At 38.8% G+C, this 144,179-nt stretch overlaps 6 protein-coding genes across 13 annotated transcripts; 5 read left to right on the top strand and 1 right to left on the bottom strand.

Annotated features, from left to right (window-relative positions):
• Positions 1–27,914: 27,914 nt before the first annotated feature.
• opa1 (OPA1 mitochondrial dynamin like GTPase) lies at positions 27,915–70,908 on the bottom strand. Of its 6 annotated transcripts, none has more exons than XM_056253999.1 (31): positions 70,693–70,908; positions 68,553–68,871; positions 68,146–68,242; positions 67,470–67,577; positions 66,719–66,766; positions 65,278–65,366; positions 59,306–59,461; positions 57,299–57,352; positions 57,090–57,194; positions 56,904–56,990; positions 56,446–56,559; positions 56,226–56,306; positions 56,068–56,142; positions 55,895–55,966; positions 55,672–55,771; positions 55,443–55,573; positions 55,149–55,221; positions 55,003–55,075; positions 53,701–53,816; positions 51,279–51,343; positions 50,920–50,996; positions 49,814–49,979; positions 49,053–49,205; positions 48,826–48,934; positions 48,671–48,750; positions 48,403–48,543; positions 48,184–48,300; positions 47,589–47,682; positions 47,330–47,440; positions 30,612–30,680; positions 27,915–29,325 (listed from the first exon to the last, which is right to left on the bottom strand). In XM_056253999.1, exons 1-30 carry the CDS (start codon positions 70,719–70,721, stop codon positions 30,616–30,618), a joined length of 3,105 nt encoding a protein of 1,034 aa, XP_056109974.1. In that variant the 5' UTR covers positions 70,722–70,908; the 3' UTR covers positions 27,915–29,325; positions 30,612–30,615. The 6 variants fall into 6 exon arrangements, with proteins under 6 accessions (XP_056109974.1, XP_056109975.1, XP_056109977.1 ...); XM_056254000.1 differs by having other exon boundaries at positions 59,306–59,458; XM_056254002.1 differs by lacking the exon at positions 66,719–66,766.
• Positions 70,909–80,527: 9,619 nt separating this feature from the next.
• Positions 80,528–88,204, top strand: lnp1 (leukemia NUP98 fusion partner 1). The gene is made up of 4 exons (XM_056254011.1): positions 80,528–81,130; positions 83,907–84,149; positions 87,490–87,588; positions 87,916–88,204. The coding sequence occupies exons 1-4, from the start codon at positions 80,984–80,986 to the stop codon at positions 88,066–88,068; spliced, it is 642 nt and encodes a 213-aa protein (XP_056109986.1). The 5' UTR covers positions 80,528–80,983; the 3' UTR covers positions 88,069–88,204.
• A 2,586-nt stretch (positions 88,205–90,790) lies between these two features.
• tmem45a (transmembrane protein 45a) lies at positions 90,791–97,426 on the top strand. The gene is made up of 6 exons (XM_056254010.1): positions 90,791–91,053; positions 93,231–93,432; positions 94,912–95,124; positions 95,313–95,497; positions 95,609–95,751; positions 96,409–97,426. Exons 2-6 carry the CDS (start codon positions 93,237–93,239, stop codon positions 96,503–96,505), a joined length of 834 nt encoding a protein of 277 aa, XP_056109985.1. The 5' UTR covers positions 90,791–91,053; positions 93,231–93,236; the 3' UTR covers positions 96,506–97,426.
• Positions 97,427–97,906: 480 nt separating this feature from the next.
• sft2d2a (SFT2 domain containing 2a) lies at positions 97,907–100,186 on the top strand. The gene is made up of 8 exons (XM_056254012.1): positions 97,907–98,073; positions 98,166–98,255; positions 98,550–98,635; positions 98,748–98,829; positions 99,469–99,504; positions 99,603–99,661; positions 99,786–99,815; positions 100,010–100,186. The coding sequence occupies exons 1-8, from the start codon at positions 98,008–98,010 to the stop codon at positions 100,059–100,061; spliced, it is 501 nt and encodes a 166-aa protein (XP_056109987.1). The 5' UTR covers positions 97,907–98,007; the 3' UTR covers positions 100,062–100,186.
• A 404-nt stretch (positions 100,187–100,590) lies between these two features.
• chd1l (chromodomain helicase DNA binding protein 1-like) lies at positions 100,591–125,983 on the top strand. Its single transcript, XM_056254006.1, has 25 exons — positions 100,591–100,780; positions 101,341–101,453; positions 101,556–101,662; positions 103,127–103,241; positions 103,345–103,376; positions 103,851–103,932; positions 104,085–104,247; positions 113,325–113,480; positions 113,565–113,657; positions 113,749–113,845; positions 114,420–114,493; positions 114,927–115,037; positions 115,643–115,757; positions 115,988–116,141; positions 116,303–116,483; positions 116,577–116,722; positions 117,471–117,634; positions 118,907–119,109; positions 119,671–119,769; positions 121,514–121,584; positions 121,680–121,794; positions 122,309–122,417; positions 122,971–123,226; positions 123,388–123,465; positions 125,796–125,983. The coding sequence occupies exons 1-25, from the start codon at positions 100,687–100,689 to the stop codon at positions 125,916–125,918; spliced, it is 3,051 nt and encodes a 1,016-aa protein (XP_056109981.1). The 5' UTR covers positions 100,591–100,686; the 3' UTR covers positions 125,919–125,983.
• A 1,125-nt stretch (positions 125,984–127,108) lies between these two features.
• traf3ip2l (TRAF3 interacting protein 2-like) lies at positions 127,109–134,533 on the top strand. 3 transcript variants are annotated; one of them, XM_056254007.1, is made up of 10 exons: positions 127,109–127,210; positions 127,980–128,069; positions 128,540–129,192; positions 130,456–130,498; positions 130,624–130,691; positions 131,636–131,733; positions 131,838–131,906; positions 133,455–133,568; positions 133,648–133,722; positions 134,314–134,533. In XM_056254007.1, the coding sequence occupies exons 2-10, from the start codon at positions 128,038–128,040 to the stop codon at positions 134,458–134,460; spliced, it is 1,299 nt and encodes a 432-aa protein (XP_056109982.1). In that variant the 5' UTR covers positions 127,109–127,210; positions 127,980–128,037; the 3' UTR covers positions 134,461–134,533. The 3 variants fall into 3 exon arrangements, with proteins under 3 accessions (XP_056109982.1, XP_056109983.1, XP_056109984.1); XM_056254008.1 differs by lacking the exon at positions 127,980–128,069; XM_056254009.1 differs by lacking the exon at positions 127,980–128,069 and having other exon boundaries at positions 128,513–129,192.
• The last annotated feature ends 9,646 nt before the right edge of the window (positions 134,534–144,179 follow it).

Below are 144,179 nucleotides of genomic sequence, written 5' to 3'. Positions count from 1 at the left end.
TAGGAGAAAGAGAGAGAGAGAGAGAGAGTGAGAGAAGGGAGGGCTGCCCAGTGGTCTTTCTTTCCCTGCATCACTTCCTTTGAGAGGGTTTTCCGAGAGCCGTCTTGCTGTCTTCCCATGGCAACCTCTGAGGTGGCCCGGCAGACTTTTTTTTTTTTTTTTTTCAGTCTTACGTAAAACCCCCCTCATAGCTCAACCTCCTTACTCTGGCTGACTAAAGTTTCTGCTCCAGTGGCCTTGGACAAGGCCACCATTAACTGTGGCCCTGTGTGGAGAGCACGTGGGACAAAAGGCCCAACACGGTGTCCCAGCCCTCAGACAAGGCTGGAAACAAATGTTACAGGGCCGACGCAGAATAGAATCATCCGGCCGATGTCACTGAATACATTTACCTACCTCAGAGCGCTTTCAGCTGCCCGCTTTTGTTTTATGCGGGGAAGAAGGGAAAGCATGAATGGTGGGCGGGAGGGGGCGGGGAGAGAGGCATGTGATGAGAAATAGCGGGGATCTCCACAGTGACCATCCAAGATGTGATAGACAAAAAAACTCCTCAAAGTTTTGCTCTGGAGAATGGGATATTAGAAGGAGCATTCTTCACAAAACCCTGTTATTTTAGAAATTCTTGTGTGGACATCCTGTGCTTAATACTAATTAGATGTTTGGACGAACGGCTTAGAAATGATCAGCTGATGTTTGTCAACTGATTATTTCTAAGCCCCAAACTGGATACCGTTTGGAAACTTTAAAGCTTGTTTTGTTTAGATCTTCAAATGTGTGATGACCCATTGCAAACATTACATTTAAGTGGCATAAGCTTCAGTATTATAATCATTTGTATTATATATAATACTAAACATTCAAAACTTTTCATTTAATTAATTTATACAACATCACATATGATTGTGGATGAGAACCCATGCATGTGAATCGTGATCGGTAAAAAAAAAAAAAAAAAAAAAAAAAAAAAAATTCCCTCTGGGAAAGCCTCAAATTAGAAAAGCTGTATAGATTAAAGTCCACTCTCAGACTCCTCGAATCACCACATGGCTTCCGTTTTGATCTCCTTTGCCTTGATAATCTCCACAATCCACTGGGTTTGATTCAGTCATCTTTTTAATGGTATTCTAATCCATTTGCTCTTTGAGTTTTTGTAGAAGTCACAGTTCGTGGTCGCTGACACAAAAGAAAGCAGCCAGTGTATGACATTAAAGGTTTTGTGAACTTCTCCATACTTGAATGCACCCTTACATGGTGCTTATGCTTAGGGAAGTGCGTGTTTTCATCCTTGTTGTCATGGTGATTCTCATTCCTGCTCTTGCTTTCCTTCCTTACACATTTTAGATGACATAAATTCATTCTTCTGGCCTTTATAACGGACATGACTGAATATCTACTAAAGTTGCTTCTTTCACCACCTGCGCTTTGAAATATGAACTTGGAACAGTATGTTTCTTTAATGGGGAGGGTTTGGACTGGGGTGAAATGCTTTATGTTTCATGGCCTGAAGAGGGGAAGGTCTAAAGTATAACTCAGTAGTCACATCATAAAGCATAAGAACTGTTCATCAAGTGTCTTCTTAGTAGGAGTTACACAGGCACAGATGGGGAATGGGATATGATGCCATTGTATTTGTTTTATAATAAAAGGTTTGGAACAAGGCAAGACTTACAATTAAACTGAATGCAGGGACCCCTCAAGAGCAATAACACTGTCAAATAATACTATTCTGCGATACATGCTTACAGTCATATGATACAGACTCGTCACAGTGCTTTTGATCATTAATAATGATTCTGTCACGTAATATTGTTTGATTTTATTTATCTTCCTAATAACTCTATTCATAGCTCAAACTGTAGATCATAGTGCATGAACTGAAATATAATATTCAAAGTCATCTGCATCCATATCTTAAAGATTCGGAATGACAGTAAAAAATGACATTCGTTTTTTTTTTTTTTTTTTTTTTTTTTTTAAAGGGGAGGGTATTTACTTTATTTATATACAGTAACTATTATATATAAACAGTATTTTAAAGTAAAAAAAAAAAAAAAAAAAATGTGTTAAAATGCATATTCAACATATTTCTGCGTGACTGCCCTGTCCAATATAGTCCCACTCAAGATAAATAAAATATATATAAAATCAAATCAAATAAAAAAATCAAATAAAAAATAATCAAACATTTTTTTTATTAAATAAAAAAATTTAATTAAATTAATAATAATAAAAAAACAAGCGAAAACAAAACAAAATTAAATTAAAAACTACAAAATAAAGTCTCTGATTTATTCAGCCTGAGAAAGCAAGCTTGGAATGACATGTGATGAGCTGAAGACAGGATACGTCTAGATGTCTAGATTAAGGAATTAATCAGGGGTAATTTACATGTTAAAATAGAAGTCTTTTGTTCCCATTGACATGTGCTTTATTGCTGGATGCCCGCTAACTGGATTTGGTTGTAAATGTTTTCTGGCTTTCCTGGACACACAGAAAATTGCTTTCGACATATCCAAAGCTCCCCCTCCTATAACCATCACTGTGTCAACAAAAGGCAGACGGGACCTCGCCTCTGGTGACAGAAGAGAGAGAAAGAGAAGGAGCCTCCAGCAGACGACATCCTGTCCTTGCTCAAAGAGTCTGTGTCATTTATAACAAATTGGGCCCTTTAGTCGGACTACCTGCGTGGGCTCTGAATGCAGTCCCTGGCTGACTTCGCCGTCTTGCCCGCTGCTGCTTCCCCCCGTGCCTTTTTGTTCTCTTTTGGGCAAACTCTTTCCTCTCACTCTCTCTCCATCTCAAGTGGGCTGGAAGTATCCTGGGAACCTAGCTAACAGTCCGGCAGAGCTCTTAGGACAGCTTGTGAATTAGCCCTTATTAGTCTCCCCCTGACATCATGACCAGCAGCGACTTGTCAGAGGAGCAACGGCTAACAATGGCAGGCCTTTTAACAAGTAAAGGGAAAAGAGCTGTCCGGCAGAGGAAGGCAGCAATTTGCTCAAGGAAGAAGAGTTAAATGACCCCCTCACGTACATAGGCTTTCTCTACCTCTTTCTCTCTGTCTCGATCCGTGTTATCCTAGATGCTCTAGCATAAGATAGTTAGTCTTTATTATAAGGCACATGTGATTACAATACAAAAGGAAGATTTTATCTAGCATGGCCAGAGCACAGTAGAAATGCGTTACAGGGTGTCCTAACCAGGTGTGTGACAAGTTCGCAGGCAAATCATTTGTCTGTCAACAATGAACGCAAAAAGGCTACACAACAAGACACGATCATAGCCAGTCAGTTAAAATATTTGATGTTTAATGCACAGTTATTTGTTTTTGTTTGTGCATTTTTGTCCATACAATGAAAGTTTATGGGCTCCAAAACAACATTAGACCCCAATGACTTTTATTAACAGTTGAAACACACACACACACACACACACACGCATGCACGCACATGCACACACACACACACACACACACATATATATATATATATATATATATATATATACGTATGTGTGTGTGTATTTGACAATTTTAGTATTATTGAAATACTGTTAAAGGGTTAGTTCACCCAAAAATGAAAATTACGTCATTAATGACTCACCCTCATGTTGTTCCAAGCCTGTTTATCTTCGGAACACAGTTTAAAGTAACACTATGTAGTTTTTCAACCTTCATAATATATTTCCAAGACCCTTGTGATGGTACATCGACTTAAAATAAGTTAAATGACACGTCTGCCATAGCCTGACATGGTCTGTATCGCTTTTACTGGCACTATGTAACTTCGGGTTTCGGGTAGGAACCCGTGCACAAAAAGAACGTCATACGTCACTTCCCCCACCACTTCCTCAAATTGACTGTGGCCATTGCAGACATCCCAAGTCTCCCGGGAGTCTTCCGCATATTGATAGCGTCTCCCTGATGCCCGCAAATTAGTTCAAATCTCCCGGAATCTAGAGCGCGCATGCGAGACACAACATACTGCGCGCATAACATACATAGCGCGAGCATGGCAGAGAGGGAGAGAGCGAGAGACCTTGCGAATGTGCCTCACGAAAGCTAGTCAACCCGCCAGCCCCCGTCAACAATCCAGTCACCAAGATATACCTCCCTGAAATGACTTCTTGCAGGTTGGGATGTCTGCCATTGTTGATTCCAAAGCCGGTGCTGGATAAACAGCGAGCGTGCGCGTGCGACCGTAGGCTGCGAAAGGCTAAATTATTTACGACAGCGGTAATGGACAATTCCGCTTCCAACCTGTAGGGCTTGTAGGGCAAAAGTTCCTTGGTGTTGCTTTAAAGGGATACTCCACTTTTTTTGGAAATAGGCTCATTTTACAACTCCCCCAGAGTTAAACTGTTGAGTTTTTACCGTTTTTGAATCCATTCAGCCGATCTCCGGTTCTGGCGGTACCACTTTTAGCATAGCTTAGCATACATCATTGGAGTTGACAAGACCATTAGCATTTCTCAAAAAAAAATGACCAAAGAGTTTTGATATTTTTCCTATTTAAAACTTGACTCATCTGTAGTTACATCGTGCACTAAGACCGACGGAAAATGAAAAGTTGCGATTTTCTAGGCTGGTATGGCTAGGAACTATACTCACATTCCTGCGTAATAATCAAGAAACTTCAATGCAGTACCATGAGAGCAGCAGGCGTAATGATATGACGCAGCGCCTGAAAATAGGCCACCTTCCGTCAACACAACGGAACTATTTTCAGGCGCTGCGCTCAGAGGCCGCCGGAACCCCAGCTAGAAGCGTTCATCCCGCCGGAGCCTGTCGCCTCCCGCTCTCCTTCTCCGCCGCTTCCGGACGCACAGTTGCCGCCGAGTGGCCGCTCTGTCGCCTCCAATGACGCCGCGGACATCAAGGAAACCTGTTCGCTTCTCGCTTCAGACAGTGAGGAATGGTCCGGTTCTCACGCCTCCTCGGCCCGAGAATCCTCTGGGACCCACGCTGGAATCGAGGAGGAATTAGTGCGCCTCCTCTCACAGGCCGTCGAACGCCTCGGGCTCGATTGGTCCCCTCTCCCCGAGAAGACCATCAACCGTATGGACGGCAGCTACTTCCGCCAGCGCTCGACTCCCGTCACTAAACGGGTCGCGCCCTTCCTGCCTGAACTGCACGCGGAACTCACGAAGTCCTGGAATGCCCCGCTCTCTGCCAGAACTCGCTCTGACTCTTCCGCCCCGCTTCGCGTTGTGGACGGAGCCGCAGAAAAGGGCTATCTCTCCATTCCCCCTGTAGAGGACCTGGTCGCCGCACATTTATGCCCGCCTTCCACGAGATGGCGCTCATCACCTGTGCTTCCCTCTAAAGTCTGCAGAGCGACTTCGAGCTTTCACGCCCGCGCTTACTCAGCCGCCGGCCAAGCAGCCTCTGCACTCCACTCCATGTCCGTCCTTCAGATTCTACAGGGCGATTTACTTCGTGAATGGGACGAGAGTGGAAAAAATCCCCCCTCTGTCGCGGATTTGAGGAGCGCCACGGACATTGCCCTTCGCGCTACAAAATCTGCTGCTCAAGCCCTTGGGAAATGCATGACCGCCATTTGTGTGTCTGATGCAAAACCCTCTAAATCCGTCAGACTTATTTTCTTTAAATGAGCATTTTTTATCAGGCTCCTATGTTCACGTCCAGTAGTTTCATTTTAAAGGTACTGATAAGGTTATTAGTCATTGAATAAAATAACTTTTTTTCAAAAATGTCACTTGAGTCAATTCAGTGATTTTTAACAAATTAGATTTTCTTTTGCGTCAAAAACAGCTAAATCCACTTGTGCTTTTTTCGCAAAAACCTCTAAATCCACCTCTTTGGGACAAGACATAGTAAATAGCTGAAAAATCAATAAAAATGTAACTAGAAACACTGAAAAAGATTAGAGCACATTCATTTCAAAACTAAACAGTAGACACACCTCTTTACAGGGGGGCTGAATGAGATCTGGGATTATTTGCAAATCCCACCCCATTTCTCTGCAGTCACCTTTCTGCCCTGTCTGAATACAAAGCCCCCCCCCCCCCCCCCCCCCCCCCCCGATTCAAACAGTACAACCACATTGGCAAAAAGAATTGGCGATTAAAATAGTTTAATAGTTTTAGTTTGTATAATCAAGTAGAACAGAGCAACATTCTTAAACATCAATATCTGTGCATTTTGTATAAGAAGCTTATAAGACTTAAATAATGTAAAGTAATATTATAATGTATATCTCAAGTATAATAATTCACATTCCTTCAAAGTTACAGCACTGCACCAAGAACTGTTATGAGTGCATGCTACACTTGCGACCAAGCTATTTTCACTGTAAAGTTACCGATTTTCTTTTGCCTTGTAAATTAACGGGAAGAGTTTTGAGGTAGATAAACGACGTTCTCTTCTGCCTTTTGATGTCAGTAGGACAGGCTCCTCCATTTCATCGTACTCCATCTTAAAAATGTAAAAAAATCTGAATCCAAAAACAAAACAATCTCCTCAGCCGTCTCAAAAAATCCGTCTCCTCAGCGCACCGCTCTATTGAAACAGCCTGTACTGATTCGCGCGGCTCGCGCCTTCTGATTGGTTCTCGGGATGTAGTGGCTTTTGCTGCCAAAGGGAAGTGGCGTCTAGAGGCTTTTGCCGACAAACTGATATTTCTGAATGGGCTGAGGCTGAGATTTCGAGGATTTGAAGCAAATATATTTGTTGAACGTGTACTGTGTTCAGATAGCTTTCACTCAATGTCATTATCTCATTTTTGACGGAGGTGGCGTTTAGAGGCTTTTGCATCTGAACTCTTCATTTGTGGCTCACACTCGCCGACATGGGAGATTCTGAGCGCGCCGCCTTTCTCAACGCCCCGCTCTCTCCATCCGGCCTCTTCGGATCTGCTGTCACGGGTATCGTTGACCGTTTCTCCGAAGTGCAGAAAGCCTCCCAGGCCATGAATCTCTTTCTGCCTCGTCGCGCTAGCTCCTCTGCAGGCCGCTCACGTGACCAGCCTCCTGCACGAGCCCCACCCCAGCGCCCAACTCAGCACAGTCAGACTTCTCAGCCACGCCAGGGCGGCCGCCCTCGTTCTCGCTCTGACAGCCGCCACAGACCGCCGCCTCCCCGGGGGCCTCGGCCTAGGATCACGCTGAAACCTGATCACTCGAAGTCTGCCTAGCACAGCTGAGGAAAAGACGGCGACTCCCGCCGCGGCCGGACCGCCGTCAAAGTTTCGCCCTCTGTTAGTCCCCGCTCACGCGGCTACTACAGCAGTGTACCCCGCCATTACCAAGCCGGTCCCCTTTCCCGCTTGCATGAGCACAAACGCCGTTTTCACGGCGACCCAGAGAAATCTCAAAAAGAGCATAAAAGCCTCCTGTGTAGAAAATGTGCCCACAACACTGTGTTCACTCATACACAAAAGCATTTCAGTTCCTATGTTTCTCACAGAGCCCACTCTCATAAAGCGCTTCCAACCCGCTTGAGTTTCAGAGTGCATAAGCGGGCCCACGAGCCCGTGTGCGCGTCCCACCTCTGCTCACTCTGTTACACGGCCCTTAAACTCCTCTCTGAGTGTAAGTCCCGCTGTCATAAACACTATGAGCACGCCCGCGCAGCCCGCTATGTGCAGCAACGGGGACCATGTAGCCATTCACCCTTTAGCGTTACGCTTCAAAGCGTGGGAAGCTATTCCGGGAATTTCCCAGTGGGTGCTAAACACAATAAGGCTAGGCTATCGCTTACAGTTTCACCGCCGCCCTCCACGTTTCCGAGCGCGGCTAGAAACTATTGTGAACCCAGAAGCAGTGACTCTGCTCCGTTCAGAGATAGCAAAACTATTGTGCAAAAGGGCTATAGAGAGAGTTCCTCTATCTATGAGCGAGTCGGGGTTTTGCGGCCGTTATTTTCTGGTTCCAAAGAAAGACGGCGGCCTCAGACCAATCTTAGACCTCAGATTTCTGAACAAAGTTCTCATGAAGAGACCGTTCAAAATGCTCACTATCAGAAAACTCCTCGCGCATGTGCGCCAGGGGTACTGGTTCATTTCACTAGATCTGAAAGATGCTTACTTTCAGATTCAGATAAATCCCCTTCACAGGCCATTCTTACGTTTCGCCTTCGAAGGCCAGGTTTATCAATACACCGTCCTTCCGTTCGGCCTATCCCTAGCACCCCGCACGTTCACGAAGTGCATGGATGCGGCGCTCGCCCCCCTGCGGAGTCAGGGGCTGCGAATAATGAACTATTTGGACGACTGGCTAATTTTGGCACAATCACAGAGAGAGCTACTGTCTCATCGTACAGTTCTCCTCGACCATCTGAAAGCTTTGGGCCTCTCTGTCAACTGGACAAAGAGCGCACTACAACCCAGTCAGACTATCTCCTTCTTGGGTATAGAGCTAGACTCGGTCACGATGACGGCTCGTCTGTCAACACAGCGCGCGCGCCGTGTTCAGCGTCTCGCCGCATCTTTTCAGATGAACAGACTCACACCTCTGAAAACTTTTCAGAAGGCGTTGGGTTACATGGCCTCAGCCTCCGCGGTGCTCCAGCTGGGGTTACTGCGCATGCGCCCGCTTCAGCTCTGGTTGAAGAGCCGTGTGTCTCACCGTGCGTGGACCACGGGCCGCCAGCTGATAAAGGTAACGCAGACCTGTATCACAGCTCTGCAGCCAAGGACCGTGGCAGAATGGTTTCAGCGGGGCGTTTCCATGGGGACCTTTTCTCGCCGAAAAGTCATCTCGACAGACGCATTCAACACGGGTTGGGGTGCGGTCTGCGAGGGCTCACCGGCCTTCGGCCCCTGGTCAGCTCAGGAGAGTCTCCTCCACATAAACTGTTTGGAGATGCTAGCGGTCGAGAACGCGCTCACGCGCTTTCTTCCGCGCATTCACGGTCACCACGTGCTGATCCGTTCGGACAATATAGCCGTGGTCTCCTACCTAAACCGTCAGGGCGGAGTCAGATACAGGAATCTCTTCCAGCTGACAGAACGCATCTTAGTTTGGTCTCAGTGTCACCTGCTCTCGCTCAGAGCGACGCACGTGCCGGGTCATCTGAACGACGGTCCAGACAGTCTGTCCAGAAACCCCATTCCCCCCGGGGAATGGTCCCTGCACACTCTTACAGTCCAAAAGCTGTGGCGAATATTCGGCAGAGCAGAGGTGGACCTCTTCGCCTCAGAAGAGAACACCCACTGCCCAATATTTTTCTCAAAGAGCGAGGACGCGCTAGCCCAGACCTGGCCCAGCCGCCCGCTTTATGCATTCCCTCTGGTTTCTCTGCTACCACAGGTGCTTCAGAGAATCAGGGAAACACGCCACTCGGTGCTCCTCATAGCCCCGCGTTGGGAGGGTCAGACTTGGTTTCCGGAGCTCACTCAGCTGTCACAGACAGCCCCGTGGCCCATTCCAGTCAGAGTGGATCTCCTCTCCCAAGCTCGCGGCACGATCTGGCATCCCCACCCAGAGCGCTGGGCGCTACATGCGTGGGTGATCAACGACTACCCGTTGCTTTGCCAGAGGGAGTGTTAAACACAATCATGCAGGCTAGAGCGGCTTCTACTAGAAGGCTCTATGCGTCTAAATGGTCTGTGTTCTCTAAATGGTGCTCCGACAGAAATTTGGACCCACGGTCATGCGAGGTCCCTTCCTTACTAGTTTTTCTCCAAGAGATGTTGGACAAGGGCAGGTCCCCGTCCACTCTCAAGGTGTATGTGGCAGCCGTCGCAGCGTTCGTTGAACCCCGGCGCGGCCAGTCACTGGGCAAAGATGACTTGGTCATCCGCTTCCTCAGGGGAGCTAGAAGGATGAACCCCCCACGCCCCCCTTCGGTGCCGATTTGGGGCCTTTCCATAGTTCTCGAAGCTATGAAAGCCCCCCCATTCGAACCGCTAAACACCGTGGACCTCAAACACCTTTCGCTCAAAACCGTTTTTCTGCTCGCGCTCGCATCAGTAAAACGTGTGGGAGACCTTCACGCGCTGTCCATTAGCGCTTCCTGTCTCGAGTTTGAGCCCAATGACTCCTTAGTCGTTCTCAAACCTAGACATGGTTATGTCCCAAAAGCGATTGGTACCCCGTTCAGGGCACAAGTTATTTCCCTATCGGCTCTGCCTGCATCCGACAGCGAATCTGATTCTAATCTCCTGTGTCTGGTCAGGGCCCTGAGATTATACATTACTCGCACTGCTCCGGTCAGACGATCCGAGCAGTCTTTTGTTTCGTTCGGTGGGCGCACCAAAGGGTTGGCCGCCTCGAAACAGACTCTATCCAGATGGATAGTTGATGCCATTGCAGCCGCATACGCATCAAAAGACCTGCCATGCCCTCTGGGCATCAGGGCTCATTCCACTAGAGGCATGGCCTCATGGTGGGCATGGTCCAGTGCAATTTCCAGAGCAACTGCCCCTCAAAATTCCTGTGCACGTCCCTGCATGGACTACTTTGATGATGTCTTTATTTCCTTTCTGGACAAGGACAGTATACCGTACATACATTTCCAAAGGAGGGACAGAAAGCTCTCGGACTAAATCTAAAATATCTTAAACTGTGTTTCGAAGATGCACGGAGGTCTTACGGGCTTGGAACAACATGAGGGTGAGTCATTAATGACATAATTTTCATTTTTGGGTGAACTAACCCTTTAAAGTTTTTGTTCATATTTTGAATTTTTAGATATATACGGTATTTTTTCAATTTAAAGTTTTAGCAATTTTATTGTGCTTTTATGTAATTGTGGCGTGCAGGACGAGGCCGAGAGCCGTGAGAGAGCGAGTCTCGTATCTATCACGGAGGAGCGGAAGCATACAAGGGGGCACGACGACAGGGAAGATCGAGAGAGGACCAGGCCTGGACTGTTTTAGTTGGACTTATGTTTTATTAAATGTGACAGCAGTCGTCCGTGAGGGGCTGCTGTCTTTTACTTTCGTTTTGGATTTGTTTATTTATTTATTAAAATCTTTTGAATGTTTGCCGGTTCCCGCCCCCTTCTTCCCATAACAACGAACTTTGCTACAATAAAATTGTGTTGTTGTGTTTTTTCTTTTTTCTTTTTTTACACAAAGGTTTACTTTATATAGTTTTAGTTCTTTTTGTTATTTTACTTAAATAAATAAAAGATTAATGTTGTCTTGGCAACTATACCTGAAGAGATGATCTTTTTTTTGTTTATTTTTGAGCTAACAATAATAATCCTGATGTATAGTACATAGTGTATATAAATATGTATAGTGTGTTCCATGTTATTAATACAGGTTTGTAACAACATGAACACAATTTTTAATGAAAAACATTATTGAGTGAACTATCACTTTAAGAGAATGTGTAGCCACTCAATGCGGGATCTCAGCGTTTCACTCTTTGAGTTCGTGTTCCAGCTGTTGCAAATTATAATGGAGGAGTGTGCTGGACACCATGCATAATTTCTCTCTTACACACACTACTTTCCCATACATCACAGTTCCATGCTCCTACAATTTCTTGAGGTGCCCGGCACACGGCATGCTGAGTTTTGGCCGCCTGCTACAATCCCACATCTTGTCTGCAGGAGCCAGGGGCCGGAGCCAGGCATGCAGGCAACTTGTTTGCCTCACTTTCATTCCTCCTCCCAGCCATTCATTAAATCTGAGGCTCCAGAAGCAGCAGCCTGGCTGCACCCAACACGAGACACCGCTATAAAGCAAAGCACAGTTTATTCTAAAATGACTCACTACCCTATAAAGCACACAACTGGGAAACAGATGATGTCATGTCATTACAAAAGAACTGTCTATATCCATTCTGTCAATGCACATAATTAATTAGCTGTTCAGAAAAAAAGATAAACATTTATAGCAACACTAGGCCAGAATTAACCTACACTTGGCTTATAACAACTTTTGCTAAATATCACGCGAAAATATTTTAACACAAAAAAATACACTTTAAACGTAAAAAAAGATATCGATCAGGGGTGTGTTTCCCGTACAATGACATAACTCACTGCTTTACTACCATACTACGATGCATCGATGAAGAAATCAACTAGCAAGTCACGACTGTTTCCTGAAAATAAATTGTCGCAAATTGGTAGTTCAACCACGTTGGTTAATGATGTCACGCAGGTGGTTGAGTAATAACTACTTTTAATAAATGTTTGGGATCGAATTAATGCTAGATGATTTGCTATAAATTACGGACATGGCATCTTAGGACTATTTCTCATTTTTCTCAGTTATTTTTCATTATTTCTCATTCTTACGTAGCTACCAGAGCACGTACACACAAAACCACTCTTCAAAAACGACGCTTTAAATCTCTTGACAAACTAAAAGATGTAAATTACATTTGTATGTATTCTAAATGAAAGATGTAGATTGTACTGAATGTCAGCTTGCTTATTTTGCTCAAGATAAGGATTTATTAAGTCCACGTTATATGCAAACAAGAAACTATGCTTCTAACCACAGCTCGAGAGCTGTCGTTCCAACCACACAACTTTGCAATGCTGTTTGCGAATGTTCATTAGAACTATGTTTTCGGGAAACTCCGACTCGTTGAACTATGATGATAACGACGGAACTTGCGACCATAGTTGGCTAACAATGCTTTTGGGAAACGCACCCCAGTTTAGATGAAGAAGCTCACCCCCGAAGCGCAGAAAAACAGAAATGTCACTATATTATAAATGTGCTGTCCTGGATGAAAGGCCTGTACATATGGAGAGCTTATGAGAGGGGATGGCTCTATGAACCTGAATGACAGCGTGGAATCCCAGATCTTCACAGCTGTCTCAGCAGGGCCAACAGGTTGTACCGATCACACTCAACGGTGAGATCCCTCACAGCCTTGGCTCTCCTCCTTCACCATCTGTATCATGTTAGGGGATTCGTGTCTTCACTCTCTCGCTCTTGCCCTCTGGACACGGGCCGGGGTTACATCTAAAAGCATGCACATTGCTCATCTCCCTTTGTCCTCAGCAGGAATAGAGTTTATCAGAGAGCAGTTCACTGGCAGACAGACACGTTTAAAGTTTAAAAAGCATATGACTTTTGTCTAACCAAGAAGAGTCCAGCACTGCGTAGCTCTTAGTATAACTCTAACGGCATAGTACAAACAACACCAAGGTCATGGGTTTAATTCACAGAGATTGCATTAACTTGTATACTAATCCTATAGATGTTAAACGCATTTGATACATGTAATGCAATGTTAGTTTCTTTTTGACAAAAGTGTCTGCCAAATGTGCAAATCCATTCTGCCACAATTTTAGGGTTGTGTTGCTATACTATGGTTACTTATTGACCCAAGTCAAAATAGCCCTCCCTCAACCCTCTATTATATTCTGGACCCCTGGTTTTGTTTTCCTGTTTCTTTTTTTTTATCATCAGCCAGGCAAAAAAATAAAAAATGTCTGACCACTTAGAAAAGTACTAACACACCATTCCTGGACAAACTATATGATTTGAGATAACTTTCATGCCCATTTCCATTTCAAATTAGATGTCAAAGTTACATCCAAACCATAATTTTGGGTTGAGTAAGATGTTTTGAACTAATTTTTTTTTTTTTTTTAAGAAACTAACACTTTTATTTAGCAAGGATGCATTAAATTGAACAAAAGTGACAGTGAAGACATTTATAATGTTACAAACTTTTTCTTTTTCAAATACTATAATTACTGTTCTTCAGAACTTTCTAATTATCAAAGAATCCTGAAAAAAAAATTGATCATGGTTTCCACAAAATTATAAAGTAGCACAACTGTTTTCAACATTCATAATAATAATACATGTTTCTTAAGCATCAAAACAGCATAATAGAATGATTTCTGAAGGATCATGCAACACTGAAGACTGGAGTAATGACTGCTGTAAATTCCGCTTTTCCATCATAGACATGAATTACATTTTAAAATATATTAATATTTAACAAATATTTCACACAAGATATCTGTTTTTACTGTATCAAATAAAGCAGCCTTGATAAAAATAAGAGATTTTTTTCATAAATATAAAAAAATCTTACTGACCCCAAACTTTAGAATGGTATACTTTATTTGATAACTTGATGTAAGTATATGTAGAGAGAGAATATATATGTGTATTCACAATATTGTTCAGCTACATAGTAGGAACAAAGAGTGTTTTGATAGGAGTTGAAAGCAAATGTCTATAGAATGCGAGTGCTTATCTTGGGCAGATGGTGGTTATAGAGAGACTTGAATTGACTGCAGAAAAGCTTTACACAAACAGCATTGTGCAAGTTGCTTTTCCGTGCCTGCACTTGCTCCAGAGGGCAGTCGGTTGGCATCCTGCCAAATTAGACCAGAACAGCAGGGAGTGCGTTCTCTCTTCTTTCACCTCTCCAGCTTCTCATCTTGACCACTGGCCCCCAAAGAGCTTTTTGTCAGTGGTCAGCAACGTGCACAATACCCACCTGGGGACCCAGATCCCCCATCCCACAGGGGGGCCAGTGCTAGCGACGGACCCAGGGACTGAAAGCTCTCAGTAGGTTGTTGACACCAGGTCAACCCTGGCCTGGTGCTCAGTGGGTCAGCACTGGTCTGTCCAGGGAGGACAGAAAAGAGAGATCAACACGCAGACGTCTGAGCTCTGACCACCCAAGGAAGCACAGGTCATCTGGCACAGAGACCTGTGGAATTCCTGCTCATTTCAATACTGACTTACTCCAAGTTGTATGCGCTGACAGTTGCAGTTGTATGGACTCTACTGGGCTTTTCACACTTGAAATTGCCAACCCAAATACAATCTGTATCGTCAATACATCATACTGTTTCTTATAATTACTAACCATCTGTCAGGTTTTGAGGTAAACCCTGAGAATTTATGCTGTTCTTCTGAACTGTCCATTCATCAGAGAGTCCTAAAAAAATTGTTTCACGGTATCCACAAATTTTTTAAGCAGCAGCACAACTCAAATGTTTCTTGAGCACCAAATCAGCCTATTAGAATGATTTCTGAAAAATCATGTGACACTGAAGATTGGAGTAATGGCTAATGAAAATTTGGCCTCACGTGAATAAATTAAGTTTTAAAATATATTAGAATAGAAAACAGTAGCTTTAATAAGAGATTAAAAAAGTCACTTTGGAGAAATGCATCTGCTAAATGAATAAATATAAAAGTGCCAAAATGCAAAAATGTAAAACACTGTTATGTCCTGAAAGCAAACATAGGCTACATGAATGTTAAATATGCTAAGCTCTGAGACAGTTAATGATTGGTTGGCTGTTAAAATCAGAACAGATGAGGCAACAGCTAAACAAGCTAAGTTAAGTTAAGTTTACACTGTAAAAAATTATTTTCATGATTTGTCATTGCAATTTTTTTCTTTTGTCAAATCAACTTAGATAATTAATGTTGTTGCAGATAACATAATACTTTGAGTTTCTATTTATTAAACCAATCTCCATTGTATTAACTCAAATTTTTTATTTCAATGAACTCAAAATTAAGGCAACCAGGTTACTTACTTTTTTAAGTTAAGCCACCAATACATTGTTTTACAGTGTACAAATGTGAAACATTGCTTAACCCTGGGTTAAAATTCTCTTGCACTCATGGTTCAAAAAGACATTAAACCCAAGGTTAAATGTTAAAAATAAATAAAAAGAAGTGTAGTGAGCTCTAAAGAGATTCATGCCAAGTCAAGACTATCTTGGCTGCATTCATAAGCAGCACTTTCCAAAATACAGCTCTCAGACCGAAATCTCTCAAAATGTTAACTTGTATTAAATAGCAATAAAATCTGACGACAACATAAATTGTGCTTCGTTAGCTCAGTTTATGCAATGTATTTACTGTCTGGCTCGATGTATATGCACATTCAAGAGTAAACAAAAACAGGTGATGCCTCAAATGTGAGTGGCATTAAAAAACGTATTGCTTTTTTTTAACTGTTAGGCGGTCGTCATATTGAGTGTTACTATTTTTCCCATTTATTTTTATATGAGCCGATTTATAATGTCCATGGTGTAATGCCACGAGAGAGAAAAAAAAAAGGATTATGTTACCCAATGCATTCATTAGCACCATCAGTCAGACTCGTGTCTTTCTAAAATGTGTGACATCCTTCCTGTTTATCTGAGCTGGCTTTTCTCATCTCCTTTGCACAGAGCTGATAAGTTGAATGACATGAGAAAACTGTGCCTCTCCATTATAGCTCCAGCCAATACGGCCACATGATAAGAGTGAGGAAAGCAGCCTATTGCCTTTAGCCCCTCATCAATCCAGTCCCCATCCTTCTGGGCTGACAGTGTTTGACTGTTTCCAAACGTTTGAGGAAGCCCTGCTGGAGATAGGCCTTATCAGGACCCAGCCAAACTGCCATTCTGCATCCATCCATCTATCAGCTGCTCGGCAGCCTGGAATCACACCTCACTGATGATCTGACATCGACTACAAAGAACAGGAAGATGACAGAGATTGAAAACAAATCAAACGCTAAAGTAATTTAGTGAAAGACAAATAATGCTATTAAAGACGCACTGTAGATTTGATCTTTTGCTCTATATTTTATGGATCGGAGTAAAGGTATTTCCTAAGCGTTTTTGTACCCTACACTTCATCTCTTGAGAGTCAATGGCTTTTTCCTCAATGTGAGACTCATAGATCTATGTGACTTCCACTAGCTAGTTCTCTCCCACCCTCGCAATTTGCAATAAAACAACTGGCCAATTAACACAGAATAGAGACATACTTGGATCCTGATCTGTCCCAGATTAATGACTGGCCACTGGTTTCACTCCCAGTGGCCATTCATCAGGCTGCACAAGTAGGTCACTTCTGCATCAAGCATTTGGTCAAGTCCACAGGGGCCCAGCACTCACCAAAGACTCCAATTTGATTTAATTGCTCGTTTTAGTTTGTGACCTGAAAAAGCCCTATTGGCAAGATTTCGCAGCAGCTTTTGCTAGACCAGAATTATGAATTGTTTTCAGGGTTCTTTTCTGTACAGTTAAGCATCTATTGTTTTGTTTAGGCATTGGGAAGATGCTAACTAAAATATATTTTTCAGCAGTATGACAGTCGCACATGAGTTTTTAACAGTTTAGCTTTTCACAGAAGCTACTTTTCCAACTTGTAGTTGTGTATATGACAAAATGTAGCTTTTTTACATTGTTACATTTTGTATTGTAACTGTTGCATTGTATTGCGTGCAGAGCTTTATAGCACACACCTAAACCGCCCTCTCTCAAGTAGCATTGGGAAGTCCAACTTAGTTTTAAGTGAATCTGTTTGTTCTGACAGTCTGTGTAAATCAAGCAATTCAAAAACAATGAATCAAATCCATTAATTTAAAGGGATAGTTCACCCAAAAATGTTTACTTTTGTCATCAATTACTCACTCTTAAGACTTTTGTTCCATTTGAGTTTCTCTATAACATATTTGATGTGCTCTATGTATGTGCGTTTATCAATGTTTATATGTGAATAAAAGTCCAAATTCGGAGTCTGTGTAAATCAAGAAATTCAAAAACAATGCATCAAATCCATCAATTTAAAGGGATAATTCACCCCCCAAAAAAGAAACTTTTGCCATCAGTTACTCTCTTATGTCATTCCAAACCCATAAGACTTTCGTTCACAATTGAGTTTCTCTATAACATATATAAAGTGCTCTAAATGTGCGTTTATAAATGTTTATATGTGAATAAAAGTCTAAATTAAATCGCTTAATTTTGACCGTGTCTCTTCAGAAGACTTGGATTAAAATGTTAATTTCAAGATCTCTTATGACCTCTTTATAAACTTCTTGCTTCAAAGTTTTGCTGTAATGGACTTTCAATGGAGGGACAGAAATATCTTAGGTTACATTAAAAATATTTGAACTTGTGTTCTGACAATTAATGAAAGTCTTATGGATTTGGAACAACATCAGGTTGAGTAAATGATGACTGAATTTTAATTTTTCTGGGTACTATCCTTTTTAAGTCGTTGACTTTTCATCATTCTTTTCTACTCGGTCATATGGCGTTTACTTGTATTTAGTGTATTGGAAGCAAAAATATATATCATTTTAGAGATACATATAGCTCCCTTAAACAGCTAATCATATTTATTTACATATTCAGTGTTATTCCTGTAGTTCAGTCGAGTATTGTGCTAGCAACGCCAATGTCATGGGTTCAATTCCTAAGGAATGCATTAACGTATACTTTGATACCATGTAAAAGCGTCTGCCAAATGCTTAAATAAAAATATTTCGGTTGCATTCTTTGGCACCATTTATTATGTGGCAACTGACAAGAATGCACTGAATTTAAGGAACAATCTTCACATGTATTAGTATAGGCAAAAAAAAAAAAAAAACATAGTTCATCCCGAATATTCATTTCTAGCCTCTTGACTAATGCAGCTTTCCCAAAATATGATTGACGTGTGTAAATTCATGCAGAACACTTGATGAAATTACAAAGAGTAAAAAGCAGACGGCTCAAATAGAACTGGTTTGCATTTTCTATGAAGGACTAACAGCATTAGCAGCACTGGTTAACACACTCGACCCAGACATTAATTGGCCTTAATTGAGCACCGTGTCAACAGCTAAAGTCCTTAATGGACATGGATCTGCTTCACCTGACTGGCATCCCAGTTAACTAAATGCTTCACCTTTACACATGAACATAATCATCCATACACACACCCTAGAACAAGAACTTTGATATTAGAACCTAGATAAAGTGCAATTAAAAGTAAAAATCTGTAATAAGAAAAGTATTATTTAGGGTTGATTAATATTTAATCCTATGTTGCTGGATTAAAATAGTAAATGAAAACAGAGAACAAACCCTAACAGGATCTAATCTACACATCTGTGTATAAACAAAGTAAAGCTATACAGTTAACACAGACTGCCTTTTCTCATCCCTGTGAAAGAAAGCAGAGGATGAAGGCTGGAAGCGCATTGTGGATTGCATTTCAAAGCTGCCGTCATCTGTGGCCAGTCTGACCTTTGAGTCCTGGTCTATTCAGATAGTGGCCTTTGTTGGACCACTGGACAAAGCGCAGGAGGTCTCAGTCTAGCTGTTGAGCAGATTAGAGGAGTGGACCCAGCAACGCTCTGCTCCAGTACCCTCCCGGGACCCTCCACTGGCCACCGAGGCCTCAGGGGCCAAGGTCAGCGTCCACTGTGACCCTTTCGGACCCCTGTCATGTTTGGACACATGCGAGCACAATGCTGCACAGGTCCTAATCCAGCAGATTAGCATACGGGGAGGATAAAAGAGGGCATAAGGCTACGGACCTGTGCACCCACCACGGTGAATGCGGGGCCAGAAAAAAGAGTGTTGGCATGGAGATGGACAAATTGTAAGACAATAAACACAGTCTCATCTTCTGCTCTTTTTAAAGATGGATTTGTGGGGATGTTTTATATAAGGAATCATCCTGAGTCTGTATTCAGCGTGATCTTTCAATTGTGTCCCAGGTTTAAGATGAATTCAGTGATCGTGCTTTAGTCATGCTGTGGCTTGAGCCTTTTATTCTCCGTGAATCGTGAGATTAGCTCAAAATGTAGAAATATGCAATGACTGCAGAACATGTTCATTTGCACCGTTTATTTGTGTGCATGTTAAATTGAGAAACTTTGCTGCCAGGGATTGCTATTAAATTTTAAAAAAGAAATTATGCAAACTGTTCTTTTTGGAGATAATTTATATAAATATGACAAATGATGTGACTGTTAGATTGCAATAAAATTTAAGCTTAATGAACAACAGTTCTGAAGTTCTGAGAATGCACAAAATGCAAAAGATGTTTGCATGCATGCCAAAACTTCCTTGTTTGACCCTTGGACCCATGGTAACTCTGCATCATCCTTAATGGAGCCCCTCCCCCCACAGACAGCAGCTGACCAAGTTTGCCCAGTTTAATTAAAAACATTACATTAAAATTACAATTTAATTAAAAAAAAACATTACATCAAAACTAAAACTTTTGGCATTTAAGCACATCCGTTTCCATCGTCCAAAGTCAATCGGTTTTTGGTTCAATGCCTGAAACAAGGTCCGTGATTAACACAAGCTCAAGATATTGTCACTTTTTATTCTAAGGGAAGGTTACGTTGAAGTCATGCGACCGTGGTATAGTTCAATTGTGTTTAGGCTAAAAATCATTGGGTTTTTGTCGAGGGTGATGCAAACTTCCAGGTTGGCCAACCAAAAAATCTCTCTAGCTGCCTATATAGGGCCATACTATTTTAGGACCGAGTAGGTTTTTTTTATAGTTATTGACAAAGTGTAATATCAATATAATACAATATAATAAAATATTAAAATAATCAAATATAAGTAGAAATGGTGTAGAAATTGTCAAAATGATGTGACTCAATTTTAACAAATGCCATTTTTTTAAATGGGTTAAAAAAAGTGTGTGTGTGTGTGTGTGTGTGTGTGTGTGTGTGTGTGTGTGTGTGTGTGTGTGTGTGTGTGTGTGTGTGTGTGTGTGTGTGTGTGTGTGTGTGTGTGTGTGTGTGTGTGTGTGTGTGTAAAGTAATGGGATAATGGGACATCAAAGTGTACCATAATTGTGCAAAGTTTCCATACTGACCCGGTGCCTGGGTCCAATCTCTTACCCCTGTAAGCTGGTGGTCTGCTTGGTCATTTCCTGTCAGGAATGTAAAGCCAGAGGCTGTGAGGAGGGGGGTGGGGGTGGGGGTGGGGGGGTTGAGTCTCGCTCTGACGCTCCTGTGTGTTCTCATTCAACACAGGGGTCGTGTGTCAGGGGTGAAAGGTCAGGTCTGGAGGTGTGGAGGGAGTGCAGAGGCCTCGGGCAGGTAGGGTCTTAATTGGTCCTTTGGGAGAAGGGAAGATTTTCTGTGCCTGTCGGGGAGTCAGTCTGTGATGAACTTGGAGCATTAATGATAATGACTGGAGGAAAGAGAACCGTCATAGGGTGAAGACTTCAGGGGAAAGCCTATGGGAGTATTTGTATATACTTCCAGTGGAATGATGCAGGCAGATGAATCCTTCAAGAATTTAATTGGAATTTTATGCAGCATTCTCATATTTTGAATAGCGCACAACTGTGTTATCATGGGCTCTCTATTGCCAGTGCACTCTTCCAAGCTTTAGCCAAACTAACTGTAATCACACTTAACATTAACAAAATGCTCTATTCTCCAAAACTCCTGACCCTCTCTTCAAAGTTCACTCCCTCATCTCCACACAAACTTTTTGTATTTGTCCTGACCAATTTGTTGACATAACTCTGCCATTACCTCAACTGAGAAGCATCACAGAGTGCTGGGTAATTTCATTAACAAGAGAGGACCTGCAGCTGGCAAGAGGATACGGAGAGATGTAGTGAGTGTGAGGAAGAGGTGGGGGTCACATCACTTGTTTGTCTCCAGTGAATGACAAGAATGTGTCCGGCTGAAGAGAAAGATTGTGTGAGGGGCAGCAGACGCAGCTGTGTAGAGGCAATGGTATGAGAGGTTAATAAATGCTGTCATATATCTGAGCTTTTCTATAATGTGCTGATTGCAAAATAAGAGCAGGCCTTTCTCAGCTCATTAACCATCCCGTCCCAGGGCTTGGGAAGCGGTGCATGGGAGCTAGGGCTTGGTCACAATGAATTTCTATCTTTAGGCCAAGGAGTGTGTGCTTATGTCAGCTTGACTCATGACAAAGAAAACCTTGCTCATCCTGAATGGTCTAAAAATATTTACAGCATTGTTTGGAAGTATGGTCATATGACTTCTAGGCTAGCTTGACCCTTGTCTAAGATATAAAGACAGAGGCAGCATGATACTGTTTAAAATGTTCATCATGGTCTGAATAAAGCTTACTGATTCACTAAACACACAGTATATTTATGCATACTATGCAGTATTTAGCACATAGTATGCCTTTTCATTTTGAACATTGTCACTATTAAAGATGACTAGGATTTGCCTCTTACAGGTTGCAGATGGCACATCCTGGTAGTGTCATGTTCTGGAACGTGCTGTGGAAGAGAGCCAGTGGATCGCCCTGTTTGCTCAGGGTGAGTCCCGGCACCCTGGGAGCACATTATCCACCTATTAAAGCCTTGTAATTATTTACCTTCCCCATCCTCAAGAAGGGCAACGTCTCTCAGATAAAGAAGAGCCTCTTGCTTTGCAAGTGCTGTTTGAGTTGAGGCTGGAGAGGGCTTGGACTAGACAGACTACAGTTGCTGTCTATTGTCAGAGCAAACATTCCTGAGCACAGGATCACAGCGATGGGTACACAAACTTGCAATCGCCACCCCCCGTACACACAAACCAACAGTCTTGGCACACACCCACCCACACACATATTTACACACAGGCATTCTTGTCCCCTGGCTGCAGAGGGCAGGTCCTGGTCTGGTGAGGGGCACAGCAGTCATCCTGGACAATGAACACAATGGCCATTAGGCAGCAACTGTCAAAGGCTGTAGGGTGTGTATCAACCATCCCCAGGGTCCTAACCCAATATTTGAGCAGGCCTGTGGGTGTGTTGACTACAGAACGAGCATCCTCATTACTGGTGAAGAAGTATACTTCCAGATCAAATCAGGGGGTGTTCGCTCCCTAACAAGCAGGTGAATAAACATGGTGTCCACAATATCCATAGTAGCACCAGTGATGTTTATCGGTCGGGTGCTCTGGAGCTCGTAACAGGTACTGGGCTCCATTCCTGCATGCACAAGACATTTTGTGTCTCACGAGGATAAAGGAGTAATCTTGTCTAGGCTCACCCGCCACACGCGTCATATGACACTTCTTTTGAAATTCCCTAATGGAACGATATGCTACAAGGTTGTATCTTGTAGTTACAAATATACGCAGTCGGAATTTAACATATACAAATGCTGTATGACATCCTATAATATCATACACTTTTCCATACACACCTTTTTCATATACACACTTTTCTTAGCTACCACTGAAAAAATAAAAAAATAAAGTAAAACATGTATTTTTTTTAGTTTACTTTTTTTTTTTGGATTAAGGATCTTAATGGGATAGTGCGAGAAATAGTGCAGATAATATATTATATATATGATGTACATTATAGTATATACACGTTGATCCAGGATCAACAACGATGTTGATCCAGGAACATGAGGTACTTGGTGAAATCACGTTCACCATACACTACCGTTCAAAAGTTTGGGGTCAGTATGATTTTTTTTTTTAAGAATGTAATGCATATATTCAGCAAGGAAGCATTAAATTGATCAAAAGTGACAGTAAAGACATTTATGTTACAAATTATTTATACTTCAAATAAATGCGGTTCTTTTTTAAATTTCTATTCATTTAAAAAAAATTCATTTCCATCATTGATAATAATGATCAGTACCAAATCAGTATTTTAATGATTTTTAAAAGATCGTGAAAGCTAAAAATTCAGCTTTGCCATCACAGAAGTCAACTATATTTTATTAAAATAGAAAACAATTTAAAATTGTAAAAATATATTTCACAATAATATTAAATGCAGGCTTGATGTGCATTAGATACTTTAAAACAAACAAACAAACAATAGAAACACACATATACAGAATAGGTTAAGATTAGGGATAATCTGACGTGTATTAATTGAACTCTAACATGGTTAATGTTACATGTAACATTATGTAGTGGTGTATAAATGACAATTTTCAACTAAATTCAATTTGGTCTGATCTAGTTGTTAGTGCTGCTAAGCTATACAGAGGAAATGCAACCAGCATTCAGTCTTGTAAAGAATCTCCGCTTCAATGCAAAGGCTCTACACTTGTTTGCCAAGGGCTTTAGCATCTGCTAAGATACCATTCTTGCCAATGAAGTAATGTCACCAGACTTCGTTTGGTGCAGACACACTATACCACTTACACAGTGAATGCGGTCCTTAGAGTCCCCAACGCTGTAGTGGTAAGGCCCTACAAGAGCCACTCCGCTAGGAGGGATCAGCCTGCCTGTGGATACACTTTCATCCTGGCAACCGATCCCCCCTTCAGTCCCTTCTCCATACCAAACATCAGTGTTTACCTAAAGGATGAGGGAGCTGAGCTAGGACCTCACCTGCTGGCCCTGAGGTTGCCATGAATACCCCAATAATCCCTCTAAGTCCATGCAAATTCACCCAGGCTGAGTCGCTCGGCCCAGCAGAGGCAGCGCTCTGTTGTTGATCAGTTTGCCATGGCAGCAGCCCTTATCTCCACATGAAAGTGGGAGCCTGTCATGATGCGGACCTCATTCGCTGCCTTCACCGCCTCCCGCCGTCTCCGAACCTTTCACAGGATGCCGCATGTTTACTCCCAGCGCTCGGCGTGTTAAATTAAACCTCTAACAGTAAGCATTCGTGTCCCTTTATGAGTGAAAGAAAGAGCCTGGCTTGTTTTGTCTTGTGAGTGGAAAAGAGCCACGGAGGGATTAGGGAGCCGAAATATAGATTTGCCATCGGGAATCCATTAAATGGCCTCGTTCCCCTAACAAAGGAGCTAATTCATTTATGACATTCCAGGCCATGAGACAGTGAGGTCATCTTATTGATTTTTCCCACTTTTACTATTCAGATGAATAGTGAAGCAAAGAAAGAAAGAAAAACAGACACATCCAGTGCTTGAGAAACAGAACCGTGGATCTATTCAGCTTCACCCATAAGCATTAGAGATATGTGAGTCACAACCAGTGGGTAATATCTATGCTAAATAGTTATAGTAATTTATGGCTCATCCTGAGTCGTAGGCCAGGGGGATGGGGAAGAAAATAAGTGACCTTTGTGCTTTGGCCAAAATCCCCATGGGCCTAATTCAGCTGGGGGAATGGACCCCACAGCAGCAATGGGAAGATGCCTCAAACATAATGCACACAATAGCCAATTGTGCAGTGGTTTCTCTCCTCAATATAAAGCAAAGAGCCCAGGGGACAGTAAAGGGTGAATGAAGCCTGTTGCTTTTCTCAGGCATGATGACACTCGGTGATGAAGGGGTGTCGACTCAGCGATCAAGAGTATCTTATTGTGAGATATACAAACCCATGAATTTAGGATAACCACTAAAGCTGTTCAGCACATTTACAGTAATAAAAGTAGTGTTCTCAAAAGGTTGAGGATAATCGCTATTTTTACTTTGCATGGTTGTAAATTCAAAACAAATATTTTAAATTGCTGCAATTAAAAATCAATGTTTCCATATGTGATTTGAGTGTGCACCAGTGTTTGCTGTACAGCAACCATGAATCCAGTGCGAGTCATGATGTCTGATTGACAAACAAATTGCTCTTTTGCACCTCAAAAAAATGATTCATGAAAGAGCTTTAAACAGATAGCTGTTTGAATCAGACTCACTCACTCGTTGAGTTGTTCTAATCCGTTACTTAAACGGGAGCCATTTATGTCTTGAAATGATTTGAAATGAACCAGGAAGGAACTGTGATGTATATTTTACGTTTGTGAGACTTACATCAGTCTGTTTACTACTGACTCACTGTTCATGTGACAAATAGTTTTATCGTAATAAATTACTTAATGGTCTCCTAAAAAACATTGAAATATTTGACAAAAAAAATGATTGGTTATTGTTTAGCTTTTAACAGCAAATTGAAGTTACAATTGGATCTCATTTGCCAAGCAATGAACTGAAGCGCCTCAGAACAACCATCTTTATCAAGCGATTCTGTAATTTGTCAACTACTAAAGTCATATGGCATGAAAATTTTCCATTTTTAGGGACTTTTTGTTTGTTTGTCTGGAGTCAAAGTAAAGCTGCTGTTCTATTTCCACAGAACAGATCATAAGGTAAAGTGTTTACAACACCATAAGAACAGTAAAGATTGTGACATTTTTAGATTCATTTTTTTTTTAGCTAAAATAAGAAAATCTTATAAAATGATTAAAAAAAAAGGCGTTAAGAGTACAAATATGCACACCACAAACTGCTTCACACTAATTGTCATTGGATTTCAGCCATATTAGTGCAGTACAAAAAATTAAAATCCCACCCTGTCTTGCAGCCCTTTATCAACTGCGATCTGTATAGGACTGGGACAGCACAAAGCCCAGAGGGGCTGGCCCGTCCCAAAAGACAAGCCTGTGAACAAATGGTTACATGGCCAAAACAGCCCAAGAGCTGAACTGCTGAATTTATTTCCTTTTCCCAAGCTTTATTCACAAAGTGACTCTGCGTGGCCACCCTCCCCAAAAAGGGCGGGCGGTGAGGTAGACAGGGGGCGATGACAGAAGGGGCATAAACAGAACAAGTCAGTGTCTTTTGAGGGAAAAATAAAGCTTTGTGAGCATCGGCAGTGGTGGCACATTTGACAGGTCTTTACCAGTCTTCAGCTCCTTTGTGTCACTCACATAATGGAGAAAAACACAAACTGAGCCACTGTGGCGTTGTGGCCCTGGCTATTAGTCAACGTGACGGCCTTTGGAGATGCTAATGTCCATATAGTGTGTCCTCCCCCGTCTTCAGAAGCCAGTTATCTGATAGCACAAAGGCATTTCGCTGGAGGTTGACTTCTCCTTCGCCCCTATTGAAACGCTACAGAGTCATTAGGTTAAAGTCTTTCTCTTTTTTTCCCCTCCAAACACTCCTCCTTCTCAGACTATCCTTTTTAACAAACGGGGAATATAACCATTCTCCGAGACGTGAGAGAGGCCGGAGCATATGCATGCGTGCGACCCCTCAGGTGCTGGAAAAGAAATAGAGCGCTCTCTAAAAAACAGACACCCCGCAATTCCCTCCGCACCCCTCCGGCGAGGTAACGATGCCAGTAACAATCAAGGCCTTGTGAAATGGGAGAGGATGCCCAGGAGTTAAAGACCTCTTGCCCACTGTGTTATTCATCAGTGTGGGCTGGAGCCGGGAGCTCAAGGGCCCCACGCTTCCACACATAGCCCAGAGGTCCAGCTCTGACAACCCTGCACTGATGAGCACAGGCCACAGAGAACAGAGTAATACCTCAGAGCAAGGGCCACTCATACCTAACATACAACATCTTCCAGATTCATTAGTTGCAGGAAATGCACATTGACGTACAAAAACTTGAATGCATGCGGCATCTAAAATTGGTCTTTATTTAAATATCAGTAAACAGAAAATTCAATTGTACACTAATCTAGGGTAGTGGCTCTCAACTGGTCATTTTACATCAGATATTAAGCGGCAACCAAACACCCTACCAAAGTTTATTGTTAAAATTTTAAAAAAAAGATGCACTTGAAGCAATGGTCTGATGAAAATTTGGAAGATCGAATGAAAAGTCTGTCTATAACTACTATGTACTAACTTTTAAATTATTAATTTAATACAATGCACTTATTGTGTAGGCTACATGTATGTTTTTTACATTGTACAAAGCAACTGATAATTGCATTCATGGTATACATTTGGGGCCAGATTTACTAAATGGGGCAAAATTAGCGCGAAGGCGCAATTCCACAAATGCGCCGATGGGAGGGGCAAGTTTTGCACGTGATCGACGCGCAAATGAAAGAACACAGAAGCAGTCAAATCATTTACATAATGACCAACGCAATCTACCAAGAGCAGCGCAAATTAGCGTTGAGACCACGGATAACGCAGGTGAAAATGCGGACTGTAGATTCCAGCTAAAGAAGCCACAGTACGTTGAAAAGTTAGGGTTGCAAGAAGTTGATGCACCAGGTATTGTGTGACTCCTTGTAGTTGAGGGTTCCAAGTCGTCTTTTATTTCCTGCAGCAAATTAAAAATAACATGGCTTGGCAAACAATGTTTAACGATAACGATAGCATCTTCCTCTGGCATTCCAAAGAAATTAATACGAGTGGAAAATATTTTCTCCCTTCTACCAATATACGGCCAAACTGTAGATCTTTCAATAAATATTTCCCAAAGTGCAATAAATGTGTTATAATTTAACCAGTTTAAAAAACACACACTGTGATGCCTGACAAAAAGTTTAACAGCAAGCAAAATTCGCCCATCCTATATCATCTTAAATGGAGATCTGTTTAACATACTTTTAAAGTCACTTTTATTATTACTTTTCTTTAAACACCAATTTAATAAATAAACCACATCTGTTGGGGTACAACATGCAAACATTACAATCTACAACAAAAACGTGGAAACATTCTCAAATCAACCGACAGATTTTGTGTTACAAGCACCGCACTCATATTTTTCCATTGTGACAAGAGATCCATGATTTCAATGAACTTACTCTAAGGATACTTTACAAGTACATATATATTTACCCATTTACATGTTTGAGCAACCATGAACAATGGTGTGGTGTCCCTTACACTCAAAATTATCAGGACATTAAAGTGGATTTTATATAAAACCCAATCAGACCACACAAATTCCAGGGAGCGAGATATAAAATGCGCAAGCAAAGAATAAAAGTGCACTAAAGCTGAAGATGACTGATGAAAATCAGAACCATTTGAATCTCTCAAAGTACATTATAGAAAAAGACAGAAATACAAAGTGAGAGGAAATGGTGTGTACGGCAAAAGTAACGGACCGGATATGCCATTGCATTTTCATTCATCTGTGTGAGCAAATGATGTAATCTGGTTTTGTAATGTCTCCATGTTTCGTCTCTTCAAGACCGAGTCTCATAGCGTTTCTTGAATAAACTTTTAAACTAAGCTAAGTGTGACTACAAACAAATGGTAATAACAAGGTGCAGATGAGATCTACTGTACTATTAATATCAGATTCTACAAAATAATAACAAAGGATTTAGATGGTGGTCGATTGGTAAGATGTTAACACGTATCATTTTAACTGTGACCTCCCTAACTGTGAATATGTCATAAGAGAGATGTTGTCAAAATGTTGTCAAATCACAGCTCCAAAAGATGAACAAAGTTAGTGATAAAACATTTTTGGAGATTTTCTCTATTCATAGCAAGGCCAATCAATAACAGATGCATTTTACCATTTGGATTTTCCAAAAACATCCCCTTGAATAATAAAGAAAGTCAGGGGAAAGAGAGACCCGGACAAAGTCATTTATTGGGAAGCAGGGATGGGAGAAGATGTATGTGCATGTCTGTCTGACTGGAGAACATGTCTGGTGAACACATTGGTGGCTTTTAAGCACTGGAGGAAGAAATAAAAAAGCATGACGTGTATCATTCTCTAGTCAAGTAAGTGCTTTTTCTCCAACAGTGAATAAATATGCAGCAAATGTAAAGGGACTCCAGCTCACTTCACTTACTTTCACTGTTGCCAAGGGGGAAGTCTGTGTGTCTGTGTGTGTGTGTGTGTGTGTGTGTGTGGATAGATACGTTAAAAACAGAGAAGACAAGAAGCTGGGAAGAAAGTTATTGATTAAGGGCGAAAGGAAAAAAGATGTTGTATTTAATCAGTGCATTTTCTTCTGTAAGGGCATGACTGTCCAGAAACAAGATGATCCTGAAAGAAGACAAAATATTAAGATTTAGTTCTCAGATCATGAAATCCAGCAAAAAGCATAAATACATTTTAAATAATAATAATGATAAACTTTAATACTACGGTGAACACTATATAACACCATGTGCTTTTTAATTATCCATTGTTTTATTTAACATTTTTACTTATACTAATGATCACACAAAAATCGCTGCGAAAGATGCTTTCCAACAGGTTTTATCGTAGTTTTTGTCCAACTCCATTGACTTGAACAAAAACTATGATGAAACCTGTTGGAAAGCATCTTTCGCAGCGATTTTTGTGTGAGCATATTAGGGGTGCACGATTCAGAAAATGTCACGATTCGATACCGATTTTTTGTCTCAAGATTCGATTCAAAATCGATTTTCGATTCAAAAACGATTCTCGATTCAAAAAACGATTCGCAGTATATAAATGTAGTTTACTTTTTCCTATGTGATTGATTGCAGTAGACACAATTTAAAAGAAAAAAAAACACAACAAATTAAATCGCCGTTGTGGTTCCGGTGAAATCTCAAAATAAAATGCACACAAACGTGATGAACATATTCGGTTTTGATGAGAGAGAGAAAAAACTATACGAGTGCGGTTTAGAACCCGTAACCTCTGACACGCTTGGCAAACGATCTACAGACCATTAAGAACTCAAACATAATCTGCGGATCGATGCATTTATTTACGGGTTGAGCAGAGAGGCTGCAGTTTGACCAGCGGGCGGCAAGAACTTGCAATGTAACTATTTATCAGACCGGCCCTCGCAGCCTCGAAACACTACCAAACCACCGGTAAAAGTCCCGACTCACCCGATTGCCACTCCGCCCGTGCACGCCATAAAAAAAATATATATATGAATCGATTTTTGGAATTCTATGAATCGATTCTGAATCGGTAAAGATTGAATCGCGATTCAAATGTGAATCGATTTTTTTGCACACCCCAAGAGCATATCAGTGAACACCCCTGACCACTCGGTGAGTTTCACGTCTTTGTAAACTAAAGTTAAATGCGTTTTATGAAGGATTGTTCCAGTGCACCTATGCAACCATTGTGGAGGTGCAACCACAGAAACCGAAAATTCTCGGGCCAGCAGCATGTCCAAATTTCAATCTTAACCGTTCTATTTCATCAGAAACGATCTTAAAACAGGGCTTTAAGTGTAAAATACAGAACTTGTCCTTTAATCATAAATGCCATCATAAACCATTTCTATCACTTTCGCTCTACTGTTTTCTTTATCCATGCAGTAGAAATTAAAAACCACCTACTTCTCTATTTCTCTTTGTGAAGAGCTTCAATGAAGGCTTCAAGTTTCTCCTGAATTTCACGTACTTTTTCTGTAAAGAGAAATGCAAATGTGAGCAAACCACATAGTAATAATGAATGCGCTGAACTGAATGAAATTGACTCATCTTCTCAAGTTCAAGCTTCTTCTGGGAAAAACCCTAACCTGGCCACATCATTGCAGAGACGCACTTTCAAGTGGACCCGTGGTATGCATAAGAATGTTTTGCAGGTTTTCTTGCAGTTAAAGTATCAAGTCGCGTCAAGTTCCACTGTGGGTATATTCTCTGTCGCCCAAACAGCAGATGGTGACCACTGACAGTTCAGCACTCAAAGGTGCGTGCGGTTGAGGAGCAGATGATGAAGAGGTGGTGTTCTATTGCACCTCCTCACCTCCACATGCTACTTCAAAGCCTGTCCCCTTCAGGGAGTCATGGAGGAGGAGTGGGTATAGGTGACAACTTTTAACTATGCGAAAGAGAGGGGCATAGGTAATGAAGATGATGCAAGATAATGTCCTTTAAAATATGAAATTTAATTTCATTCTCATTTAGGATTTTGGTTCCTGCATGGGTAAATCTCACAAAGAGGTGTTAAGGTCTCACAATTTAGCCCAAAAGGTAAAAGAAAACAAACATGTGTATTATATACATACATATTACAGTGATTGAAAGTGGGTGGTAAAATGTAACATTAAAGGGTTAGTTCACCCAAAAATGAAAATTATGTCATTAATGACTCACCCTCATGTCGTTCCAAGCCCGTAAGACCTCCGTTCATCTTCGGAACACAGTTTAAGATATTTTAGATTTAGTCCGAGAGTTTTCTGTCCCTCCTTTGGAAATGTATGTACGGTATACTGTCCTTGTCCAGAAAGGAAATAAAGACATCATCAAAGTAGTCCATGTGACATCAGTGGGTTAGTTAGAATGTTTTGAAGCATCGAAAATACATTTTGGTCCAAAAATAACAAAAACTACGACTTTATTCAGCATTATATTCTCTTCCGGTTCTGTTGTCAATCCGCGTTCAGTGACGCTGATGACGTAAGACGCTGCTGACGTGTAATCCGGTGCGCCCGAGCTTCGTTTACAGTCTGAGGAAGACGCACGCTGTAAACAAAACAATCTTTGCAAACATGTCTAAGGATTTCGACACAGAGGAAGACTTGCATTTTTTTGCCCAGCCATATTTATTTGAACCCGAATACACGGACGCGCCGGATTACACGTCAGCAGCGTCTTACGTCATCAACGTCACTGAACGCGGATTGACAACAGAACTGGAAGACAATACAATGCTGAATAAAGTCGTATTTTTTGTTATTTTTGGACCAAAATGAATTTTCGATGCTTCAAAACATTCTAACTAACCCACTGATGTCACATGGACTACTTTGATGATGTCTTTATTTCCTTTCTGGACAAGGACAGTATACCGTACATACATTTCCAAAGGAGGGACAGAAAGCTCTCGGACTAAATCTATAATATCTTAAACTGTGTTCCGAAGATGAACGGAGGTCTTACGAGCTTGGAACGACATGAGGGTGAGTCAATAAATGACATAATTTTCATTTTTGGGTGAACTAACCCTTTAATCCTGGGGGGGGGGGGGGGGTGGGGGGGGGGGGGGGGGGGGGTTGTGAATAGCACAATACAAAAAAAGCTCCATTTCCTATATACCAAATATGACTTTTGTCTCTTTCTTTTTTCTTTTTTTTTGTTAGGTAAGATGTGACCTTTACATTTCTTGAGGTTTAGTGTGATCCATTCAAATTAATTTGATGCAGTCTCTTTCATAAACAAATTGATTAATTCCAAGATGGTTGATGATGCAAGAAAAATGATAAATATTAAAGACTTTCATTCATGAAAAGTAACATTGTACATTGTAGCCGGAGCTATTTCTCTCTGTTTATGTCTAACTGCGAGTCACTCATGTACTGGGCAACTCCGCAGCAGTTCGACCCCAACTGTCTAAAATAGTCCTAATATAAACACTTATTATGTGTACCATAGTGATTCAAGATAAGACAAAAACACGTTTTGGAAAATTGATTCATGATGTACTCGCTCATTATATACATTTGATACATTTTGAACACAAAATCGGTACATATTGCAGCTTTAATGTTTATGCTTAAAAGAAGTGCATAGAGTTAATAATTTTATTTATTTATTTTGTTTATTTATTTTCAAATAATAAACTTAGTTTAAAATTAAATGTTTTCAGTGCGTGTATTAGTTCTTTTTGAACATTTTCATCTCATTTAACAAAAACGTGATATTGATAATCGTGATAATTCTGGTCACTATAATCGTGATATGAAATCTTCATACCGTTTCATCTCCAATCCTAACCCTATGTTGTCATTTAATATTGCTCAAAACTTAAATGTATAATTACACTGTAACAAGGACACCTTGAAATAAAGGGTTACACTATTTTAAGGTGACGTAGTTCCATTGTATACTTACTCAAATGTATACTGAGTAATATGAATTAACAACATGTACTTGCTATAGTTACGGTTAGGGTTTGGATTAGGGTTAGGGTAAGTTACTTGTAATTATGCATAATTTACTGTTATTGCTATAGTAAGTACATGTAACTATGTCACCTTAAAATTAAGTGTTACCAAATAAAGTGTAACCTTTAATGCTTGTTAAATCTTGCGTCACATACATTGAACTCAAGAGTTGAAAACCTCATAAGTGACTTCCAAATCAGTAATTTATGAGGTTTAATGACCAGTTGGCAGCGAGGCAAGTGTTATGCATGTTATATATTTATGCAAGACCATTTGTGGCCTAATAGTGTGGGAACAAACAATCTATGGTCTCATATGACATCAGGTTAACTGGGCTTTTAAAGTGGACACTGGGGTACAAGTTTGTGGCCGTAACGAAATACTGTCATCCGAGGCTTGTGCAGCCGTTTTAGGTGTATTTGTGGTGTGGGGATTCCCCATTCTCCTCAGAGGTGTAGGATGAAAGAAATAAGACATCCTTTGTGGACATCTGACATCTCTAAGGTCTGAAATTCAATACTATGATCCACACAAAACCGCACACGTGCTCACACATACAAACACACAAACTTTCACAAATATCCTGAAGCATGGAAACATGACCCTTCAGCACCTACTGAACACGTATACGCAATCTCATGACTTAGACTTTTGAGTATCTTTTTTGTGCCTAGGGACATAGAGTAATGGTGAAGGTTAGAAAATATAACAGGCATTACGTTTTGGAAAGGGCCTGGTGACACGGCAGGTGTGGATATGAAACTCAAGCCACCCGTGTTCTTTTCTGAAGAATGCAGGATAGCAGCAGGAAAAGATTTTTGTCATAAAATGTATTCAATCTGAACAGTTTTGATGATACCTGATCTAATTGCATGACACTGGAAAATAGAGATATGTGCATTTATTATGAATGCACAGATATTTACCAATAATCTGATAATTGTTTTCGTGTTATGGATGAATTACAAATGTAAAAATATTATTAAAAAAATAATAATAATAAAATAAAATAAAAAGTTGTCATACCACAAATGAACTTAGGCATCACGCATCACATTATAAAAAAGTACAGAACATTATAAAAAAAAAAAAAAAAAAAAATTATTTACAAATATGCACAGCTCTGCAATCCTGCACAGCATCTCCTTTGCTCTTAAAGGGACAGCGCTACTCAAGAGATTACAGCAAAGATTACTCTTACAGGGCTTAAAGGAAAAAGTCATCTAAATCTTGAAATAAGTGGTAACAATTAAATATCCAGATATTGGCAGATAGATATACAAAATCTGCTAATAGAGATAAAAAAAAATTGTTACAACAAAAACATAAAGCCCAGATAAATGGTTCAATATATCAGCCCGATATTTTGTGCATCGCTAGTATTTATACGATGTTGAATACTAAAAGGTTTTGTTTGTTTGTTAATTGAATTTGTGGCTTGTTTTGTTTATAATACACCAAGACTACTTTGTAGCACACAAATAGAGACTCTAAAAGACTGGGCATGGAATGAATCAAGAGGACGTGATGCGAGGGGGACACCGCAAGTCCGTGGAAACTGTCAAATCGAAAACGTGTACGTTTACAGCCAATGAAGTTTTAAAGAAGAATGAACAGCTAAGGATGATGTGAACTTGTGTGTATATGGGCTTAAAGTGTCTGAAAAGACTGTGAGAAACAGATATTTATTTCTGGTCACCATCTGTTTGTTCCACACGGAGGAACGCAGAATGACGGCTAAGAAAAGGCCAAAACAAGACCGGTCTTTTCAGTGCCTCGGAAATGTGAAGCAGGAGAGAGAACTGCTCCTTCCCCTGCTTCTGTGAGTCCGAGAACAGGTCCAAACTCCATTTAGACCCCTGTTTACCTAAGAGATGAGCTTTTGGACACATCCATTCATAGGTCTTCTCTCTTTATCTGGTCATGAATATTCCCATAATCCTTTGGCCCCTGTCCCAGCAGCCTCCTTTTTTAGGAGGTGTGTGGTGGCTTTCTCTCTTTCAGGATTCCTCCTCAATCCCTTCTTTGAAAGGGGCTCTCGCCTGATCTCCACATGAAATGATATCTCTTTCACTCCCACTCTTGCGGGCCTCTAAGCCTCCTGGGCCGGAGCGGCAGAAGGCTGGAGAAAGCCCTTAATTGACCTGTAATTAGACTGTGAAACAGTGTGGCCGTGGAGAACAGAAGGACGAGGAAAAAAGCGAGAGTCAGGGCACGGGATACCGCCAAGGAGATGGAGCTGAAGAGAAACTCAATCCCTTTTGATATAAATGGTGGCCTTCGGTATTTGCCATCAAGTAGCACGACCATTAATGGGGAAAATGGCAAAGAAATTAAAATGTGGCAACAGCCTTTTCAGCAGCTCACGTTTCCCACCATGCCTTCCCGGAAACAAAACTGCTGAAGACGGTCTACGGAAAATCAATGTCACATCACGTGTGAACCTGTGTGACAAGAAAAAAAACTTCTCAAGCGGCAAACAGAAAACCAGAGAGGTTCTTAAATTGATAGATCACCCTGAAATGTTGTTCCAAACCTGCATGACTGACTTTCCTTTGCAGAGCACAAAATAATATATTTTGAAGAACCGTTTTTTTGGGGGGGGGGTTTTGGACATGCAGTGAAAGTCAATAGGGTTAAAAACAACTTTGGGTGTGTGCAGGTGAGTAAATGATGACAGAATGTTAATTTTGGGGTGTCACAACACCATGGAAAACAGCAGTCCCACAAATCAGCACTCCAAGTTATCTCTAAAACATATGGTCACAAGGAGGAGAGGAACTGCTGCCGAAGCTCTGCTGTGGAGAACCTCAGGGTTCAACATAAGGGTAGCTTCCAGCTTACCTCAGATAACTGGCTTATTTGAGTGTGTGAAATCTAACAGCCAGTTAGATGAAGTGCATAATTTCTTGAAGTTAAAACACTTTCCCCATCACAGCATAAAGTGAAGAGACAACTAATAAGTCACTAGTAGGCTGATTTCCCAGAACTTCAATTGACATGACTGGCTAAAAATTACATTCTTGACAAACAAATCTTACACGTATTCCTTCTGTCCAAATATGAAAAACCCATCTTTATGGTCTTTCTACAGTACCTTTAGATCCACTTATTAGAATTACATTTTAGGCCATATACTATAGACCTATGCTAATTATCACAATGAGATACAGTGACTACAATGGAAAATATATCACATTACATGCAAGATACATGTAAAATATAATTTCATCCGAATTGGTTGATATTGGACATATTAAAGGATAGTTCTCTCAAAAATGAAAATTCCGTCATTATTTACACACCTAGTCATTCCAAACTAAAAAAATAAATGATTGTCTATAACATAAAAAAGAATCATCATTCCCAATCCCTATATTGAAGTAAAATGTATTGCGGATGTCGTTGCATGACTTAAGGAAATGAAACACAACAGACCACGAAGAACTTTTGTAGCATTAATTTCAACACACCAAACAGTCAGTAACATTGAACAACATCTGATGGTGCATCTAATAGGAGTTGACTTCACTCTCCCCTTAGGCTGCGTGAGAGACTCTTGCTTATAAGGGCTGTGCAGACAGCCTTGTGTCAACCCAGGTGTATGCTGAACTCCTCACCTACCCTTCACAGCCTCCCTCCAGCCTGGCCTCCAATAAGCATTTAATTACAGGGCTTTGGCACAGGTAAGACAGGGGCAAGTCAAGACGTGGAACAGCCAGAAAACAGTCAACCGGACAATAGATGGCCGCCCCTCTACGAGTATTTGAGACCAAAAGTTACCCTCGCTGGAAAGAACAATCTCATAACTGCATGTCAGTCAGCATAAAGTTCCAACTTTGACCCTGCACTCACAACTGCAGGTGGTCACAGTGCGTTTCCATCCCACCCCTAATTCCTTGCAGCACTGATGGGCATCTAAAAGGGATAGTTCACTTTTCTTCTTTGGAACACAAAAGACGTGTTTTTTGTCCATGCAGTTTAGACCAATGTTGTTTTGGACCCCAGTGACTTTCATTATAAAGCCAAAAACAATAAAAATATCAAATTTTGTGTTCCAAAGAAGAAAGAAAGTCATACAGGTTTGGAAAACCTGTATTTTGGTTGTTCAGTTGTTTGTTATACAGTAAACAACCTGTATACTGAGGGAGAGTAAATTATTTTAATTTCGGGTGAACTATCTCTTTAACTCCACTTATGTGGAACCCGATCTGTCTGAATATTACAGCCATATTAACTGGCTAATGTGTGTGCAGAAATCTAGAGGCCTTTCATCAGGTCCTGATTTAATGGATCATTAGGTTGGACAACATATTTTCTGATGGATGTTGTGCTCTAGGTTAAGGGTTGAACATTAGGACACTGGATTTAAAAGAGAAAAACACACTTTGTTGCCGTAGTTTGCAGAATATATTAAAGTGATGCCGGGGACAAAAATTATAGCTTCAGTAAATCCGTTCTTTTAACTATTCATTGAGAAAAGACATGATAAAGGAGCAGCACTATGTCATGCAGTGTCATCGTGACTGGTCCAGAAGGTGAGGCATTGCAACAAGTGCTCTGTTTTTCCTCAGCGAGGAAGGAAATGTATGGTTTTCCTATTACCTCATAACATACTATCTGACAGATAGATGTATAGTGTGGTGTGCAGAGGCTTTGAGAACAGCCTAGCAGCTGAACGACTAACAACGGGACTTGATCCTGCCAACCCCAGAGGTCCTTTTTGTGATGGGACGAATGGTGAAATGGAAATGCAAGATCGACGGCCCATTTCCCACTCATTTAACTTCCGCTTCCCCAGGTTCAGAGGTAGGGTGACGGTAAAAGAGAGAAGTGGGAAAATACTTCCTTCACTGGGATGACGAGTGTTGAGAGATTTATATGTGGAGAGCAGGACCTCTGAGAGCACTTGGGTGGGGTGACGGGGATACGTTGGTGGGAGTGGGCGGCCCATTATCGGCTTGCATGGGAAGACTGGGGCTACAAGCCAGCTTCGGGGGGAAGGGGGGCTCGCTCCAGCTGTTTTAGAGATGGGAGCGGTTTCCTCTCAGCCTGAAAGAAAGGCATAATCGTCTTTCTGTCACTAGAGGGGCAGGCCAAAAATATGCTTTTCACATCAGAGCAACGGGGTGCAGGGAATATGGTGGGAGCGTGTGAGAAAGAAGAGGCGGGAGTGAGAGGAGGAAAAACATAGAAGCTGGCCACAGATGAAAGGCAAGTGCATATAGTTCTCCAGAAATTGATGTGTGACATCCTAAAGCGTGCGGTTTTATTTTCAATACAAGTTCATTGGTTGAATCAGTTTCTGGACATGTCTTTAGTGAACCGAACAATCATTTGCATAAATCAATAAAAACAAGTTATCAGGTCAATACAGGGTTCAACACCAAGAATGACTCAATGGTTTCCAGTTGAAGAGACCACCACTTGCCCAATCCAGCTTGGAAAAGAACATCAAGTGTCCTATATGGAGTTACTTATAGCTGTATGACAATTATTTTACTTTAAAAAAACTAAAATGTATTTATTTAATATTATATTAAAATACAATATGTAAAGAATTGTGAAATGTAATAAATATAAATTAAATATCTAATGCAGGCATCATGTCCTGCATTTTTTTAATAATATTCTCTGAGGTCCACTTATAATATTATACTTTTTTTTTTTTAAATTATAAAAAACATATCCTAATTTAGAAGAAATAAGCTATTTAGTATTTTCCATCCTGATTTTGACCCTCAGTCTTCTGTGATGGATTTTTTAATTAATCATAACTAACATTTATTTTTTCTTGCAGGAACAACATTCATATGCTTTTGAATCTTAAATGTTTCCTTTTGGTCAAAAACTTGTGACTTTGAGTGTGTGAGTGTATAAATAACAAATAGGGGAAATGAAACTAGACAGATGTCTAGGTTTCAAAACTTGTGATTATGAAGTAATCAAGAAAACAGTTTGCTTCTACCTAGTAACAGAAGGGTTTGCATTAGCCTCGTGAGACCATCCTGATCTCGCGAGCTTTCAAGGTTTCACTCGCAGATCAGTCTGGATACTTTCCGTTAAAGAAAATTTGGGAGCAGTTCACCAAACGAACGTCCAATCAGCGTTGGCTTTGAGGCGGGTTGAGGTGTAACGCAACGAGAAGCGCGACAGTTCAGTCTAAAGAACATGGCGGCTTCAGCGGATGAAACTAGCATCAGCGTGGCTATCGATCCTTTGCCGACATGTTGCTTATTTGCTGAGCTAACGAGCCTTTACCTGCAGCAGCAAGAGTAGCCTGGCTTGTGGTTGTGTTTTCGTCGTCGCTCGATCTGTTAGTACGTCATATGCTTCGTTGATCTGATTGGTTGATTTGGCCCGTCTATCACCAACATAGGCCAATCAGCTAACCAGTATTTTCGCCCCTAACCAAAACTACTTCAACGGAAGGTTTCCAGATGGATATGCGGAGCAAAATCCATCTGGCGGAGTCAGGTTAGGTTTGCATATGAAGAATCAATCAAATTGTAGGGAAATTATGTATTGCTTCATGTCATTTTTGCCATGCTCCTATTCTATAAAAACTGTTGTATTCCTTTTGCTGGTGGGATTCTCTGAGAATTGCTCGATATCCTCCGGCCGTGATTAAAGCATATTCAAAGGCATTGTCTGAAGTCTGTCGGCGATTAATGCTGCGCAGCAAGTTAGTTATAGGGGAACAAGTTAGGGATTGCGAACTCGAAGCCAGTTGTCGACTGTAGATGGAGATGCTAGAGTATAAAGATATTATTAAGTGTCGACTGAAGACGCTTGGGTGTCGACTGGAGTCAATGAATCAATTAATCGCACACGATAAAAATGAGCTTGATAATTTTTCCGGCCGCGATAATTTCCATTTGCATGCTTGTTAGTTTTCCCCGCCTCTCTATCTATCTCTCTCTCTCTCTCTACCAAAGAGACTGGATGACAACTCTCGGTTCCTTAGCATAGGAGGAGTGAACTTGAGCTTAGTTTCTCTGCCCGAGCCCGAGCCCGAACTCGAACTTGACCCGACCCGCGGGCCGATATTTCCCGACACTATGCCCGGCCCGGGCCCTTGATCTAGAGACATGCACTCCCAACGCAATAGAGTGTGGCACGGCACTAGATTTGATGGCCGAGTGCAAGCGCGGGCGATAATGCACTCACTCTGTGTGTGCGGGTTGCGGGAGAATAGAACGATTCGCAGGACTCCCGCAAACTAGAAATATCTATGAATAAAACATAAAAACTAATAGATTTTTATTCATCTGTTGCAGAAAAGCAACAAGAACTAAAACAAAATAGAAACGATTTACAGGCCAGAGTTTCCATTCATAACATGTTTGCAGCGTTGAGCGATGTAGCCAATCACAGACATATGTGTTGATTTCTTGAACGCAATGGCCAATCAGAAGCATTCAAGATAGACTCCCCTCACCGCTCAAAACTGACTTTTTGTTTAGTGCTGAATTCTGTATGCTGGCAAATCCTCTAATTATAACAAACAAAGTGTGGATATTATGAAAGATTCATTGTGCAGTCAGCTTCATTGATATTAACAGAGATGTGTGAGATCGCGATGAACTGTCAGCTTTTTAGGAATAATTAAGGGAGCGCACTTTACGCGCATTCAGTCATGCCAGACCATGCACGCAGTAGCCTGCTTGCTTTTATGTTACATTAACAGTGGTTTGTGTGTTAATGCTTTAACAACAAATAATGTATCATAGGGTAGGGTCGGGTTTTGTTTACATCCATTTTATTTATTGTTTTTGGTATTTATTCAAGTGCATTTTTTGTTAACAGAGACTGAGAGTCCATTGCTTTTATTGTTTTTGGTTGTTTTGTTCATTTATTGTGGATATTTAAAATGTTTTCCATTTTCAGTGTTAAATAGTCTTAGAAATAAAAGTTGATTGATCTTTGAAAAGGTGTACCTGCATTATTATGCCATTATCATTATTTTAGATGTAAATGGTCTCAGAACGACAATATTTCTTGGACAATTTATCGTCCAGAAAAATTTGTTATCATGACAGGCCTATGCATGCTGTAAATGCTTTATAAGTCTCGGATATGGCAAATAAAGTTAAAGTTATAATATTTTTAAGGGGGGATGGGAGGGAGGTGGGGGGGGCAAAGCAACTCGTTTGGGGGGGGGGGGGGGGGGGGGGGGGGGGGGTGGATTGCAAATTAATTCTTTCACAACTTGGCACTTCAAAATGTCTTGTTATCCTCAGAGGCATCTCTATTGTTATGCTGCTGGAGTAATCCTGTGTTTGCATCCGTTTCATATTTACTACTACATGACATACGCGAATCGGTGGTCAGGGCTAAAGAGGCAATGATGTAGAAGTAGGCGTTCTTCTTCTGCAGAGGCGGTCTTTCGTTGCACTCTGACGTAATAATGTAACAAAATCTGAAACGAGTAATTTTCTGAGCTTGGTTTCAGTAAAAGCTGTTTTTGGACTAACAAGGAAGTTTTGATTTCTGTAATGTACAGGATATTTTTTATAATACAATGACCTCTTATATGTCAAAAAATTTGTAAAATAAATCAATAAATTCACCAGGTTAATGGGGACCAAACAAATGCCTATTTTCACATTCTTAAAAGGGTTATTATTGTTAACTAAAACTTAAACCATTAAAAAAAATCATTACTTGACAAAATAAAATATAAAGATATATAAAAAAAACTTTAGCTAGCTGCAAAGGCAACATTTCTCATTTTTGTTTAGTCTAAGTTGAAGTGCTAAAATAACTAAAACTAAATAAACTAAAACTAAAAACTAAAACATAATAAAAACAATATAGACCTTTTTTGACATTTAAAAAAGATAAATAAACTAAAACATTTTTAAAAATTACTAAAACGTTCAAATTAAAATGAAAACAGAAAATATAAATATTAAATAAAATTCAAAATATTAACAAGATTTGTGTATATCAATGACACTAAGATAACACGGGTTCTTAAAATTCTCAACATTCATAGATGATTATTTCTTTAGTTTAGCTTTTTGATGAAAAGCTCTATAATCTAGCTACCAGGGCAACATCACGAACAGATGATAACACTCACAGGATCAACAGTTCACACCTGAGTTGCACCATATGCGCAATGTTTCATATTCCCAGCTCTAGATAATCCAATAAAAGGCAAGAACATACAGTCAAGGGAATGATTAGATAGAGGGCAAGGAGAGTGAGAGTGAAAGACACTGTAAAGAGGTGGTACACCAGCTTCTGTGGTGACCTAACGCCTCATGCAAACACAGTTAAATCCTGTGTATACAGAGCTCAGGGGCAGCAACAGTACATCACAACGCTAGGAGGAAACAGAGAAGCGGTTTTCATTGAGCACTTAAACTGGTTTCCATGTCATCCTTTCATGAGAGAGACAAAATGATGCAAAGGTGATGAGGGGGAAACTGAACGTAACAGCGTTTCTTAAGGACCTGCATAACACTGATCTGGTTTAACTTCTGTATAATCCTTGCAGGAGGTGAAACTGTGGAGAAGATGTAACCTCCAATTAGGGCTGGATTGACAATAATAATTAAATTATGTCTAATTAAGTAATGGATACCAAAAAAACAAAACAAAAAAGTAATGGATTCCAAAAATTAAATAAAAAATAACTTCAACCGCGATTACTTTCACATGCCTGTAGACTAGTACTGCTGCAGGGTTGCAAGTTTGAGCCCAGACTATTTTTGTCCTGCTCTCCCCTCCCTCCTCTTTCAAATAATGTCCTATCACCCCATAAAAAGTGAGAGTAATGCTCTGATAGTGGGAAAAAGACATCCACACTTCAGTTGCCATGTCTCAAAGACTAATTTTGAAGGCCCTTAAAAAGCCTAAAAAGTAAGTACTTAAAAAATAATTACTCAGGCTGTTTACACATCAATTTTCCACCATTCAAAAAAAATGAAACGGCGACTAAGAGCCAAGTCTACGGCTGTCATACGGGCTGATAAGAGAGGGAGCCCCGCACGCCCTGGATTGCTGTAATTGAATTGAGTCTATTAGGTAAATCAAAGACTCATAAAGCCGTCGCCTGACGTGCCTGCAGTTGCATATTAGCGATGTGGGCAGAGCTCCAGCGAAAGGCACAGTGCCATACAGCTGCCTTGGCACTGCGCGCGCACACGACATCACCCACAGGCGGCAGCCACAGTAACAAGCCTGAATGCAGCCATCTTGCACATCTAATCCCACGCATTCCCACTCTCTCACTCACACATGCTCAATCCCCAAGTGTGAAACCAGAGCAGCTCTCTGCCTGCCTGCCTGCAAGTAAGGGCAAATCGCTCTTAACACCAGACTTTGCCCCAGGGGCTCAATTTTTTTCTCTTTGTTAAGGGAAGTGCCCCTGTCCTCCCCCAGCTCCTCATCTTCAAACAGGCAGACAGGTGAGGCCAGGGTCAGCAGCTCAGCTCCCTGCACCTGTGGGAGTAATAGCCCCTCATGGCCTCGTGTGAGCTGGACTCAACCCCTGGCCCAGCCCCAGGTTCCATGAGCCCATCAATACATCTCTCGCTTTATGAAGGGGGCCGTCAGTTTTTACAATCCGTCAAAAAAAAAGAAAAAAAAAGGCAAACAGGGAGCAAGACAGGGAGCGTGTAACAACAGCTCATAGGTGATTTAAAGAGCATGGAGCTTGAAATCCCCCCGCTTCCTAACCCCCTCCCGTCCGCTACTGGATTCTGGAATCTTTTCCTGTTGGGTCTTGTAAGGTGGGCAACGTGGGATAGATAGATGTGGCTTGGAGACATATACCCAAAATAAATCCCCTACTTTTCCACCTTCTAAAAATCACCATCCAGGACTATATCAATGGCATAAAAGGTCCAATTTTGTGAACTCAATACAGTCTAAGATTGGATCTAGCAAAGCGTCATCAAAGTGAACTGAAGCACAACGCTCAGAGTGCTTCGTAATGAGTAATGGGCTTCACTGATTTGTAAAAATCTCAAGAAGCACTCCAGAAGTCAAACATCTAAGAGACGCTTGTCAAAACTGCTGGTCAGAAAGTGATACTTCAAAGTGGATGGAACTTTAGCAAGAACCAACTGAGAGAGTAAGCTATGGGTTATTAAACTTTTGGATTTTTTTGCCCAAGGTTTGGCCCCAGGTTCCAAAAGGTGTTTTTCACAGCAAAACCATAGAAAATACATTTTGGGATTACCCAAAAACCTTTCAGTAAACAGTTCTTAAAAAATTCTAACAATCTAAAGAACCTTTTTCCACTGATAAAGAACCTTTTGTGCAATGGAAAGGTTAAGGGTTAATGTTAAGGGTTCTTCATGGAAACATACATGGCAATGAAGAACCTTTATTTTTTAGAGAGTTGGACTCAGCTTGCAAGATGATAACTGGCAAAGAAAAAAAAAAAAAAAAAATCACTCTAAAAATTGTTCTGCTGTTATAATATTAATTTGAGATCCTCTGAGAGTAGCATACTGGTGCTGAAACCAGGCCAGATTGAAAATCTCGCTGTTGTTTAAATGGTTTAAGAATTTAGGAGGTGAGTGCGGTCAAAGTAAGATCGTTTGTTCTCTCAGAGAGGAAACCGAGACAGCACATCAAAATACATCAAAAGCTCCAGGAACCCTGGGAACATGATGCCACCTCACGCAGGAAAGGCGGCAAGGCCAGACAGGCCCACAAATTCCTCCCTGCTATACGAAAAAGGCATTGGAAATAGCCAGGATTCAGTCCAAACTCATGTTCTTTGCATATCCCTTCAGGATGTGGCAGAAACCACAAAACTGGTTTAAAAAGGGTGGCAAAACTAATGCACTTACAAAAAACACCATACTGCGTAAAATGTGTATACACAGAACAGACAATGTAGTATGATACTTAACACACATTGGCAAACCTCTGGCCTGAAAACTATACCAACTTGCTTTTGATTACCCCATGTACACAAAAAATGACAATAAATACTATGAAAGAAAATGGAAAAACTGAATATAATATGATACTGCACATGATCAAGCCATTATGATTCCTGTAAACTTATGCCAAATAGAAAAGCCTTTTTACACTTAAAACATAAAACAAAACGCACCACATTGACGACAGGATGAAAACAGCTGGGTCTGAAATTATTTATAATAAGGAACAGTTTCTGCTTCAATTCAAAACATACAATTTTGTTTATTAATAAATTCAGACGAATGCTTAATGCGTCTATTAGTCAGCAATATTCAATGTATTGTTACTAGTTCTTTCAATAGATTAAAACATTTGATCATGAATCTTTTTAACATAATTATTGAAAATCAATATAAAAATATTTTGCTTTAAAATGTGATGTAATGCATTTTTTAAGCGCAATTGTCACCCGAAGCGCAATTACGCTACATGTGTGTGCTGACCATGAGGATATTGGCTTCGAAGTCTCAAAAAAAAAAATTAGAAAAAGTTATGTTTTATAGTGTTTATGTGCTAACGCCATTTTCGCCATTAAACATTTAATTGATCTCATATTTGATCACTTTGGCAGCCCTAATTGTTACTTTTTACTAAACGCAGCCATTGTTTTTCATATCATGGCAACCATTATTAACAATCCAAGACCTGTCACTACAGCCGTCTCTCTCTTTCATAAAGACTGACTGCACCTTAATAGAGTGACCATGTGTTTTGTGCAGTGGCAACAGCTAGGGCACTGATGCATGCATGCCCAGACTTGCTTTTATTAGCATAACAGCCACTTCTTGGGAGGTCATGCTTGTGTTTTCCCTAAGTGCTGGTTATCCACCAGGCAACGTCATGCTTTACAGCACAGGAATCCACTCTAAGGGCTACCCAACGCCAAGCATCGGGCTTAAACAGTGGAGGGTCAGACATCTACTAGGAGAGGACATGCTCAAGGGACCAAAAAAAACATCCTGGTCTTTATATTCGGGCAGATACAAAAGCAGATTGAGCACTCTTGCTGGTTAACATGGTCCATCTCTGTCCTAAAGACTGTCCTAACAGGCAGAATATATAAAACATCTGTAAGAAAGCTTTGCAAAGCTTTAATGCTTTATTGACTGCTAAAAATATTCTTGGAAGATATTTGTTGAGTTATGGGATAAAATCACTGCCATCATGCTTTTTTCTGTCCACTGCAAAGACACTTAAGCAAGTGAACGTGGTCAAAAGAGACAGTGCCCACTAAAAATTTAGAGAGGCCTCTTAGATACACAAAGACATACTTCATAGAGAAGGCAGAGTGGCTCTTTATGACTCAAGACACTGTATGGGCAGTTTGACCATTGTGTCTAAGCACACACTAACCTGGGCGGCAGGGCCATTACCTCACTCTCTGTTATCACAGTAATGACAGCACTGGGATTTACGTGTGTGCGCGAGTCGTGTGTCTGCGCGAGATCAAGTCTGAGCATGTCAGTCGTGCCTCCACAAATTGCTGCTTTAATCAACAGAGTGTTTAACAGTAACCAGGGCTGAAGACATGACAGACAGCAGGCAGTGTGCAGCCAGGAGCTCTCTCACACTGTCTCCCACACTGTGAAGGGCAATTAAGGGTTCAAGCCTCAACAGAGGAAGGAACAGGAAAGAAATGAGAGGGAGTGTGTGAGAGAAGAGTGTGTGAAAAGCTATTCGTACCCTTTTCTGAACTAATATCATTTAAAATGAGGAAGAAGGTACAACGCAAAAAGGATTGAAAACAGTGGAATTCCAACCATAGACACCTGACATAGAAATGGTTTTGGCCCTTAAAAAAGAAAAACATTTAGCATTCAAATGTGTGAGGAAATGCTTAGAAACCGATGGGGGGGTATTCAGATCTGATTAACTATTCTGACTGCGTATTACAATAAAAAAAAATAAAAAAAGTTTGTTTTTAAAAATTAAAGGGGGGTGGGGGGTCAATCAAATGAACTGTTGTTGCATTGAAAAAAAAGAGGATTTCTAAACATCAAAAGTATTAATGAAAAAATGTAATATTCATTAATTTTATAAATGGACCAAGAAAAATGGAAATGTAATGCTGGAGTGAAATTTGATAAATGGATAAATTACCCACATAGACCAAATGAATGGGCTCTTAAGTGCAAAACAACACTGCCCTCTGGTGGTCGACCTGTCTTGCTGATGTTTCACGGACTGAATGAAGGGAAAGTACGAGGATAAACTTACTGAGATCTTCTGCCAACTGAACCCTCCTGCCTGTGATCAGCTGGACTTTCTTCTCGTTGTCCTCTCCAAAGTCCTCTAATACTTCTTTAACGTTCTTCTCCAAGCGCCGCACTGCACACAAACACACACACAAATGCTTGTGTTGTTTGAACATGGAATGGAAATGCTACCAGTAGTCTGTCGCTGTTCGCTCTCACTGAAGCCTGTTTAACTAGTAATGAGAGACAACCAAAACTGAAGACTTTGCAGGAAAGCTTACCTTCGGTGTTAGTGAGCTGTTGTCGAAGAGTATTGCCTGTGATGGCCAACATCCTCTGGATCCTCCAGAACAGAACTACATCATTGCACTCAAGCTGGAACACAGAGAAATACGAGAAACTATTAGCTAAATATAACCTTTTAACACAAACCAAGACAAAAACAGCTATTTTACAGAAATACTGTATAATAAACTTTTCAGTCTTTGGCCGAAAGAGAGAGAGAAAAATGCTATGATGATAATTAAGCTCAGTTATACAATGTGCACTCATGACTTTTGTTTTGTTATGGATAATTAATAATTTCTGGTTTTCCTTTTTAAATAAATTCCTGTTAATAGCTTTCATAATTTTAGAGTACTGAACACAGACACCAATGGTGGTTATACAATTGTGATTAATTAAATCCGTTACATTTATTTACTTATTTATTTTACTTTTGCACTTTAAAATGCTTAATTTTGTTGTATCTATTTGTTTTCTCTAAAAAAAAAACTAAAATAAGCATATATAAATAAATCGAATCTCATTAAACATTTAATTAAAAAAAAAATTAAAAAAAATTCTACATTTTGTTTAAAAAGGCATCTTCTCTACCTCAGAGTCTACAAAGTGTCTCTGGTAATAGTAGAAACCTCGCCGGCAGAGGTTACAATGTGATAATGCCTTTTGCAGGAAGTGACGTCGATAGAGCTGGTGCCACGTGTCCTTGATCTACAGAGAGAAATCAATTATATACACATTAGTTTAAAAAAAGGCATAAAATCAGATGTGCAGATAGTGATGCTACATATTTTCACTCAGGGTCTCACTGACCAGTACAGGGTCCACCTCCACTCCTCGGCCCTCCAGGTTTTTGCGTACTGTAGTGACCTCATCATTGGCCAGGTAAGCTGTGTGATCTTCATGCAGCTTCAACAGACGCTCTAGCTCGTTTTTGGTTTCATTACGGATGTGCTACAATTAGGAAAGAAAATGATGTTGACTCTTTTTACTAGTACCTACAAATACAGTGACACTTAATTAGACACTAAACTATATTTAAAAAAAAGACTGGACAAATATGTAGTTTTGTCTGTCCAACCTGCTCTGGTGATCGATTTTTCCAGCTCAACCACCTCTGCTTCCAGTCTGGCCCCACCATATCTGCTATTACTGACTCAGCTGCAACACAGGAAGATGAGTCACACACTCCAAACACAAAGAGACAAGAAATGTGTTTATGAGGGGTAGACATACTGTCTTTAAGACGAGACTGTAGCGTTTCCTCCATGAACTGAATAGCAGCGTCCCACTGGGGCTTGTCTGTGATAGAACGATCCTCCAAAGCGTTGTGTTGAATCACTCTCTGTACCGCAAATACATGAGTAACATTTACCAACAGCACTCAAGAAACCCTTGTGTGCTACATTAGCTAAATAACATATTAAATTGATGGTGTTTCTGGTATTGTGCATGATATTTACCAAGCTGTCCATGGCTCTTTCATTCCACTTGTGTCGTTTGATGCTCTCCTCTTTGACAGCTTCCTTAAGCTTATCAAAGATGTCATCCTGATCTTTCCCTTTGTATTCTGCCATGAAACGGGCAAACTCCTCCTGCAACGTTTCCCAAGCAACCTGAGTATGAAAGAAAAGAAGATAGATTTAAAAACTGGACGAGAGAAATGGTGTTATACAGCACTGTATAGTTTGGGGTCAGTAAAAACTTGTTGCTGTTTTTTAAATTAATACTTTGATCCAGCATTACATTGCTGAAAAGTGACAGTAAAGATTTTTACATTGCTGCTGCTGCTGCTGCAAAAAAAAATAGAATTTCAAAAATACTATTGATTTCTGAAGACTAGAGTAATGGCTACTGAAAATTCGGATTTGCCACCAAAGAAATAAATAACATTTTAACATATAACAAAATAGAAAACAGTTCTATTAATCTAATTATATTAGATAATATTACCGTTTTACTGTAATTTTGATCAAATAAATGCAGTCATAAGAGACTTAAAAAAACTTTTAAAAAGATCTTACAGATCCCAAACTTTTGAATGGTAATATAATATCATATAAAATTTAGAAGAGAGCAAAGGGGATGTCAAAAACCATCTTTGTAACCAAACAAAATTTCTTCATTTCGCATAAACAGTCTTTTTTTACCTGATGATTTGGGAAATGCTAAATATCAGCATTCAGCACAAAGGAAATAGCAGTGTTTCACCAGCGATGATTACCTCTAGTGCTTTATGAGGAAGTTGTTTATCAGTCCACTGCTTGAGTTTAATGTCTACAGTGGTGTTGAAAGTGCCTGAGTTCATGGTCTGGGCGGCAGGCAGGTAGATGTTCTCAATAACGTGTGTTGAGACCCTTTCCCAAAGCTTTTTCTGTAAGATGGACTCCCTACAAAGACAAAACGTATGTACATGACAACTGCTATCAAATAGAGACCAAGAGCAGAATTAACAATGTTAATTATGCTGTTTTCAGTCCCCTCAGCTATCAAATAACATCAAAAATGTACTTCATAATTCTAAACAGTCATGTGGAAAGTATAGGACTTGACATTAAGACAAAGATGAGAATATTCTGAGGGTGACGGTCAAGCTCATTTATCATAAAAGGCACCATATTTCATAGCTTCCTGTTTGCTTTGTTCTATCGTGGCACATCAATATACACACATCTTCAATAACACCAAACTAGCGCTGCCCAGAGAAGCCACCCTCCAGCTATTCATCATGCCATTGATTTGAGAGGCTGATGGAGCACACTGGGCCGCCTACAAACATCTGATCTATTTCATTTAGCTTGCTCCTCTGGGTTTTGGGATCATAACTCCAGGTACAGCTTGCAGCTCTGCATTCTGATGGTAGAGTCAGCCCTGAAGCCATGAGATGGAGAAGCTGAGTTTAAAGTCAGTCAGCCAACAATGAGTCAAAGAGTGAGTATTCCTCATTTGTTGTGGTTTTGCTGATGGACAGGATATATGCTACTAGCACAATACAACATGTTCAATATTATCCATGGTTTTTGACCTTGGATGTGTGATATCAAAAGGTATGTTTAGCAAAGAATTAATACCATAGAATAAAATATCATGAAATAATAATGAATAAAATTAATGAAATTAATGAACAAATGAATGAACGGACGAGCACACTACTACAGAAGTAATATAAGTTGGAAGTACCAACTTCATGTTTTTGTAAATCCAAGGTTAATTAAGGAGTAGGCAGAACAAAATTAGTAAGATGCCATCCACACAGCATGCATTATTAATTTGTTGAATTTTTTTTATAGTTAATTTAATTTTATAGTTAATGAAAAGAGAAGTGCTCACCAGTGTTTTGGTGTAACTTGACTCAAGCTGATCACCTCATCCAAGATCTCATTTTTGGCCTTCTCATAGAGTTCATTCTATGAATAAAGAGCATGACAAACACAGTATAAAACATAAACTTATGCTCTGGTCATATCACATATGCTTATTAAGGAGCTTTTACAGTACATTACAGAATTGTAAGTACTTCTTTACTTTTTTATCCCACTTTCTTTTTGCAAGCACATTAGCAACATATTTATATTACTAATATTAAATAATGTCGTATTGATTATATGCCATACTTAAACTAAAATACACTTAACAAGGTGTCCAAGACTTAAAGATCTAGTCTAGATCAGCCAGGAGCTGATTCTTACCCTGTCAAGCTCTCGTAAGCGAGGATAGTTGTTCTTCCACTCAGTCTCCAAGTTAAATCGAGATGCTGGTCAACAAGGAAGGAAAGTTGAATTTAGATCATTTTCATTAATATCTATAGATTTGTAAAGGAAACAAATCTGAAGGGTTTAAGTATTAATGTTTTTAAAACTAGGGATAGTCCAACCAAAAATAAACAAATCTGTCATCATTTATTCACTCTTATGTCTTTCCAAACCTGTATGACTTTCTTCTGCGGAACACAAAAGAAGATTCCCATTGACTTTCATTGTACTTTTTGTCCTTACACTGGAAGTCGATGTAAACCAAAACTGTATTGAACATTCTTCAAAATGTGTTCTTCTGTTACATAGAAGAAATTCAAACAGGTTTGGAACATTTTGACATTTCAATTTTGGCTGGACTATCCCATTATATAATTTTATGGACAGTGCGTCTTACATAAGGTCACAACAGTGAAATCTCAGTACCTCGAACATGCAGTAAAAAGTGTTACAAAATTCATAACATTTTGAGGATAGTGAAATCTCAGTACCACTAACATGCAGTAAAAAGTGTTACAAAATTCATAACATTTCGATTTCAGTTTATATGACTGTAGCAAGTAGGTCAGACGTACAGAAGGTTAAAACATTAGCAACTTGGCTATTGATGTCGTACTAAAAAAAATATAGATTTTCTATAAAACAATGCGTTCAAAGTTCACTTAGCCACCTAAAATAATAGAGTGAACTTTGACTAAAACTTTTCAGTGACAACAGCCCTATTCTTCAGACACTTCCCATCTCTGTCTCGTTCCCCGAACAGGGACACCAGATAGCCTGCGCTGTGCTCGTGATCAATGCACCTGGAGCCAGGCGTGCACTGTATCAGCAACCCCACGTCCCCCTGGGGCCCCGCGTCCCCAGCACACACACGGGCCGGACGTCTCGCTCACACAATGGAGATGACGCTAATTGCTCTGGTTATCGGGCCGGCCCTGGTGCAGCTGTGGAGATCGATAGCCCACACAAAGGTTTGAGGAGCGTCCCAGGTCAGGTAATAAATCTAGAGGTGGAGCGTTAGCAGGGGTGGCCTGTTAATTGGCAGCGTGGAGGTCTACAGCGTGCCCTGTGCAGAACGTCTGAGCTGAGGTGAAGTGTGACGGGAATCAGCACGCACAGGACTGGGGAAACAGCTCTGCTGAGGTAGGTTTCAGAGTTAAGTGGCTGTCGAGCTGTTGGTTTGGATTCTATTAAGGTTTATTTACTGGGTCTCCTGAGAGCTGATGTGTACTCTTCTCAAAATGCCCTTGAAAATCAACATCTTATTAAGGGATAAAAATAGCAATAATCAAACGAAAGACTTAAAAGCACAGACCATGTGCCTTTTTTATTTCATGGTTTTCAGATGTCATAAAGCTGTGGTTAACAACCTTTCTGACTTCAAGGCTCCTCATTGTCCATAAGAATAATCAGAGGACCCATGACTTTTTCGGCTATTTTTGATATACAGAGTAAGGATGGACCTTTTTTCATAGACATTGATGACGTGTTTCTAATTATTAACATCGTAAATCTAGCAATTCTATTTTATATTTTGATTTAAAAAAAATTGTGTGCATATGTAATACTACACTTTGTTACATTAGCTTGGAACTACATTTCAGAAAACCTGCTGTGAGGGTGTTTGTAACACAGGGAGTGACGGCACATTTGACACCTTTCTCTTCCGACAACCGTAATCGATCTCTCAATATTTTTTCCCCTTTTGGAAATTCATTAGAAATGCTATCAGGGATTTTTTCTTTTGCTATTGGAGCAAATAAAAATTGCTTCTCAGAACTCAGAAAGGAGAAAAGGGTGTGTATATATATATATATATATATATATATATATATATATATATATATATATATATATATATATTAAGAATAAGCATTTTTAAATTACTCACAATTTATACCTGATTGAATAACAAGAAAATGTTTATTAACTATAAAAATGTAAAAATAGTGCAAAAGATTTAATTAATTTACATGACTTTTCCAAGTCTAGAAAATCCGATTTTTTTACCTTGTGGGATTCTTGTATTATTATTGTTATTACTTATAAATTTGAATGTTTGTTTTGTATTATTTTTAATTATTTCAAGTCATCTTTAGGCCTCCTTGTAAGTTCAATAAGGTCCCACTAATGGTCCCTGGCTCCCTGGTTGCGAACCACTGTCCTAAAAGCATAGTGAAGACAAAAATGACCTATCTGAGAGAGAGGGTGAATATAAAAAATTTCTGGGAAGAAAAAAAAAACATTCTTTCAGTCTGTTCTTCGCAGAATGCTATCATGTGGCTTTAGAAAAGTGATTTTCAATCCTGGTCCTGGGGACACGCCAATCTGCATATTTTGTATTTCTTTTATATCTTACCTTTAAAGGCATCTGCTTGTTGTTCCACTGACTCTCTCACCATCTTCCAGAAGCAGTCTGACACAGCAAGACTCAGGTTCTTTGTGGTCACCTGATGAGCTTTCAACATGCCATCCCTATAGCAGTTTGGTTAAAGACTCTCCAATTAAAAACATGTGACAGAATATAGAAAATAGAAACAGCTCAACGCGCTGCAACTGAAGAAAACACATGCAAATAGAAAGCAACGCGTGCAAATAGGAAAACACGCGTGCAAATAGAAAAAAACACCTGCAAATTAAAAAAAACATCTTCATCAGTTTCACAACACAAGTGTGCTCCAAATAGAGAAACGCGCTGCAAAAGTTCACAACACAACCAAATACAGAAAACGCGCTGCAAATAACACAGACAACAACGGAAATGTTTCCAGGGGAACCAAATAAGTGACGAACCCGGCTGGGACGTGCTTATTGCTCGTAGCTTCCCTGTGCTCTACTCCCTTCGAAGGGCAGATTGCAGAGCCCATAAAGTGGGACTGTGGAGTGAGCAGGGCTCTAGTGTGCTGTTAGGCAGCCGTGTGGAACGCACTTGATGAAGGAGCAGCGAAAGACAACGTAATTTCCTCATTATTTTCACCTGGGATGTTCCCATGACAATGCAGCACGGCGTCCATCAGCTGGTCTTACGACAGAAATATAATGCTGTTAACATAACGGATGTAAATACATTTTTTATTTTTAGTTTACAAAAAAGCTTTTAAAATATGCGTTATATATCTGTGTCTTAACTTTACAATTTTGGACCCTACATTAGCTAACATTTCTGTAGTGCTTATATGTAGGCTAACTGATGTATAGATAAATATCTTTCCTTCATGTTTTTCTTCTTTATCTTTTTTATTTATTTATTTTAGTTTCCAATAAATAAAGTATAATTTTAAGCTGTAAGCACCAGCATGCATAGATTTATGGATATCTATGCCAGCACGTCCCAGCCGGGTTCATCACTTATTTGGTTCCCCTGGAAACATTTCCGTTGTGTTTGTGTTATTTGCAGTGCGTTTCTGTATTTGGTGGTGTTGTGAATATTTGGAGCACACGTGTGTTATGAAACTGATGAAGATGTTTTCTTGATTTGCGGGTGTTTTTTTTATTTGCACGCGTTTTTTTCTATATGCATGCGTTTTATTTTATTTGCATGTGTTTTTTTTCTATTTGCATGCGTTTTTTTCTTTTTGCATGCGTTTTCTTCAGTTGCAGCGCGTTGAGCTCTCTCGGCCACCGTAAGAAAAGGTAAGGAAGAAATGCATTTGAGTCCTACCTAAGCAGTCTTGAGTTCTGGAAGAAGTCCTCCTCGTAGTCTTTGATGGAGTCTATGCTCTCATTAGTACTGCCTACAAAACAATCACGAGTTTGAATGACATCTAAGTCCAGCAAAATGCAAATGAGAAAGATCTCATTTTTTACCTTTGCCGGTTACTACTGCAAAGTAGCCCAAGGCCTTCATTGGGAATAATCTGCCTTCAACAATTTGCTGGATCTACAAATAGAGAAAATGAATAATTTGAGGCAAGTAACAAAATATTTTAATCTTGTATATGAAGTGTAAACCATTCCCATGAATGCCATCATCTGCACATAACAGCATTTAATATTTCCTTCTTAGTGTCAGAGGATAAAAAGGAGCTCCCTCTAGTGGCTAATACAGCAGGTAGCACTTAGTATTGGGAGTTCGTGTAGTGAAATATCTAAAGGTCTTACTCTGTTCGGACTAGCTAGATTCTTTTCTGCCAGGTCAACCTTGGTAAGAACAAAGATGGTCCTTTTGCCCTGAGGATCCATCTGACTGACAAGATCAGTGACTATACTACGCTCTGCATCTACCGAGCCATCTGAAAGAGAGAAATAAAACAAGAGACAGATAAATATTAATAGTGTTGGCTAGAAACAGTGATAGCACACATATTTTAATGAAAGAGTGAAAACTCACCCTGAATGCATAGGATGATGGCATTTGGATTCTGCATGTAGGCTTTACTCATGCTAAAAATGGTTTCCTTTGTGTCAGCAGCCATGCCGGTCGTCACAGTCTGTACACAAATGAAACAGTCAATAACATCATTTTAATCAAGTCAAGAACCAGTGTGACATGTTCTGCATAGATGTATAAGCTTATATTATGTGCGATGAGTAAAGCTGTACACAAAACTTACACTGATAACCCCCGGCAAGTCAACAAGCACCATTCTCTGGATTCCTGGGCCCTTTACACTTAAAGAAATGGTCTGAGATAAAATAGAAAACACATGAATGATGAATATTAAATCATTTAGGCAGATTCAAGTGTAAATGTTTTCACAAAGCACTGAAGGAACAAGGGTCTCACCTCAGGGCTGACTGTCTGACCTTCCTTCACACTCTTCCTCATCCGGAGTTCAATCTCGTGCCTCAATGCAGCCAGCTAGAAAAGAACCTCATCTCAGTGACCTGACAGTCAAATATAGAGACTCACAAACTTGTACTACATCATTTTAATACACTTACATCCTCCTCTTTCCCGAGGTCAAACTCACGAGTGCTGTCTTTGAACATTGCTACATGGTGAGGGCCTTCACTCAATGTCACCTTCAGAATAAAACAAGTCAGGTAACGCATCACTAATATGAAGCAGCACAACTGTTAACTGCACATTGATAATATTAAGATTTGTTTAGCATCAAATGAGAGGTCAGGAGAAGTTAGGAAGTGAATTAGTTTAATGCACCTTGACAGGAGACCTGGTCATCATTTCTCCAGAGCCTCTGGGGAAGATTCTAGCTTGAGCTATCATTTCCAACACACTAGTCTTTCCTGAACTCTGGTCTCCAACCACTACCACCTAGAGAAGAGAAGGTGTTTTATGAGGCCATTTTACAGGGAAATAATCAGATTGCAGTAATATGTTATGTTCAGAGGAGGGAATGTGAGTCTCCTGTAGAGAATTATAACTTTTACCTGTAAAATGTACTTGGTGGTTTGTAAACTTTTGACTTTATATTGTAATCTTTATATTTTAAACCATTTTGCACTCAATGCAGCATACATTCTATAGACATTTTTGGATGGAAATAATTAATTAAAGATTAATCTACAAATGAATCGATTTTCAAAATAGTTACTAGTCACTAGTTTTGTGTAAATATTTCACATTCTAAAAGAAGAATAAATAAAGATAACACTGACCCTTGGCAGGTGATCTTGAGTATTGTAGTTGGAATCATAATCCGAGAGAATGTCCAGGACTTCAGAGTACATATCAATCAAAGACTTCTGCACAGGATCAAAAACAGGATAATGCTTCAACGAAACCCAGCGATTTGTTCTTTGTGTTCACCGATAAATAAATAAAAAAGACGGTTGAAATCTGACCTTGACTTTTCTTTGGTGAATCCCCTTGTCATCTTTCTGCAATACGACTTTCCTCAGCTCCTTATTCTCCTTTTCCAGACGCTCCAGCATCCGTTGGTACTTCATCTATACAAACATGAGAGAAATGGAGTATAAAATGATTATGAACAACTTAAAAATGAACAACTCAAAATCATGGCTTATAATCAATGACATTTAACAGTTAATACCTGAGTTCGAAGAAGTTCTTCCTGAAGCTGATCAACTCTTTCTTTATCAGATGACTGTAAGCACAAGACACAATGTAGCAGACTATGATCATGTTATTTCTTTTCAGGACAGCTGGTCATCTCCCTGTAAGAGTCATTGCACAAACAATCCACATCTCATGCATTCAATTCCAGCGAGTATCCCAGCAGAGGAAAGGCAAGTTAATGCAAAGAGAAGAAATTACACTTCCAAGCATTTAATCAATCATTATTCTTTACACAAATCACCACACACACACACACACACACACACAAAACGATTGGTGAAGAATGCTTAGATTATAAATCAACGCATCAAAAGTGCTTCTTGAATCATGTATTGGCCCGCACCTGCAATGCAATTGTTGAGCACACACACCACAAACTACAGGGCAAATCACAGAAAAGCAGTGAATGATTGGACACAAAGGAAAGGACACAAAGGTAAACATCAAACATACACAAACACACGTCAACATAAAAAACTAAATGTTTCTTGTTTTCTGCTAAATAACATGTCTTTTGCCAATGTGCAGACAGACTATGTAACTGTTTCTGGTGTTAGGCAGGTTAATTTTGCTGGCCAACAGCTGAAGCAAAGTGCATTGCACTCCATGTGGCAGGACGGCACACCACTCCATGCAGTTAATATAAACTGTACACGTGGGACTGTGTAAAGAAATGGGTTTTGCATGAGTGAGGCAGAATGGATCGAGTTTGGGCTTATTGCAAAAATTATGAAAATATACAAGACTCACTTTATACTACTAGTATTAGATGGACTGTACGTTTTTTTTACTTTCACAATAACAATGTGTTTAGAATAGGGGTCTTTTGAAAGCTACTGAATGAAACGTTGAAACATAGGCTATTCCTGTATTGTTTAAAAGGATAACGTTTTTAAAGTCACTCAGTTTGATAGTGAGAAATCAATGTCTATGGCATAAACCATGGGGTTCAAAAGTCTGGGACCACACTGAACATCTGAGATTTAAAAAATAAAGTTTATTAAATCTTGGAAATAAATGTTTCTTCTTTTTTTTTTAAGTTGGAGCTAAAATTATAAACTAAGAAACAGTATAGCATTCATTGAATGAGAAATATTATATACATAAAGATTCTGCTCTATTTCTAGGTCACTAATAAAATAAGCAAATTTGTGACTGATCATGTGAAAATATTTGTACAAAAGGTCAGATTTATTTCCACAAAATGCTCTTTGGAACATTCTAAAATAGAAAGGCATTTTGCCATCCAAATAGAGCCATCCATAAAAATAAAAATAAACTATTTTAAGCTTTTCAGCTTAATCTAAATAATGTAAATCAAATCTAAAAAACATGTAACATTGTAATTAAATTTTTAGAGGACATAATTTTAAAAAGTTATTCTAATTAAAGGCAGTTTTTAATTGTATGTTTAAATAGAGACAGGCTATATGACAACTTAATCCAACTAGCCTCAGTATCCCCTATATTTTGTAATTAAAACTTATTTATTAAATTTAAAAAAAGGTTTTGATCTAGTCGTCTAAGACTTTGAACCCCACTATATAAGCTATGAGATGGAATAAGATCACAGTGAAATCAGCATTTTGGTGGGAAGAGCATGTAGCCAAACAGACGCTCAGATTAAATTAAAGTACAAAAGCGGATTAAGCTAAATTCTCGCTTAGGACATATAATTTCCAACAGGCGCCTGGATGGGTGAAACAAGCTACTTATTTGGCTTGTAACTTAAGTATATTAAAACTGTATTTCTCTCACACCAGTCATGAATACCTCCATCATTCTGCTAGCTATATTATAAATATAAACATCTTCATTATAGTCAGCTAATAAAAACTTGAGAAATATGTATTTCTGAGTGTCAGAAATTCAATATATCCTTTCAAAAGCGCAACGTAACTAAAATCGAATGGCGTGGGGCAGTCAAAGACTGGCATGAGAGCCACAGCGTCAGAGGGGTGGTGGGGGAGTGGACCTTCACCTTGCGTTTGGACTGCGAGGGGCTGGGGTTCGGGGCCGGGCTGGGACTGGGTTCAAGCGGCGGAGGCGGAGCATTATTGGCTGCCGCCCGCCGCATCTCCTCCTCATGCTGCTGGATCTGCTGCTGAATGAGAATGAGCTCGCTGAGCAGCCCCTGCTGAGGGACGGCACAGTGACAGAGAGGGGCAGTCAATCAACCTGCTTACCAACCAATAGGACATGGCAGAGCCTTGGGTAATGGTCCGCCTCACTGCTCTTGATAATACAGTAATTTTGAACTCGGTTATGGCGAACCTAAAATCTTAAAGAGCATAAGAAATGACCATAAAGGTCTCTCAGCAAACGGGAGGGGAGGGGAAGAGCTGAACTGCGAACATCAGAGGAAATTAACAAGAGAACATTTATACGCATTACGCACTAGTAATAATGTTGAGTCACATTCAAGACCTGCACTCACAGTCAATGTTGTCAAGCTGCTATAATTGCAGTAAGGGCACATATAGGTTTTAATAGATTAACTAATATCATAAAAAACTAGTGCTACAAGGCAAAGCAAGCATTTGAGGAATAAGTGATTGAGTAGCAGAACAGTGCAAAGCCTGAAGCTGGAGAGAGCAAATATTTACTACACATCTTTCAAACACCGCTGCTTCTGAATATATGTATTAGGCTAATTCAATTGTATCATTTCGTCTTACACACACTCATACTTCCATTCCAAAAATTTGGGGTAGGTTTTTGCTCACCAAGGCTGCATTTATTTGATAAAAAAAAAATAGTAAAACGGTAATATTGTGAAATATTATTACAATTCCAAATAACTGTATCAGCAGCCATTACTTTACAGGGTCCTTCAGAAATTATTCTAATATGCTGATTTGATGCCAAAGAATTATTTCTTATTATTATCAATGTTGAAAACAGTTGTGCGGTTAAATAATTTGGTGGAAACCATGAAGCATTTTTTCTTTGATGAATAGAAATTTAAAAAGAACTGAATTTAATTGAAATGAAAAACTTTTGCAACATTATAAATTTACTGTCACGTTTTATCTATTTAAATTTTTTTTTTTTTTTAAATAAATGTAAATGTAACCTTGTCTGTTAAGACATTTCATGGGATATATGCTCTTTTAGGAATGCTAATATGAAAAACTTCAGTGTTAATCTGAGATAAACTAAAAAGTACATAGTTTTCCACTGTAGACAAAGAGTGATTTATGAGTGATGAAACAAAGAAAAAGAAAAACAGAAGACTGACATTAAACATTAGCATATCAAGTAGTAAATCCTTTGCACAAAATGACCATGGCAGACAAACATGGAGTTAAGGAGAGGGAAGCTTTTAGACAGACAATAAGCTGAGAAAGACAGAAATGAATCATCAATCTCCTGGAATAAGGACAAATGATATGAGAACCCTTTGGATTTGCATATATAAGTTATACAACTGGATCTGACCTTTAAAACACCTTGGAAAAAGAATATTTCAGAACATCTAAAATGAAGAATTGTTGACTTGCATGAATCTAAAAATTACACAAAAATATCTGTCAATGTTTCAGCATGTCAAACAATAAAAAGAGACATCTGTACACTGAGAGAGACAACTCATTCAAATAATGTGAAGGTGTCCAAAAGAGGAAAAATATCAAGACCAAAGTGCAGACTGCTCACAAACAACAATTTCAATTAGTTGAGTAATGAGGCAGCTTAACTCTTTCCAGCGTTTTTTGTTGTTGTTGTTGTTGTTGTTGTTGTTGCCAGAAACCGCCAGCGTTTAAAAAAAAATTAATTTTCACAAAAATTTCATGGACCCCAGAATATTTTGTTGTATGAATATCTGAACTAGGGGTCGACCGATTATCGGCGCCAATATTAAGCATTTTTATGGTTATCGGTATCGGCCATTTTCAAAAACGATTTGCCGATAAAATAATTTTATTTTGAAATGCGCTATATTTGGCTCTGACGCAGCCACCTTTGTCGGAACTCACCACTCTGTAGACTAGACTAATGTCCCCGCACATCTGATTTGTTGGGAGTCACGAGTCCGGCCAATCAGTGCGGAAAGCTGAGGCACTGAAAGTGTTGCACTCTCACACCGAGAGAGCACTCGCTGACTAGAGCCGCTTCACTGATCACGCTTCAGTTGTCTCTCAAAGTTAAGGCAGCAGCAGACTTTGCTGAAGAAGCAATAGATTACTACACTGAAGTTGCAAAATACCTCAATATAATAGAGCCCTGTGATTTCCGCGATGCAGAACAGACGGAGTCGCGGAATCCAGTCATAAAAACGGAATTTACTGTATAAAGCGGAATATCACTTAAAGTCCCTGTAAAGGCAATTTCAAAAAAAAATTCTAAACACTTTATAAATGTTAGAAATGTATTGCTAAAACATATTACAAAGACTGTGAACTGTGAAGTACTGAATTGTGGAGTTAGACCGTTAAACAGTTTTTCACCATTGCTATTTTACGGATTTTATGGGCGGGGCTAAAACAGGGCTCGATGACGCACTGGAGCCCTTGAGCTCCTGGACACGCCCCTACTTGATGACGCACTGGAGCCCCTGAGGCTGGCCGCTCCTAACAATATTATAGAGCAGATTCACATCAGTGTGCCGCTCAATCGCGAGATACTGTCAGTACTATTAGTAACACAGCCTACAGATTGATTGCTAGCTACTAGCTATGCCTTCGTCACGGAAATGCGTACTACCTGGATGCGATCACCGGATCACGTACAAAACAGATCGGTGTCCTTGTTTAAATTTCCGAAAAACGATTACATCAAGAAGACGTGGATTAATTTTGTGAAGAGCCAACCTTGATGGAGAGCTGAGGATCACCGCCAAAACCCGCCTCTGTAAGTGATCATTTTACACGGGATAGTTTTATAAACTTTCGTCGGAGATAACTGTCTGGGATTCACTGATAATCCGCTGTTACTGGTGAATGGGGCCGAACCGACTCCCGCCTCAGCCTTCATCCTCCCGTCGCGCCGACAACTGGTGCCATCATCGGCAGTGCGTGCCCACCGTGCGAGCATCCATTCCGGCTGTAGAGTTGAGTGTGGCGAGTCGACGGCAGCTTTCCCACGAGTGGGCGTGGTTTCAGCGCAGCCAGCGGACACGCCCCCAGCGTTTGAGAGCAGAGATTACTGCTCATTTTTTCAAGATTTTGAAAGCTTATTTTATGTACTTGCTGACTTTTTTTATCATTCAAATTTGGCTGGGTGACTAATAACAAATTTTTCTGTGGTGTGACAAACTCAAAACACATACTTAATTTTGACTTTACAGGGACTTTAATTTCTCAACTTTTTGATGAATTAATAAAACGCAGGTCGGTACAAATCAAACCGCAAAAAGACTATTTAAATATGAATCCTGCGTGTGTCTAACGTTAAATGAATGGCGCAGAGACGCGTGATTTCAGTTACCACACACACACACACACACACACACACACACACACACACACACTGGAGCACGCGTGACGCTTGCGCTGTTTTCAGCCTCAGCCGCATCATTATATGAGGACATGATTGGATACACATCATCTCCAGAGCCGCTTTGTCACTTCATGAGCTTTTTAATGCTTCAACTGAGAAAAGTTATCGACATATCATAAACACACAGAAACTCAAAGATCTCCACGGCAACCCGTCAAAATAAAAGTTCGGTTTTTCACAAGGCCCTAAAAATTAAATTTTTGTTAAACTGTAAATAAATTGAATAAGTTTGATTTTAATTCATTAGAAATGCTTTTTGATTACTAAAATTTTATTTAAAAGTTAAAATAGAGTCTTTAAGTTTTACAAAATGTTTACAGAATGCTGCTGGGTGCTCCCTGCACTTTTTATAAGTTATTATTATTATTATTAATAACAGTTCTCAGATTCAAAGGTATGTTTAAAATCATTTAAAGAAAGTATTTGTCAAAACCCTTTGTTATTCTTAATTTTGACATTAATTTACAGTTTTACACCAGACATAGCTATAATATATATATATATATATATATATATATATATATATATATATATATATATATATATAGTGTTGTCACGGTACCAACATTTCAGTATTCGGTACCAATACCAGTGAAAATCCACGGTTCTCGGTACCAATTTCGGTACCAAAAGCTTAATTTAGATAAAATTTACATATATTAAAGTGTATATCACAGTTACAAAGATGGAAACTGTAGTATTAAAAACCCTTTACAATAAGATTATATTTGTTAGATAACATTAGATAAAATTACCTAACAATAAACCATAGTTATATACTGTAGCAATTATTCTCCTTGGGGTTAATTTAAAAATATACTAATACATTTTTAAAATCAAAAGTTTTATCTGTTAACATTATTTAATGCACAATGAATGAAGTGAACAAACATGAACAATCAAGTGTTTGTATTAAATAACATTCACAAACATTAATTAATGTTGCAGAAATATATTGTTCACTCAATGTGTTGATGTTAACACATTAAGTAATGTTAATGAATGGTATCTTATTGTAGTGTTACCAAACTATACAGGAGATAGAACATGTTTTATTTGACTTAACTGTAGCTTACTTTTATTTAATCCAAAACTGCCAAAAATGTCACTCTTGCCTGTCTTCAAAACTTGATAACCCTGTAGCTGATTTCTAATGCAAGGGCTAGAAATCAATTATTTCTTTGCTGGTACTTCCTCGTCATCACGGGGAGCGCAGTTTGCACAGCTTTCTCCTTCTCTCCACAAGCGCTCGCTCTCGCGTGTCTCCGCTATGCAACCATAAACAGTGACGCGCATGGAAAAACAAGCTCACACGTCGCTTCTATTATGAGCGCGCTTCCCGCGCGCCTACATTTGAAATTTGCACGCGCAAAAAACGTGCTATGTGAACGTGTGAACGGCCCTTTATGGCAACGTGACATTAGCCTAATTCAACATATTTCCATATGTGGCTCTTTCCTCCTTTCTTGTCAACAAGTGGATTCAGAGCCAACGCATTAGCAGCGCCGCCGGTCGCCATGTCTCAGTGTTTTTATGAAGAGGACGCAACTCTGCACCTTTCGGACAGCGCATCAAGAACCGGATTAACCCGGTACTCGGTACCTAGAAAAGCTGGTACCGTAACCGTTAATTTTTTTTAGTACCGACTTGGTACCGAAGTACCGAGTTTTTTGACAACACTATATATATACATATATATATCGGTTCAAAATATCGGTAATCGGTATATTTGACCTGTAATAATTGGTATCGGCCCTGAAAATCACATATCGGTCGACCCCTAATCTGAACATGCAACATATCAAAAGAAAGAACAGACCCTCTGTTTTTAAACAAAAACAATCCATTTTATGCCAATTTCATGAATTCTTTTTTTTTATCAACACTCGAATGTGGGTAAGTTACATAAAAAAAGCTACATTTTGAGCAAAAAGCTGAGAGAAAAAATCACGTTTTTGTGTAGTAATCACAGTACTAGCCTAATTCAGGAGATGCGTAACAGCGCCCTCTACCTTACAACAGTGGGTTGTCTTGTCAATGGCAGGGAAGCGTTTTCTCTTAAAAGCTGAGATAACTCAGCAATGGCAGGGAAAGAGTTAATAAAAGAGAAACTTAACTTCAGCATTAGCAAGTTGCCTGCCACAAGCTAATGAAACAGTGTCTATATTTATCAGGACTACAAAACATCAGGATAGCCATCAACCAATAGTGGTTGTCCCTTATAGTAAATAGTCAAAGCAATAGCAAAGCAACTGGCAACTCAGTTAAAGCTGGAAAAAAGCCCAAGCAACAGAGCTTGGCAGAAAAATGCAAATAACGAAACTTAAGCTGCTTTAATTATAATGGCTGGATATACTAAATGATGAAAAGAGCCGCATGATATTATGGTATAACTTTAGCATTCAGAAAAGCCATTTGAAACATCATTTATGCAGAGAAAAGAGAGACATTTACCTTCTTGAACTGTTTATCACTGCTGTCAGACATGGCTGCAGACGTTGGTGGGATATCTGGTGCTCTCAGGGCTGAATCACCTGTGGTTTCTAGAAAAAATAAATACAACATACAAATACAAATTATTGTTCCCCTTTTTTCACATTTAGAAAAAATAACTGTCATGTGACAACAAAAATTAGCATTCGAAAGCATATATTTAAAGCAATTACATCAAGTCACCATATCCCAAAAGAGACTCAAAGGTTTGAAAAGTAAATGGTGCAAAAATGCTTGAGAAATAGTTAAAAAAAATTACCAAGGCACACTTTAAGACTACATAACAGAGCATATTATTGTAAGATTGTAGTGAGTGTAGTAATGAGAATATTTACTGTATGAGAACATATGTGCAATATGCTATAGAAAACATGAACAGGAATATGAACATTATATAAAAATGCAGTTCTAAGCAATCGTTCCCTCTCTAAGATAGCAAGAATTCAGATTAGATATTCAGCCAGTGTACTTTTCAAAACTCTTGAGCTGTAAGAACTTCACACATAGAATAAACCACACAGAATAAATTAGTAATATCAATGGAAAGAGAGAAAGTGACAAACACAGGGAAGGGCTCACAAAATCATTAGAGAGGGGAAGGTGAAGTCAAGGGACCAAGTGGCAAGACAATTAAAATCGGAGAAATCCACATTCACAGATACTGTTAGTGTCATTAACTGCATCTCTACTGTAACTGTAAATGCATCTAAAACTCACTGTGAGTGACCTATGCTAACTGAACGCTGTAGCATCCAGTTAAAAGATCTCAGCTAAGGGTCTATTATAAAAAGTCTTTGTGATCCAGTTTAGACTAAATATACACTAGCCTTAAAAAGTTTGGGGTCAGTAAGATGTTTTTTTATGAAAGAACTTAATATATTGGTTCAGCAAAGATGCATTAAATTGAAGAAAAGTGACAGTATAGTCATTTACATTGTTACAAAAAAATTATATTTGAAATAAATGCTGTTTCTTAGAATTTTCTGTTCATGTGACACTGAAGACTGGAGAAATCGCTGCAGAAAATTCAGCTTTGCATTACAGGAATAAATTTCATTTTAAAATATATTAAAATAGAAATCAGATATTTTGAAAACATTAGAAAAGATATAGCCAACCCCAGACTTTTGAAAGACAACGCAACACTGTAACGCAACAGGAAGCTTGACTTTATCTTTTAAGCTTAATAATATTAAGCTTCTGTCACATAAAGAAGCTGTAGCTCTGTAGAGACAATAAAGCGATTTCTGACTAACAACATTTTTAGAATATTTGAAAGATTATTCCCTGTTTTGCTGGTCCATCCTTAGAGGCGCACACCCAACCATCAACTTAAATCCATTTTACATCAGTGCAGCAGAACAGGAGGAATCGAGGCACGCTAAGTGAGGCATTTACACACCTAATAACAGACGCAGACCAGAAGCTCCATTGACTTCACTACCCAAACCTGTGAAGAACGTGGAGGGAGGGAGAGGAGAAGGGGGGAACAAGAGGAACAGATGAAATGAAAATAAAATAAAGGCTGTAGAAAAAGCATGGAGCGCTCATTCCATTACACATTGGATTGGGATTCTAGCGGACAAGCAGTGTCAGCAGCACTGTACACTGGGAAACATGTTAAGCAAATAAATAACCCAGACTTACGTGAAAAATCATAAAATTCCTCAATGTCATATTACCATTAGGAAGAAATTGATTATGCATATATGAAAATGATTATAAGCAATGCAGTGTCTAAGAATATACTGATCCATTTAGTTGGCAAAAATCACAGAGACAAACCACATGGACCACATGGTTCGATTTAGCACCTTGAAGCTTTAAAGATTTTAACATTCAAACACATTCACATAAACGGTCTGACATTCACAAAAAAATGCAGTAAACTACGACGGCAAAGCTGACCATTTTTCATGTGTCACATGATACTTCAGAAATCATTCTAATATGCTGATTTGGTGCTCAAGAAAGATTTCTTGAGATTATCAATCTTGAAACCAGTTGAAAACAGCACAGCTGTCACTTTCACTGTCACTTTTGATCAATTTATTGCATCCTTGCTTAAGTATTAATTTCTTTTTTTTTTCAGTTTCATTTCTCCTTATTCAGTTTGTATCCATCATGAGGTGTGTGTGAAAGACATTGCTTACCGCTGGAGAGGAGGCTCTTCAGGAAAGTGAAGTTCTCTCCGACCTTTTCCATATCAGGTAGTAGTTTGGCTATCTCTTCTAGTTCAGGCAAAGCTCTGGCGAGCTTGTCTTTATTCGGGAGCAAAGAAATTACATCATTAGCAACCCAACCAAATGTATCCAGTGCACTTGCACTAAAAATACAAAATAATAAAATGTATATCAGAATAAAATAATATATCGGTATCGGCCGATATATGGCCGACTAGCCTTAGCACACACAGCTCAAACAGCAATGCTTTTATTTTAAAAAGTAATAATAATTTTAGATGGGGTTTTTTGCAAGAACATTGATGCATTATTAATAATAAATAGAACTTTTATTTTTCTCATATTATTTTCCATCAACAATATGGTTTAATTAAAATCATTTCATTATTGTCCATGTGGAGGCTGTTCCATTTTATTTATCCATGGCACATGCCTTTTTATTTTTTTGTACTTGTTGTCTAATAACTTGTTTGCATTATTCAGGCATATTTTTATTAAATACTTAGGCACATCTGACAATATATCGGTTATTGGCTTTCAGATAAAAAGAATTATTGGTTATCATATCAGACAAAATTTCATATCGATGAATCCCAAGCATAAGCATATATTTTTTTATCAAAATATGGCTCTCTGAATTACTTACCTAAATCAATATTTTCACTCAGCTCCCAAATGAAGTCTGGCACAATCCATGTGTATTGGCTCATATCAGGAAACATATCCTTCCATTCATCGTAAGTCTGTAAAAAACAGAACAGACAGTATTTACTAGTAGTGGACTAATAAACATTTTGCCTGATTCCAACAGCCAATTAGTATTTTTGTTGATAACTGATATGATGGCTGATACTATAAATCACATGCTTAATCTGTTAAAACAACATGATGACATTGAAAACCAAATATCTGCATCTTGTTTAAAATAGGACAAGCAGCACACCTAGTGTTCATTCCAATTCAGATTTAAATTCAGACTTTGCATGTGCAAGTAAAATGACTTTGATGTCAGTCATTACAATTGGCTCAACACAACCAAATAGTTAAGCATACCTTTTTCGCTGTATATCCACCTCCAACTGCTGAGCCCAGCAAGATGTACCTCAGTTTCAGCAGTCTGGCAGCAAGTCGGGCGACCCAGAATGTTCGGTGCTGTTGATAGCCGTGTCCTCCTGACCGGGATTTGGGAGGACGCATGGGGAGCCTGGAGAGAGACGTGTAATGGCGGGCCGCTGAGCAGTGAGGTGGTCTTTGTGGATTGTTGTTAGCAGAGAAGCGGTGATGGATGGCACGAGAGAGCGGGTGCAGTTTCTGCAACGGAACTCTGAACTTTACCCCCATTCTGGAGGGAAGCAGATTCTTGCAGGCAATGCTGTGGAGAGAGAGACACTGTGATCATTCTGACACATGTATACTCTTCTGAGTCTCTTATTTTCCAGATTATAACAATTAGGGATGTACGATATATCGGCCACCATATCAGTATTGGCCGATATATGTTCATTTTTAATGTTATATAAAGCCGATAAATAATGGACTATTTCCTTTACCTGAGACATTCAGATGCGCACATTATTTTTATATAATTTTTTTGTTCGCCATAATGGTTTTAAATTGCTTGAAATATGATTGGAATCATTTTGAAACGTTAAGTGCACACACAGTTAAGTGCAACATGTGCAGCGCATGTCTGTCATATAGGCTACATAAAATTATAATGAGAACATTATAATTGTGTGCTTGGGACATGGCTTTTAATGGTGAGACTTTTGATTTTGTAATCAGGCTCTCAAAAATTATATAAAAAGTTGGATTTATATTTATCGGCCAATATATCGGTTATCGGCTTTCAAATATAAAGAATTAGCCTTATGGTATCGGCCAAAATGTTCATATCGGTGCATCCCTAATAACAAAATATGTAAGAATATTTGAAGAATATAGATTATATTGTTCAAATGCAGGGCTCAAGAGTAAGGTTGGCTCGATGGCCCGGAGCAAGTATCAAATGGGCCAGCTGGTAGAACTGGCGCAATGCCAATGTTTACAATCAAAAGTGTGTCAATTTATAGTTGTTATGGAGTAACATTAGGGTTTTGTGTGTGTGTGTGTGTGTGTGTGTGTGTGTGTGTGTGTGTGTGTGTGTGTGTGTGTATATATAAAACGTAGCAATAAACATTTAATGAAAAATACAAATTTTCTTACATATAAAACCAAATTGTTAAAAAGCTATTTAAATAGCGAAAATGTTGCCAGGTGTTCTGCTTTCTGTCAGACAAACCACAGCATAGTAGTATATGATATAAAGTGCCAAATTTGACAGCTGTAGCCATTTTAGGTCTAGCAAAGCTGGCAATATTTTGATACTATAGAAGCTAGAGTTACAATGGATTGAAAATTATAAACAAAACACTAACTTAATGGTTCACGCGTGTGCTATCGTTTTCGATTAAGAGACAATGTATAGCTGTAATTGACTAACTTTAGGGTTTTTTGTTAATAAAACTAAGAAATAAACATTTAATGAAAGATATCAATCTATTGTAATCTAGCTAACCTAACCTAAATGTTGGCACTTGGCAGGTCTCCGTCAGACACACGGAGTATGCAACACCACAGCATTGTATAAGATATAACAGTTAGCCTAAAGTCCCAAATTTAACAGCTGTGTTAATAGACCAACAAATGTCTGACAATGATACATTTTAAGTGACTAAAATACATTTTCAAGCAAGAACGCAAAACAAAAACTCAGAGAAGATCTTGGTGGTTCCTATTACAGCTGGCCAACGGCTAACTTAGTGTAGCTTTAAAATGGGAGTAGCAGCTAAATATGTCAAATTAGACAGCAATTAGCTAGTACTGTTATATTTAAAGTATATTATTATGATATCAACGTAGAATTTTTGTCGATAATTGATGTAATTTATCTAAAAACGTGAAAAGTGAGTCAGTGCTCGGGTGGTGTCTATTTAGTGCAGTATAGCCTGTCAGTGTCATTTAGGAAACGATAAGTAACATTAATCATTAAGGGCGATTCTTTACAGTCAACCGTCCTTTAAAATTATAAATTAGTGTATTTATATCACATATGGGATTAGGCATTTTTATTTATATATCCAATCACCTGGTTTCCAGTCTGTATCTGCGTTAAATTCTGTAGCTGCAAAAGAGCTAACGTTACTCTACTTACCAGGTAACTACACTTCCGGCTCGTAACATCCTGCTATTGGCAATTACGGAATATATAGGGGTCTATCAGATCTCTTTCCGATATAAAATTCAATTCATCTTTCCAAATGTGGCACTCAGGTTAGCTGCGTGGCTAACAAGGGCATAGCAAGCAGGCGATCACCAGTGCCAGTGTCAACCTGTCTATGGTGTCAACTGCTGCTGGAAAGTAGTTCCTGGTCCACAGCGTGACGCCAATGCTTTCAAAACAAAAGTCAGCAAAATAAAATTCACGGTTTGAGTCACATGTAATGGAAAATGTTCTTATTTATTTGTAATCTGAAATGACATGATGTAAAGATGTGACTTTTTATGAGCAGTATAACTGGAGAAGAAATACTTAAGGACCTTTTTTTTAAAACACTATGGTAAAACAACACCAAAAATCAAAGATTTCTTAAGTACATATTCTCAGAAAATAAAGTGTCTGTAAGTAGAAAACAGTCAGATTTTTGACTATAATAGGATTTCATCACAGTGTATAAACATGACATTTCCTAAATGTGTGCAGTCAGTACAATGGAGTTCCTTCATTTTTTTTATTTATTAAAATCTTTGCTCATTATGAGAGGGTAATGAAACATATAAAGTGGGACATTGTAAGACTCAATCAAGTCCAATTTGTAGGCAATACCTCTGAGATTAATTTTAGGTTCTAGCTACTTGGGATTGCAAATAAATTCCACTAGAGGGCTAGTGACACAGTGCATAGATGCTATATTGAACGACTAGCTTTAACCTTTAAATCTTTCACTTTACATTTACCGAAATGACTGTAGAACTATAACTGTCATCCTCACAGATAAAGTTAAGCTCAAGAAAAAAAAAAAATATTTTCTATTATGAATGTCACCTGTTAGACTGTCCCCCTGAACAAAGACTGTCTTGTACTGAATGTGTAATCTTCCTCTTTGAGTGTCTTCATTTGGCACGGTCAAATTTTATTAAACTGTCAGTGCTCTTTGTTCTGGCTTCTGGACTGTGAATAGTGTAGGCTATAGACAAGTTGTTCGGGCTGAATCCATGTGCTTATGACGTGTGACCTCCTGGGATGATGGCATGATATTGATATAGACCGCTAACTAAGTAGGCTATTTCTCTTTAGACAATGTCTGAAAGAGAACTTCTCCAGATAAGTGTCTTGCTTTTGTGCTACAATAGAGTAAAAAAATATGAGACAACTAGTGAAAGTGCTTTCGTTTTTGTTTTGTTTTGTGTCTTTTATATAAAATTAACACCTTAGTGCCAAATGCAAGTGCATGGCGCTAAATATTAAAGCGCAATAAGATGCAAAAGGGAACTCAATTACCCGCTAGCTACAGGTCGGAGTAATGGGCGTGTGAAAGGTGCTACAACAGAAACTAGCCCCCGGCCCTAACCCTAAACGCCACATCCTGACAGACAGATTTTGTGACCAAATAAAGACCTTTCGCCACGCCCCAATCTTTCACCACGCCCATTACTCCAAACTGCAGATACGGGAACGTTCTATCACTGAATAAAAAATACACAAAATGAAATTGCGACTTTTTTTTCTCCCAATTCGGGCTTTTTTTTCGCAATTTCAGATTTAAATCTTGCAATTCGGGCTTTTTTTTCACTCAAAATTGCTTGATATAACTCACAATTGAGACATATACATTCTTAAAAATATATTTTTTTCTTTATTGGCATTAATGGTTTCATGAAGAACCTGTAATGCATGAAACCTTTCCATTCCACGAAAGCTTCTTTATAGTGGTATTAAAAATGTCTTTACAATAAGAAAAACATGGTTCTTTTGAGAGCGTTTCACTAAAAGTTTCTTTGGGGAACCACAAAATGGTTCTTCCATGGCATCACTGCAAAAAAAAACTCTATTGGAACCTTTATTTTTAAAGTCGTCATGAAATCAAAATGTACCCTATTTACTTTGTTAGTGCACATTATTAGTCTTGTGGTCAACAATTAAATGTGCAAGTTATAAATACACACAGAAAAAAAAAACATTTTAGTCATGGAAAATTTTCTGAGAAGAGAGCTCACAATTATGACTTTATTTCTCGCCATTTATATCCCGCCTTTATCGCGCAATTCGGACTTTATAACTCACAATTGCAAGTTTGTATATATCGCAATTCTGACTTTATAAATTTCAATTGCGATATATACAAACTTGCAATTGTGAGTTATAAAGTTGTAAACACAATTTTGTGATAAAAAGTTGCAATTATATTTCAAATTGTTTTATTCTGCGACGGAAACAAGCTTCCATAGATAGCCTACTTGGATATTTCTGTGCGCAAAAATCCGAAGTGTGCACTCATACAGTACGCAACAACTGCTAAATTGAGCTCTCTTTCATGTCTTCTTGCGTTTGAACGGACACAAATTCACACAAAGTTATGACAAAAAATGCCCGTCTTGGCGAGTATCCTTGTAAACATAGTTGGTTATGTCTTAACTGAACATAAACAGATGACAAAGAAAACGCATTTGTATTAGTATATTGGATCCGTGCAGGTCTTAAAGTGACACCAGCCTAATATTCCTGCTGCTGTCTGTGTCATTAATGTTAATACAACAACAAAAGACAAAGATAATCACTCCCTGCTCTTGTCTGAATAACATTTGTAACTTTGCGGATTAATCTATATTTAATTTATACAGTGAAGACCATTCAGTGTTATTTTACATTTGATTACTTTATTGAATTTCTGTCTCTGAAAACTAGGCTACTGTTAGACTGAAAAACACTGTTTATTTCATTTGTATATTTGTTCCATTTGTTTGTGCTACTGCTTGTAATTAGATTTTTTGTTCTTATTTTATTACTGACTGTTTACTTGTCTTTAATATTTAAAGATGGTTTCAGCAGTTTAAAAGGCTGCTATACTGTATCTAGGCTTTTTGGTTGACACATGATGTAAAATGTCAATTGAATGCACACTGCCATAGCAAGTTTAGATCAATCATAGCTCTTAGCTAAAACACGAGACATGATCAATTTGCATTTGTGCTAGTAACGCAGTTATGAGACAGGAACAAAGCTGTTGTCTCCCTGTATTGCCATAAGTTATAAGCCTGGGTATTTTCACTCATCATTCAGTCAATGAATTTATGTTAAGGCCATTCAAAACTCAGAATATGATTAACACACTGAAAATATATGTTGATTCTATAGATGCCTTAAGGACAGTGGTTATCCTCAAAAGATACTCTCACTTTCTCCTCATGTGTTGTAAACTGCGTCATGAGATCTTCTGAGGCCTAACAAACACTTTCTGGTCAAGTACACACTGCAGCTAAATGTGATTAATCCTGTTCTGTTCAGACAGAGTTTAAATTACTAGTTTGAACTAATATTGTAAATTGCAATTTCAGGCCGACTCCTGTATTCTGTACAAACAGTGTTCAAAATGTTTTTTAGTTAGCCTAACTGCCACATTTAAAGGCTGTCGTCATCAAGACCTTGGTGTGTGTATGTGACCTCCTCTTGAGATAATTATATACAAATATAGCAGGTATATTCTAAGAATATAGAAGTAGGTCTATTTTAATGTAAGAAAACACATGAAATAGAACCACAAACAGAGCAACCATTTTTATGGTCAAATAAATCAGTTGTCGCTTGCACAGAAGTTTGCACTGAATCTGGGAGGGAAACTGATTTATTTTTTATACTCAGTGTTTATTCTCGTTCAACTGCTCCTTCTGTCAGGATAGTTGTATTTGGTCACACTCAACCCAACCCTGAATGACCTCTTCTACTTGTTTTCCATAACAACATGATTCATCAACTTTAAACTCCTTAGTGTTATAATCTCTAAATTATGTGAAAACCTAGATGGGATAGCAGGATAAGAGTAAGATCATTGAATATAGCAAAAGAGATGGTCATTTAGATTTATGTGATAAGAAGCACTTGTGTTAGTGTAAGGACATACATCGGGTTTGGGTTTTAGTCCAAAACTATTTAACCCTCAGACGGTCCTCGGTCATCTCTGACCGAAAAGTTTTGAATTTCTAAAAATCACAGCTTCATCGGAATGTTATGAAACTTGGTGACTTTTATGGCATTATGTATGTAAATACAAAAAAAAATTGAGGTCATTATCCGAGCATGCTAAGTGGTCGTAAAAAAATAGTAACGATTTTGGTCTTCGGTCAAAAATGACCGACCCATAGGAAATGAATGGGAAATTTACAAAAACACAAAAATTCTCTGAATAGCAGGATAAGGATAAATTCTCTGAATTTTTGTCTGTACAATCTACAATTCGGCCACGATTCAAAAAAAAAAAGTACACCGCAGTAAAGGGGTGACACTCTATAACATCAAGAGTGCAAAAAATTCACACCCACCCACACACACACATCCAAACACTTTTATACACATACACACCAATAAATTCAGATTACAAAAAATCTGTTTGAATTTTAAAAAATCACAGCTTCATCGGAATGTTACGAAACTTGGTGACTTTTCTGGCATTAGGTATGTGAACACACAAAAAAATTGAGTTCATGATCCGAGCATGCTAAGTGGTCGTAAAACAATTAGTCACGATTTTGGTCTTTGGTCAAAAATGACCCCCATAGGAAATGAATGGGAAATTGACAAAAACACCAAAATTATCTACAAATCGACCATGATGAAGAAAAAAAGTGCTCAGCAATGAAGGGGTGAAACTCTAAAACATCAAGAGTGAAAAACATAACATAATTAATAATTATAATTAATATATATATATTAATATAATAATTATTATAATAATTAATAAAATGTTATAAACCTTGGCAAAAAGTATTATTTGAGAATTTCTAAAAAAAAAAAATGCATTCAATCCACATCTTAAAAGTAAGTTATTTGTTCCAAAAACAACTAGAATTCACAAGCATCTCCATTTAGAGCTATACAGGCATCTAGTGGTATAACCCATGCAATAACATGATTTATTTCATTTTATGTTTAATTTTTTTATTATTTATTTTTTTAAAGCCTAGTCTCTATTTTAACCGAAAATACTGCATAGAAGAAAATTAAATAATAAATAAAAATAAAATAAAAAAAATTATTATTTTCAATGGCAAAAAATTGACCATAAATATTGCATAAATATTAATAAGTTCAATCAAATTGTCTCAAAATACTAAATTAAAAAGAATAATTATAATAGAACAAAAATAAATTGCATTGGTTTTACTGGGATGGAGGAAGTTTCATTTTTAGGTGTCCGGTCACTTCTGACCGGGAAGGCCCAGGATGTGACTCCGAAACGAAGACCGTCTGAGGGTTAAGTTGAGGACAGGTCTTTCTGTCAGTGCTTGACACAATCTGATTGTAGTATCTGAAATATCACATATTGCATTTTTTAGAGCATTACCTTTTGCTTGGAAAAGAGCTATTTTTTTCCACAAATTTGTGTAGTAGCCTACTTTTGTTCAAAAAAAATCTGAAGAGAGAATTAATATTTATGTAAGTGTAACGGTTACCAGCTGGAGTGCCCTTGAGAGGCTGAGAGCAGAGGGCACTCCACATCAGACTATTGTCATTCCCTCACAAACTTCCCTTAACTCACTGCCCGGACTCTTCATCCATTATCACATTCACCTGTGTCTCATTATCTTGTTTCGCTCACCCCATATAAGCCTGGTTTTCTCATTCATTATCTGCGAAGTCTTGTTTAGTGTTACACTGCAATTCTGAGCATTCTCCCTGGTTTCATGTCTCTTGGTTTTTTGATTTATTGCCTGTTCCGTGGATTACTCTTTTGCCCGTGTTCCCTGCCTTGTTGTGTTCGTTTGCATGGACTGCCTGCCTGTGTTTGACCTTGCCTGTACTTTGGATTATGTCTTTGGATTACCCTGTCCAAACTGCATTTGGAGGGTTGCCAACTGTCCCGTATTAGCCGGCCCGGGACGTCCCGCATATTGGGCCTAATTTATTTGTCCCGTATGGGACCTCCTGTCCCGTATTGACTGCTACGCTCAGCTGATCTAACCACTGACTGATACAACAGCAACACGACACTTGAGAATGATCACTACACTGCTCATCCAATCACAGCCCACACTCACGCACATCTGACCATACGAATAACAAACTCTTAATTGAGAATTAATTATTCTTTTGGTACAAATCATTGTTTGATTTGCCAACAGAATACTCTGCTGTCTGGTCGCTCGATCCGGACTCGCGCTAACGCCCAGCAAACACAGAACGTTGGCACAACATAGGCTACCCAACCTTCTAACAACAACAACATGGCCAAAAAGTTGCTATAACTACGTTGTGTGGTGAAGGTTGTTACGGCGTTGTCACAATGCTGACATTGAACCACCGTTCAGGGCCATTGCTTGAAAACGAGGCTGTGAGGGATAGAATACAGTGTGTTTAGTGTATTATAATAACAATCAGATTGTTCACTGGACAACATGTAGGCCTACTCGTCACTGCCCGGAAGCGCGAAAATCAGCCTTTTAAATTTCAACCAACCGCTGGGCTTGATTCATCATCAAGCAAGGATACGTGAGAATTGCGTTTAATTTACCTCAGCTAAATAAGATACGGAATTATACAAACACAACCTACAACTTCCTTGTCTAAGGGTTCTCAAGTCTCACGCATTGGCCGTGAGACACACGCAATTCAACCAGTTCACACGCTCACACGCCACACAGTGTATTTCTCACGCTGAAAAGGCAATGCCAACCAAGTTGTCCTGCAAGCTTTATACATAATGTTGTATACGAGGCGCGGGCACACAAAGTGAAGTTTCCTGCCGCCAGCGCGTCTGTATCTCGGCCAGATTGCGTTCGTTACTATGGCAACATAGATGCGTGAAGTCCGCGAACACACGGAAGTTGACGGACATATTCTCGGCCACCGCGACATCGCGCGAACACACGTCGTCATGGAGAATGTAAGTTGGAAGAAAGCTCGCCTAACATTTTTAGGCTAGAAGTAGAACATTTAATAGCCCCTCGTATACATTATTGATGCAGTCAAAAACTCTACAACTACTTTGCAACCAGGCCAGAAGCTTTGACTCAGTTTGGCTAGTTATCTGAAACTAAGGGAAATGTTATGGGAAGGAATTAAGATGTATTTCTTAATTTTATTTTAAATTATTATACTGTATTAATAGTCTTTCTAGTTACATTAAGGCTACGTGTATTAAAGCAGAGTGCCCTGGGTAATATTTTATATCCTGTCAAAACATACTAATCATAGCCTAGCTATTGCATTTGTATTTTTCAAAGATGTCAGGGAAAAATGCAAAAAGATTTGTTTTTCCAAACTGTTTGAAACAATTTGTTATTTGTAATTTTGAAATATAACATTAAAGAGTAGGCCTATATTTGATGTGATGAATTGCTCTGTCATTTATCAGATTTACCAACTGCTATAAGCACGTTAATGTTTTTTTTTTTGTGTATGTTTTTTGGAAACGCACAGAGAAAAAAAATGTTTGTAATCGCTCCCACACCTGTTTATTTTTCCTTTGATTTGTCGTCTCATTCGTTTCTTTGCTATTTTCTCATGTCTGCTCATGCTAGTCACTCCCTGTATATAATGTTTTTTTTTTTTTTTTCTCACAAATGTATGACTTTTGGAAGTGCAATTTGATTACCATATGCTTAATAAAGTTGAATTAGCTTACCTTCTATGTCGTTTTTACTCTTCAAAATGTAGGCTACACTTGCAGGTGTTGATTATAATTAATTTAGGCCTACTGTTAGGCCCATAAATAACAATATTTAAAAAGTATATAATTATCTAACATATGACTAATTAAAAATTAACCACACAAAATAACATGCTAAATGAGGATATCTATATCTAGCATATTTAAAAATGTAATTGTCAGAACGTGGTCTCTCTGTTGCTGAATGTCGGGCAACAATGTTGCTACGGCCCTGTCGCACATGTTACAATGTTGCGAGCACATAGACAGCGATATTGCCCATTGCAGAAATGCAACGTTTTGGCTGATCTTGAATTATATTAATTATATTAATTAATATTATCTCCATTCTGGGTTTCATTCAAAAATAAATTATTTCATTCATTTAGAATTTTTATACTGTAAGTGAGTCACAATTATAACTGCATGCCCTTAGGACTTTTTATCATGCCTTTTTTATAAACTGACAGTGCATTGTCAGTGCAAACTGACAGTAAAGGCTTTTACATTGTTAAAAATATTTATTTTTTTATCATAACATGGTTGAATTACATTTAAAATATATATTAATATAAAAAATTGCAATAATGTTTCACAATATTACTGGGTTGTTGTTTTTTTACTGTATTTTGATCAAATAAATGCAGCTTTGAGGATAAGAGACTTCCTTCAAAAACTATTTTAGTTTTGTCCTATAAATTGTCTTTGAAACAATATATAATATCCTAAAATATCACAAAAACATAATATTTTTATTCAGCCTCGATATCCAATCAAACTGTTAGATTAAAAAAGCATGAATTTATGAATCTATTAAGCATATGCGTATTTACATGTAAGCATATATAAAGATTACATGAAATGCTAGAAATAAAATTGACTTTTGCATGGCAAAACAGTTTCTACATCAAAAAGCTATTAAGCAGAACATTATTTGAAATGTGGTAGAAAATTCATAGTGGGAATTTACCTTTTTTCTGTAAAAAAAAAAAAAAAGTCACAATCCACTTATGTATGTATACATTTTTTTAACATTGTGAGAAAAGTGCCCGTAGTTGAAGAAACATATGCGCATTGTGCAAATCTGTTTCTGTAATGACTATAATGCAGGCAATATTTCTTCGCCGAACACAAGGAATAAAATAAATAACTAGGCGTATAGTGACCCAGAATTCACATAACAGTTAAGGACAAGGATCAAACATGTCCACAGGTGCTGTGTGTTTTCAGTGTCTCTGGCCACTCATACTGTACGCTCTGCTGCCCCCGAGTCCAGCGGTGGGAACAACTGGAGCAGGACGAGCAGGCGAGGCTTGGGGGTGGTTGTGTGCCCCAGATCGCTTCTTCCTGAAAGGGAGGGGTTTTATCATATTCTAAAATGGGGTCAGCTGAAAATACGTGTTACTGAACGTGCAGCTGCAACATTTGGAATGTGAGAATAATTTGACTAAATGTTGTACTTTTTTGCAAATATATAGCTTTCTGACTGTAGGCAGACATAATCTGTCGAAATGATTCATAACATATTTAGGATTCGGTTGGGATGGAGGGATGGATGGATAGAATGCATAGCAATGATATACAAAAATAACAAAGATATAATGCATAACAATGTACATTATGAATATCTATTTAATAAGAAGTGTTACCATATCATCTTATGGTTTGTTGATTAAACTGCTGCAATATAACCCACATAGTTATACTATAAAGCATTTGTCATGATCAGAACAAAGTCTAGCCATCCCACTCGATCATGCCATTCTGCATTGATTGGTAATCTTGCTTTACTCGTTGTCAGACAGTATAAGTATAAATACATGATCACACCGACTCTCATAACACATGCTGGTTCTCGCCTGCTGCAGTCCATAATTATTGACAGGTTTGATGTGCTCATTGAGTGGAAAGTATGGGAGAATTGGAGTTGCACAGAGTGTGTGTGAGTAACACCCACCCTCAGGCCCATTGCTCTGTAATGGAAAGATTAAAAGCAGAGCACCAACCCAAAAAACACCATCCTCTCTCTCTCTCTCTCTCTCTCTCTCTCTCTCTCTCTCTCTCTCTCTCTCTCTCTCTCTCTCTCTCTCTCTCTCTCTCTCTCTCTCTCTCTCTTCTCTGTTTCTGTCTATCTCGCCCTCTCCCTAGCTTTACCTCTCTTCCGCCCTTATAGGCTACAGCCCCCTCCCTATCTCATGTTAAATAGATTACAGAGGATTCACTTATTTAAAGACTTCGACAAAAAGCTGTGCATGCATGTTTTGGGGGCTTTGAGCAATTACACCCACACACTGTGAGCACATAACTGGAGGAATCTAATTTCAACCAAACACAAAATCAAGCCCAGCCTATCGTCTACAGTCTGGAGTCTGGACCGCACATTGCCTTCAACGAAAGAGTTCCTGAGAAGCTCCAGGACAACATCAGCAGCAGCATAAAAGCAGCCACGTCTGACCCAGCTGGATCATCTTATTACGCCGGCTGCACCCTGCTCCGTTTTTTCTTTCCAGGAGACAGGAGCCTCGCAGAGAGCTCCACACACCAGCTCTCACGCTGTCTCTTCGGCTGCTTCCCGCCATTCTTATGGATGAGGAGGACGATGATGGGAACTTCACCAAGTGGATGAGCAGTTACTGGGGGCACGGGGAGGAGCACGACAAAGACAGAAAGAGGAGCTTCAAGAGGCCCTCCCGCAACAGAACTGACCGCCGTGCCTCTTTGCCCTGCATGGTAAGGTAGTTGATCACGCATGTGGAATGATGTTAGGGGAATGGGTTCGGTCATAAATGCAACATATGAATGTATATATATGTATGTACTATGTAAAATGGATAGATTCAACTTCAAATTCTGATTTGAAATGTTCAAAGTCATTGTAAAACTGTTAGGATTATGAACTATATCTCTTGGCGGTATATTGTTGAATATTAGGCTATTGAATGTGATTTAATTTAACTTATTTTTATAAATACAACATCCATCTTATTTTGCAATGAGGTACTTTCTGTGAACGTGCAAGACTCACGATTCATTAGCCGTATAAATTCTCAGCTCATTATATTTTGTTTCTTTTTCGCACAAGTTTTACTACTCCCAAATTTTGAGATAACTTTTTTTGAAATTTTGTCAATTCAAATACATTGTATTTGTCTCGTAAAACATAATACACAGTAATACAGTCAACACAGAATAACAGAACTAATTGTGCATGATATATATATATATATTGATAATAACAAAGTGCAGTAAATGGTAAAACTACGATAATTGCACTACGAACCAGAGTGTTTGTAGTTACGACAATACATTAGAATAATATGATGAAAAATATAAATTTTCAATATCAAGCAGCTGGAAATGAATGTGACCAGAAGCCAGACACGTTCAATTTACATACGGCCGTGCCCGCTCTAACATTAAAAATAAGGTGTATAATATAATATTATCATAAACTATACATATTTTATAATTATAAATGTATAGTATAAAAATACTACAAATGTAACACACAAATGTAATATTATTTATAATAATTAGCCTAACTGTATTTTTTATAATAATTTAAATACATTTGTTATAATTATAAAAATTATATTGTTTAGAATTATTATAGTTGTCTGTCTGCTCACTGGTGTCTTTTTATAACAGTGCTGTTGGTGCCATTTTTTTTAAAAGGAGTAAGCTAGTGATTTTACCATGAATAAAATAAGAGCAACCCTAATCATGGTAAAATCACTGTAATGCAGCCTCGCCTTATTTCTTTAATGCTTCTGGGAGCAAGTGAATCCATTGACAAAGTCCAGTCTAGAACTCCAATTGGGGACTATTTATGTGTGTTTATGGCTTATGGCAGGATTTTCACTGTGTTTTGAATTCTGTCAATCTTGAAAACAAAGCTGGGCAAAATATTGCATAATGGGTTTTGGAAGAGAACCTCTGTGAAAACAGGAAAGTGTGCTCTGATTAGAGGTAGTGACCCAGCAGAAATTTGTTCTCTTCCCCCACAAATCAGTGGTTCACACGCTCTCTCTCGCCTCACAGCCTCCTTAAGTAAACAATGTACAGCAAGACTGTGTTTATACCAAAAGGTCGGGAGAGAAGAATGTTAAAAAAAATGTGTGATGGCTGCCTGGATTACTGCTAATTTAAAAAATTAAAAACAGATGAAAATTATTATTTAAGTGGAATATCCTTCACTTTTTCCTGCATGTAGTTAGATTTAAATATCCCAATTTGCGTAAACAGTAAAATAAATGTTACGTAAACAAAAGAAATTTGAGGCTGACTTGTTACTTGACATGGCACTTTGTGCTTAGCATGGTTTTATTTATTCCCGCTAACTTTTATAAAAACTAAGAGTGGACATCATCATTTACATCTGGATTTACGTCTAAATGTTATTGTGAATTTAAATGTAATCACTGTAAAAACTTATATTATCAATAATTATGACAACATGTTGTATATTGCTTTAACTCATCAAAATAAGTTAAGCAATTTGTTAATAAGTTATACTAGATTCAACTCATTTTTTAAAGTAAGTTTAATGTAATTTAAGTTAAAATGACCGTAACATACAAGTTGATTGTACAAAAAATATTGTACTTGCAATATTTATGTATTACATTTAAGCCCACGTGCATGCAAAATTTATGTTAACCTTCTGCACATTGTCTAATAATTGATTACATTGATTATATATATATATATATATATATATATATATATATACATACATACATACAGTATATCATTTATTACATTAAAATATAGAGAGCAGCTTTTTCTTTCAAATAAAATTAACATTAAAATAAGTAAAAAATCTCATAGATAAGTTTAATGATTTGTGGTACATATATGCATTCAGAGAAAAGCTCTGGGTAAAAAAAACTGTTTTTATTATTGACTTTAAGCTATAGTGTCATATAGGTTTATACACTTTTTCTTCGAATGTGGCGGTTCTCTGTTCACTTGTTTAAAAATGTGTATTGATCTGCAGCCATTTTTGAACTATTGTGTCAGGAAATTAGTTTTGCTATGCTCATGCTCAGTATGTGTTGGAAAATAATATAGCTATTTGTAAACAGTGTACATGTCCTAAGAGACAGTAGTGAATGGCAGTAACTCCAAGGTTAATAGGTAAAGCTCCTATGATTAGCTTGACTTCAAGTGAAATGCCTACACAAGTCATTTTGAGCTGCATGCTCAAAAATAATGAACCTATTTGACCCCTGCCATTACAAGTGTCTTATACGGGTGGTTTATATTGAGCCTTACAAAACTAACTTCATATAGGAAATTATGACTGCTTACCCCAATGATGTCATTCTGCTCCGTATCAAATATGCACCACTTCAAAATGTGCAAACAAACAATAATCATTAATGAAATCATTACTAAATTAGCTTTTAAAGATTCTGATTATTTTAATATGTAGCTTATCACTTCCTATCCCATTCATATGTCATGGTTTTTCTCCCTGTCTTTCTGTCTTGGTACCGAAAAGTCTCAGCTAGAAGCCATGAAGGTGAACCATCTCCATGCTAACAACATGGCCCCTGCCCCTGTCCACCTAAAGAGCCGTGAAGAGAAGGAGATGCGCTCTCACCCTCGTGCCCGCCGTGTGTCTTCAGACGAAAACAGCCACACCAAAGTAGGGGGACCTGAATGTCACATCACCACCATTCCAGAGCTCTCCGAGTGCTTAGAGAAGAGGCTGCGTGTCCACAACCAGAAGGTGATATCAATGGTGGGTAAGAGGCCAGATCATATGTCACAGACAATGGACCAAAAAGGTTTTGAAACTGTCATACTTAAACAGCTTACCCCCCAAAACAAGGTCCAAACCACTAAGTGTAATAGTGTGGTTATCTCAGGAACAGACTGAAGACTCAGATTAAAGATGCAAACTCAAACTTTAAAAATAACTCTCTGGAACAAGCTGACCGGCAGGGAAAACACACATTAACGCAACGGAGACCGGACAAAGACTGAAAGCAAGGCTGCATCTTAAATAGCAAATAGAAACGAGATAATTAATCAGGCACAGTTGGGACAAATGAACTCATAATGACAGTGACCATAGAAACAAAGGAGTGGTTGGAAACATAACAAATTAACACAGAAACTGATCAAAAATACAAACTGAAAGTCCATACAAAAACTGAATCCTGACATTAGCTGGAGAGGATTCAGGGACTGGAGCCATCTCTGGGCTGAGCTCGGGGACTGAAGGCCTCTCTGGGTCCTGGACGGGTACTGGAGACTCTGGCGTGGCCACCATCTTGGCAGAGGGCTCCGTGCCGGCCATGACGGGACAAGACTCGGGAATGGTGGCCATCTTGGGACGAGACTCTGGTTTCGGCTGTTTTCTGGATCGGGGGTACATGTCTTCCAGACACTTGAGAATGGCGTCCCTCCAGGAAAGTCCTCGGGTGTCTGGAAGGTCAACTGAGTGGAAGTAGTTGGCCCCGATCCAATATAGTGTTCTAAAGGTCTCGTCATCATAGGGGGAGAGGATGGCAAGACGGCAGAACTCCACGGAGTAATCTACAAAGTTGAGACCCTTTCGAACCAAAGCAGCGAACTGCGCTGCTATATCCATTTTAGCGGTCCAGTCTGCTGTCACAGGGCCAGATGTACGTACATTTGCGAACGCAGCTTTAATAGCGCCATGGCCAAGACGCAGAAAGCGCTTGATGTGAAACCGCAGTGTGTGTGTTATGTACCAAACCTGCAGTTCATCAGGTAACCACTAACCAGCGCCTGTCCCCACCCACTATAGCCTACCGTAAATTGCGCGTATTTAAACGCGCAATTGAATGGGCCTCCTCCTGTCACTGCTGATGCTATGACTATTTGAAATGATCCTGATGCCAATATTTGTAATGTAGCGAGGAGTTTAACAACTGCTGGAATGGAATGTGAACGCTAAATCGGAAATAAGATGTCATCTTTGATTTCTTCCAGTAACTGTAATATTGCGTAGCTGCTTAATCTGTAACGCTTAATGATTTCGTTTTCACTCAACTGAAAAAGTGTGATTCTTGTGGCAAAAATCTTTTCAGCTCGTCTCCTTAGCCTATGTCTTTGTCTTGCTCGGATTACTGCTGCCATTTCACCAGGAGGCATATGCCAGGAAACAAATGAACACAGGAACTGATCAAAAATACAAACAGAAAGTTAGTCCACACACAAACTGAAACGTGACATTAAGGCAGATATCATTTTTTTCAGAAACACTTTTTGTTATACAGCTTGAAACTCTCTTCACATCCCAATAGCAATCAATAATAGAAGTGGTCTAAATATAAAAAAAATGTACATACATCTTCTGTGGAAGGACGAAAAAAATGTTCGTCCAATCTTTGTCAATCTGCCTGTCAATCTTCTCAATCAGAAGATTAAATTCATCTCAATTCATCCTCTGAAGGCTGCATACTGTAGCCTATCTCATGCCACGTCATCAAACTCTGTCAAAGGACGTTTCAATTTGAAAGATCCTTGGATGGCAACCTTCATTTCGCATCCTTCCTTTGACTCATTTTGAAGGATGCATCAAGTGTACCCTCTGCAGCCTTCAATCACCCACAATCCTTTGCACACATTCCAATTCACAAAAAATAACTGATGGAAAACGAGTCAGCACTGAGCTCTTCTGAGTTCATTATGAAATGGAAGTCAAAAACAATGTTTTCGCAGATAACATACATGTTATCTGTGATGCATGTTCTCTTTTATTTTGTTGTAAATTAATTAAATTAAGCCACTGGGAGACTGTATTGCATTAATAGAAGGCCAGTTGATATAAAGATTTTTTAAAACAAAGTATCTTTCCAAAATGAAGTTTTAATAGTATTTTCATGCCGTGACCGTGGGGGCGGGAACGTGTTTCATGAAGCCATACGCACTGATAGCGTCTCAATCTAGCCTTTAATAGTGAGGTGGACTCCGAAGGACTGGACTAGGACACAGCCTCACTGGGATGCAGCCTTCCGTCTGAGAAGCACCCGTAGACAAACAGTCACTGAGCACCTCAAACAAACAGCAGCCCCCTTTTACAGTTCCTCCTGAACCAACCTGAACAACCTGTGACATTCTTAGGAGATGTTCTCGGACTCGAGATTATGCGTTTCTATGGGGACACTATCAACAAATCAAAGCTCTAAGTTGTTTATGTTTATGGAGTGACAACAACACAACAATGACATACACATTGTAAAAAAAAATATTGCTGTGATTATTTATCAAAACACAACACAACAATGTGTTGTTTCAACTTAAAAAAAAAGTATGTGTTTGACTTAAGTTATTAACTTTAGTTTAGTGAAGTTGGATATTTTAGTTATCTCAACACATGTTTTGTTGATATATAAATAATTGCAGCAACATTTTTACAGTGCAGCTTTCATTTATTATTAAGTAAATTATCCCTATAACACCCAGTTCCCCTGTTTGTAAAAGTGAACGTCTTTATTGTATGGCGTATATAGCCTAACTGTACTGTTTAAAAGTTTGGATTCAGTAAGATTTTTTTTATTGATTTTTGATTTTTCTTTAATTACATTTAATTGATCAAAAGTGACAGACACACATTTATAGTGTTACAAAAGATTTCTATCTCAAATAAATCCTGTTCTTTTGAACTTTCTATTCATCAAAGGATAAAAAGAAAGTATCACAGTTTCCACAAACATATTAAGCAGCAAAATATTTTGTCACAAGAAGAGATGTTTCTACCAAATCAGCATAATATTATAAAGATTTCTGAAATCAGCTTTACCAGAAATAAATTACATTTTAAAAATATTTTCAGATACAAAATAGTTATTTCAGATTGTAACAATATTTCACAATATAACTCTTTTTACTGTTTTACAGTAAAAAGTTTACTACAAAAATTGCAGCCTTGGTGAGCACAAGAGACTTCTTTTAAGAGTATAAAAAAATCTTACCAACATCAAATTTTTGAACGGTATAGTGTTAGTGTATACTGCAATAAAGTACAGTTATATACATGTATTAGACAAAGTGCATCAATGCCCTATAATAATTTTATTTTAAGATGATTTTGGCTGCTTTATTTGTAGGGTAATGCAGATAGCATATGTCTTGTTTGCCATGAAGAACTACGGAATGGAAGGGGTGGCATCCAAGAGCTTCACTGCAGCCATCATTTTCATAAAGAGGTAAACACATCCGGCATCAATTCTCTCCTCTGTTGCCTAACAGCGCCAAATCCATCCCATCAACACTTGTGCAGAACACATAGCGCTTGATCATTATCTCGCATGTGTTCCCTCCTCCTCAACATACAGCGGTTTAAAGTGTAACCTCATTAGTGTGTGGAGTCCCGACACCCCATGTTAATCGAAGCAATGGGTTAATGGATATAGAGGTTTACACTTGACACCAAATGCACTTTTTTTCAAAATTCCTCCTTGCATGCAAGTTTATCTTGTTACTTGCAGCGCTTGTATCAGCTGTGACACTGAATATTCCGTCTCTGGTTATAGATTGGGCAGGCAAAACGGCCAGAGCAGCGTTCACGTCCACGTAGTGGGAGTTCTGGACCTACATGTGAACTAGGGAAGGAGACACCGTTCTGCCCTGGACAAGAGGAATATCGCTTGCCCCGTCGTCAGCTGTCTTTACGCAGACAGCGTTGATTGTGTCCAGTGAAATATACCATGGTACCAAAAGTAGTTCAACTAAACAGTAATAATCACTCAGTGTATTATCAAAAATCATGTTCATTTGAAATTGTCAATTTTTGTTTGTGTTTATCTCCACAGTACTTTTGCTTAAAAAATTAACCTGTTTGGAGGACAAAGCAAATAATTAGATCCCTTTTTTTTCAAATTCCAAGTCATTTACATTTTATAAATATTACAATTAAAAATGTCTTAAATACTTTTTGTCATTTTTCTTTAGTTATAATGATATGAACCATAATATGGTTATGCGTATTAGTGAACTTTCAATCAAATTTTGTTTTTCAGTGAATAATATACAGCTATTTTGGATTAGAAAACCAGCTGTGAATATAAATGATTAGGGTTATTTTGGTGCTAGGATGAATTATGGACGCTGAAACTGGTATCCTGAATTTGCAGGTCATATGTCAGGAGTTGCAGTTGTGAAGATACAGTAGCTTGTTAAATGCACATGCTGGAAATAAGCTGGTGGCTAATCTCACCACTGTAATGGAAATCAATGGTGGGCCACGGTTTTGACCCCTAGAAAGTCAAGAGATCTGTTTTTCATGCATGCATTGTCATGCAGGTTCCATCATGCCTCCATTATGGCTCTTGTAAACTGCTCAGTCATAGAAAATTGGGTAAAGATTTAGGCTATATATACAAATTTTGTAGAATAAACATAACGTTTCATTTAACATTGTTTTTTTTAGCATTTATGTCACAAACTACCAGTCTTTGTTTTAGTAATGTACTGTATATTTGTCAAAAAAATCAACAACAAAAAATATTCTAAGCATTTAATTAAAAATGAAGGTTTCAGTGGTTTTTTTCAGTTATGCCATGGAGGAACCTTTTTTTCAGTGTGAAGAATTTTTTAATATTCTGAAGAACCTTTTTCCACAATAAAGAACCGTTTATGCAGTGGAAAGGTTCTATGAATTTTAAAGGTTGTTCATGGAATAATAAAAAACTTTTATCTGTGAGTGTATAGATCAACTTATCAGTAAACTCTTGCAGTTCTTTAAAAGGAATAATTGTTACAGTATTCTAGCATGTTTAGATGCATGTTCCAATGGTTTTCCATTTTTATATACAGCCACACCTTGACAATGAATGACCCTCCATAATATGGCTTTCCTTTCTTACAGTACATTAAGAAATGGCTTTGGCAGAGACAGTCATGTCCCACCTGTCGAGTTCATGTGACCATGTTTGAGCCCCTCTACTGGCCCTGTGCTCCTGTCCAGTTTCCCTGAAAATGTCCATATTTCTTCACTTTCCATGTCTGTCTGCTTCCCGTGACCCCGGGCACTGATTTAGTGTGTTTATATGTAAATAAAAACAAAACAAGACCATCATCTCTGGGTGGAGGCATGGGTTGAAGACTTAAATTAAGTACAGGCGAGTGTGTGTAGCAATCCTGCATGATTATATGGTCTGTTACTTGCACACACTGTCTAAGTTAGGCCTATATGAGTATAATGGATGGGCATCTTTATTTGACTCTCAAGAGCCTCAGCTCTATGCATTCCTTACCCTCCTTTTCTCTCTGTCTTGCTTATTTTCATGAGGACATTTTTGGCTAGACTGAAAACTGCATGCTAAATGTATACAACCTTTTTGTTTTTATTCCATCTCTCCACTTTTGTGTATTGCACAAAATGCACATCTGCATTACCCATTAACGTACATGCCAAATTCAAAGGCAGAGAGTTTTAGACTCTGTCCAATGTATTGTGATGTTTCTGATCAGAAATGTAAATATAAGCCCCAAAGATGTAGAATATGTTGTTTGTACAACCATACTTTGAATTAAATATTTAAAAATTAATTTAAGAGTTTACACAAATATACCAAGCATACATTGTTGCAACGTTTTTATATAGTGCTGTTATTTTGACATCATTGTTTTGTGTCATTGCTTTGTTTTTACTAAACAGATTGCATTTATAGATTTGGTAGGATGTTATTAGTTTAAATGCATTCAATGAATTTATAGATTTGGTAGGATGTTATTTAGTTGCATTCAATTTCTATGTAAGTGAGTACACGTTATAAACTGTGAAATAAATAATGAATACAGTTAGATAGATGAAATTATGTTCTTCTCTCCGTTGTCAGGAGGGACCGTGCCTTTGTGCACGTAGGCTACGTGTCCCGCCCTACTGTACACTTTTAAATGAAAAAAATAAAAAATAAAAATAAAAACAGTAAAACCCCATTTAAACTCTTTGAATACTGGTCTTATAAAACAGTATGTCTTGTCAGCAAAATATTATTCAACTTTTGTAGCAAAAAAACGTTAGTGTTTAGCAAGCATAGCCTATTATATTTTCTCGCAAAGTTGCCTACCAAATAGTTTTCTATTTTAATAAATTGTGGTCTGTCTGTCTATTCACAATAATTGATTTGTCAAGGTTTTCAAAATATGTAAAAACATAGCAAAAAAAAAAAAAAATACACTAATACATTTTTAATAACTATAGGCCTACTTTTAGTTTCTTAAACCACTGGACTCACATTTCCTTGTATTGTAGCCTAGTGGAGTCTAGACTGCTTCGGTCAGAAAAAAAATGCACACGTGGAAAAGAGACCAACTGTTGATTGACAGGTGAACTAACCAATCAAATTCAAAAACAATGACGTTTAGTGGCTTCATGAACGAATCGTTGGTGGAATGGGAGGTTCCCTTAGGAAGACGCTCTGAAAAAGATCAACCCCACAAATCTGGTTGCGAAACAGCTGGAAAAGTGGAAAAGAAGTTGATACGTAAATTCCTGATGGAAAAAAGTGATGATGGTCAAGAGGGACTAAAATTAACCGTGTAAGGATGTTTGAAAATTTTTCGTGAACTGTTACAGCATCAAATGCAGACACTCGAGAAAAACATCGAGTGTGAGGTCCCTTCTTATTTTTTCCAAGACTATCCTAATTATTTGGTCAATCGATAAGGTAAGAACTCTTAAATCATATTTCAGACCACTTACTGTGCCTAAATGAAGTTATTATTTCCACTTTTATTTCTTAAAGAAATAACGGACCCACAAGGCTTTTTCTCTTAAGTCCATTTAAAGTGAAATCGCAGAGACCTTTATCCAATAAACATTGTAGCCTAAAGTTAAAGTTGTTAAAGCCATTACGGTGTAGGCTACTGAATCGTTTTTCAGGTAAGGTTTTAAACTATTTTAAAAAGCCTATGTATTTGTGTCATCCTTTCGTGAAACCTGCAGGATAAGCTATTATACCATATTTGTATTTTTACATCTTATTTTGTGTGTGTGTCTGTGTGTGTGTGTAGCCTAAAAGTGCACTGCGGTTTCTTTTTGTATTATTTTTTGGTTCAGACAAAAGGGACTTTGTTTTTATGTACAATTCCAAAAAATGTCGTCCTTATGTAGTCATAAATACATGAAAGCATCGGGCCTCTTCACTGGAGAGACTCTCAAAGCTTTAGTTTGTCTCTATGGTAACAGCAGAGCATCCTGAAAAACAGTGTGTTTAGATCAAAGCTGCAGAGATGCTACTCATTGCCTTGATTTTCATTGTCATATAGTGCACAATAAAATGAAAAAAATGTTCTCACCCTCATGTCTGTATGAATTTCTTTCCTCACTCTCAAAAGGAGAATTGGTTTGGAACAACATGTGGTTGAGAAAATGATGACAGAAATGTAATTTTAAGAACAACATTTGAGACCCTCTGTTGAAATAAGTATTGCAGATGCATAAAGTCTATGTAATATGATTTTATCTCAAACTCATTATTACCATCACTGTGATTTATTTCCCCCCATTTGATCATTATGAGCTTGCTGTGTCTGCCTTATTGCAGCTGTTGCATAGCCTCCTTTTCTCGTGTTTAAATTTAGATTTCTTTAGGAAAGCAATTGTAAACAGGAGCAATTTTGAAGCAAATCTGAAAGCAATTTTTTATCCGATAAAAGGTCTTGGTCTCATGGACACACTCTGATTAGACACTCACACATCTGATTATGGCAGTGATGACCACCTTCCTTTTGATTGTCATGGGACCTGAATGACATTGAGGCCAAGTACTGATCAGCCTGTTTAAATATTACTCAGAAATCATCCTCCAAAGAGAAAAGGAGGAACATGCCATTCCTATAATTTCCTTATGTACTGCTTTGATTACGTTCACTGATAAGAATAAAAATAGTTGATACTATTGATCTTTAAAGTTAAATGTTAAACACAAAATTAAAGTTCAGTCAAGTACAAATCAACTTGCTTGATTGTTCAGGAAGGCAATAAATATGCTATATGCCATCCTGGTGTAACAAAATCGGTAACACTTTACAATAAGGATTCATTAGTTAACTCATCATCAAGGCCTTTTACAGCGCAAGCGCCGATCTGAACGGTGTCTAACATGCCGTCTTTCTGTGCAAAAACTGGTGTAAGCATGGCAGGACAGAGTCCGAGCAGAGCAGACCGCCAAGCTGCCCGGTCTTCCGCAAGGTGATGCCATCGGTCAGGGTTGATGTTAAAGACATTCATGTCCCGCTTGACGACATCCTTAAAGCGGAGCTTGGGTCGGGCACGAGGGCGGTGTCCCACAGCTAACTCCCCATGGAAGATGGACTTTGGGAGATAATGTTAATTTGAACATTTACTAAGGCATTATCAAAATTAAAAAGTTGTGTTTGTTAACATTAGTTAATGCACTGTGAACAAACATGAACAAACAATGAACAGCTGTATTTTTAACTAACATTAAACAAATGTTTTGTTCAATGTTAGTTCATGTTAGGTAATACATTAACTAATGAAACCCTATTGTAAAGTGATACCACAAAATCAGTGCCAGAAGTGATGTGAGATCTTGTATTGATATGCCAGTCGAGTCCTGAGGATGAAAAAGTGTCTCTCGAAGTCTCTCATTTTGTCTTAATACACACATATAATACACACACACACACACACATATATATATATATATATATATATAAAATCTACTAAACAAATCCAGTAAACATTGTCTTTTGCTTTAATTGGCACTGAACATTTTGATATATTATGAAGTAGAATTAATAATATTATGAGGTATTTTGGTTTTGTAGTTTTTATTTATTTATTATCAATAAATAAAATTGTTATTCTTATTTCCAGGAAATCATGGGAAGTTTTAAAGGCCATGCATTGCCTGGAAGTTTCTTCCTGATCACTGGTCTGTGGTGGGCCTCAAAGCAGACCTTTTTGTACGGCACCCGCAGGAACAAAAGTGCTGGTGCGGGAAGACTTGCATCTCGAGCTACACAACGCCGCATAGAAATCATAGAAGGAGCTGTCATTTTATCATTTTCTATTATTGGTGAGTTGCTGCCATGCTTTTGTCAATATAATGAGAGGTTTCATTATTGATGTAGACAAATAAAGGTTGTCAAATGTGTATTTAAAGCATCTTAGAATCAGCAAAGAAATACATTTGGTTTTAAGAACCTTTTTTTTTTTTTTTACGGTGTAAAAAAAAAAGTTTGCTTATAAATTATAGGTTTTACTATAAAACCAGTGATTCTCAACCGTTTTGACTCCAAGGCCCCAATTGTCAGCAACAATATTCAAAGGATTAAGGATAAATATTTGTAAAAATATTTTCTACTCACAATTTCTTGCCAGTCAAATACAGCTTGGATTAACTAGAAAAATGTATATTCATAAAATTAATAAAACTGCAGCTTCCTTTTATATTAAGGTTTTTCATGTGTAAAGGTCAATTGAAAAAGAAATATCTTGATGTTTAGTGTTTCAGTTTATTTTAATGCTTGTTTTGTCTTATTTTACCTTATTTTATTCTTGAGCCCCCCTAGTGAGCAAATTTATGAAAGCACCGTATGGTAAAGAGTTGTGAAATTTGGCACACAGTGGACAGTCTGAACATTCACCACAGCAATTTTGGAGTCTCTAACCCAATCCCTATAGCGCCACAAACTGCCCAAAGTTTCACTTCATGCTAATAATGTTTTAACCATAAGGGCTAGAAACATGATTCTTTTTTCCTCTGATTACTTGGTTCAATGCTATTTGATTGCAGCATTCAGAAAAACCTACTTTTTCAAACTCGTCCTAGACCAGGGATGGACAACTTCAGTCCTGGAGGGCCATTGTCCTACAGAGTTTAGCTTCAACCCTAATCAAACACACCTAAACAAGCTAATCAAGGTCTTCAGGATTACTAGAAAGTTACAGGCAGGTGATTTTTTCAGGGTTGGAGCTAAACTCTGTAGGACAGTGGCCCTCCAGGACCGACGTTGCCCATCCCTGTCCTAGACGGTTCGTCCAATTCTCATCAAAATTGAGATCATCTTCAGACCACGGGGGGAAAAAACGTGGATATCAAGTTGATTTGTCAAACTGTTCTTGAATAACATGCGAGCGAGCACGCCAAAATGGACGTGAGACTATCTCTCAGTTTTGACACATTGCCACCTAGTGGTCACGGAATATGAAAGAAAAAAAAAACGTTTGCTTGTAAACTTCTGAACAGTTTGACCAAAAATCTCACCAAAAATAAATCCTCAAAAATTGGACCAGATCAATTTGGTGTCAGTGCCACCAATTGGTCAAAAGTAATAAGCAATTAGGTCACATTACAAGTCATTGTATTTATGGGCTTTCAACCATTTTGCTTAAAATCGTCTCCAAATGTCTTCACTCGATTTTGCAGTTGGTCTGATGCCCGCTTCCTTGATTTCTAGCTCATCATTCTGAGGCAGAATGCTCACAGAGGCTGTGGCGCTTGGCCCCGTAATTGCTGCTTGTTATATTTGTTTTTCTTCTGCCATTTACATAGGTATGTTAGCAGAGCAGCTTCTAGCAGGTGGGCCCAAGTTTCAACTGTACGATTCTTCCACTCAGCACTGGGAGCAGCTGATGAACTGGCAGCACACCACCATGTACCTGTTCTTTGCCATCGCAGGGGCCATATCTCTCACTGTCCACAGCACAGACATCGCCCCTTTGGCTTTAGACCGAATGCTGTTGGGTCTTGCTTTCTTTAATGAGGGTATGTTCTTGATTTTACCCCATATTGATTTCATGTGAAAGAGTGTTTTGTAAACACATTTTTAATGTTAGAGAATGTGTGAATGTTTACCTAAATTGAGCACTCTTTGTTACTCTTGAAAATCCTGATTTTCTATTTTTGTGTTAATTCAACACATAAAATTGAAAGTATATGTTTGCCTCTTGCAGGATTTCTGTTCCTTTATCATCTCCATGGTAGAGACCTGCTTGATGTCCATGTGCACACTCTTCTACTTTATGCCATCTTTGGACAAGCTTTCATCTGCCTTCTGGAGGTTTTCCACAGGGGGAATATTCTACTAGAACTATTCAGAGCCACTCTCACCGTACTGCAGGGCAGCTGGTTTTGGCAGGTCAGTGTGTGTGCCTATGTGTATGTGCCTAAGTGCATACATAATGTGTGTGTATTTAAGTCATTTTGACTCAACACTGTTTAACTCTTTTTTTTTCATGTATTTTTCTAGATTGGCTTCGTGCTGTACCCACCCAGTCAAGTGAAATGGGATCAGACAGACCATGGCAATGTTATGTTTGTCACATTATGCTACTGCTGGCACCTCGCGTTTGCATTGTTCACTGTAGCTGTAGTGTACTGGTCTGTTCTATGGTGAGCACAACATATTCTATCCATTCTAACATGAAATACACAAACCTAAATTTGATCTAAAGGAACATTAAATGCCTTTTAAAAATTTAGGGTCAGTACTTTACATTTTTTTTATACTTTTATTCAACAAGGATGCATTAAACTGATCAAAAGTGACAAGTAAATACATCTAGAGTATCATGTTACAAAAGATTTATATTTTTAAATAAATGCTGTTCTTTTGATCTTTATATTCATCAAAGATGAGAAAAAAATTATGTGCATTTCCACAACAACATTAAGCAGCACAACTGCTTTTTCAACACTGACAATAATAAGAAATGTTTCTTGAGCACCAAATCAGCATATTAGAATGATTTCAAAAGAATCATGTGGCACTGAAGACAGTTCAGCTTTGCCATCATAGGAATGAATTACTTTTTAAAATTTAGTAAAATAGAAAACTGTTATTTTAAATTGTAATAATTTTCACAACATGATTTTTGTTCTGTATTTTTGATTGAATACAGCCTTGGTGAGCATAAAAAAACATACCAACCCCAAACTTTTGTAGTGTATGTATATTGCATATGAAATCATATTGTTTTATGGAATTTCCTTTCTGTATGCGAGATTTATTGAATTCCTTTTCGTTTGCCTTCATTGTTCTCCCCCCAGTGCTGTGCGTTCCAGATTGAGGAGGATGCCACCCATGGAAATGGGGCTTTTGAAACCAAGGGACAAGGAAGTAGAGTCTGAAGACGAGATGTTATGAGTGTTTATCATCTTTACACGTTCAACCCTGCATCCCAATTCATTTGGGCCTCAGACCAAAGAAAAATATGGAGACAGAGAGTGAGAGATAGATAGTAACAGTCGAGGCATTGTCACTAAATATTAGCTTTGTCTTAATCTTCTGAAGAGCAGATGAGAGATGACAAACAGTGGCAGTCTTGCCTCCCAAGATTTTTTTCATCAAATTGCAACAAGTGACTCTGAGTAAATCACAAGAGCCATAGTGTTAAATCTCTCGCATGATCCCAGTACGATCACTCCAGTTACAACAGTCTTATCTTTTTGTGGTCATTCCTTTTTATTTCATTATCTCACTTCCACTTCATTTCACTGATGCACCTCAGGATCAACCCCTGAGAAGTTAGTTCACACTTGATTTTTTTCTATACAAGTTTGGATTAAGTCAATCAAATATTATGTATTGATTATTATTGGGTCATTACGTAGACTATTTGTTGGCATTACATAATTTTCTCTTTGACACATTACTGTGTAAATTTGAGTATTTTCTTTGTGTGCCTTGTCAGTATTTTATATGTTGTCACTCAAGGGAATATCATATTTTAATCATATTGTTTTTAATGGCACTATATGATCTACATGCTGAAATAATTATGTTTTAATGGCCCTAGGATTTGGGTTTTTTTTAAGTCACTTCTCAGTCATCAAATAATGATACTTTTGTATTTTCTTGACAATTCTTGACAGCCATTACAATTCCTCAGTTAGTCTTTTGTGTTCGTTTATTTCTTAGTCTTTTGTGTTTGTTCCACTGTATTCTTTGGAAAAGACAAGGGAGAGGAAAAAAACAGGATTGGCCATTGTATGTGGAATCTTGACATTATTGTATTTTATCACATGCATTTATTGAATAATTTAATTTGACTTGATAAATACATTTTCTAAAAACAAAACTTTTTCAGTGTGCAGTGACTGTATTTATATTAATTGCTATGTATTTGACGTGCTGGTATTCACATATTTTTCCATATATTTCTCTTTCTGAATAGTTCAAAGACCCAACTAATGATAGATAGATAGATAGATAGATAGATAGATAGATAGATAGATAGATAGATAGATAGATAGATAGATAGATAGATAGATAGATGGATGGATGGATGGATGGATGGATGGATGGATGGATGGATGGATGGATGGATGGATGGATGGATGGATGGAAAGAAAGAATGCACGAATTAACGAATGAAAGAAATTGTCTCTCAATAAGTGTTCCAGTAACACGAAAAAACACTGACTATCATCATTCATACTCTATATACTAAGCTACTTTTAGTGCACTTCAGAAGGTAGGTGGCGTGCTTGAGCAAAATGTGATAATGTTCATTGAAAGCAGCCTAGAAGGCAAAGGTGAGCACGAGTGATGTCGAGTGAGTGCCAGCTGGACGATGTGACAACAACACATTCTCTGGGATTTATAGTGAATTGATTCAGTTAATACAGAGAATTGAATGTTTAGTCATGGACAAACTCAGAGCGGTTCTGGGTGGTCGTGATGGAAACAATGACAACAGAAATATACTGCAGGTAAGGAACTGTGGTCTGCTATAAATCTTCATTAAGATAATACAAAACCATGTAGCCTAAATCTCAGTTGTCTGTTGTTCCATTCACTCAAGGCGGCGAATGAAGCGTCCACGCTGGGATGGGGGCCGCGTCTGAAAGGATTCCTCGCCTGTATGGTCATCGGTGTTGTGTGCACGATCCTGGTCAGTGACTTAAACTTTAATCAACCTTATTTTGATTATAATCGAGATTTTACACACAGGTAACTTCCTTTCTGTTGAGAAGGGATAGGCGATGAGTTGGAGAAATATGTTTAGAAGCAGAGCTGTGTCACCGGTTTGACCTGCTCTCAGGAATGCGTATTTGATGCCATTTTGCTGTATCCAAGTATTTTGAGTGAGAAGTTTAGGAAAGAAACTAGTTTTATTTGGTATAACTTTGTGACTATTAAGTACCATTATATTAATAACTAGCCTTTTCTTTCTTTCTTTTATCAGGGAGTATGTTGCCTATTTATTCCCAAAATAGGATTGATTCTCTTCATTGTGTTTTACACATTGGGCAACATATGCTCCTTAGTAAGGTCGGTCAACAAGCTATAGCAAGTTAAATGTACTAACTTTGTATTATTTTATTTGAATTTTCTCTTTGAGACAATACTGACTTCTCTGTTTAATTTGAATCCACCCCCACAGCACAATGTTTTTGATGGGACCATTAAAACAGCTGAAACGCATGTGTGACAAGACCAGAGCCTTTGCTACTATTGTTATGATAGTGAGTTATTCCTTTTTTTCCTCAAAAAAAAAAAGATAATCTTATTGTGAAAATAATGCAGACATGTTAGAAGAGTCTTTGTATTTGCAGAATATTTTTATTGTTTTTATATACAAATATGTTTAAAGTAAAGGAGAATTTTTACTTTGCATTTTTCATGCTTTTTTTTTTTTTACTTTTTAATGCATGTTCTTGGTGTTATTGTAAACAGTTCATCTGTGCACATTTAAAATGTGTTTTTCCTTGTAATCTTTTAACTAAAAAAGTTTTACCACCTGAAACAACTAACTTTTTTAGACAATGTCACCAAGAGGGGAGTATGGTGATAATAATGTTAATAATTTTCATGCTGCATTGTGTTTTCTCATTAAATATCCTGTTTAATTTGGATATAGGCTACATCTCATTTTGAAAGTATTTTTTTAAATAACCATTATCTCAAAAACAAATCAGATGCACAAGAAAAAATATTATTTTAGTTTACGTGCAGCCTTTAGATATCTGCCATTTACAGCAAATACAGATTCTGATTACAGATACAGTATTTTTGATTATTAGTATGAATTATTTGTATTAGTATTAATTATTTTTGATTATGATTAGTATTAAGAGTTCCACTTTTCATTGTTTGGTCTATAGACATGTCTGGTTCTCACACTCTGTGCAGCTTTTTGGGTGAGTTCTAATCCATCTGTATTGTATATTTCAAACCAACTCTGAATCAAATACAGTATTATTTTAACTTTTTATTAACACTAATCTCTGTACCACAGTGGAAGATCTTTGCACTCACGTTGCTGTTTGTCATTCTGCAAGTCCTTGCATTTGCATGGTAAGTTTCCATTGACACATTGCAGTAAATATTTTAAGTATATTTTTAAACCAGTAGCACAGCATCCAGTGTTTATCATTGTACTGAAATACATTTTATCAATTAACTTTTTTCTTCTCTATAGGTATAGCCTGTCTTACATTCCTTTCGCAAGGTTAGTCTGGAATTGCACAGCATTAGATATTAACAGTCAGATTGACATTGACAAATGTGAATTATTTTGCAATAGGTAGATCTGGTAAATGACAGCAGTAATCATGCACAGGCTTTTTTGGACCTGGCTGCTTTAGAATATTGAGTCTGTTAGCAATCTTTTAAAAGGCCTTACGTTCTCTTTTCCTTTACCAGAGATGCCATCCTGAAGTTTTTCTCAATGCTGTTCCACACATGTGTGAAATGACAAGGCGAGGTTTGGCCTTTCACCACTCCAGATACTTTCTGGTCAAGTATTTTGTGATTCCGGGATCATCAAAACATCATTGACAGAATGGCACAATGGGACACTGCTAGTTTTAATGGCATTTTCTTAACTCTGAACATAAAGAATAATACTCCTTTTTACTGAAGGTGCTTTATTTTAAATATGTTGTAGAATAGTTAGGAAATATTTTAAGATACCTGAAAAGGGATATTTATAAAAGCAAATATTTTGGGGGTGGCTTTTGAAAGTTGCACTTTCTATTTTTCTCTGCCTTATATTGTATAATGATATCATCCTGTAAATAAAGTAAAGTTTTATCAGATCATTTTTGTCATTTTGTTTCCTTTCATACAGTATATTTTAAAAAAAAAGTGTTTTATATTTTTTTATTTCTTTTTATCACTGGCGCCTTTAAAGTGGACCATACGTAATTGCATTGCCGACTACTCATTGGACAACGTATGTCTTGTGCACGCCCACTCACTGTTGCAGGAAGTAGTTCTCAAACTCCTCTGGCGCGCGCAACCTAACATAACTTTAATATTCGACTGAATAAAGTGTCGAAATTTAGAGAGTTTAAGGAAAACGTAATTAAACCACAACAATGTCAATATTTCTTCAAGCTGTCAGTAGCAACATACCAGAAAAGGACAAATCGGAACTAACGGAGAGTGACCTGAAAAAATGGGGACTTGGAGGTGAGGGAATGAGAAGCTAATATGTTTTTAAAAAAAACACGGAAAAATATTTATATTCCAATTTAAGATTCAATGTATGACAATATTTCACAAACGACGTGTAATATTAATAAAGATATTTTTTAGAGTTACGTTCATAGATTTAACTATAGTTTCAGTGTCTCATCCTAATAAGGTGCTTATCTCAATAGTATCCCTAGATGGTATGTAAGTTCTTGAGCACAATTGAGTGCTGAATACTTGTATATTTCCAGCACATGACTTGATTCCAGTAAATTATCCTTTTTATTACTCAAATTTCATTTAGTACATTTGTGCAGTTAATCATCATGCCATGTTTCCTCATCTTGTCTATTAATAGTGATACTGAAATTGCACCAATGGCAATGCCAAAGGAATCCATTTCATCGCACAACATTTTTAGGCATGATTAGCTTTTCATGTGCCTCATTAATTTGACCAGTGAGAAAAGTGGCTTTGAATGTCCATTTTATGGTTTGAAATTTTCTAAATGTTTTCTTACAAACAAACACAACAGCACTTTATCTCCTTCCTAACAGCTATTAATCTGAGGTCTTATCAGGTGGATGGAGTTAGGTGGCTGTCACAGTGCATGGAGATCCAGGAGGGCTGCATCCTTGGTGATGAGATGGGTCTGGGCAAGACTTGTCAGGTTAGTAATGTTATGGGTTTATCTTGCTTGCTTCCTTTTAAGCCAAAGATTTATTCCAAGATGTCATATATCAGATAAGTGTGATGTCATCCTCTGCTGTAGACCATCTCTTTGCTGGCATATGCTCGAGGATGTCTTAAGATGAACGGACCATTCCTTGTGCTTTGTCCCTTATCAGTTTTGGAGAACTGGAGACAAGAGTTGGAACGGTAAGGGATACTAATGTATGATCAGACTTGTGTGGTCGGTGTATTAAAGTCACTGCATGAAATACAAAGATGTGGCAAACTGTCACTCACATGAGATCACAGCCATAGCAAACTACAACCATCCAATCAACTCCCTATAGACAAAATCAAGTCCTGAGCTAATTTTTTTTCATTTTAGAGAAGCCTCTTGGATATGCATCACAATAGAGAAGAAAAGACTATCGCAACTTCCGTTTCATGATGACTTTAAACATTTTGATTTGTTACTTTATTGGGACTATGAAACTACACTCACCTAAAGGATTATTAGGAACACCATACTAATACTGTGTTTGACCCCCTTTCACCTTCAGAACTGCCTTAATTCTGCGTGGCATTGATTCAACTAGGTGCTGAAAGCATTCTTTAGAAATGTTGGCCCATATTGATAGGATAGCATCTTGCAGTTGATGGAGATTTGTGGGATGCACATCCAGGGCACGAAGCTCCCGTTCCACCACATCCCAAAGATGCTCTATTGGGTTGAGAAGATCTGGTGACTGTGGGGGCCATTTTAGAACAGTGAACTCATTGTCATGTTCAAGAAACCAATTTGAAATGATTCGAGCTTTGTGACATGGTGCATTATCCTGCTGGAAGCAGCCATCAGAGGATGGGTACATGGTGGCCATAAAGGGATGGACATGGTCAGAAACAATGCTCAGGTAGGCTCTTTTTCCTATTTGTAGTGGAGATGAGTGGTACCCGGTGGGGTCTTCTGCTGTTGTAGCCCATCCGCCTCAAGGTTGTGCGTGTTGTGGCTTCACAAATGCTTTGCTGCATACCTTGGTTGTAACGAGTCAACATTTCAGTCCAATAACATTAATAACATTTCAGTCAAAGTTGCTCTTCTATCAGCTTGAATCAGTCGGCCCATTCTCCTCTGACCTCTAGCATCAACAAGGCATTTTCACCCACAGGACTGCCGCATACTGGATGTTTTTCCCTTTTCACACCATTCTTTGTAAACCATAGAAATGGTTGTGCGTGAAAATCCCAGTAACTGAGCAGATTGTGAAATACTCAGACCGGCCCGTCTGGCACCAACAACCATGCCATGCTCAAAATTTCTTAAATCACATTTCTTTCCCATTCTGACATTCAGTTTGGAGTTCAGGAGATTGTCTTGACCAGGACCACACCCCTAAATGCATTGAAGCAACTGCCATGTGATTGGTTGATTAGATAATTGCATTAATGAGAAATTGAACAGGTGTTCCTAATAATCCTTTAGGTGAGTGTATATGCCACCCAATGAATGTGAATAATCCAGCATGAACTGATTTGACCTGAAAGACAATATGTTGTCACTGTCACTAGATGGAGACAGTAGCATATAAACTCTGGATTAGTATCTACCTTGAATGCAATATAAGCTTCACATGTAAGATTAGTCAAGGTTTTCTTACTTTCTTTTTCATTCAGCTTCTGTCCCAGTCTTTCTGTGCTCTATTACACTGGGGATAAAGAGAGAAGGGCAGAGCTCCAGGTAGAGCTCAAGAATGGCAAAAGCTTCCATGTTCTTCTCACCACCTATGAGGTTAGTGCACTTTTTTTAGAGGATAAATGCACGATTACTACATTCAAAAGGTTTAAACGTTTTTGCACTGTTTTTAATGTGAAATCTTTCTCATATTTAATAGATGTGCCTCAAGGATGCCAGATTCCTGAAAAGGTGATCTATGTTGGTGAACAGATATATTATGAAACTTTATAAAAAAATATGTATATTTACAGAATTCTGCTACACAGACATTTTACGTGTAATAAAATGACCATATTGATACCATATCGATTATTGGGTGATATTAAAGCTTTTTTATTTTTTTGTTATCTGCGATAATTGGAGATATATTGGTCGATTTTGGATATTAAATGTTAAATTGTTCATGCTCATTTACCTTATTTTTAAAATTACCTTTGCTGTCATCTAACACTTAAAGTTAATCTTTTTGAAACCTAATTAGTAATAATTGTTTTTGTAGTGTTTTTTAATGTGTTTTTTTTTTTACATAAGTGTAGATTTTTTTTTTGGTGACATTTATCAGTTATTGGCCATGGCATAAAATAATTATCAGCTTATCGGTATCAGCGACGGTATCAAATTTTGATTCAAATTCAACTGTACCACTCCACTCTCTTCTCACAGCTGGAAATGGAAGATTTTAGTTGTTGATGAGGCTCACAGGCTGAAGAACCAGGAATCATTGCTGCACCAAACCCTCAAACAGGTTACACGATTGCATTTTAATATAGGCATGCTTTAATGTTTTTATTGTCACTATCAAGAGTGTAAAACCCATGATAATAAACTGAGCACTGCCTATCAATTTTTCAGCTTTCCCCTGATATTAACTGCCATCTGGTTTCTGCTTTTTCTCAGTTTACAGTGGGTTTTCGAGTGCTGTTGACAGGCACTCCCATTCAGAATAACTTGCAAGAAGTCTATTCCCTCCTCACCTTCATCCAGCCCAGTCTGTTTCTCCCTGAAGATGTTGAGGACTTTGTTAGGGCCTATACAGACGTACAGACTGAACCTGCCCTTGGTATGGCATCACCAACCTTTGCTGTTTCAGTTTGAAAACCAAACTTTTTGCACCGAAAGACAACTTATGTCTTCCACCACGAAAGTCACCATGAAATCAAAACTGACAATACTTGTTTTTTAATGGAAAACTGTAGTATTTATTATAAATGATTTATTCGTGCACATCATTAGGGGTGGGAGAAAAAATCGATCCATCGATGCATCGCGATTCTCTCTCCAACGATTCTGGATCGATTCTGAGAATTCCAGAATCGATTCTGAGCTTAGTTTTAACCAGATGTGCGATGACGTTTGGTTTAGAAACACCCGTATTCTGCTTGATTCCAATTCCTCACACACATACACCACTCGAACCTTCCGTAAAATAATCTTTCATAAAGTTCGGAAAGGTTGAAGCGAATTACAAGGACATTCACAGGCTTCATTGCACACGCTGTGAGAGACGCGCGCTTTCTTTGATGTTAAACTTGAAGTGTGCTGTCTCGCCCGTCGGTATTTTCCTTACAAATGGTCTACGAAGTCATCATTTATGTGGTTTGGAATGCAGTGGACTTATATATTTAAAATATGAACCTCACTAACAGAAGGCTGCTTTCAATTTCAAATGCTGACGCGCGCTTTGTTTGTGAGACTACTCGCGCATGTGGCTGTGCGACTCCGTGTAGTGATTTAATGTACTTGTGCAAAATTAACGTAAACACAGCCAGTTGTCTTAAGGGATTAAACGGACAGGACACACCGCATTACTTCTTTTAGTTCAAAAGAGATGCGTGCGTGAATACAGCTCAATAGATCTCCCGCAGTCTATGATGTCATAGTAAAAAACAACAGTAAAGATGAAGAAAAATCACTCACAGTTCTTGAATGGAAGACGTTCAGATAATCTATAGGCTACTGAAAGCTCTTTTTGTTTGTTGTAAGTTATATTTTTCGATGCTCCTCTTTATTATTTGTTATATTAGTTTAAATTTCTTAACATAGAACTGTTTTAATAAAAAAAAATTAATTTGTAATTTTTTTTTTAAAAGTACTTAATTACTTATGTAAACTAATGAATTAATAAGGGGGGGAAAGGTAGATAAAGAATCGTTCTGGAATCGGATCGTGACTCCCAGAATCGGAATCGGATCGGATCGTGAGGTGACCAAAGATTCCCACCCCTACACATCATATTTTTTTGATAATTCATATACCCTTGTAATTTTTTATCAAAACAACTTCCCCTCTCTCTTACACTGACATCTCTTCTTTTCTCGTGTTTTTCGCCGCAAGAGCAGGACAACGACTTGGTTACTAACGTAACCTCGGTTCCCTGAGAAGAGGGAACGAGTATTGCGTAAGAAGCTTACGCTATGGGAAAACTCCTTTTCTCGAGAAATATTGAAGTCTTTATGTAAAACGCATTGCAGCTGCACAGCATACAGCAATGAGCGAGGCAGCTCGGTCATTGGCTGTGCTGCAGCAACTGCACGAACCTATGACGGGGCGACTCTGAACCCGCTTCCAATGAGCGTGCTTCGCGCCTACGCGCGTCAGAGCCCGCCAAGATGGGCGTGGCCAAGGGCTATATATTGAGCGCCCCGTCATCTGAGTTCTTTAGATTCAATCGACTGAAGCAAACTGACCAAGCACAAGCACGGCAGCTTACGCAATACTCGTTCCCTCTTCTCAGGGAACCGAGGTTACGTTAGTAACCGAGTCGTTCCCTTTCGAGAGGTTCCTCTTATTGCGTAAGAAGCTTACGGTATGGGAACGCCATGTAAAACGCCGTGCGTGCTGACTTCGCTCTATTAAGCCGGAGGCAGATGCCTGAGCCTTTAAGCAAAGTAATTATCCAACGAGCCAGCCGAAGGCGGGCTTTACAAAGGACAACGTGGAACGGCCCAATGGGCGTCCAGAGAAACACACAAGCACATTTTTATGTATTGTCATGTATGAAAAATCCTCTACATCAGTCAGAGACGGATTCTATGAGGGAGGAGACAGCGCTCAGCATGTACACACCCCAGCCTATGCATAGTTAGACCGACAGTATGTTAGAGTGCAATGAGGGGACCTGTAGGTTATAAAACCTGATAAATGTTGACGGTGAGGCCCAGCCTGCTGCCGCACAAATATCTTGAATGGGTATCCCACTCGACCACGCCCACGAGGAGGCCATGCCTCTCGTAGAGTGAGCTCTGATGCCCAAGGGGCACTGAAGGCCCTTGGCTTCATAAGCCAGCGCTATAGCATCAACTATCCAGCGCGATATTCTCTGCTTTGAAACAGCGAGACCTTTGGTGCGGCCGCCAAAGCATACGAACAATTGCTCTGTCTGTCTGAACAGGGCAGAACGTTCCAAATATACTCTGAGCGCCCTGACCGGGCAGAGTAAATTAGCGTCGCTTTCGTCTGCTGGAGACGATAGCGCGGCCAAAGATATCACCTGTGCTCTGAAAGGTGTAGAGAGCACCTTCGGAATATACCCGTGTTTTGGCCTGAGGACAACCCTGCTGTCGTTAGGTCCAAATTCCAGGCAGGCAGCGCTTGACGACAGCGCGTGCAGGTCGCCCACTCTCTTGACCGGGGCGAGAGCCAGCAAGAGAGCAGTTTTGAGCGAGAGCTGTTTAAGGTGCACAGTTCGGAGGGGTTCGAACGGGGCACGCTTGAGTGCGTCCAGGACCGTGGCCAGGTCCCAGATCGGCACCGAGGGGGGGCGTGGGGGATTTATCCTCCTGGCGCCCCTCAGGAAACGAACGACTTGGTAGTTTTTTCCTAGTGTGCGTCCTTCCACAGGGTCGTGCGATGCTGCTATGGCAGCCACATATACTTTGAGCGTGAAGGGGGTGCGGCCTGCCTCCAACAGCTCTTGTAAGAAAGCGAGCACACTCGGTACTTCGCATGACTCAGGGTTCAGGTTTCTGGATTTACACCAGTCACTGAACACCTTCCATTTCTGGGCATATAAGCGCCTCGTAGAGGGTGCTCGCACCTCAGTGATGGTTCTTAACACTCCACTGGGGAGGTTCCTGGGAACCCGTTGAGGGGCCACGCATGGAGGGCCCACAGATCGGGGCGGGGATGGAGGATCATCCCGTTGGCCTGCCTGAGGAGGTCTAGCCTCAGTGGAATCGGCCATGGGGCAGATTTCATCATCTGCATCAGTTCTGGAAACCACGTCTGGTTCTTCCAGAGTGGGGCTACCAGGAGCACTGCACATTTTTCCTCCCTGATCCGGCTGATGACCTGAGGTAGCATCGCGACCGGAGGGAAGGCATACAGCGGGCGGCTCGGCCAGACTTGGGCGAGCGCGTCTGTGCTCTTTGAAAAGAAGAGAGGGCAGTGCGCATTTTCCTTGGAGGCAAAGAGGTCGACCTCTGCTCTGCCAAAGGTTTGCCATAACCACTGAATCGTCAGGGGGTGGAGAGACCATTCTCCTGGGAGAACTTTGTCCCTGGACAGCATGTCCGCTCCCTGGTTCAGAGCACCTGGCACATGCGCTGCTCAGGTTGCGCTGGTTGCGCTGGGACCATAGGAGGAGCGCCCTGGCCATCGAGTGCAGGGAGCTCGATCTGAGTCCACCCTGACGATTTATATGCGAGACTACCGTCATGTTGTCCGTTCGGACTAGGACGTGCTCATTCTTCAGGTACGGGAGCAGGGCTCTGAGAGCCAAAGCGACCGCTTTCAATTCCAGACAGTTTATATGTAGGCGCTTTGCCGGGTTTGACCACAAGCCGGAGACAGGCCTGCCCTTGTAAAGGGCCCCCCAGCCTATTTTGGAGGCATCTGTCGTGATCATTTTTCTCCTTGTGTTCACGCCCAAACTCACGCCGGACTGATACCAGTCGACAGCTTTCCAGGGCGTCAGGGCTTTTATGCAGCCGTGATTCGCTCTGATTAAAAAGTGGCCCGAGCGCCACGCGTGAGTGGGGACACGGCTTTTGAGCCAGCGTTGGAGAGGACGCATGTGCAACAATCCTAGCTGGAGTACAGCTGATGCTGAGGCCATGAGACCGAGCATCCTTTGAAATCGCTTGACGGGGGCGCGCGCACCCGCTCTGAACGATGTTGCAAGGCGCCGGATAGTGAGCGCGCGCTCTGACGAGAGGCGCGCCGTCATCTGCACTGAGTCTAGCACTATTCCCAGAAAAGAAATATTCTGGCTGGGGGATAGCCTGCTCTTTGCAAAATTGATTCTTAGACCCAGGCGATCTAGATGACTGATAATCCAAGACCTGTGTGTCACTAACTGGCTCTCTGATTGTGCTAGGATTAGCCAATCGTCGAGATAATTTAGTATTCGCACTCCCCGCTGTCTCAGGGGGGAAAGTGCTGCATCCATACATTTCGTAAATGTACGGGGTGCCAGTGACAGGCCGAATGGTAGTACTGTGTACTGGTATGACTGTCCCTCGAAAGCGAATCTCAGAAAAGGCCTGTGATGAGGCGCTATCGGAATGTGAAAGTAAGCGTCTTTCAGATCCACTGATAGAAACCAATCCCCTGGGCGAACTTGCGCGAGGATATGTTTGGTTGTTAACATTCTGAACGAGCGAATCATTAAAGCTTTGTTCAGATGTCTGAGATCCAGAATGGGGCGGAGACCGCCATCCTTTTTCGGGACGAGTAAATAGCGGCTGTAAAAACCTGCCTCGCTCATAGAGGGAGGGACTGTCTCTATAGCGCCTTTCTCTATCAGTTTGAGCATCTCGGTGCGTAGAACATGTGAAACATCTTCTCTCACTTTCGTCTCGACCACTGCTGTGAAGCGGAGCGGTCTGCGAGCGAATTGAAGCGAGTAACCGTGTTTTATTATGTTCAAAACCCATTTCGGCATGTCGGGGATATTTTCCCAAGCTTTCGCTCGCACAGATATGGGCTGAATGCTGGCTGGGGGCGTGTCGCAGTGACGTATGGCTCCCGCCAGCGAATCGCCTTGCGCTAATGTCGAGCTTACAGCTCTGAGCGGCGCGGGCGCGCGCTGAGCAGCTTTGTTGAATGCCGAGTGCAGGGGTGTGTGTGAGATTACAGGCACGCTCGCCGTAATGCTCACAGAGCGAGATGGGGAAATGTTTAACACTGTATGGGTAGTGCTTATGGGTGGGGGTGCATAAACTGTGGTAGGCACGCGCGCCACTTTCATAAAACTTCCCGCTCGCGGCGGGAGGTTTTTGGTCATATAAACAGTGTTTGTGAGTTGGGGTGCATGCATAACAGCGGGCACACGCGCCACTCTTATAAAACTTCCCGCTTTTACTGGGGAAGTGTTTATAACTGTGGGAACAGTGCTTTAGTGGTGCATACGTGACAGTTGGCACACAATCTACATTTATGGGGCGTCCAGCTTGAGCTGGGAAAACATTTGGCACTGCGTTGACAGTTTTGATATGTGGGAATGCGTACTTTGGTGTGGATACGTGACCCTTTAATGACACAGGCAGAAAATAGCTCTTTATGTGATTTCTGTGTGTCGCCGTAAAAACGGCATTTGTTTGCAGGTGGGCGAGCTGTGTTGCTGGCACATTGGCTGCTGTATAGACATTTCCAGCCGCCTGTAAGGGGACTGGGAATGCTTTAAACGTTTTGGAGAGAACGGTCCGGCTCTTGCGAGACACGCGCTCCCCCTTTTTCTCCCTGTAGCTAGGAGGACTTACGAGGCTCTGGGTTCAGCACAATCTTGGGCCGAGGTCCCCGTCGCTCGGGCGGTTGCTTCCTGTTGGCAGAGCGCGAGCGGCGTCGAAAATCTGTTTCAGGTCTGGGCTGAGAGACGGGAGGCGCCGTCTTAGCTCGCTGCTGCTGAGGCGGCCTTTGGCGGCTCTGCGATGAGCTAGCTCGTTTGGGCAGGAAGTGACGCATAGCCTGCGAGTCCTTACGGGCTTCGGTGAAGCGCTCTGCGAACTCCTTCACCGCTGGTCCAAACAGGCCGCTTTGTGAGATAGGCGCGTCGAGAAATGGCGCCTTATCTGCATCCTTCATCTCTGTTAGCGTCAGCCACAGATGGCGCTCAAGGACAGTCAGGTTAGCCATAGCACGGCCGATGGATTGGGCTGTGGCTTTTGTAGCTCGCAGCGCTATGTCAGTGGCGCTGCGTAGGTCCTTAAATGCCTCAGGATCGGGTCCAGACTCGTCCATACTGCGGAGAAGTTTAGCTTGAAACACCTGGAGGACAGCCATAGAGTGAAGCGCTGATGCAGCTTGGCCGGCGGCGGCGTATGCGCGACCGGCGAGAGCTGAAGTAGACCGGCAAGGCTTCGAGGGATGAGAAGCTTTAGCTTTCCATCCAGCGTTGGAGGGTGGACACAGATGATTGGCCACAGCCTCCTCGAGGGGCGGAGCCCCCTCATAGCCTCTTTCTTTCGCGCCGTCCACAGAGGAGAGCGACAAAGAAAAAGAAGGCTTCAGGCGAGCGGAGTGCGGGGCTTTCCACGACTTCGTGAGTTCATCGTGAACCTCCGGGAAGAAGGGGGAGGGTCTTTCTCGAGGGGCCTGTCGGCGCCCCTGCAGGAACCATTCGTCCAGTCGGCTGCGGGCGGGTTCTTCCGGGGAAGACCAATCGAGCCCGAGGTCTTCCACGGCCTTAGACAGGATGCGGACGATCTCAGAATCCATGCTGGAGCCCGCGCTCGTGCCCGCTAATGTCAATGGCGCGGGGTCGAACGACGAACCCCGCCACTCGTCGGATGCAGCATCACACGAAAAACTGTCATCCTTGTCATCGTCATCCCCTGACGCGCCAAACGAGACGAGCCCCATCGCTCCGCTGGAGGGGTGCTGGTCCGCCTGTGTGAACTGGACTGGCGGCGGGGAGTCATCAGGTGGTGGTGAAGCACGCGGGGATTGGCCCGGCGTGACATCACTGCAAACCGCGTGCTGCGGCGGCCTCTGTAAACGGCGCTTTTTCTTGCGCGGCTCGACCAGAGGAGATGGCAGCACGGAAGAGGTGGGCTCTTTCGCGGTGAAAACGGCGAAGCGAGCGCGCAGCTCGGTGAGGCCCAGGGCGTCACACTCGGGACATCCACCTCGAGTAAGGGCAGCCTCTGCGTGGTCCGGTCCCAGGCAGCGGGCACAGATGATGTGACGATCCCCGCCTGAAGAGGGCCTCGACACGAGGCGCAGGAAGGCATTTGAAACAACGCCTTGTAAAATTTGCTCTTTTAGAAAGTGTCGCGGGGGCGAACACTGAAAGCTTTGTAAAAGGATATTAAGATGATGGGCGCCGGATGGCTTAGCAGAAGGGCGATCGAAGGCGGCTGAAGGCGCCGGCGTCCTCGAAGCAGTCCTGCTGTAGGCTTGTCGACGGCGGCGGCGAAGAGACTCCAATAAATCCAGAGGATCCAGCGAAGAGAAGGTTCTTTGCTGAAGGAGATTAAATCTAAAGAACTCAGATGACGGGGCGCTCAATATATAGCCCTTGGCCACGCCCATCTTGGCGGGCTCTGACGCGCGTAGGCGCGAAGCACGCTCATTGGAAGCGGGTTCAGAGTCGCCCCGTCATAGGTTCGTGCAGTTGCTGCAGCACAGCCAATGACCGAGCTGCCTCGCTCATTGCTGTATGCTGTGCAGCTGCAATGCGTTTTACATAAAGACTTCAATATTTCTCGAGAAAAGGAGTTTTCCCATAGCGTAAGCTTCTTACGCAATAAGAGGAACCTCTCAAAAGGGAACCTGTCACTCACTGTACATTTTTCGCCTTCATACCAAACTTTGGTCTTCAGCCGACAAGGTTTAAATCCCGTCTGGCTAGCGCGCTTCCCATAATGTTTACGCATTAAGTCAGTAGGCGGAGAGAAGGTGGTCTTTTGTGGCATTTCGAACGCATTCGACCACACGAGCGCTTAAAGTGGTCATGAACTGGCTTTTTATATTGTTGTCTGAGGTCAACTGACGTTCGCTTGGTTTTTTACATTCAAAAACATCAAAATGAATAAGTAATAGGCTATTTTCTACCCTAGTTTTGAGCCTAGCTCAAAAACGCTCGGTTTTTATGGGCGTATCGCATTGAAGACTTGGACGTAAACGCCCACTGCTGTGAGTGGATAACAGTTTTGCATATTATGAGTTTCGTGTAATGCGTGAATCGGTGGGCGGGGCTAAACCGGCCGTGTTGAAGTAGGCGTTGATCTTCTTCTGCGGGGGTGGTGTTTTATCCTCTTTGTCGTCATAGTTCCCCCACTTTGAAAAACGAGTCGTTTGCTGAGCCTGGTGTCAATAAAAGCTTTTATTGGACTAACAAGGACGTTTTCAGTTCTGAAACTTACAGGATATTCTTATAATTTGATGACCTCTTAGATGTCAAAAGCTCAAGGAAAATTTTATTTCTCAGTTCATCACCCCTTTAAACATGCAACAAATGCGTTTTCGACTACCTCTGGAAGTGGTCGAAAGTGAACAAGCTCAAAACGCTTTAGACCTGGTTTACACCTGTATTTAGCTTCATCCACTTGTGATCCGATCGATCAAAATGCATCTTAATACCAGGTGTAAACGGCCATATGAGATCGCAGCAATAGCAAACCCAAATGATCCTATCAATTCCCGATGGACAAAATCAAGTCCCAGTCCCACCCTCCTTTTTGTTTTGTTTAAGAAGCCATTTCATTCGGATACACATCACAATAGGGAAGAAAAGACTATCGCAACTTCTGTTTCATGACGACTTTGAGGTTGTTGGCTTAAGCAAATGTTAAATATAAAAAATAACTGCCATCATTGACCTTCAGGGCTTTAGTTAAGCAATCACGTTTTTAATATCTCTTTTCTTTCACTGGTAGAGATTTAATTGCTGTTTATGGTGAAAATTACTGTGCCATAACTCCCTCCTTAAACCAATTTGTTCTGCTCATCAAAAGAGCACAGATATCGGTTCTAAGGGACACAGAAAAATTAGATAGATTTGGTGCCAAACTGAACACAACAGACAACTCACAAACTTGGCAGAGCACAAAAAAGATGTCAGAATAGATCATCTCTCCTTGACTCACCGGTCAGATTTGCCAGTGGCTATTAGAGGATATAGATCATAAATTCTCATCTTTTGTACTCTGGTGACCTTGTTGTGGGAGTTTGTAACATTGCTGTTCTTGTCTGCAGCTGATGAGCTTCATCGAGTGCTCCAGCCTTTTTTGTTACGCAGAGTTAAAGCAGAGGTGGCAGCTGAACTGCCCAAGAAGACAGAACTTGTTGTTTTTCATGGGCTGTCTGCTCTTCAGAAGAGATACTATAAAGCCATTCTGACGAGAGACCTAGGTAAAGGTCAAACTGTCACAACAGGCAAAATTGAATACTTAAGCAACAAAAGGGTGTTTTCAGTCTAGTGTTTAATAATTTCAGATGCCTTCAGGACAGATCAAAGCACTAAGACACGACTTCTGAACATTTTAATGCAGCTCAGGAAATGTGTGGACCATCCCTACTTGTTTGATGGTAATCACTTTATCACTTTCTGTGATTTTCTATGGGAAACACATTTATTTATCCAACTAATTGTCTTTATTCCGCACCATTTCCATGTAAGGTGTGGAACCAGAACCGTTTGAGATGGGGGAGCATTTAGTGAAGGCCAGTGGAAAGCTCTCTTTGTTGGACACAATGCTGGCGTATCTTCAGGAGGGGTTTGTCTTGTTGACCTAAAGTCTAGCTTCCTTCCAAAAGCAAAATGATCTGGTCTATTGTAGATATTGAGATTTTGTTATCATAATCAATTGATGGTGAAACAGAAGTTTCACTTTCCGAACTTTTTTAGTCATATTTGGCCTGCAGTAATGTAAAATACCTTCCAAACTGTTTTAGCATCATATCATTTTTTATTAAATAACTTTTGATTACATTATTTTATTTTATTTAAAAACATACAACATACAAAATGCAGTTAATGATAGACAGCCACAAAAAAAAATCTTCCAAATCATGTCTTTACCAAAATACACTGTTGGAATGGTTATATGTAATTCATCCGTGTGTCACCATATCCTTCCCTGAGAAAAGTAGCTCAGACTGTGGGTAGTTTCATGATGAAAGTTTGATGTCTCAACAAACAAGAAAAAAAAAGATGGTTCATTCAAAACGGCAAACCTCGGGTTGTAAAAACAAAGTTTTCAAAGAAGGCCAAAAGTTACAATTGTGTAGCTTTAAATGTGTTTTATTGTTTTGGTGATATAAAATATATGTTTTTGTCACTGTTTTCAGGGGCCATCGTGTTCTTCTGTTCTCTCAAATGACCAGGATGCTGGATATTCTGCAAGATTACTTGGAGCACAGAGGTACTAAGACACACTTTGACTTTGTCAGAGCCTTCACCTTTACTTATTTACCTGTGATCTCACTATGTGCATGACAGTAAGAAGTGCTTACTGCTTGTTTTTTTATAGACTCAAGGCAGAAAAAAAATAGTCTAAACAGACTTTAAATTATGAAATTAAAGTGAAATCAAAAACCACGTAATGTTACCACAATGTGCTTGCTCAGGCTTTTTGATTTTAAAATGAATGTGTATTAGCTTTGTGTTTGTAAAACAGTGTACGTTTCTTTTCAATTTGGAACATTTATGTAACCGTACCCTACATGTTCTTCTAGTAATCTAGCCCTCTGATCTAGAGCAGTTCATGTGGGTTTAGTATCACATCCTGTGTTTGCTGCTGTGTGTGTTAATGTGCTACCGGCCGTGTAACTGCCAGCCCTCCCACTTCTCCGCAGGTTACAGTTATGAACGTCTGGATGGTTCAGTCCGGGGAGAGGAACGTAACCTAGCTATTAAAAACTTCAGCACCAAAGATGTTTTTATATTCCTCCTCAGCACCAAAGCTGGTGAGTTCACAGTCTGGGAAAGCCAATCTGAAACTCACACTATCACACTCTAATCAACAGCATTGCAAATCCATTTTTTTATTAGTTACTTTATATAATATTTAGAGTGTTATATTTAAATACCGTTCAAGGTTGCAATATTGGCCTTATGTGTTTGATGCAAATCTTATTTATTATTAATATTAATTGAATTATTAATCAAAAGTCGTGACGAGATAATGCATAAATATTGAAAACATGCACAGTCTCTGTATCAGATGGTGGTGCAAAACCTGTGTGATGTAGAGAGAGATTCAGTTCATCTTGGGCCTTTTTCTTTTTTTCAGAGCTGCTCATATTAAGTTACAGCCTCACTTTCACTCTAACGTTTTAGTTAAACTCTTTACACACTTCCGTTCAAAATTTTGGGGTCATCAAGATTCTTTTTTTTATAAAAAGTGACAGTGAAGACATTTATAATGTTACAAAAGATTTATATTCAAATAAATGCTGTTTTTTTTTTTTTTTTTTTTTTTTTTTATCTTTCTGAGCCCTTTTGAATAGTAGTGTACCTGTATTTGCTAACTGTGCGGAACCTTGGTTTACAACAGAGTCTTTGTTTTTAGGAGGGGTAGGAATGAACCTAACAGCAGCAGATACTGTGCTATTTGTGGACAGTGATTTCAACCCACAGAATGACCTACAGGCAGCAGCCAGAGCCCACAGGATTGGCCAAACAAGGTACTCCACTGGCAAAATGCATATTCTATGTTGTTCCAGCTAGTCTTGAAGTGTCAAGAATAAGTGCCACAAAAGTGGTTCATGTGATGGTTTTGTGCGAGGACCAGACCAAAATGTCATGTGGACATTGGTGGTTTTTTTTGTCCTGTTTGAACACGCTTTAAATGTTCCCTTTCAAGGGCACTTTACTTGACCATGCAGATAAATTCTCATCTCTTCTTTGTGTGCAGGCCTGTTAAAGTGATCCGGCTCCTCGGTAGAGACACTGTAGAAGAGATCATCTATTCCCGCGCTGTGTCTAAACTACGTCTCACAGACACGGTGATTGAGGGGGGACGTTTTTCTCTGCTGGACCAGGCTCAATCCGCAGCTTCTGGCCTTCAGGTAGAAAGAGTCCTCTGACTCTCTTCGTCTTATCTCTTAAGCTCATTTCTGTGCACTGTTTCCTGGTTCATATCTTTGTGCACTTGTGGTTTCGCTTATTGTGAAACTGCACACGTTTACAGTTTCTCGGTATGCTGTCTTTTATATCCCCACCAATCTAGTTGAGTGAGATCCTGAAGTTTGGTGTGGATAAACTGCTGTCGTCAGAGGAGAGCTCTATTCAAGATGTGGACCTGAGGCTGATCCTAGGGCAGTCTCGAGATGGGCGATGGCTAACGGATGAAGAGCATGTCAAGCTTAATGAGAGTGATAAAGAGGAAGATGAGGACATGGAGGGTCAAAGTACAACACTTAGCTTCTTTTCAGTAATCTTGTAATAACTCGCACTTGAAAATGAGAATGGAATGAACTGTTAATGTGTTTCCTGACTTGCAGACCACATGTACTACTTTGAGGGGAAGGACTACTCTAAAGACCCCAGTACAGAGGATGAGAAAACCTTTGAACTGTTACTTGAGAAGCAGTTAGTTGATCTAGGGGATGCTGGGAAGGAAGGCCGCGCACTTCGTAACAAAGCTGGGGTGACTTACATCTTAACACACATCTTAAAGATAAAATTTCTTCCACACCTATTTAAATGAAATAATTTGGGGTCTGTATTTTTTATTTTTATTTTTGGAAAGAAATTAATACTTTTATTTTTAATACTATTTTTATTCAGCATCCGCAAGGACTTTTTATATCCGCAAGGACTATATATTATATATATATATAAGTCCTTGCGGATGCTGAATATTCAAATAAATATTCAAAATATTCAAATAAATAGCAAAGAATCCTGAAATGATCATGGTTTCCACAAAAATATTAGGCAGTTCAACTGTTTTAAACATTGATAAGAAATGTTGCTTCAGTAACAAATCAGCGTATTAAAATAATTTCTGAAGGATCATGTGAAACTGAAGACTGGAGTAAGGATGCTGAAATTTCAGCTTTGCCATGACAAGAATAAATTACGTTAAGATATATTAAAATCGAAAACAGTTATTTAAGTTGTAATAATATTTCACAATTGTGCTGTTTTTGCTGTATTTTTGATTAAATAAATGCAGCTTTGGTGAGCATAGAGACTTCCTTCAAAAAATCTTACCAACTTTTGAACAGTAGTGTTTAATGTGAATTAAACTGTTCAATTTGTTGTCATTCTTTTTATTTCATGATAGCTAATAATTAAGATTTAAGATTGTTTTTATTATATTTATTCATGTACTTCATTTTAACTAAAGCAAAAAACTAAAATCAAAACAAATGTCTGTCACTGCCTATCAGGTGTCCCTGACTGGACCCTTGATTGACCCAGGGAGGAAGAAGAGACCTCTTACAGAATCAGAGTTAGAACAGAGACGTCAGAAGAGACAAGAAGGTGCTGCAAAGAGGGCAAAGCTGCAGGAGGAAAGGAAGAAACAACAGGAAGAACTCAATTACAAGAAGAGGTAAAAAATATATATATATACTAGGGGTGTAACGATACACAAAATTGACGGTTCGGTTTTCCCACGGTTTTGACGTCTCGGTTCGGTTCGGTTCGGTTTAGAAAGCTAAAATTGCTTCTTTCTTCTTTTTTTTTTTAAACAGTGGTTTAACGAAAAAATGGTCTTTCTTTAAATTAATTCAATTACAATTAAACGTTTCACAAGGATTAAAAAAAAATCAGCTAAATCTGTAAACTATATAGGGAGCCGCACATTACTATAACATTAAAGGTTGTAGCCTAGACTTTTAACCTAAATTCAGATGCTATTTATTTTTTAGATATAATAATCAACACACAACACATTGTATGAAAACATGTAAACTGAACATAAGGCAGTTTTTGCATTAACTTGTGTTTTTACTCTAATTTGTTATTGAAATATAATAGTTTACACAGTTTTCATTTTCATGAAAGATATTTTAAACATACATTAAATAATCAAGATATCATTAACAGGTTAAGTAAAATATAATATATAGGCTAACATGGTGCATTTATTTAGTGCAAGAGTTCATTTATTGGAACCAAAGTTGTGGACACTGAATCACTTGCCTGTTGAGGTAAATATAATGCTAGTGACAAGCTATGCTGTTTTATTGACGTCTTTCCGCTGCTGAAACACTGATTGAGCGATTACACGAGTTATGATGCCTTTTAGTAAGTATACTGCATCTTTCAACATACCTTCAGGTGTCCATTCTGTAACTGAGGAAGAGATGATCGCGTTTACCCGCGCGCCGCGCTGCCGTTTGAAATGAGCTTAGTAGGCATACAGCGATCTGTCACGCCACATCAAAGAGCGCCAAAACGCCATTTATTGTTTGAATTTCGTGATCAAATAGACAGAATTTGAAAGATTACACCTTGCTTATTATCGAAAGTAACAAAACACGGAGCTTTTTATTTGGTGTTAATGGTGGTTAGGCTACAAAACTGAATTTGTTGTGCACTGTACACAAGACATGAGGTCCATTGAGCCGGGCTGGGCGGGGCCGGGGTAGCAGGTGGCGGGGAGGGGCGTGTTCGGTACGCAATGAGATTATCGCGATTCGAATCGTGTGTTCTGTATCGCGGTTTTTCGGTTCGGTTCGAATATCGTTACACCCCTAATATATACATATTGTGGCATTCACATTTTGGGCCAGTATATAGTATATTTATTTTATGTTCCTGTGTATGTCTATTTAATTGCCTGTGTGTATGTGTATCTCTGTTTGTTTTTCAATGGCAGAATGGCATGGTGGGACTCGTGTGGCTACAGATCGCTGTGCTTGCCAAGTGTCGACAGTGAGGGTGAGGAAATGGAGTCTGATGAAGATGATGATGTCAGCTGGAGCTCCACTGATTCGGAACACAGAGCCATTCGCTATGTGCTGGGTGATGTAACTCGTCCTCAGACCGATCGAGAAGATGCCATCATTGTGCACTGTGTTGGTACGTCACTATTAAAAACTTCTCAATGGTGTGGCTAAGTTGGCCTATAACCGAGACGTCTCGCTGACAGAAGACCACTGTCAGCATTTTGATTATTCTTTATGGCTTGTTAAAAGTGTAACTTTGCCGATTTTCATCCCACTTTGTATTCTTACAATGTCGCAAACGTGTCATCCAGCGGACATCGCAGTTAGTAACAGTTATTAACAGTTCAGTTATAATTGTAAGGGTAGATTTATCACTGAAAATGACTACAAACACTAAGGTTTTCTCTCAGTATTTGACTCTGGTAAGCTTATCCATAGCTGACTGGTGGGATTGGCCTTGGATGGCAACATGCTCAGTGCATTTTGGGTTTTGTATGTTTTTTGGCAAAAGGCAAGATAACAGCCTTTGTTCTCTGTTTTCTAGTCAGGTAGCACTGATGTAAAAAAAAACAAAAAAAAACAACAATGTCGCCTTTCTACTGTATAGGCAGGCAGGTTTTATTGAAAGCCCATTTTGCCATAGGTGAAGTACTTCTATGTGTGATTTAACTGTATTTGTGTGTATATGATGTAGATGACTCTGGATACTGGGGCAGAGGAGGATTGTTCACCGCACTGGAGCTCAGATCAGATGAGCCGAGGAAACAGTATGAGTTGGCTGGTGACATGAAAGGTGACAAACCTTTTCTGTTTGCTGAGACAGGTCTAATTCATGCTCTGTCGTTACAAACATTCCATACTGATGTCGGGATCCAGTTCACACAGCTCAATATGTTGCTTACAAGCTGATTTTCCATGAAACTGTCAGAATGGATTTATACCCATAATTAATGTGATGTTTGAAAGTTGTGGCTTTCACAAAGTTTATGGTATCAGAACTATAAAACTGGTATTTATACACTTTAGGTAGAACAGTTTACTGTGTACCTTCACATAATAATGTAGTTCTGTTTTGTAGTTCAGGGGCCGTATTCACAAAGAATTTTATCTTACCACAAGGAGTACTCCTAAATCACACTAAAATATTTTAGCTAGGAGTTTTCTCTTCAAAGTTATTCACAAGCCTTTCAGACCTACTCTTAGTAAGGAAAAATGACAACTCCTAAACTAAAGGTGATGATACACAGGGCAACTTTTTGAGCAATGTTGCAGGGCAATCTTGTCGACCGATTGTTGCTTGGGCACTTTCCCATTAAAAATGGGCAATACATTTCTATCTGGATAATTTAGATCAGTTGTGGGCCCTGTGTCTCATCTGGTTGCCTGTTGACGGCAACATTGCCCAGCAACATTGCTCAAAAAGTTGCCCTGTGTATCATCACCTTAAGAGTGAGTCTTCGTTGCTATGGATGACGTCAATTCTCATGCACGAGCTTCCTCGCAATGATCATGGTGATTGGTTGTTAGATGACAGGGCCATCATGCGGAACATAACACATTAACAAATCATGGAATTACGACATCTAAATATATCTGTGTCCTACACAAAATAATAATAGTAATGTCATTGAAATGCATATATAATGACATGTTTGTGCAGGCCAGTGAAGTGTAATTCTAAAAAGGCAGAGAGAGATAGAAAAGTCGTGAATTAAATTAAATTAAATTAAATCAAGGTAGCCTAATACCCCAATGAAAAACGCCACTTGCCTAATAATGAAAAACGACACTTGCATTAACACTTGCTTGGTTAATTGACATCATATTAGCTTAAATAGACTCTTAAAGCAAGGAAATGTTGCTCCTATTGAAGTAATGTAATAGTTGAATGACGGTGGATGATGAACTCGCCAAAATGGAAAAGAAAGCCCAACTGGACGCAGGATCAGTTACTGCTGCTGGCCCAGTTGGTGCTGAAAAAAAAAAAAAACATAATAAAAGGCAAATTCGGCATTCGGATATCAAGCAAAACTAAGCGTGAGACATGGGAGAGGATTTGTTTGCAGATCAATGCAGCATTCCCGCTTGTGTCGCGGACCCCGGACGACTGCGAGAGGCGGTGGTATACGCTACAATCCTTTGTGAATAGGTCTTAGTGAGTTAGGAGTCCTCTCGACTTCTTTTAAGCTGTCCCAGAATTAGGTGCTACTTTTAGGGCTAAAATGCTTCGTGAATTACTCATAGTGAAAAAAATTAGGAGTCCTAAAGTTAGGAGTGACATGCCCATTATTTTTAGGAGTTGCTCGCCAGTTAGAAGCTATTTTAGCCTTAAAATTCTTTGTGAATACGGCCCCTGTTCTACACTGGGGTGATTGTAGACATTTGTAATTATAACAATATAATTATTTTCATGTTATTATGATAAATTGGCCAAAAATACAATTATATTCTACATTGACTAAATAACTGATTGGGTCGAAATTGAAGGGCAATGAGCAAAATATATAAATGATAAAAGTGATAATTGTGTGTTGCAGACTTAGAACTTGGGAATGTTCTGCTTTTTCCTATTGATGATAAACAGTCAAGGCTCAGTGGAAGAGACTATGTAAGTCAGCCAGCTGTTTATGTCTTTAATCTAGTGCTGTTAATTATTTTAAATCATTAATTTATTTAATAATTGAATGCCTCCTGTCTCTCTAGCTGGCACTCATAGTTGCCCAGCAGAGGGATAAAGCCAACAAGTTGTCAGGCATTCGACTCACTGCCTTGGATGAGGGCCTCAAGAAGATATACAGAGATGCCAAACAAAAGAAGGGTACTCGGCACTCATTTGTGAATCCTATATTCACTTTTAAACAAATGACTTGGGTTGATAATCTATTAATGCGGCTATTACAGCTGAATTACACCATCTGTGCTGCAAACCTGTCTTAAAACCCAAGTTTACTGCACGGTGCACATACCTTTTAGTATTATAAAGGTTTGATTGGGATTGTTTCCAAGAGGTAAATTCATTTTCAAACTCTTTTTCAATGTAAACATGCACTAGATCAGGGCTAGGCAACTCTGGCCCTGGAGATCCAACCTTGTTTAAACTCACCTGTAGCTTTCTAATAATCCTAAAGACTTTGATTAGCTTGTTCATATGCGTTTTATTATGGTTGGAGCTAAACTCTGCAGGAAAGTGAATCTCGAGAGCAAGAGCTGCCCACCCCCTGCGCTAGATGGATGTGTTTGACCATTGACACACCGTTCTATTCTGTGTGAATGCCCGGTTAATGTTGTCTTCAACCTCTGATATTAAACCTTTTCTGTGTTATCTTCAATAGCAAGTGTCCATCTGCCTCGGATTGGTCACTCCACTAAAGGCTTCAATTGGTACGGTACAGAAAGACTCATTCGTAAGCACCTGGCCACCAAAGGCATCTCCACATCTATGTATCCTATTCCAGAAGTCCTCATTTTTCACAAAAACTGCTTACTAGTAAAAACCATGAACTGAGGCCATAAGTTATTTTTTATCACTTTGACATTTGGCTAGATATGTAAATAGAATGTAATATCTACTCTAAGAGTGCTTTCACACTGGCAGTTTAGTTCAAAACAGAGCAAGGTTTGCAGAAAAAATTGGTCATGTGAAAGCTGTCATGTGGACCAGAGAGCGCGCTATGGTACCAAACCCAAAATTACCTAGAGGAGGAGGTCAGAGTTCGCTTGGAACTGGAACAGGGGGCACAATTCGCTTGAATTTGAAAGCAGCTAAGCAAGATAAAAGCACATGTACTGGGGTTTGAGAGAATCAAGAGAGTGTGAAACCAGACCAATGCAATGGGGGGCACCAGGAACTATCAAGCTTAAGTTTGGACCACATCAAATGTGGCAAGTGTGAAAGACCCCTAAAGGAATACACGTATTGCTTTAGAAGTACTTTAGAAGTAATGGATTTGATGTCACCATCAGAAACAGGAATATTCCTTGACTTGTTTTTCAGCTACTATTACAGACGAGCCGCTTCACACTCTTCTACAGTTTCTTCCACCACATGCACAGCTACTCCATCAACCTCAGACCCTGCAGCATCAGCCTCCTCCAGTCCTCTTGGTAACAACAAAACAAAAATCTCCACTATGTCACATGAAAGTCAGGACACACCTGGATTGGCTGACTTCATGAGAGGTGTTCATGTCTACTTCTACAACATGGCTGCTACAGAAAAGAAGAAGCTCGCCCGCTACCTTATCACATATCCTTTCACGTCCCTCCATTACCCATACGTTTCCTATGCATGAAACAATAGTGAACAAAGGCGTTTAACCATTAGACTACATCAACACGTCTATCTTTACCACATTTATGATGATAAATCTTGTTGAGCTGATAGTTTACTCCTTAACATTGCTGCACATATGATGGTGATGAAGAGGATCTCATGAGCTCACACGTCACTCATATCATAGGAGAGGTAGAAAGTCCTGTCCATGCAAAGGTAGTACCATCAAAACACTTAACTGTTTAAAGAGGTATTAAAGAGGACCTATTATGCCCTTTTTCAAAGTCTTGATTTTGTTTTTGTAGTTTATTAGAATAGGTTTTCATGCTTGACTCATTTTTATATGACGCTCTATGAAGCCCCTCCTTCTAAAAAGTGCAATGTGCTATGATTGGTCGGCTGGACCAGTGTTTTGTGATTAATCAACCGCTTCAAGTGTGTTTTGGAAATCTCATGCCCCTTTAAATTAACAGTGAGCTTCAACACACTATTACAGTTTTTTACAATCACTTTGCTACTATTTTTTTTCAGAACCTTGATGTCATTTTTCAAAACTCTAGACACAAAACTCAAAACGGTTGTCACTTGTAACACAGGCCGTCTAATGTTCAAAACATTGCATTGTGCATTCACATCTTTAAAGAAATCTTGCACTTGCACAATCATTGGTTCGCTGGGAATTAGAAAACTTCCGTCTACAGTCTGCCGTGTACAGTCATTGTTTATTATCGGTGCGCGCCGCAATCGACCGAATGATTACGTGGTCTAAATTCCTGTCTTTTTACAGTATTGTAACTAGAGTTTTTAAAAAATTACACGAGTCACGACGCATTGCATTATGCATCTGACCTGCCGGCTGATGATATTTAAAACATAGAGAAAACACGAAGACAACACACTGCACTTGGATGAATAAATGTATTCGCTTTATTTAATAATATTACCAGTTCCATATTATCTTTATTAAAAAAAACTGGGGCACAATTATAAAAAATAAGACAATAAATGCTTTTATTTTTTTAATTAGACTGCATTCTTGTCAAGTTTTTAAATGTTTACTTTTTGATTTATGAATTATAACAGACTGATGGGGAATTTTTTTTATTACTTTTTAAAAATTGGTTTTATTATTATTTAACAATTTCTTGCTTTTTTTATTAGTTGTAATTTTTATATAAACATTTAACTTTTAAAATAAAGGTTTTACAACAACATCACCATCTTCTGTTATGTGGGCCTCCATGTTCATCTATTGTACAGTATATGATATTGGTGGAGGGTGGTGGGGGCCCACATCAATATTTTTTCAGGGGGCCCCGAATCCTCTAGCTACGGCCCTGCGTAGGCTACATCCATGGATATTGTAGTCTAATTGGTTCATGCTCCACGCTAATTGGTGACAATGAATCTCGTTATCTTGAAACTGTCATGATTTACTGTAAACATGGAAGATTGTGTGTCTGTTTCCATACAACTATGCATTAAGAGTAATGCAACAGTTACTTATCATTTTGAGCAGTTGTATCAATTGATAGGTAGATCATTGTAAGGAAATGAATAGACACTCATTTGAAATGTAATGTGTGAATTGCCTTTTGAAATAGTAGTACTGTGATGTTAAGTTGTGTCATATTGAACAGGTGATTTTTGTTGAATGAACAAATTATCTAAGTTTTATGTGTATTGTATCCAAGCAATTGAGAAAAGGGTTAGGGTTTTGAAAAATGTGCATTTTGATCATTGGTTGTGAGTTTTGTGTCTAGAGTTGTGAGAAATGACATCAAGGTTCTGAAAATAGTAACAAAATGATTGTAAAAAAACTGTAAAGTCCCCCTGTAGTCAATAATTTTATCCCTTAAAAATCATCTTTGATCACCAAAATGACATATTTAAACGTTTTTTCCTTGAAAAAAATCTTCATGCCTTAAAATGGCTTGAATGTAACTCTACACCCTTGACTAATTTAGTATACGTGGTTCTATGAATATGCTAATTTGCCCCGCCTCCACTCACTCACACAATCTCAGAGATCCACTCGTTGACAATCACACGTTGACGTGATTGGTTACAAGGTAGTTTGTGATGTCAGAAACACCAGCGATTTCAAACCGCGTTTTTGGGCATATTAAAAACACCACATAGACATATAAACATTAAAAGCTTGATTTCCACCACAGGGGGACTTAAACACAACTCAACCAGGCCTCGCCCCTTTTTTGCAAATGCCTTGAGCGGGAATTATTTAAATGAGGAATATATAAGAAAGTTTAATGTTACAATCAATGCCGTTTCAGGGAGTTTAGAAACAGTGCTTACAGATATAGAGAATAACTCTATGTAGTGATTGTGCTTCGTGACTGCAGACGTTTTCATGCTCACATAGCAACATTACACATTAAATAAAGTTGAAAATGTAAAAATGCATAATAGGACCCCTTCAATATGCCTTATACTAATTAGATTCATATTTATTAATACTAATATTTTGGTATTAGATTTAGTAACAGAAATATGCTTTGCATTATTCTCCTTTTTTTTTTTTTCAGGAACTGCGAGATCTATTGCATCAGTACCCTCAGGCTCTCCTTGTAAAGAAAAAGTGGCTGGAATCCTGCTTTGCTAACCAAAGGAAAGTCGATGTGTCTACATATGTAATTAGGTTAAGTTGACAAAGCTCCTCCTGCATTCCTTAGAAGTGACTGATCAAATCAGTTTGCCTTTGGCTAATCTACAATCACACAATTTAGGCTTTGAAATGAACTGGTCTGTCGCTGTATATCCAGTTATGGCTAAATTACATCAGGAGGTTTGTCATAATATGATTTAAATAATGAAGCATTGCTTTCTGTTTAAAGAGAAACAACACACTCAGGAGAGACTTTACAGTAAACAACACTAATGTATTTACTCTATGCACTTATCTGTGTTAGATTGATTGCATGTAAAACATTTACATTATTTGACATTTTCCTACATTTCACATGATAACCAGTGCTTTGGTTTAAAACGTCACCATTTTTTAATTGTCAACTTAATAAGCTCATATCTGTTGTCCTATAAAAATATGTTCATGGCACTAAATATGTAATTGAGCAAATTAATTAAATTACAAAGAGACACCGATACAGCAAATCTACTTTACATGTAAAAACTGTTAGTTCAGAGTCAGATCTCGGATGTCGGTGTTACTCAGAAATGTATAGCTCTAAAAACCAAACCACAGATGTCTATGATAATGTATTTGTTTCTGGAAAGTGATTCTCATTGGCCATTTTTAGCAATAAAAAGTAACCCCCAAAATGCTACTGTGAGTTGTTTTTCCTTTTTGTTTTAAACCACAATCATACAGTCCTAGAATGAATTTTTTTTTTTTTAATTCTTTAAAAAGCCCATGCTTATAGTTATTTTAGTAGAACTCTTGTTCATTTAGTCCTTCCTGTTTGTTCAAAGATGGCACTCAGAAATGTGCCCAGATATTCTTGTGTGGCAATTTTACTTTCATTTTTAGTCTAAATACGGTGTTGTTGTTCAAACAGTATTGACAAAATTAACAATATTGTTGCCAATAATATTAACTAATATATTATTAAATTATTATTAATCATATGACTTATTGTCAGTATACTTGATATTTAGTTCCCATTTCACCGTTTTGTCAACTCTTAGTTTACTGTCATGTGATTTACAAACACAGTGGGAATCGGTTCATTAGAATCTTTAAAAAGAATCGGCTCATAAGAACGATTTTTGATGAAGGCAGATAAACATCTACGAGGATGTGCTTTCTGGGAAGTGGGCGGAGTTTGTGGTGTGAAAACAGTCAGGCAGGTGTTCAGAAACTTCCAAGCAGTAGGTAACGTTTCTTCGAGTGCTAAAGTTCGTGCGGTCTGTAATGTCCAGCGATTAGAGACTGATCGGAATTAAATCATTCACGCCACTAAATCTGCTGGTCAGCTTACAGGTATGGACGTGTTTTATGTGACGTTAGACGTCAAATATATATCTAATAGGTGAAATTGTAAGAGTCGTAAGAGCAGAGTCTGAGTTTTATACGTTTTTTAAGTATTTAAGCTGTTAATCTTTTCTGAGATTTCATTTTGGAAGGTGTTACTTTTATAGTACTACGGTACAAAGCTAAAACTTATATGCGTTTATTGTACAATGTTTGAGTAACGTTAGGCTAATGCTTGTTATAAAGCCCGGCAGTGACAGTTTTAAAGCGTGAACACGGAAAGCGAAACACAACGAAAATTTCCTAAATAACCTACTACTTTTTTGTTTATTTATTTTTACAATAAACATAATCATTATTGTTATTGTTATTATTATTTTTTAAATAAAATAAGCGTCTGCTATAAGATCTCATTTAATGTATTTTGATAATATAACTACATTATTTGGATTTTAAGTGTTGTGGTAATGGACGTTATTGTATTGGAATCCTCTCTGGCCCATTTGTGCCCGAGGTTGATGCTTGCCTTAGTTACTTGTGATTTCCCATGTCTCATGTTGGTTTCCACTGCATAATGAGGTGTTTTCCGCTGTTTATGTAATGTGTATTGAAATGTCATACAGTACAGTTGAGAGAGAGATAGAAATAAACCCTTGGCTTGTGGGTTCCTGTGTTTCAGTAGCCAAAGGTTGTTAATTTTCTCAAATACAGCCATTTCACAGGGTGATCATGCAGTCAAGGCTTCATGTATTCATATCTTATTAACCACTTATTACAGATTTGTGTGCTGACTGGGGATATGCAATGGCTTCAGCTCTTTTGTATTAGGCACAAGGATGATGCCTGCTCAGCACTGCTTACAATATAGGTAAAATATACCTCCCATAATGACAAATTTTAAATCGAGATAAAAAAAAAAAGTGCATTACCTGCCAATGGCTAGTAGATTAAGAATGTATAAACATAATATAAAATATGGTATGTAATATAATAATAACACAAACCGACAGCTCACACTGGCACTGGGCTGTCTTTATTTTTGTGCCCTGTTTATTCAAACATTTTTGACTGACAGCCTTCTTCTGGCATCTGGGAACCAGTTGTTACGTTTTGCATGAAGAAGGTTGTTTGATTGAAACATTGCCATTTGAATAAATATTAGGAAGTCTGCAAGCTACAGCAATATTCTCAATCTATTGTAGTGTCATTGTGTATTGTCACTCTTCAAATGTTGATTTTCCATTTCTTTTCAAGTAGGCATTCTCTTTATCTGAATTTTTCAGGTCTTAGGTTTTCTTTCTCAGTAACTAGGCATTTTTCTCCATTTGGCCACTACAGTTTACAATCCCTCAACTTTCCAGAAGAGAACGACGAGACTATGGATAAAATCATTACTGAGGACGGCATCTGTGACTCAGACTCCACCGATTCCCAGCTCTTCCACGCTGACTGTTGCATGTCTGAGAATGAGTCATTGAGAGCACAGGCTGACTTCACGGATATTTGCAGAAACAGAAAGACCAACTACAGATCCACACAGTCCAGCTACAGACCTTACCAGCCCCCGCTAGGTCTACCCTCTGGCTACAGTCCCCAGACGCCCTTTCCCAGTCAGACGGAAGCATGTCTGAGCACCCTAGAGCCACACAATGGAGACCTGCTCCACTCGAGTTCACTGGGCAGAAGTTCAGTGGAATACCCTAGTGGCAACCTTCCCTCTTGCTTGGTGTCTGGAAATTACTGCAGTTATCCTGGTGATTCCAGCTACTCTTGCTCTCCAGACAGGCACAGTCTGGGAGAGGGGAGTCTAGAACAGCCACGTTCACTGCACTCTATCCCAACTGCGTTCGCGCCTCACAGCTACTGCATGCCCCCGCAACCCTGCGCGTCCCGTGGGCCGCCCTGCTGTAGTCAGCACACTGTGGATGTGTATCAAATGGATCATGGCTGTCATTACAGACCACATTACCAGATGCCCTGTTGGCCTTCACGTAAGTCTCGGTTCTTTGTTGAAATGCAATGCCTATTATGATATTATGAGTCATAAGTGAGTTTTGTTTTTTTACATGAAACTTGTAAAATTGTCAAACAAGACCATAAACAGTAATGAATAATTCCAACATTCAAAACCCTCCATTGTCTTTAAAATGACCTCATACTTGTACGCTGTCTTTATCAGGGATCGTTATCAAGCCTGTGGCCAATCAAATGTATGCAATTCAGTTGAGCAACAAGTTTCCATTTCACTCAACTTACTTAGTCAGAAGGTTAAATATCACTTTTATTTGCGGTATTTCAATGCAAAAACCTATATTGTATTCACTGAACCACACTAATCAACAATGTAGTTTAGACAAATGTTGAATGTACTGAAATACTGTAGCTGAACCATATTTAAATTGAATCATTGTCGCCCTTTTTGTTTAAATGTATAATTTCTGTGTAAATTATAAAAATAATAATTGGCTGACTGGCTGAGTTTGCAACATCTTCCATTGCATTACAATCGACACATATATAAACATCTTACTATCCAATGATAGTCCATCTGACATGTCTAAAAGCTGAACGTCTAACTATTCTAAAGCTGATTGGTTGCACAGACGAGTGAACTGAACTATGGCTTTTTTTTTAGCTTAATTGACAAATGGATAAAGAAAAGCAGCTGATAAATGTCTTTTTGAAATGTAGTTTACAATGTGCATTTGAAAGTTTCTTTAAATTCACTATTTTATTGTTTTATTTAACCACATTTTAAAACACAAATTAAATAATGTCAGTTTATTTTTTTCCACTACATTTTAAGATATTAATTAAAATAAACATTTTAAAGTCTGTTGATTGGGCCATTTAAAAAAAGGATTATTTCCATTTTATGTTTCAAACTTAATGCTTAATTTTATTGTTAAATATTTGTCTGGCACAGTTAACATTGAGCTATTTACTGCAGGCGGTAAACAAAATAATATTAATAAAATTAGATGTTTGTGTAGGCCTACATTTGTATAATTGTATTGATCATGGCAGCAGTAATTCATCAAATGATGGAAAAGCATGTTATAAATTGGCAAGTATTCATAATAAATGTTTTTTTACTTGATCTAATTGACAAGTAACTCAAATTATCAAGCGGATCTAATGTTATTAAATACTAATTTTGGTTTCAATAAAACCTATGTTAGGTTACTGATAAAGCATTTTTACAGTGTATGCAGATTAATGTCTCGCTCACTTCATCATTTCATCTCCAACAGGCCTTGAAAACAGCAGACACTCAGCCTCAGAGTTCACTCACAGGTAATGTATAATAGTGGTGGGACAATTAATGTGGGTCTTGTATTGATTTTACAGGTTGCTTGTTTTCAATGATGGATTCAACTTAGTTTTCTGAGGTCTTTATGCAATGCTCTGATCTCTCACAGTGGCCACACCTCTCCTCACCCTCGAGCTAAACTAACTGCAAGCACAGCCCCTCTGTCCCTGGAGCAAAGTGAGTGTACACACTGATGTTGAGCAACACTGAAAGAATGTGGAATTTGAATAAGATGTGTGTGCCAGTAGCTTCAGAATATAATAAAGAAATTTTTTTAACTTGAATCTGTTCTTCTTCAGAGTCACCTGATTATAAAGTGATTGTGTTAAAGATGCTATATGTAGATTACATTTAGTTAATGGTACTTTAAATCTAATTCCCCAAATCAAATTTTTTTTTTTTCAACAATTAATTCCCCTAAAAGACTAGTAATATAATATAATAATATTTAAGGTATAATGTACATCCAGCCGGCTGTTATCGCAAAATAAACCCAGACAGAGCGATCAGGATGCCAAGCGGAGGGGTCTTGCATCACTCTGAAGGGGTTTATTCAAAGGAATAATCTACAATTATGATTTTTGTCATAATCGTGAAGTCCTTACATGTAATTAATAAATCGATTAATTGCATCTAACAAAAAAAGGTTTTGTTTATATTTAATATATGTGTGTGTGTGTGTGTGTGTATACTATACATATACACGCATATGTATGCATACATATGTGTGTGTGTGCGTATATATATATATATATATATATATATGCAAACATATATGGGTGTATACACACACACACACACACATATATAATATATATATATATATATATATATATATATATGTGTGTGTGTGTATATATATATATATATATATGCAAACATATATGGGTGTATACACACACACATATATTATATATATATATATATATATATATATATATATATATATATATATATATATATATATAATTATAATTATACACACATTATATAAACAAAAACTTTTATGTTACATGCGATTAATCATGCTATTTAACAGCACTAAATAGAATAGAATATTTTGAATTATAATTCTGGAAGGATCTATTAAATGTTCTTTTTCACTCTTTTCATTATTGCAGGGAAGGTGTTTGTTACTTATGAAGCAGACAGTGAAAAACATGTCAAAGAGATCATCAACTTTGTTGCCTTACTGAGACACAATGGCTTCTACACTCACGTAAGACATGCAACCTATGCCAAACATTGCCTTGCAGCCATGCTTGTCACCTGATGCTGGGTCTGTCAGAGATCATGTTCAGTCCTTTTGTTTTTTTTGCACAGATTGACATGTTTGAACAACAGTTCAAGAGCATAAGCAAGATTGACTTCATGGAAAGATACATCAGCGAAGTAAGTAGAGATCGTCTCAGACCTCCTAGTATTTCAGAGTGTGTTTTTTATAGTTTGACTTGCACAGCATAAATTCTAGACCACATTGCAGCTTATTTTGACCAAGAATCACCTACAGGGTAATATTGTAAGACAGAAAACTGTAAAGCAACCAAACAATTTTTGTTGTTACAGGCCATTCAGGAGCAGGTTTATTGGAAAGAGATCATATTTCATAATATATATTAATAGTATCATATTTCACAATTTTTAATAATATAAATTTGTATATAAAACACCAGAAAAAGAGACCATAAAGACAATTTTGCATAGTTATGTGTTAAATATGACCTCAAGATGGTTTTTATCACTCATTAGCCTAAATCATGACTGTAGTGCTTCTACTCCGTATAAATATATTTTCATCTGCGATCATTCTTTTTTTTTAATATTATTATTACTATTATTTATGAATAGGCCATAGGTCATTTGTGAAGGTCTATCTATGAAGCTTTGGCTTCTTAAATAAACAATCAAATTCGAATGCATCATCAAGGATATGAGATATCTGTAACCTCTTAAGCTAGGAGAACTTGTTCAATGGTTGCATTTATAAAGCAATGCTTACTATTGAATTGCAAGCAGTGGAAGAACTAACATTGCTGTTTATGGTCAACACATTGAGCCTAGTGGTGGGTGCTCTCCTTTGTTGAGGATGTCTTCAGTTCTTACAAATCTAAAAAAAATGTTAGCATTGATGTTATATGTCTGATTAAATGTCACTGTTTAACCTTATAAACCGTATAAATGCCAAGGATTGATCCCTGACACATAGTTGACATTACTATGACATTTCCCCTTTAAAATGAATGTCTACAAGTAGTTGCTTTTAGGTGATTTAATTTGTGCTGAGATTCTGAACAGGTTCAATGTGTCAATGTCATTCAGGCAGTGTATGTCCTACTTGTGTTCAATAGTATTTGCTTCTAAATGATTACAGCCAGTTTGTGAGTTGCCAATGAACACATCTATAGCACAACAAATATAGTCAACCAGTATGTATTTCATTTTCTTCGCTGACTTTCAGATTATAATCTATTGAATTCTGAGGAATTGATTTAAACATGGTAAATATGTGTTAAACAGAGCTGGAGTAGAAATAAATAAGAATTATTAAATAAGTCCATTTTTATTAGACATATACACAAGTTGCAGGGGATTTGTAGGATTTTATAATGCCCAGGTATTCTTATTTTGCATTAATCTGAATGGCATGAACAGTCTTGGCACTAACAAATCCAACAACACTTTTAATTTGATGCATTTTTAGACCATCTAATAAATAAAAAAACATGTAACCCCGAAACAAGTAGTTTTAATTAATATAATTCAGACCTCAAGTGGGGGAGGACATATTTCTAGCATATTTCTGAACGATTAACCCTGCTTTTCTAGTTTCAGCATTTACAGAGTGAACAAACTTTTTTAATTATTATCTGAAGTAGGCCTAATTGCTACTTTCTGTCCATAAAGTTGTCTTATTTTGTGTTAATTTTTTTAAATGCACAGAAAGACTATCTGATCATCATAGTCATTAGTCCAAAGTACCACGAGATTGTGACCAATGCCTCGTTTTACATGGAAAACGATGAAACACTCAACACTGTCTACATACACAAGCAGGTACAACTTACAAATGATTAGTGGAAATAGATTTTTCCTTATTTTTCTTGTCAATTGACTTAAAAACTTTGTCTTTTAGTTACAAAACGAATTCATTCAGAATGGGGCCAGGAATTATAGATTCATTCCCATTTTGTTTCCTGGTGCCAAGAAGGTAAAACTGTCTATCTTTTCAGCAACTGATTAAAATTTAAAACCCATAGTTCACCCAAAAATGGAAATTGTCATCATTTACTATCTCTCAAGGTTTCCAAACCTGTATGAATGAACCTTTCTTTTGCTGAACACAATAGAAGATATTATGAAGAATGTCAGTAACCAAACAGTTGATGGACCCCATTGACTTAGTATTTTTAGTATTTACTATGGTATTTTTTCCTACTATGGAAGTCAATAGGGCCCATGAACTGTTTGGTTAACCATATTCTTCAAAATATATTTGATTTGTTTTCAGCAGAAGAAAGAAATTCATACAGGTTTGGAGCAACTTCAGAATTTTCATTTTTGGGTGAACTATCCCTTTAATGAAAACTATATTTCTGTTTAAACAAGTACTCGCTCAAGCAGCCAAAATCCTCATTTGTGATTAACTATTATGATAACAGCAATAGACATCTGTGGTTGTTTGTGCAATGCTCTGGTAACACCTAAAGGATTACTCCAATATATTCCACTTAAATCCAGTTCAGATGTAATGATGCCTCTGCGTTAGTTTACAACATTTCTGTCTGCTTTTGTCTGTCAGTGTCATGTCCCTTCATGGCTTCAAAGCACGCAAATCTTCACCTGGCCCAGGGACCGAGATGACATTCTTCGTCGACTCATGCGTGTTGAGAAATACAACCCTCCACCCATTGGAGAGCTGCCCACCATTGTCTCCATCCCCATTTAGTTGATTAGGTTTTCAAGACCCATTATATGTCAGTTATGAACAGGCCTGTGTGATCCATTTTAAGTTTATTTGCCCCTCTATGTCATTTGAATAAAACTCCTGTCATTTAATTAATATTTCACCACTCATGACTGATGAATAAATCAGAATTCCTACTAGTGCTGTCAAACTGATTAATCGTGAATAATCGATTCTAAAATAAAAGTTTGTGTTTATATAATGTATGCGTGTATATTATTTATATGTGTGTGTGTGTGTCTGTATATATACATTTTTGAAGTTTAAAAAAACATTTTGCCAAAATTTCACAGGCAAAAAAGGTCCATTGTCTATTGTTAACAGTGTAGAGATGTACGAAGCAAAACTCACACAGAATTCACTTTCAAACTAAGCAGCTTTCTATTGGTCAATGCTGCAAATCCATTGCAAAATCTGCGGAGGGAAATCTTTCGCCCTCACACGATGTACCTGACCTCGTGGGTTCTTATTGAAATGACTGGATTTTGAAAATTCGTAAACAGTGGAAATTTTTCTGTAATAATAGCAATGTAAGCACATTTTTAACCCTTACTCACTGCAGCAGACCAGGAACTTTTAAAGACATGTTTCCTTTTCATCACACTCCTTTGCTGTTGGATGAACCTGAAATAGATGGAGGACAGAATCACACACACCGTAGAGAGTATATTATAACAAACTACTTGTGCTTTGTGCCTTAGAATTGTTCTTAGTACGCCAGACAAAAAAAATCTTTTAAATTGATTTCAGTTAGCAGGTTTCCACAGTTCATGCTCTGCTGAGATTTCATGATCTTTCATGTTCCTAAATGATGCTGGCTCGTTTTATTGAACCAAGAAATGTGATCAAATTATTGATCAAATTAGATGTCAGAATCAGGGACATTATTGGTACAGTTTAACGTACCATGTTTTTGAGTTGTTTCAAGAAACAGAGTTGAAAATACTAGTGAATTTTATTGATTAGATGAATGGATGCGTGTGAGCACATATTTATATAATTGCAGTCATGCTATGTACTTTGCCAGAAAAATGTCATGGGGTGCAGAACAAAATCTGCCTGAGGCTATTGCCACATGCTCTAGAGACTCAAAATGAGTAAACTACTCAACACTGGCTTAACAAACAAGAGTTTTTGAACTGATAAAAAGGTTTATCTTGAAATGCAATAAGCCCCTTTGGATAGACCACGGCTATCAAGCAGAATATTCAGGCAAAATTTTCTGCGAATAACTTGAATATCTGTCTGTCTGTTCCCCACACAAATCTATTTTAGGTCACCTTTTTACAGTTTTATCAGCTTTGGTTCCCCCATCCACGTTTTGTTTTATGTAAGACAACAAGAGTAGAATTTCTTGTATTGGAATGACCTGAGTAAATGATATCAGAATGAAACATTTGAGCAAACCATTCTTTGAAGCCTCTGAATCCTGTTGAACATAACAACAAACCTGTCAAACATGGAATCTCCGAGAGCTCAACCCAGTTAGTGTCTTCAAGGAGTTACTGAAGGTTAATTAAGCCCCATTAAACAATCTAACCCCTTCTATTGAGGCTTATCAGGAATGAATTATTATAAATCAGCCGTAACAATATAATCAAGGGGATTTGGTCATAGAGAGACTGACATAATCCTCATATGAACAATATTAGCAGTATCCAAAAATGATTTGCCGAGGAGAAATGGTTATCAGTTTGTAATTAAAATGAGACGAGAAACAGAATGATTGATTACTCGACGCAGTGACAGAAAAGGTTATGAGAACAGGCTCTCTAAAGTAGTCTTTTTATAGCTGGTTAATTTCTAGATGAAACAAGTTAATTCCAGGAATATGTCATCCATCACCACAGCTCTGTGAAATATTGTGAAGGCTTGTCACTGACAATAGGAAGTGACAGTGTTTTAACATCTTTACATTCATTTAGTAAATCCACAATGCATTAGAGAGTTCAGTCATCATCTGCAGGACAGAGCTGCTGTTCTTTGCTTTGTTGTGCCTTAAGATGGCACTCTTCACATGTGTTATTACTGTACATGTTGAAGAAGATCATCTTTATTACCCAGAAGAAGGGGGGCACAATAGTGGGGTTGGGGCATGTTGTCATAATGGAAAATTTTCAAAAGTTCATAAAAAAAAAAAAAAAAAAATTTGAAGTTGATACAATAAAGGAGATTGGTTTATTAAATAGACAATTTAAAATAGTATGTTCTCTGAACCATATTAATTATCTAAGTTGATTTGACAAAAGGTAAAAAGTTGTGATAAATCATGAAAACAGTTTTTTTGCAGAGTGCCAATAAACAGTCCACACTATTATGGTTTCTTAAAGAACTCTTTATGCCAAAATAAAACATCTTAAACGATTGTATAAAACCTTCATGTTTAATTAGCCATTTCATTTTTTTCTTGGGACAAAGCATGTTTTTGAGCTGTTTAATTAATACAATTTAATCCGAATAAAAAATGAATAAAACAAAATAATGAATCGCCTGTCAGAACCCTTTAAGGTTCTATTCTTGTAAGAGTGCATCTTCAAATATTTAAATATACATTAAAATATGAATATATATATATTGAATATAAAAATTATTATGACTTTTGTAATTATTAGTTGTTTAATATGTTAAGCATTATTTTATGTTATCATGTTTCTATACAATTTTATCATGGAAGTTTATTATAAAAATGTATTTTAGTAGAGGCAATAGCTGCAATTTGTTTTCCATGTCCTCCAGTTACACTGTACTTCATTGTATGTTTAAAATAATCTGAAACATATGAGGTAATATTGAATTTTTCTTTCTAATAACAGGATAAAAAAAGTCAGTTTCTGTACATTAACACTCTGACCTAATTAGAAAAGAATCCATGATAAAACATGATCTGCATTGCTGTTGCAGTCCTGTAGGGGGCAGTATCTCATCAGCTCTTTGTTTCAGGTAGTTTTTCAGTTCCACCCAGAATTGAAGGTTTCACACATTCTATTTTTACACTGCTGAATAATTCAATACAGAGCCATATATGATCAGTGACATTTCCTCTTTTCTAGCAGTCTGACAATGGGGTTGCATCACTTGATCCTCGATGTGGAGCCTAGAAAGTGATATACAGCTGTGAAACTATGAATATCTTTGTTCTAGGACAGAAAATGACATTAATAAATATACACGATGACCTAAAAACCACCCTCGATTTTCAACTTCAATTGATTCTCTGTTTACAGAAAGGATATAATGATGCGAAACGAGCCTGCCATAATAGATTTCTTTGAGCATGCTCTGTAATGGTCCGTTGCCATGCTTCTGAACCCCCACTAGATCAGTGACACAGTATTTCATCATTAAATTCCAATTTAATATGTTCTTTATGGCAAATAAGGACAGGAATATCAAAGAAGGAAATGAACTCTCATAGGAAGAAAAAGAAGTGTTCAAATCACATTTTTGATGCTTCCGAAGGCCCTGTATTTCTTTCATTTTGATTGCATTTTGTGGGAACGTTTTATAGGAGTTACTTCAGGAAGTATCCAGGGAGTAATTCTGCGCATGAAATCTCGGCTTCTGTTTCGTTCCTGCAAGGGGAAGCCGGGGTGATCCTTAAACTTGTAAAGTGTTGTTGCCATGGTAACATCACAGTTCATCAAGGTTCCGTGTAATAACATGAGTCAAAGTTTAAATGGCAATTATGGACTGATGCAATAAGAACATGCGAACATACATGCTGATATTCATCAAAAATGGTAATGAAATCTCATACTAATACTAAATCTCACCTCTGAAAGATTATGCACTTGCTGACACTTTCTAGCCATTATTCAAGTAAACATTGTTAGTACTGTAATTATTAGGCCTATATCCAGTTATCCACCAAGAAGTGAGGGGGGAAAAGCAACCAACATATGCACCTGTTATTATTCTCACTACGTGGAGCTCATTTTGGTCAGCGGAATTCAAATGTGTGTTGGTCGCAGCAGGTGAGATACGTCTAAGAAAACTAAATATGCGGTCGGCACATGCATCCAAGAAACGCCTCCGGCTCATTTGCCTGAGTGTTTTTGTGACTCACAAAGGAGAAGGCTTTACAACTCTATAACAACTGATAAAGAAGCTTTACCTCCATTACATCAATGTAGTCAGGCTCAAAACTCAATGCTTAGGTCATTTCTGTGTTCAAGGGCCTCCTCCAGAAAAATAACTGAGTCTACAGCAGCAGTCTTTTGGGAAAAGCCTTCATCTCTTGCCCTGTGGGAAACAATGAAAGCTGAAATGAGACAAAAATCAAAGTAGTCATCTTCCCAGACCCGCTCTTCACTCAAGAGCAGAACGAGTCCTGACAAAAAACGATTGAACTGGGTAAAATGTGTCTTTCTGTATTACTTGAAGTTGTCAGATATTTCTGACCTGAAATTCATTCATTTCTAATATTTTTTGGTATTGATACTGCAGTGTGCCGACAATAATTAAACATGGACATGAAGGAACCCAAACCAAGGAAATCCCATTTTAAATCAAATTAATTCCAGTTTATGAATCATTCCAGATTCCCCAGAAACAAACCCTCAGAACCACTCAATCTCTTTCTGAAGCCATGTTTCACGGTTTATTTTAAACTTTCTGGGTTTTTTAAGAGCTGAGAAGGGGAAGGAAGAGGCAGAGCTTTTCTGGGAATGAAAACAAGTCACTGTTATTTACAAGGACTACTTTCAGCTATAGGCTAATATTGCATTTTTATGTTTAGCAACATTGAGCATGAATGTCTGGTATTCAGACATTTGGATATTTTATACAAGTTCAATAAACAAGAAGCTACATAATTAACATTTTACTGACATATTTACCTCATACATTTTTACCCCAAGTATAAACATTTTACCCCAAATATATGTTTCACAAACAAGACTTAGCATAGTTCCAGACTGAATGCATGTTTGAGCTGTTTTAACTGAAACCAACGTGCACTGGCATATTTTAAAATATGTCAGTGCCAATTTTTTGTCTCAAGATGCACATCAATGTGTTTTTCTAAGGTATGTTTATAAAAGCTATTAAAATGCTCTAATAGAAATAAGGCTCAATCCTGGCTTAATTTAAGCCCTGTCTGTGAAACCAGGCCATAGAGTCTTAAATCGACACTTTATTACATTTGAGGGGGTTGAAGAAAATATATCTCACGGTTCCAACTAAGCAGTAAGCATCAAAATAGATCTCTTGAGTTTCTGATTCATTAAAAATATGAATCTATATAAGCTCACAATTCTATAACTAAAACATATCTCAAACTTTATTACAATGTCCTTATTCATGTCTTCCGGTCCCCTAAGGCTAGGAATTGACATGATTGGCTGTCCATTATAAATGAGCATAGTATAGAAAACTGGGTCAGTGAGAAGAAGGTGAAGGATTCCATACATATTGTGCTCATGAATGCCAAAAGAACCATTAAAATCTATCTATCTATCTATCTATCTATCTATCTATCTATCTATCTATCTATCTATCTATCTATCTATCTATCTATCTAACCAACCACCCACCCATTTATCCATCCGCTGTCGTTATATTCTTAAACTGGAGCCCACAATAAATCCTGTATTTTTCTAACATAAGGCATGAGTATCGCACCAACCTCTGCCTCTTCTTTCCAGCTGAAAAAGGTACATTTAAAATAGCAGAAAAACACTCGTGCCCTACTGTGACCCCATCCTGTAATAAAGAGATGAAAGAGAGAAAGAGAGAAAGAAACGAGGAAGATGGATTAATTACCACAGTCAGTTTCCACTGTCTGTCCAGGGGAATCTCTATAGGAATGTAGGTCCACCCAGACCCCTGCTGCTCTCTCCATCTGTTCAGCACTGCTCACTCCCTCAACAGTAGGCATATCAAAAGGTGCATCGTTTCTGATGTGCCTTAATTTCAGGGAGAGTAGTGTCAAGGATGCGGGGAGGTTGTCTTCTGGCGTCGAGATCAATCATTTCGGTACCACACTTTACTGCTGCGTCGGTTCCATTTGCTCATTTATATAATATTTTCATTTAATGTTTATTTTTTCACAATAGACAGCGTTGTAATGTCTCAAACATTTTTAAAGGCTGGATTCTGTCTGTCGTCAATTTAATTTCACCTTCCGCACACAATTCACAGAAGGAATGAGATCAGGAGATCAACTGTAGCCTACCAGCGAGCCCTGTAAGGATGTGCGAATTTTCTTTATAAAACCGCATCACAAGTAATTTCCAAGTATTTGCAGAATGTCATTTTAGATGGAAACTTGTGGGGACACCGTGTTACAAATCTGCAGAATCTGAAAATGAGACATTCGAACTGCAGGTGGCCTCCAAAGATGACTGAACGTGGTGACACTACAAGGTGACATATTTCCAGGTCATTGCTTTGATGAAGTAGATGGGGGAAATGAAGGTGTTGATCATAACTACAGCAAAAACATATATTTTATGACCGGGAAGTTGTTCTCTAAGCGGCTATACTGTATATTGAATACAGTCGGATTTTTATTTTTTTTTAAAGGAGAGAGATTCAAGTCGTATCGGCAAATGTGCACAAGATGTAGAGCTCATAATCTAACATCCAATGATGTGTAACGAGCAGACTTTGCTAAAAAAGGATTTTATGACAGCATCTCTATTTATCTCAAGTTAAAATGTGATGCTAATTTGGAATTAAATAATTCAATGTGAAGAAAACTATTTGCAGTTTGCCCTTGTGAATCCTCCGTGCTAACTTTTTCAGTAAAGATTGATGGACCTCTATGCGCCAGCTGAATGAGAACTTTAGATCATTTGGAACTGAAATAGGAACATTTGCACACATGAATGATCAAACTAAAAGGAGACCCCCTTCCTTTTTGTACGTACATACACCGGGAGCTAAATGTTTTTCCTCATCATTTTAACCTAAATCAGTAGAATAATGAATTTTACAATCCACTGCCTTTTCCCTCTTCCTTCGAACAGTTCCTAGACGTGTGCTATCATTGACTGGCAAGCAGAAATCTCTTGGGATTACAGGCTACTTTGTTTAATAAATGTAGCCAATAATAGAATCACAATCTATATTGAGATGCACAATATGAAGTATACAACATCTAGTGGTTTAATATTCATGATCTTCAAGATGATGGTTTTAAATATTTATAATATTTTGAATATCGTCGAATATCATCAGTATTCAGAGACGTAAGTCAGCCGAGCCCCAGCAGTAATCACCTGGCTGAGAGGTTTAGGTTATAACTTTATGATAACAGAATAGGTCATTTAGCAGTTCTTTGTAATTCCCTGTGGTCATTATATGCAATATATTAAAAGGAGCTCTAACCGAAGGTGATGTGGGCTTTGGCATAAATGTATTTGGAAAAAATGAACGCAGTTATTGGTGAAGACAGTGAGCAGCTTGAAAAGATGAACAATTTGATGCGGATTCTGTCATAAATAGGACATTGGTAAATTTGTTGACTTGAATGCAATGTGACCCAGGTTAACACGTCACCTTTGTTGAACCTGCGAACAAACGAATGCAGCTGAGACAACACTAATACACAGAGGAGACGTTGAATGGTATTCTTAAAACAATACCAGTCACGTAAGTAGAGAGTTGACTATGAATTGTGTGCTTGGAATATCAGGCCTTATTATAATGCAAGCAGCAATAAGTGTTTTGAAAAAAAAGAATTACTACTATAGAAGGAGGACAAAAGTACCAAATCAAATCTTATCCCTGGCGCTTGTTTTCATATGAGCGAGGTGTGATCACAGAAAGCATGTTGAATATGAAACATTCAAACCTTCATTCAAAGGCCGTCCCAGAGGGTGCATAACTGCCTGTGTCATCTACGAGTATCTTTGAATCGCACTAAGACGCCGAGGTCCCCCTGCAGAGGAAAAAAGAAAACCTGGTTGAAATGCATCAGCTGCATTTAAATGAAGCCAAAGTAAGGAAATCAATTCAGGTGCTAAACTGAATTTACCACATGGAAACACCAGCATACATTTAAATTGGCAAGTAAAAATGCAGTGCATCTCCTGAACCGGCTCAGTGAAGATGAAATGGACTCCAACCGGCTCTTCAACTATAGCACTATATGGCTATTTACTTATGCTCTGCTTGTGTGTCTGCAGATATTGGGCCCTTACCACAGGGACCCCACTGGAATTGGATAGCATTTCTCCTCACACAAACATGTTCACCTCCATTGCTTCTGGTCCGCGGTGGCTCGCGGAAATTGTCAGGAACTACAAATAAAAGCTTGTGCTTATGTGGCAAGAGAAGCGGCGGACAAAAACAACATGGGTGGATAAAGAGTTCTCCTGAACGTGATGTGTGAATCGTCAATGTGCCCACCTTTAAACGGCTTTCAGGATGCCCGGAGGCCTTTTATCTGGCCTGTCTGCCTTGCCCCATCACTTCTCATTATCTTCTGCTGAATATCACAATCTAGCCAATTCCAGACTGAATAAGTTGCATCCTGCTTTCTCCTAGGGTTTATTTGCCAGCCACAGGAGCGAGAAGGGAAGAGCCTAGATATTGCTGGTCATTTCCTGAACTACTCACAGCTCTCAGATGTATTTTATTTCCCGTTTTAATGAGCCCCTTGACAGCTACCGCTAAAAATGCTTGCAGTGTGAGCTCTGGCTTGGTCACTGTGTATCTCTGTATAAAGTCGAAAGAGAACTACTAATCAAAGATATGATCTTGCACAGAGAGCTATTTCGTTTTTTTTTTCATCTTTGGACCAATAAGGCCTTATCGATCTGAATTAGGTATTCTGAAATGATCAGGCCACACACAAGACCTCTGAAAGTATTCGAAAAGACTGCTGGAGGGCAGACCTTCTTGTCTTTGAATGTGAGAAGGTCACCACATTCATATGAATATATTGATCTTTGCTAAATGTGTGACATGGCCTCTTTAAATAGCTTCCTGCTCCCTATTCACAGAGTGCCAAAGTTGGTAGAAACGTACAGTAAGACGGTGAATATTCGTTCAAATGGGGTCACTCACATTAGAAATTTCAAACCTATCTCACGATAAATGTAAGGTGATTTTGTATTAATAATTCGTACTATGTGAATCATACAAAAACGGACAATTATTAGAAAAAATAGTAAGCACGAAGGTCCACCCCACTCCCCAAACGTAAACAGATTACAAAACCGTGTGAATTATATGAATTCATAGGAATTTATATGAATTAGCCACCAATTCGCTAAAATGTAAAATAGTTACGAATTGCCATGCGATTGTGTTGAAATTTCAGTGAAATTTTGTAGCCCCAAATATTAGCTGTCTAAAATAGTGTAGCCTACAGCTCACACAAAACAAGCAGCTTTCTGTTGGTCAACAAGGCGAATCCGATTGACCAACTCTTCACCCTCAGGCAAAGTTTTCTATGGGGGGGGGGGGGTCAGACCACCATTTGCCTCTCGCAGTGCAACACATCTCCTTCGCATAGAGTTGATCAGGTTGTTGATTGTGGCCTGTGGAATGTTGGTCCACTCCTCTTCAATGGCTGTGTGAAGTTGCTGGATATTAGCAGGACCTGGAACACGCTGTCGTATACGCCGATCCAGAGCATCCCAAACATGCTCAATGGGTGACATGTCCGGTGAGTATGCTGGCCATGCAAGAACTGGGATGTTTTCAGCTTCCAGGAATTGTGTAAAGATCCTTGCAACATGGGGCCGTGC

This window comes from Rhinichthys klamathensis, unplaced genomic scaffold (assembly GCF_029890125.1).
Source record: "Rhinichthys klamathensis goyatoka isolate OS25496 unplaced genomic scaffold, OSU_Roscu_1.1 h1tg000109l_1, whole genome shotgun sequence".
NCBI lineage: Eukaryota > Metazoa > Chordata > Actinopteri > Cypriniformes > Leuciscidae > Rhinichthys > Rhinichthys klamathensis.
The sequence above is the reverse complement of the archived record's forward strand: the minus strand, read 5'-3'. Positions and strand labels throughout refer to the sequence as shown.

Excerpts from the sequence above, each read along its gene's own strand:
- opa1 (XM_056253999.1), bottom strand. The coding sequence starts at position 70,721 with ATGTTACGAGCCGGAAGTGTAGTTACCTG. Across the intron at positions 59,462-65,277 it reads GTGATAAACAGTTCAAGAAG|CAGGGGCTGCTCAGCGAGCT; the intron begins GTAAATGTCTCT and ends GCCGTCCCTCAG. Across the intron at positions 56,307-56,445 it reads TGACCAGGTCTCCTGTCAAG|GTGACATTGAGTGAAGGCCC; the intron begins GTGCATTAAACT and ends TTTATTCTGAAG.
- lnp1 (XM_056254011.1), top strand. The coding sequence starts at position 80,984 with ATGGATGAGGAGGACGATGATGGGAACTTCACCAAGTGGATGAGCAGT. Across the intron at positions 81,131-83,906 it reads GTGCCTCTTTGCCCTGCATG|TCTCAGCTAGAAGCCATGAA; the intron begins GTAAGGTAGTTG and ends GGTACCGAAAAG. Across the intron at positions 84,150-87,489 it reads ACCAGAAGGTGATATCAATG|GGTAATGCAGATAGCATATG; the intron begins GTGGGTAAGAGG and ends CTTTATTTGTAG.
- tmem45a (XM_056254010.1), top strand. The coding sequence starts at position 93,237 with ATGGGAAGTTTTAAAGGCCATGCATTGCCTGGAAGTTTCTTCCTGATC. Across the intron at positions 93,433-94,911 it reads TTTATCATTTTCTATTATTG|GTATGTTAGCAGAGCAGCTT; the intron begins GTGAGTTGCTGC and ends CCATTTACATAG. Across the intron at positions 95,752-96,408 it reads GTGTACTGGTCTGTTCTATG|TGCTGTGCGTTCCAGATTGA; the intron begins GTGAGCACAACA and ends TTCTCCCCCCAG.
- sft2d2a (XM_056254012.1), top strand. The coding sequence starts at position 98,008 with ATGGACAAACTCAGAGCGGTTCTGGGTGGTCGTGATGGAAACAATGAC. Across the intron at positions 98,256-98,549 it reads GTGTTGTGTGCACGATCCTG|GGAGTATGTTGCCTATTTAT; the intron begins GTCAGTGACTTA and ends TTCTTTTATCAG. Across the intron at positions 98,636-98,747 it reads AACATATGCTCCTTAGTAAG|CACAATGTTTTTGATGGGAC; the intron begins GTCGGTCAACAA and ends CCACCCCCACAG.
- chd1l (XM_056254006.1), top strand. The coding sequence starts at position 100,687 with ATGTCAATATTTCTTCAAGCTGTCAGTAGCAACATACCAGAAAAGGAC. Across the intron at positions 113,481-113,564 it reads CATTCTGACGAGAGACCTAG|ATGCCTTCAGGACAGATCAA; the intron begins GTAAAGGTCAAA and ends TAATAATTTCAG. Across the intron at positions 113,846-114,419 it reads CTGGCGTATCTTCAGGAGGG|GGGCCATCGTGTTCTTCTGT; the intron begins GTTTGTCTTGTT and ends CACTGTTTTCAG.
- traf3ip2l (XM_056254007.1), top strand. The coding sequence starts at position 128,038 with ATGATGCCTGCTCAGCACTGCTTACAATATAG. Across the intron at positions 130,692-131,635 it reads CCCTCTGTCCCTGGAGCAAA|GGAAGGTGTTTGTTACTTAT; the intron begins GTGAGTGTACAC and ends TCATTATTGCAG. Across the intron at positions 131,907-133,454 it reads TGGAAAGATACATCAGCGAA|AAAGACTATCTGATCATCAT; the intron begins GTAAGTAGAGAT and ends TTAAATGCACAG.